Genomic DNA, 142,659 nt, shown 5'->3' on the forward strand with positions numbered 1-142,659 from the left:
TATTATTTCGCATTTCATTTTAGTAAGTCTCGCCCAGAGCTGATCACTCTCGAGAATACTAACCAATGGGGTATGGCTAACTAGAAAACGGTACGTGGACCGGGGACCCTATCGTGAAACGGACACCGATCATGAGAGACGCTGAGGGAATATTTTGGGCCCATGTGTGCCGATCGTAGGAAAGGGTAATGGATTGGGTTTGGCCAAGGCCTACGATGTACAATAGGGACGCAGGTGATTCTGCAAGACCGAAAGTACACGTGGCCAACCAGTCTTGAACTTGAACCGAACGATCGTGACCTCTGGAACTAGTGATAATTTCTCATTCTCTCAATGATCGAGACCATGACGATACTGATAGCCTTAGGTCGATACGCGTAACCTCTAAACAGCCGCCTGTTAGTGAGAGACCCTGAAATTGAAAGTTTAGCGAGTTTTGTTCACGGAATTGGGCCGGATTTCGGTGTCGATTTTCGAAGGCTTAAGAGACCATTTTTGGGAATTTGACGTCATATTACGCTGGCCACACACGTTTGGAGTTAGTACGAGTAAAAATTGGAATTTCGGTCCGGGGGTGAAAAAATTACGATTTTGCCCCCGGGACGCCAGCATAGCTTTTCGAGGCCAAATGAGGTTATTTTTCGAGGCCGATGCCATTTTTGGGTGGCCACGCATACCAGGAGTCGTTATGGCCAAAAATTGGAATTTCGACAAAAATTTGGAAAATATTATTATTTTATTCCCGAAAATTTGCAGTCGATTTTCGAGGGCTTAAAAAGTGAATTTCGCGATTCCGACACCATATTATGTTGGCCACGCACATATGGAACACATATGTGCGAAAATTGGAATTTCGACCCGGGACCGGAAAAATGACGGTTTTGCCCCTGGGCTAATTTTTTTGGTCCGAATTTTTGGGATAATTTTGGGATAATTACCATAGGTTATCAGCTGCATTATTGGCCTTATTGACCCTTTTGCCCCTCACTTTTTGGATAAGATTAAATTAGAACCGTTAGATTAGGGGCGTTTTGGTCAAAACCGCCGGATTTGCGACAAGTGTCGCCCCTAGACTGCCATGTTTGACCAAGATAATACCCTCTCTCTCTCCTCTCACCCTCACTCTCGGCCAAGACCACCAGAACAGCTCTCTCTCTCTCTATTTCTCTCATTTTCTCTCCCGGCCAAGCTTCGCCGGAGCACACCGCCGGCCACCGGAGAGCCGCCGCCGGCCGCCGTGCCCCGCTGTCGACCACCACAGCCCCCAGCCTCGGCCTTGTCCCTGTCCGACCCATTTCTCTCTCTCTTTCCCTCTCTTTTTCTCTCTTTTTCTCTCCCGGGTTAGCACCGCCGTCGCGTCGGAGCCTCGCCGGAGCTTCGCCGGAGCTCCGATCGCTGTTCCGTCGCCACCCAGCCGTCCAGCCACGCTGTACGACGCTGACCGTACCCGTCCGTATAGTGTCCGTACGAACGAACTATAGCGCCGTACGGTCGTTGTCCATACGGCCATCGCGCCGGCCACCGGCACCTCTCCGCCACCGTTCCCAGCCTGTCCCTGTACGGTGTTCGTACATGGGGGCACTGTTCACCGCGTCCCGTACGATCACTGTTCACCCGTCCGTACGCCGTCCGCCGGGAATTCCGCCGCCTGTTTCACTGTTCACCATTGATCGGCCGCCGTTCCCCGTCGTCGTGACCTTGGATTAGGTGAGTAAAATTCCTAAACCCGGATTAGGATTGATAGTGCGGTTTTCTGGACCGGCTTAGGTATTATCGGTGTATTTTGGACAGGCTTGGGTAGTATCAGTGTGTAATTCGGACTGGATTGAGGATGGTTTGGTGGAAATAACATCCGAGGAAATTAGTGGGATTATTACGGACAATTGTTGGGCCAGGATTGAGGAAATAGCGGCTGTCCATATTTTTTAGGAATGTACCGAATTATAATGGACAGCTAGAATTATTAGCTGAATGGCCAGGATTATCCAGAATGATTGGCTGTTGATTGATCGGTGATCAATTGTGTTTAATTGTGAAATGCCATATTGCGTGCTTGTGTGGCTGAATCGTGCGGAGTGTGATTGGCCAATTGATGGCTTGAATTGTGTATTTGGAATTGGGCCGCACGGTATTAATAGGCCAAGTAAGCACGTGGCTTGTGAATTAGGCACTGTGGAATGACTCTGATTGAACTGTGTGCATGTGCCTATGTTATGTGGATGCTCATGTTGCATTTCATGGCATGCATTATGAATGGCGAGAATGAGGCTTGTGATGAAATTGTGTGAGACTGCGTGCCGGTCATGAGCATGTGATCACCTAAAATACCCTGATGCGTGTTACGCGGGGTTCAGATAATAATGGGTTGTGTGGTCACCTAAGGGCCTTCGGGTCGTGACCTTCGGGTCGATACCGTCCTCATGCACTTTGAAGCAGGATGATGCCCGGTACATCCGGAAGACGACCATCCTCATGCACTTTGAAGCAGGCTCTGGTTCGTAAGGAGATCAGTGTTGCGCCCCATGCACTTTGAAGCAGGCTAGAGACACTGGGCCAGATCGGTTGCTACGCCTCATGCACTTTGAAGCAGGCTAGACGCACTGGGCCGTGAATGTTGTTGACTCGAGTCATCGTAATAAATAATAAATTGGGCGATTGCCAGTGTGGGCCAATGGGCCGGGAAATGCACGTGACCTGTCGACGACATTTGCATGCAGGAACATGCATGGACTAGCATGAAAGTGTGTGAGACTCGGTGCATGAGCATATGATTGGCGTACGTGTGATAATGTATGCCACGTACGTGCCGTGATTATTATTTATTGAACTGCCTAACCTGCAGGGTCAGAGAATTATTTGATTGTTGTTGAATTATGGTTTCAAATATTTATTTCCGATCAGGAGATTGCATGCTAGCCTAGCCTAGGTTTAGGGGTTGAACTCACTGAGATTCGTCTCACGGTTGTGTAAACCGAAACTTTTCAGACCCCTGACCGTAAGGATGGAGAGACCACCGCCTCTTTTTGGGATCCCTCTGTAGATCCGGCAGTATACTACTACCTACCCCTCGGGAAATGGGGAGGCTTTTGTGAGATATCGATCTGAAGTAGTTGTGAATATAGGCGAATACTTTTACCAGAAACAAGAGTATGTGGCATGGTGCCACCGGGATGCCAACGGAAATGAGGGAGAGCCCCTTAGGACCTTTGATATCCCGATCGATGATACTGGGTTGATGCAGCCAATTATAGCTGCTGGTGAGGTGATAGACCCTGAGGCCACGCCCGAGTGGATGAGGCAGGAAGAAGAGATGGATGAGGAGCCTGAAGTACTAGCGGAGGACCCCGAGCCTATGGATGAGGAGGAGGATGACGAACCCGAGGCCATGAGCATGACATAAAGGAGGACGGAGAGGTTGCAGAGCTGGGATCAGACGAAGAGGGGTTCGAGATGTACTTGGACCCGAAATTGGAGCTGGACTCCGAGGACGAGCGAGCTCAGGCCATGGATTCGGAGGAGTCGGGGACTAGCGAGGATGCCTCCGAGGAGCTGTCAGATGATTCTACTGAGTCGTCTGATCCTGACTGGGAGCCATAGAGTCGCCCCGTGTCCTTAGCTAGTAATGAGAGCCGATACTGTTTGGACTGTAGCCCTCTTCCCAAGTTTGAGCCTAACCTCCCTAGCCGCTTACCACTTTTTGACCAAGTAGCTACTGATCATATGTGCCATTTTGGTTTGTACTTGTAAATATTGTACAAAGGGTTTTTAATAGTAATATAAATGTGTAATTATTTTCTTCGATGGTTTTTTTTTATGTATGGCTATCCTTGGCTCATATTGTAGTTGTCTGGGTTTGTTTATTTTATGCTTCCGCTTGTGTTTGATCTCTTTATGGGTGTGGGTCGGCGACGCTTCCTGGGACGTCGCAGTCAAACGACCGAAGGTGGGATGCTCGCGTTTCGTGGGGTACTGGGCGTGACATCCCCTCTTGTTTTGGTATCAGAGCAAGGTCAGCTCGATCCAATTAGGTCAAAGTCTAGAGTGATAAGGAGCGATGAGACATGGGTAGCCAGTAGGGTGACCTCGTATGCTACATGCATCTCCCGACAGTTGTGTATTGATTGTGTGTTTACCAGTGTGACCCTTGCAGTGCAGGTGCGGCAGGACTTGAGGTGAGTATGCAAATCCCTTGGGTGATGTGTTGGATAAATGTTAGGCCGCATGCTGAATGTTGATTGTTGTTTGATACCTGCCTAGGACTTAGACTGGGATAGATTGGTTTAAGTCTTTAATTCCTTAATAGAATTATAGCAGGTAGTGGGGTAGCTGAGTGGTGAGAATGAATAGAAGAAAGGGTAAGAAACCCCAGGGTCAGCCTAGTTCAGGAGGCCAGGAGGCCCGAGATCGTCGGCTAGAGGACATTATTCAAACCCCAAGTAGGAGAAGGGGGAAGGAGCCCCAAGCCTAGACTAGCGAAGGAGCCCGTGAGGCTAGAGACCCAAGGTTTGATGATGTGATAAATATCCTACGGGAGATAAGGCATGTTATGGGATTGCAAGCTCGGGAAAGGGGCCGCTGTTATTGCCCAGGCTGCTGAGGTTGCAGTGATTACTGCTATGAATGGGAATGATGCCAGTTAGGCCAAGTGCAAGTAGTGGCCAATAGACAAGTGCACCGATTGATGGAATAATTTTTCGAGTTGAACTCTCTTAAGTTCAATGGTAAGGGTGACCCCGAGGCTACACCGAGATTGATAGCAGAATTTGAGAAAGCCTTTGAAACATCGGAGTGCACCAAGATTAAGTAAATTTGGCGGCGTATCAGTTACAGAATCATGCCAGTTATAGATGGCCTTCCACCAGGGATAGGATATCCCAAATGAGTATAGCCCAAATTTGGGCCATGATTGTTAAGAGTTCCTATGGGAAAATATTTCCCGGAGAGTGCCAAAAAAAGGGGAACTGATGGAGTTTATGTGACTTCGCCGAGGGCAGATGACTGTGGAATGATATGAAATGGAGTCTGCTTGGCTGGTTGAGAATCTACAGGACAAGGTTCGGAAAATCAGGAATGATGGGGAAGTGTATGAATGAGCTCAAGTAATAGAGCGAGATCAGTTGGAAAGTGCAACTACTTCTGGATAGTGGTTTGCTCAAATTAAGGATAATCGCCGCTTCGGGAAGAGGCAGATGGCGGGGAAACAGGTGATTCGTCCCACTGGTTAGGAAGGATATCAGAAAGCCGAACCATCAAACGAGCCGTTCTGAGGCTTGCATCGAAAGTGGGAGTCGGAACAACTAGTTAAATTGGATGGGATTGAGTCTGTTGTGCTTGAGTCACGTTTGGTGTGACGATTCCTCGAATGATAAGGTGATGGTGTCGTTGAGGTGTCTTAACTGTGAGACAGTAATTGATAGTAGAGAAAGGAGTGTCGACTTGGCAGTATTGGTCATGTACGATTTTGTCGTGGAAATTGATACGGAGTTATTTGTAAGGCAGAAAGTTGTAATGAATTCTGACAATAGGGTAATCGAGTTTTGTCTGAATGGATGTCTTAGGTTTGGAGTTCAGGAAAGTCGAGGAGGAATATCGATTTCTTGGATGCCCTTGCTTGAGGTGATTAGATGTCAGATGAAGGTTGTGAAGGACGCTTAGTGGGCGTGGTTAACCCGATCGTGACGGAACTAAAGTCGGAAAAATTAACGAGGTGTGTAACCTTTCGAGGTCTTTCCTTAGAAATTTTGGGATTGCCACTAGAACGAGAAGTGGAATCGTGACATATTTGCCTAGGAGTTGAACTAATTTCGAGGGCGTTGTATTGAGTGTCCTTGCTGGAAATCAAAAGAATTGAAAGTTCAGATGTAAGAATTCATGGACAAAAATTTTATTCACCCTAGTATATTTCTATGGGGAGCTCCTGTATTTGGTATGAGGAAAAAGGACAGGACTCTGAGATGGTACGTAAATTACCGGCAATTGAACCAGGTGACAAAAAGGAATAAGTACCCATTACCGAGGATCGATAGCCTGTTCGATCAATTGCAAGGAACTTTAGTGTCCTTTGAGGTTGAATTATGGACGGATGTCACCGGCAAAGAATTCATAACGAGAATGTTCCTAAGATTGTGTTACGGACTGGAAATTTTCCGTTAAGGATATGAAAAAGAGGATGTAATTCGACTGCTTAACAGACGAGGTATGGGCATTATGCATTCATAGTAACGCCCATTGGTCTAAGGGATGCCTCGCTGCTTTTATGTACCTAATGAACTGAGTGTTCCAAGAATTATGGGATTAGTTCGTAACGGTTTTCGTTGACGATGTATTGGGAGACTCGAGGAGCCTGGAAGCAAGAAGCAAGTCTGACTGAGGAATTGCGAACCTTGAGAGAACACGCACTCCACGCCAAGTATGGCAAGTTCGAATTTTGGCTTAATAGAATAACGTTCCTTGGACATATAATGTAAGGGAAATGGAATTGCAGTGAACCCAACTAAGATCGAGGTGATGACTAAGTGGCCAAGACTGATGCCAATAACGGAGGTTAACGGTGTCTTAGATTTGGCTGACGATTATCGACGTTTTGTGGACGATTCTCGTCGATAGCCGTGCTACGGGCACGACTGATTGGGAAGGAAATCCGTTTGAATGGAATGATTACTGTGAATGGAGTTCCCAAGAGCTGAAGCGTAGGCTGATAATTGCCCCGGTATTGAATATTCAACCCGGAACAGGAGGATCTGAGGTCTATAGTGACGCTTCATTAAGAAGACTTGAGTGTGTGTTGATGCAACACGGTAGAGTTGTAGCATATGCGTCGCGCCATTTGAGGTCGTACGAGATGATTTATCTGATGCACAACGGAGAATTGATTGCGATGACTGGTGTCGCCATGGAAAGGCTAGACGAGTAATTGATGTGTTAAGTCGTGAGCCAGTGATGGCGTGTATGATGGTTAGAGAGTGAGCCTTGTCGGACAGGCTCAGAGACTTGGAAGTTAAATTTAAGGTGAACCGAATGTTGAATCTGTTGACCGCCTTGAGGATTAGTTTGGAAATCTAGGCCCAGAACAAGGAATGGCAATCTATGGATCACGAGATTCAAAAAAGTCGTTGAGATAGATACCGATAAGCGGAAGTCAGATTTCCCTATATTCGGGGATAGAAATCTTGAGGTTCTAGGAATGATTATGTGTACCTGATGAGGCGAAACTCGAAGAGGAAAAATTTGAATGGAAATTTCCGCAGTAAGTATAGTGTCCACCCGAGTAGCACTAAGGTGTGTCAGGACTTGCGGCAATATTACCGGTGGAATAGAATGAGGGTAAATGTGGCCAAGTGTGTGGGCAGGTGTTTGACGTGCCTATAAGTGAGGACACAGCACGGTAAGCCTAGAGGGCTATTATGACCGTTTCTGAATGGAAATGTGACATGATCCCAAGGATGTTGTAACGGGATTAACGTGAAGCCAGAGAAGACCCGATTCCATCGGAATAATAGTTGATAGACTGACTAAGTCAGTGCACTTCTTGACAATACAAACGGACTTTGAGTCGGATAGATAAGTAGAGTCATCAGAAAAGTTATGCCGATCGAAGACGTCGACCTTTAGAGTTTCAGATTGGAGATCACGTGTATCTTAAGGTGTCGCCTATGAAGGGATTATCTAGATTCCGCAAGAAGGGAAAACTGAGTCCTAGGTATGTCGGGCCATTTGAGATTTTGGAAAAGATTGGAGATATGGCTTACCGACTTGCCTTGCTGCCCAATTTGTCCCAAGTACACAGTGTTTTCCACGTGTCGATGTTAAGAAAGTATGAACCAGACCAGACTCATGTCTTAAGGTATGAGGAGATAGAAGTGGACGATAAAGTATCATACATGGAAAGACCAGTCAGGATTGAAGATAGAAAAGAGCGTGTATTGAGAAACAAAACGATTCCGATGGTCAAAGTTGTCTGAGAGCACCACGGAATAGAAGGTGCCACATGGGAAAGTGAAGAAGCCATGAGACGTCAACACCCCCAGTTATTTGAGTAGATAAGGATAGATCACAAATTTCGAGGACGAAATTTTTGTAAGGGGGGAAGAATTGTAACAGCCCGAATTTCAATGTAATTCTGGGATCAATAAAACTGATATTATTTCGCATTTCATTTTAGTAAGTCTCGCCCAGAGCTGATCACTCTCCGGAATACTAACCAATGGGGTATGGCTAACTAGAAAACGGTACGTGGACCGGGGACCCTATCGTGAAACGGACACCGATCATGAGAGACGCTGAGGGAATATTTTGGGCCCACGTGTGCCGATCGTAGGAAAGGGTAATGGATTGGGTTTGGCCAAGGCCTACGATGTACAATAGGGACGCAGGTGATTCTGCAAGACCGAAAGTACACGTGGCCAACCAGTCTTGAACTTGAACCGAACGATCGTGACCTCTGGAACTAGTGATAATTTCTCATTCTCTCAATGATCGAGACCATTACGATACTGATAGCCTTAGGTCGATACGCGTAACCTCTAAACAGCCGCCCGTTAGTGAGAGACCCTGAAATTGAAAGTTTAGCGAGTTTTGTTTACGGAATTGGGCCCGGATTTCGGTGTCGATTTTCGAAGGCTTAAGAGACTATTTTTGGGAATTTGACGTCATATTACGCTGGCCATACACGTTTGGAGTTAGTACGAGTAAAAATTGGAATTTCGGTCCGGGGGTGAAAAAATTACGATTTTGCCCCTTGAGACGCCAACGTTGCTTTTCGAGGCCAAATGAGGTTATTTTTTTAGGCCGACGCCATTTTTGGGTGGCCACGCATACCATGAGTTGTTATGGCCAAAAATTGGAATTTCGACAAAAATTTGGAAAATAATATTATTTTATTCCCGAAAATTTGCAGTCGATTTTCGAGGGCTTAAAAAGTGAATTTTGCGATTCCGACGCCATATTATGTTGGCCACGCACATATGGAACACATATGTGCGAAAATTGGAATTTTGACCCGGGACCGGAAAAATGACGGTTTTGCCCCTGGGCTAATTTTTTTGGTCCGAATTTTTGGGATAATTACCAGAGGTTATCAGCTGCATTATTGGCCTTATTGACCCTTTTGCCCCTCACTTTTTGGATAAGATTAAATTAGAACCGTTAGATTAGGGGCGTTTTGGTCAAAATCGCCGGATTTGCGACAAGTGTCGCCCCTAGGCTGCCATGTTTGACCAAGATAATACCCTCTCTCTCTCCTCTCACCCTCACTCTCGGCCAAGACCACCAGAACAGCTCTCTCTCTCTCTATTTCTCTCATTTTCTCTCCCGGCCAAGCTTCGCCAGAGCACACCGCCGGCCACCGGAGAGCCGCCGCCGGCCGCCGTGCCTCGTTGTCGACCACCACAGCCCCCAGCCTCGGCCTTGTCCCTGTCCGACCCATTTCTCTCTCTTTCCCTCTCTTTTTCTCTCTTTTTCTCTCCCGGGTTAGCACCGCCGCCGCGTCGGAGCCTCGCCGTAGCTTCGCCGGAGCTCCGATCGCTGTTCCGTCGCCGCCCAGCCGTCCAGCCACGCTGTACGACGCCGACCGTACCCGTCAGTACAGTGTCCGTACGGACGGACTGTAGCGTCGTACGGTCGCCGTCCATACGGCCGTCGCGCCGGCCACCGGCACCTCGCCGCCACCGTTCCCAGCCTGTCCCCGTACGGTGTTCGTACATGGGGGGGCACTGTTCACCGCGTCCGTACGATCACTGTTCACCCGTCCGTACGCCGTCCGCCGGGAATTCCGCCGCCTGTTTCACTGTTCACCATTGATCGGCCGCCGTTCCCCGTCGTCGTGACCTTGGATTAGGTGAGTAAAATTCCTAAACCCGGATTAGGATTGATAGTGCGGTTTTCTGGACCGGCTTAGGTATTATCGGTGTATTTTGGACAGGCTTGGGTAGTATCAGTGTGTAATTCGGACTGGATTGAGGATGGTTTGGTGGAAATAACATCCGAGGAAATTAGTGGGATTATTACGGACAATTGTTGGGCCAGGATTGAGGAAATAGCGGCTGTCCATATTTTTTAGGAATGTACCGAATTATAATGGACAGCTAGAATTATTAGCTGAATGGCCAGGATTATCCAGAATGATTGGCTGTTGATTGATCGGTGATCAATTGTGTTTAATTGTGAAATGCCATATTGCGTGCTTGTGTGGCTGAATCGTGCGGAGTGTGATTGGCCAATTGATGGCTTGAATTGTGTATTTGGAATTGGGCCGCACGGTATTAATAGGCCAAGTAAGCACGTGGCTTGTGAATTAGGCACTGTGGAATGACTCTGATTGAACTGTGTGCATGTGCCTATGTTATGTGGATGCTCATGTTGCATTTCATGGCACGCATTATGAATGCCGAGAATGAGGCTTGTGATGAAATTGTGTGAGACTGCGTGCCTGTCATGAGCATGTGATCACCTAAAATACCCTGATGCGTGTTACGCGGGGTTCAGATAATAATAGGTTGTGTGATCACCTAAGGGCCTTCGGGTCGTGACCTTCGAGTCGATACCGTCCTCATGCACTTTGAAGCAGGACGATGCCCGGTACGTCCGGAAGACGACCATCCTCATGCACTTTGAAGCAGGCTCTGGTTCGTAAGGAGATCAGTGTTGCGCCTCATGCACTTTGAAGCAGGCTAAAGACACTGGGCCAGATCGGTTGCTGCGCCTCATGCACTTTGAAGCAGGCTAGACGCACTGGGCCGTGAATGTTGTTGACTCGAGTCGTCGTAATAAATAATAAATTGGGCGATTGCCAGTGTGGGCCAGTGGGCCGGGAAATGCACGTGACCTGTCGACGACATTTGCATGCAAGAACATGCATGGACTGGCATGCGAGTGTGTGAGACTCGGTGCATGAGCATGTGATTGGCGTACGTGTGATAATATATGCCACGTACGTGCCGTGATTATTATTTATTGAACTGCCTAACCTGCAGGGTCAGAGAATTATTTGATTGTTGTTGCATTATGATTTCAAATATTTATTTCCGGTCAGGAGATTGCATGCTAGCCTAGCCTATGTTTGGGGGTTGAACTCACTGAGATTCGTCTCACGGTTGTGTAAACCGAAACTTTTCAGACCCCCGACCGTAAGGATGGAGAGACCACCGCCTCTTTTTGGGATCCCTCTGCAGATCCGGCAGTATACTACTACCTACTCCTCAGGAAATGGGGAGGCTTTTGTGAGATATCGATATGAAGTAGTTGTGAATATAGGCAAGTACTTTTACCAGAAACAAAAGTACGTGGCATGGTGCCACCGGGATGCCAACGGAAATGAGGGAGAGCCCCTTAGGACCTTTGATATCCCGATCGATGATACTGGGTTGATGCAGCCAATTATAGCTGCTGGTGAGGTGATAGACCTTGAGGCCACGCCCGAGTGGATGAGGCAGGAGGAAGAGATGGATGAGGAACCTGAAGTACTAGCGGAGAACCCCGAGCCTATGGATGAGGAGGAGGATGACGAACCCGAGGCCATGGAGCAGGACATAGAGGAGGACGGAGAGGTTGCAGAACTGGGATCAGACGAGGAGGGGTTCGAGATGTACCTGGACCCGGAATTGGAGCTGGACTCCGAGGACGAGCGAGCTCAGGCCATGGATTCGGAGGAGTCGCGGACTAGCGAGGATGCCTCCGAGGAGCTGTCAGATGATTCTACTGAGTCGTCTGATCCTGACTGGGAGCCATAGAGTCGCCCCGTGTCCTTAGCTAGTAATGAGGGCCGATACTTTTTGAACTGTAGCCCTCTTCCCAAGTTTGAGCCTAACCTCCCTAGCCGCTTACCACTTTTTGACCAAGTGGCTACTGATCATATGTGCCTTTTTGGTTTATACTTGTAAATATTGTACAAAGGGTTTTTAATAGTAATATAAATGTGTAATTATTTTCTTCGATGGTTTTTTTTTTTATGTATGGCTATCCTTGGCTCATATTGTAGTTGTCTGGGTTTGTTTATTTTATGCTTCCGCTTGTGTTTGATCTCTGTATGGGTGTCGGTCGGCGACGCTTCCTAGGACGTCGCAGTCAAATGACCGAAGGTGGGATGCTCGCGTTTCGTGGGTACGGGGCGTGACAAGGATTAATTCTAACTAAAACAACTAGGGGGCACACTTGTCTAACAATTCTAACCATTATTGGCTGAAACAACTATTATAAAAACCCCAAAATATCTCTCAAAATTCGGAATCCAAGCTTAGGGCACAAGGGCAAAACGGTAATTTTTCGGTCCCTGGTCGAATTTCTAATTTTCGGCTCCACTGATCCCAAATATGAGTGACCACATAAAAACGACGTCGTCCTTGCAAAAATAGTCGCGTACGCCCACGAAACTCGACACCGAAGTCCGGACTCAATTCCACGATCGTTTTCACTCAATTTGCGATTTTAGCGTCTCTCACTAACGGGCGGCTGTTTAGGGGTTACGCTTATCGACCTAGGGCTACTCGAGTCATGACAGTCCCGATTTCCCAGAGAACACGAGGATTTACCACTAGTCCTAGGGGTCGCGATCGTCCGGAATAAGTTCGGGATCGTTCGCCGCGCGTACTCTCGGTCGTGCGGAATCACCCGTTATCCGATCGTACGTCGTCGGCGAACCAAATCCGTCACTCTCCTTAGACCGGCCCACATTGGCACAAAATATTCTCTCGTCGTATCTCGGGATCGGACTCAAATCACGGTCGAGTTCTTGGGTCCATGGACCGTTTTCCTAGTTAGCCTTTCCCTATGGGTCAGTATCTCGAGAATGATCTGTTCCGGGCGAGACTTACTAAAATGAAATGAGAAATACATCAATTTCATTGGTCACGAAAGTGGGTCGAATTTCAGGACGTTGCACGCTGGCTCCCACCTCTGACCGGTTGCCAAAACCGGCAACCGGGTAGAGGTTGAAGTTGAAGAGCGAAAAAAAAAAAAGGGAAAGAAAAGAAAAGAATAAATAAAATAAATAAATAAATAAAAATTTCGAAAAAAATAATAAATTAAAAAATTATCATATCAGCGTTTACCAAACAATTGGTGCTTGTTGGTCAAAATTGGTTAAATGGACAGAATTTGCACAAATATAAAAAATTTAAAATTGAATTGACGTAAAAAAAAATTTTATAACTGAATTGATATAATTATAATAAATTTAAGATTTTTTAGTAATTTTTGCATCCGGAGATGGCGTCGATCCAGCCTGCGAATAGTGTAGAGCCCAAGGCGTCGTGTTTCTCACCCTTTGGCTTTTCAATCTTTCACATTTATGATTGAAAAAAGCTTGTGTGCAGAATGTCAGGAACATTAACATCTTCAACGGCGACCGAGAAATGGTGGTGGCATTTAAGAGACGCAGAAGGTGGTGGCATTGTAGTGTCCCATTCGATCGTCCGTATTGTCCCGACTCTCACTCATTAATTTGATTGTCCTTGCGTTGAAATCTTCCATCAAAAGTCCAAACCATTACACAGAAGAAGATGATTAGATGGAAACGAATTTCACACCAACAATACGAAATGTGAAATGCGGTTATTGAAAATAAAAAGTCAATTCTAGCACTTTGTAAAAAATTGTGATGATTTCTACGAACAATGTCAAAATAGAATATCATTTCGTCTCGTCGTATCACCGCATCTTGGCCATGCAGTGTAATTTATCCATCACTCCTAATTCTTAACTGGATAATCTTTTAATCTCATAAAAGAATTGCTCATAATCTTAATATAAGACTGTCACAATTTCGAGACACTCTTGAATTTGCTCTGCCATATAATCGAATCATGATGACTCTTTGGATGTAACCCACAACAAGTGCCGCCAGTCTAGTTGCGTGCATTTCTTCACTAAACCCCTGAAGGGCTTGTTTGTTTAGAATGAAACTTAAAATATATTTATTTTATTCACAAATATTAGTTAAATTTCAAAAAATTGTGAGAAAAATATGTGTAAATTTACATGTTAATATTTGTATAAAGCAAAAGTTTTAAGTGTTTAGAATTGAGATAAAAAGTCAAAATGCGTGTGTCGCAAGATTTACATTAAGCAAAAAATGAAAGCACAAGTTTGTGATGGTCCTCACCCGCCATTGGTGAGGGTCGCCGGCAATCATCGAAGCCCCGGTAACCCTAACAGTCCATTGGGGAAAAAAACATTAAAAAGAAAGATAAGAAAAAAAGAAAAGAAATAAGAAAAAAATTGAAAATTCAAAAAAATCAGAAAATTTATAAAGAATTTAAAATTTGTTTACATTGGACAGCGGGCATCCACATCATTGATTTTCAATCAAAATATTTCGAAAGGCTATATTGACAAATCGTTAAAAGGTTCAGAACTAAATTGGCTAAATTGAAAAGTTTATACTATATTGGCTACCGATTTTGGACAATTTTCCCTAATATTGCCACAACTACTCCCACACAAAAGTACTAGAGACCTATCCAATTGGCAATAGGTGGATGTAATCCCAGGCATCACAACTTGTGCATAACCTAAGAATATGTACGTTCTTACCCTTCTATTGAGCTTACCATCACTCTCTAAAATATAACGTGGATGACCAAGTACTATAAGAACATAATAATTAGCAATGTTAGCTGACCATACATTTTCAAGATTGAAGCAGCCGATCATTTTCAATGGCGATTTATTGACCAGTTAATTTGTCCTACTAAGCGCTTCAGTCTCGAATCTCCTTGCAAACGTGTCCCCAATTGCATATGTCAAAATTCCAATTCTCAAATAGATGAATCCAATGTCTTAGGGGCAAAATCCGTTACCATCTTCCCATCAAGCGATTACAAGCCAGTATGTTCAATCCTTCTCATTAATAACAGAGCACATCGAACGACCTTCAAACTTCCATCTTCTGAAATGTCCTCGCTCTATCGTCTTGCATTATGGTTCCAACATCGTCGAGACTCACATCATCGCATTTACGTTCTGTTTTTTTTTTTGGTAAGGTAAGATAATTACGTTCTTTTATAGCTGCTCTTTACAACTATCAATTGGCACTAGCATTTTTGACTGATAATATCATACTCGATTAATATAAATCCGTTGACGTATACCTTGACTTCAATGTCAATATCCAGGAACATCAAAATCTCAAAAAAATTATTAAGAAAAGGCCCTATCACAGACGTTGGAGATGACATCACCATCTCCACGGAATGTTCGGGACATTCTAAGAGAGAAAATTACCAAAATAGTCCTAAACCTGTTGCAATTGTATCAATTTAGTCATAAACATTTTTTTTGCCGATTGAGTCATAAACTTTTTGCAATTGTACCAATTCAGTCCATTTGGCCAATTTTGGCCGGCCGGTGCTTACATGGACGATGGCCGTCCTACGTGGTGCGATCGACACTGACATGGACAATTGTTAATAAGATTTTAATAGTTTTGAATTTTTTTTGTTCTTCCTCTTTTCTTTCTTTTCTTTCCCTTTCTTATTTTTTTCCTCCTTTCATCTTCAACCTACGAAAGAGAGGCGGGGGCCGATGAGGTCAGCCTGCCAGCTGCTGGCAAGGGTGAGCCTCGCCATCGCTCGCAAAATCGAGCCTCTCCCAAGCATGGCAAGGATGAGCCTCGCTAGGGGTGGGCGAGGCTCATCCTCACTAGAGGCCGGTGGGGTTGACCTCGCTGACTCCCACCTCTGACCGGTTGCCAAAATCGGCAACCGGGTAGAGGTTGAAGTTGAAGAGCGAAAAAAAAGGGAAAGAAAAGAAAAGAAAGGAAAAAAGAAAAGAAAAGAATAAATAAAATAAATAAATAAAAATTTCGAAAAAAATAATAAATTAAAAAATTGTCATGTCAGCTTTACCAAACAGTTGGTGCTTGTTAGCCAAAATTGGTTAAATGGACTGAATTGGTACAAATATAAAAAATTTAAAATTGAATTGACGTAAAAAAAATTATAATTGAATTGGTATAATTATAATAAATTTAAGATTTTTTAGTAATTTTTGCATCCGGAGATGGCGTCGATCCAGCCTGCGAATAGTGTAGAGCCCAAGGCGTCGTGTTTCTCACCCTTTGGCTTTTCAATCTTTCACATTTATGATTGAAAAAAGCTTGTGTGCAAAATGTCAGGAACATTAACATCTTCAACGGCGATCGAGAAATGGTGGTGGCATTTAAGGCTGCGAATGATAACCATTCTGTTTCAGAAATCAATTTCTGGCCATAAATTGATTTTTCTATTTCTGTTTCTGGAGGAGTTTCTAAGCTAAAAAACATGTTTGATAACGACACAAAATTTTTATTTCAGAAACAGAAATTTGTTTGATAATGGCACAAAATTTCTCCTTCTCATGTGGCCGGCGGCGGGCGGCAGACAATCGCTTCATTTCTTTTAGAAATAGAATAAAAAAATTAGAAAATCTGGAAAATTCCTAAAAATCTAAAAAAAATTCAAAAAATCCATAAAATTTTCCAGAAAATAAAAAAAAGTCAGATTTCGGGAATATAGGAAATTTATTCATTTTTTCAAAAAAAAATTAAAAATTTCAAAACTTCATAGAATGGCTTAGAATACCTGTGGCCACCCACTTTGAGTGAAATTTAAATTTTTTGAGGTGCCCAAAAAAAATAAAAAATTTCAAAACTTCACAGAATGGCTTAGAATACCTATGACCACCCACTTTGAGTGAAATTTAAATTTATTTATTTATTTTTATTTTTTTGGCACCTAAAAAATTTAAATTTCACTTAAAATGGGTGGCCACATGTATTCTAAGTCATTCTCTGAAGTTTTGAATTTTTTGGTTTTTTTTTTTGCACCTCAAAAAATTTAAATTTTACGCAAAGTGGGTGGCCACAGGTATTCTAAGCCATTCTGTGAAGTTTTGAAATTTTTAATTTTTAAATTTTTTTGGGCACCTCAAAATTTAAATTTCACTCAAAGTGGGTGGCCACAGATATTCTAAGTCATTCTGTGAAGTTTTGAAATTTTTTATTTTTGGATTTTTTTTGGGCACCTCAAAAAATTTAAATTTCACACAAAGTGGGTGACCACATATATTCTAAGCTATTCTGTAAAGTTTTGAAATTTTTTATTTTTTTTATTTTTTTTGGCACCTTAAAAAATTAAAATTTCACTCAAAGTGATTGGCCACAAGTATTATAAGCCATTCTATGAAGTTTTGAAATTTTTTTATTTTTTTTGGAGAAAATGAACAAATTTCTTATTTTCCCGAAATCTGACTTTTTTTTTTATTTTCTAGAAATTTTTATGAATTTTTCTGGAATTTTTCTATTTTTAAGGATTTTTTGGATTTTTTTTTTGGGCGGCAGCCGGCGGCGGGAGGCGGCTGGTTGCTGATGGTGGCGGGAGGTGGCCGGTGGTGGGCAGCCGGCGGTGGTGGGAGGCAGCCGGTGGCAATAGTGAGCGACGACGGGGGTGGCCGGCTAGTAGCGAGGACGAGTGATAAGAAAAATTTATATTTCTCATTTCTGTTCCAGAAATAGAGAAGCTAAAAATTTTAGCTTCTGATTTCTCTTTCAAATCTATTTCTGGAACAAAAATTTGTTCCAGAAATAGAAATTAAAATTGTGTTACCAAACGGATTTCTGTTCCAAACCTATTTCTGGAACAGAAATAGAGAAACAGAATGGTTACCATGCGCAGCCTAAGAGACGCAGAAGGTGGTGGCATTGTAGTGTCCCATTCGATCGTCCGTATTGTCCCGACTCTCACTCATTAATTTGATTGTCCTTGTGTTGAAATCTTCCATCAAAAGTCCAAACCATTACACAGAAGAAGATGATTAGATGGAAACGAATTTCACACCAACGATACGAAATATGAAATGCGGTTATTGAAAATTAAAAGTCAATTCTAGTACCTTGTAAAAAATTGTGATGATTTCTACGAACAATGCCAAAATAGAATATCATTTCGTCTCGTCATATCACCGCATCTTGGCCATGCAGTGCAATTTACCCATCACTCCTAATTCTTAACTGGATAATCTTTTAATCTCATAAAAGAATTGCTCATAATCTTAATATAAGCTGTCACAATTTCGAGACACTCTTGAATTTGCTCTGGCATATAATCGAAACATGATGACTCTTTGGATGTAACCCACAACAAGTGCCGCCAGTCTAGTTGCGTGCATTTCTTCACTAAACCCCTGAAGGGCTTGTTTGTTTAGAATGAAACTTAAAATATATTTATTTTATGCACAAATATTAGTTAAATTTCAAAAAATTGTGAGAAAAACATGTTTAAATTTACTTGTTAATATTTGTATAAAGCAAAAGTTTTAAGTGTTTAGAATTGAGATAAAAAGTCAAAATGCGTGTGTCGCAAGATTTACATTAAGCAAAAAATGAAATCACAAGTTTATCCGGACACTGCTAAATCAAAAAAAACGAACCCAACCCATGTTGTAAAATCTTGGGCCAACTAAAAGTAGGAATACATCTTCAAGAAAGAAGATGTTTTCGTAATTTTTCGCCTCCTCCAGAATAGGGCAACAAAGTCCACTTCGTTCGGTGTGGTGCGGCAAAACACTCGAATGGGGAGAGAGAGAGAGAGAATCGGGGTCTGAAGGTTAGATTCGTGGACCATCGGATGAGGTGTCAACATTTCAAGGAAGTCAGTTTAGGACGTAAATTTACTTCTTAGATTTAGAAAATTCCAATCCTAATATAAAATCCTTGGCCAACTAAAAATAGGTATGCAATTCAATACAGATTATGTTACCGTGATTTGCGAATTTGCATCCTCCAAGACTAGGCAACAAATTCCAATGTGGACTTTGTTGTGACCTTCCTAGAGGTAAACCGCCAAAAAAAAGCTAATGAATTACTAAGCTAACACTTCGTGTACACTCTCTCAAGCCCATACCAATCGCAACTTTGGAGTTTTGATTTAATGATCTAAACATGCTAATCAATATAATTTGGAGTAGACACTAATTTATTATGGGTCGATTAGGAACTTAAGCAAATTGTAGGAGAACATTTTACTTCTACGAACAAGATATTTCATGGATATAGGAATTTGGTTAAATTAGATAAATCTAACACTATTTGGGTACATTTTCTCTTTATTTTATAAATATTTTGCAAGCAGTGTTGATCAATTTTAATCCTAAACTACTAACATGCAATGAGTGATCATGCAGGTACGTAAACAAGAATTTACAACTCAATAAATCAAAGCAATAAATAAATGTTAGAAAAGGGGAAAAACTTCACTGCATTAAGCAAAGCATAACTTCATTATAACCAATGCCCCAAGTGTTCTGCAAGACGTTCATTAAAAACTAACCAATGTGTGCATGATTTTTAAATGTGATTATGCAATTCTAACTAATTCTTTTTTGGTGTTTCTTGTTTAACATGAATACGATTTAATGAATTCTATCTTAAAAATGCATTAATGAACTATACGAAATTCTAAATGACATGCAAGTTATAACAATGATTTAAATGCAATCTATATGCAATTCTAATGACATGCGTTAGGATTTACTATGAATTAACCCTATTGTTCAACTATGTGAGATCACTATTTTTGCGGGTTTTTTTTTATAAAAATTAAAAGATATTGAATGCATGAGATGCAATCATGACATAACCGTAAAGCATATATGACTACTAAATGACCTGTGTTTATGACATAAAAATTGTGAAACTAGTTCTATATGAGATATGCATATCATATTTTTGTGATTTTCTTTGAAACTTAAATTAGAAAACTACCTAATGTACATACTAATCTAATTTAAACTAGAAAATAATTTATATTAAATCCTAATCCAAATTAGGTAATTTCCTAGTTACTACATGGTTCCTAAAATATGCAATTCTAAATAGGTGGATTCAATCTAGCCTAAATGCAATGCAATTTTTCATAATAAGAATGTTTCCTAAACTATTGATATATATTATATAAGCCCACATTATTAAATATTCATCACAACCAAAATAGAGAATAATTTAATTGAAAATTCAATCTATAGTCTCAAAGATCGAGCCATCAATTATCAATCATATATGCAATGAATTATATGAGGAAACTGTTAGGGCTAATAATACAATTTAGAGGGGGGTGAATAGGTTGCATGGGAACTATGACAAAAATTCTGAAGGAAGATAACAAGTTAAACTTCACCTGCATAAAAAACATATTAACGTAATCATGTGTGGTGCTGATGAACAAATAATAATAATATTGAACAAGAAATGCTAATAATGAAGAGATAGAAGTATTGCAAGCAGGTATATAGTGATTTGGATTTATCCCAAAGCCTACGTTCACTCCTAATACTAACAACAATAACAAGACTGGATCCAATAGTAATTTTCAAAGCAAGTTACAATCAGCAAGTGTTGCTCCAATCAACCAATAGATCACATTATCAGGACACAATCATTGCTCTTACATTTATACAATTAACTTTACCACGATTACAACTCAGTAGCACTTCACAGAGACATTATCAACAACATACCGCCACTATCAATAGAAACAAAGCAAAGAAGAATAATCAAAGTAATAGACTAGATTTTTTTGTTTTTCCACTCAACCCCACTACTTCTCTTGGATTGAATATATAGCCATCCAACCTTAGATGAGTGTTTCCAACTCAACTCCATCAAGTAGCCACTGTTTCTACCATTATCAGTAGCAAAACGTCTCTCTATCGCTCACCAACATCAAAACATCACTCTGGTCGTGGTAGTTTTCCCAAACCAGTCAGTCTCCTCTTTTTACAGTCTTTCTTCTGCTCAGAATTGCCACAACTGCTTTTGATCAACTCCAGTGCTTCAAACACGAGTTCCAAGCCTTGTCAACCACTATATTCGTTGTGATTAACATTTCAATCAAATGAGCAAGTGACCAGCACCTTCCAAGACTTAATGTCAGCACGGTCCGTTGCCCATAATTAGGACTGCTCATTATCATCAATCTTTTGGTGTTGATCATGGTCAAATCATATGGAATGACGTGCAATCAATCATCCAATAATCCTTCTAAGTATGTCAGTTTCCAAAGACTGCTAATTGATGAAGATTCACCATGGTACCTCCAAGTCTTCATGAAATCCACATTATATTAGACTTGTTCTCCTCTTGTCAATATCTTCATCAGTCTTCACTAAACTTACATAGGTTATTGATACCATCACAGTCTTCTACCTTATCTGATGGAGAGAGCTATTCCTGCCAACAATTTGTTGTTCCAATAACGATAAGCTGCTTATGATAATGATCAAATTTTCTATCTTCTAATCCTTTTAAGCTTGTTGGTTGTTATGACTCTACCAAGCTATTCACCTTCATGGTCCTATCAAGCTTTATCGAATATCCTCGTTTCAGAACAAGCTCCTATGGATGATTGGATTTGTGTTTACAGTTTTTATCGAATCGTCTATCATGCTCTTCTTTTGTAATTGAAGATTCAAGCTGGTTGACTTTATCATACGCTAAGATTTCCTGAGTATATTCAGGTTCCATGTGTAGAAGCTGTAAAGCACAATTAGAAGTAACATGATTGATTGATTTAAATGAACTTCTTACCTGTTTACCTAGTGTGTAAGCAATACATTATTCAAATTTCTCGAATTTTATCTCTAGCAATCCTTGAACAAGCTTCTTGGATGAGAGCTTTGAGATCTGCTTCACACTAGTATATCCTAAATTTCTGTGCCATAAGTCTGAATCATCTTTAATGGAGATAAAACATTGAATATCATTCGACTTTACATATCAGAGATAGATGTTGCCATGTCTTCGTCCAGTAAAGGATTGAGAATTGTCTCTACTTATGCCTGAGCACTTGTTTTCTTGGAAATTTATCTTGAATCCAATGTCACACAATTGACTTATGCTGATTAGGTTGTAGTAGAGTTCTTTAACCAAAGAGATATCATTGATGGTGAGGCTTGCTATCTTGATAGTTCCTTTGCCTATGATTTTCCTTTTGTTGTTGCTACCAAAAGATACACTGTCACCATTAAGCATAGTAAGATGAACAAATTTGCTTGGATCTCTAGTCACATGCCTTGAACAACCGTTGTGCAAATACCATTTGCTCTTTTTTTCCTTGGTACCTACAAAGAACAAGTTGATTTATGCTTTCTTTGGTACCCAAATTTGTTTGGGTCCTTTCGAATTAGAAGGCTCTGCCATTCTCAAGATCATTCTTTGAGTTGATTTCCAAACCTTTGGGCAATCATTCTTAAAATGATTTGGGTCCTGCAGTTTGAACCCTTGAAGTTGTGGCCAACAGGTTTTATGAATTGTTTTTTAGAGTGATTTCTGTAAGCAAATTTTGAAGGTTTTTTTTTTCATTCTTTCCTTGACTTTTGGAAAAGCATTTTGAAGATTACTTTCTTTTCAAAACCAAGTCCAAATTTATTGTAATATGGAACTTGTATGGAAAGTATATGCTTTAAAGTTTTTGAACAAAAAAAAATGGTTGATATTTGAAATTTCCTTTTTAAGCAAATCATTTTCTTTTTTAAACAAATCTACACTTTCTTTGATTGAGAAAATTCCTTTTGTAGAAATTCAATCTTTTCATTTTGAGAAAGATCCCGTTACCTCAACCTTGAATTTTTCTTCTTTAACTCAAAAATCAATTGAAGAGCAGATTTATATTCGAGACAATTCATCAATATAATCTAATACTTCATATGGAATCTCGAGATGATTTACCTCGGTTTTCTGAATTGGCCATTTAACATATATGTGCATATTCTTCCTCATCGTTTTCCTCACATTTTGTGTCACTCTAGGTCTCTATCTTTAGAGCTTTTTTTGCCTTTTCGAACTTGCCTTTCATCTTCTTTATAAGTAGGCAATTTGGTTTCGTTTCCTGCATTCAAAACAGGTTACATCCTTACCTTCTACTTTGTGTTGAAGGATCTTTTTTATTCAGATTCCTTGAATTGCTTCTTTCCTTTGAAGTTTCGTCCCTTCTTGGCCATTCTTCTTAATTTCTCTAGCTCCTCATCATCTTCGTCTTTACCTTCTTCAAAATCTATATCACTTGAGTCATTGATGTTATATTTTAAAGCAATTGACTTTTTACCTTTAGAATCGTCTTTATCATTAAGACATTCAACTTTACAGGACATGAGAGTCCCAATGAGTTCGTCAACACTTAGGGGCATAATCCTTTAAGTTTCTCTAATGGATGTTTTGATATTGTTTTATTATATTGAGAGTCCTTGCAAAAGCTTGCTTACTTTTCCTCAGTTGAGATTGGTTTGCCTTGATATGCAAATCCATTAATGATATCTGTGAATCTATTGAACATTTTTGTTACTGATTCATCTAGCATCATTTTGAAAGATTCATATTTGCTAAGGAGGACGTTTGTCTTTGTTTCCTTGACTCTATCAGTTCCTTCAAAGGTTAGATGGAGCCTATCCCAAATCTCTTTTACTGTTTCACATGAAGATACACGATTATATTTAGCAAGAGATATGACGCAGTAAAGAGAGTAAAGGGCTTTAGCATCTAATGCTTTTCTTTTGGCCAACTCCGTAGGAGTAATTGAAGGTGCTAGAGTTCTTTTCTCATTTGATTGTCCTATGATGGAGGCTATAGGTGTTGCAGTTGCTGTTCATCATAGTCTTTTCCATCAAAGTAGGGAAGTCTGCTATTGCTCTATCTCTCAATAATATCTAGTCCAAGATTGCTAGCCATAACAAATCATTAATTCATAAGTAATACGCTTCAAATATTATGAGCAGCAGTCTTTGATACCAATTGATGTTGGCTAATAATATCACCTAGAGTGGGTGAATAGGTGATTTCAAAAATCTTGGCAAAATAGTGCGGAATTAAAAACGCCAAGATCTGAAAATAGAGTAACCAGGCAAAACAAAATTTGACTACAAGTAAGTTGTGGTAATATTCAAGCAGTACTGTGCAATGTTTCTATCAAGCAAAAATTAAGTATGAGCAAAGAGATTAAAGACAATGCACATAGAGTTTATAGTGGACATAGGTCCACTCTCCTATGCTAAGAGCCTACATACTGAATTCCACTAGTTAATCAATGAGAAGTTAGAGTCGTATGTGCTTGTTTATATACAAGCACTTCTCCACAAACCAAGTGCTGCTTATACCTAAGCTATCTCAACCTGCGCTTACACTTAAAACGCTATCAACACCTCTCTAAAGATTACAATTGTGAGCTCACATAAGACAATTGAAAATATGTGAAGCTTTCTTGAGATTTGGAATTGTGAACTCTTGATTTCTCGTGTCCTCTTCGGCGTCTTTGGTCTTCTTTAATACTCCTTAGCTTCCAAGCTTCCCATTGGACATTCTTTTGAGAATCAATCTTCAATCTACTCATTGGACGATTGTAGAGAAGATTAGGTTGCCATTGTGGTCGGTCAATTAGAATCTCCGTATATTTGTTAGCCCATACAATCAAATCTTGTTTGCCAAACATAGAGTAGCTCACCTATGGACATTACTTAGTCTTCTTGGTGATTGCCAATCCACAAAGATGTCACCTGTATTTGTAGTCTTTCGCGTAGATATATTTTGAGATTGATAATCAATGATATCTTTCCATAATAGGAATCCATGCTAGATCACTAGCTGTCATGGGATTAGATAAAAATCTCGAAAATCATGACAAGAATTTCATTACAGGTAGGATAGGTATTATCCTAATATTCAACTATTGAAGTACTCTGGTGATATTCAGTGCTTTGTTGTTGTCCAGCGTTTGCCTTGCTGATATCTAGCCTTCACCCTATTGACATCTAGCTTTCGCCTTGCCGATATCCACGCAGTTTGTTGTTTTTGACTTCTTAGATATGATCAACTGTATTAACTAGTACACTTTGATAACGATAGTTATGTAGATAAAAACTTTGATACTTCCAAGTCAATATGAACTCCCATTCCTCTAGACTTGTTAGTGAAAGTTTGTTAATCATAAAGAAGACCTTAAGCATGAATATTACCTAAAACATAAACACCTTTTGCATTTATCGAGATCACTATAGACCGTGGATAGTTTTGTCAACTTCAAAATATATTATAAGGTTTTCCCAACAGTTTGGACTTTAATTGGGTTGAAAGAGAGTGGCATAGAAAATTTTTGAACTTGAAGATGTGAAGGAGATGGAGTTACATGCTCAAGAGGAAGGGAAAAGGTATTTAATTTCTTATCTTTCACATTTACTCTATATTGAAGAGTAATTTGAAGTCATATTTATTAGCTTAGGTTAAAAATAATGTCAATTAACTAGAGTAAATAATAGATATAAAGTTACTCGCATTAAAAATAATATGTCATGCATGAGGTCATAAGGGCTAGGTTCAATGAATTCAATTAAGAATACGTGGGCAATAATAAGGTGAGAATTATGACATTTGTTCAAGCTAAAATGGTGACAAATGGCACAGTTTGGTTGAAAAGATTGAGATATTATGTTATTTTGAGTAGATTCTTTATATTGCGGTAAATAAATAATGAAATTGGTATTCGTTTGAAACGCCGGTATATCATAAAATTATTTTGAAATCACTAAAATTATTAACAAAAGGTATAGATCAATAGGGACACCCCAACTCAATGAAATTTTATTGTTTGAAAATTATTCAATACATATCGTGGAGTGTATCGGTCCCTATTGATGCTTACTAAACTAATTTTATTTTCTTATTAACTCTTATTAACTCAATATCTTAAATATTATCAACTACAAAGAAAATTTGGATGTCACCAGTGTGGCCTGCAGGAAGTGTCACCGGTGTTGGGCAGTGGCGCCGGAGTGCAAGTGTGGGGGCGACGCACAGCAGCTGTGTGGGAGACAGAGACAGCGATGTGAGGTACCACGGCGTGGCAATGGAAACATTGGAGTTGCGCAAGAACAAGGACAGAAGAAGGGGAAACCTTTTCTCTCGGTAAAAGTGCACCAGAAGTGCCACAACTTGTGTACGGCGATCACTTTGGTGCCATAACTTTTTTTCGGATCACTTTGGTGTCAAGTTGAAGGAAAATAGATCACTTTAGTGACTCCGGCCAAAATTCCGGCCAAAAAGCTGACATGGCATTTATATTTAAAAAAAATGGTCTGACTTGTACACGTGGAAATTATGTGGTTTTTTTTCGAATTTTTTAATTTTTAGAAAAAAAAAGGTTGCAAAAGCGGTAAGGGAGCCCTCGCCGCTGTTGCCGCCAACCCACCGCCGCCGAGAAGGATCGGTGGTGGTGGGCGCAGTGGTCAGCGAGGGTCGCTGGCCCCTGGCCGGGGCCCAGTGACCCTCGTCTCGCCCAGCGAGGGCCGAATCCGATGAGGCGAGACCTCGCCGTCGCGACCCAGGCGACGGCGAGGTCTGGCCTCGCCTTCGCTGGGCGAGGCGAGACCTCGCCGTTGCCTGGGTCACGACGGCGAGGCGCAGCGCGGCCTCGCATTCGCTGGGCGAGGCGAGTCCTCACCGTCGCCTGGGTCGCGACGGCGAGGCGTGGCCTCGCCTTCGCTGGGCGAGGCGAAACCTCGCCGTCGCCTGGGTCGCGATGAGGGAGCCCTCGCCGCTGCTGCCACCAACCCACCACCGCTAGGAATGGTCGGCGGTGGTGGGCGCGGTGGTGGGCGCAGTGGTCGGCGAGGGTCGCTGGCCCCTGGTCGAGGCCCGGCGACCCTTGCTGGTCTCGGCGAGGGTCGCCGGGCATCGACCGCCTTCGCGACCCAGGCGACGGCGAGGTCTCGCCTTGTCTAGCGGAGGCGAGGCCGACCTCGCCGTCGCCTGGGTCGCGATGGCGAGGTACGACCTCGCCTTCGCTGGGCGAGGCAAGACCTCGCCGTCGCCTGGGTCATGACGGCAAGGTCTCGCCTCGCCGGATCCGGCCTTCGCTGGGCTCGGCGAGACCTCGCTGTCGCCTGGGTCACGATGGCGAGGTCTCGCCTCGCCGGATCCAGCCCTCGCCGACCACTGCGCCCACCACCGCCGGCCCTTCTCGGCGGTGGTGAGCCCTCGCCGCTGCTGCAGGCTTCTTTTTTATTTATTTATTAATTTATTTGATATAATTTAATTTTTTTTAAAAAGTACACATTAGCAGGCTAAACGGGGTCGTTTTTTGTTTTTAATGCTGACTGGACCTCTCCGGCGAGCCGTGTCAGCGCCACATCGGATTTTCGGCGAGCCACGTCAGCATTGGCACTAAAATGATCATTTTTCAAAAAAGTTGGCACCAAAGTGATCTGAAAAAATGTTATGGCACCAAAGTGATCGCCGTACACAAGTTATGGCACTTCTAGTGTACTTTTGCCCTTTTCTCTCTTACGAATGTTATGCCCCTTTGTTACAAACTTGTCTAGTGCCTCCTTTTATTTTTGAATGTTTTTCTGCCCTTTTGTATACTGCGTGTGTTACAAGCTTGTGTATCGTCGACGTGCCTATTTTCTTGTGAAAAAAAATCCCCGCTTATGCCTATTATCAAACTTTCCTTGTTATTTTCTTTTTCTTTGCATGCACTTTCACATGTATTTCCATCTTTAGCCAAATCCACTTTTGTCTTTGTCGACATCTAAATTTTGGCTATTCCACTTAGTCATTTATTGCATAAGAAAATTAGGGATCGATCCGACCCTTAAACAAAAAATATTATTAGCATAGTTCATATTCGCAAATTTAAGTCATGCACGTAAGTCACATGGTCATAACACGATGTTACCATGAACCATCACGCACACAATCGAGAGCCATGACCGGCCACATCCATTGGAGGAGTTTAAACTCCACACTCAACTCTTTGTTGATGAAGTGTGATGTCTGGTGCTTACTCGATTCAATGGTTATCTATTCAATTCTATTCTTATCCCCCTTTGAATCGTTTCAAACCCATGTTTTATCTAAAAGGAAGGAGGCTGGTCGTTTGATGGATATTTTGTCCTATCCACACCATTTCAGCGTGATTTAATTAGTTTAGTCCACGAAAGAGATAATGACCAAAGCCGATCGAGTTTTTGATTTAATTGAATTCTTATCGGATAACCATTGATCTTAATACAAACTTACCCAATGGAGGTTATAAATACCCCTCTTGGCCAAGCAAGAGGGTGGCAGAAAATTTTTGAAAAAACAGCGAAGGTCTCTTCTTCGGCAGTAGAAAAGTTCCAGCTTACAGTTTCACGAAATCGACGAGTGCACATTCGTTGACCGTTGGGTCGTGCTCAAAATTTGTGTAGAGTACCGTAAGACATTGTTCTTAAGTTTGTCTGGTGGGATTGATGAGAAAATATCCGAAAGTATGTCTTAGACATAGAAAACCGAACTGGTCAGACTGCTGGATTAAAACAAGAGAGCACAACGCACGGTCTCACGAAAATGGTGAGTAAGTGTTTGTTCCAGGACGGAATGCGTTGATTTGAAGGAGATCTCTACGACACCTAGTTCTTCAACCTTATCAAAGGACTCGAGCATCAAACATTTAGAGAACTAGGGATTCGACCGAGAGCTACCAACTTTCACCGACCCCAATCCTTGAATCATGATTCACACCAACTCTGGTGGTCAGCTCTTCTGACGTGCCCAACTGCCATTATGATCTCCTCACCGTCATCGCCTTTACTGCCGCTCCCTCACTGCGATATCGTCGCCTATCCTTTGTCAGTCGTCGTCGTCGTCAAACTCTCCTCGTCGGTCATTGTTGGATCAAAGTCTAATTTACGTTCTTTCTTAAACTAAATCCAATTCGAATATTTGATTACCTAATTGGATTATTTGACTTGGTGAATCTTACGCATTTCCCAAATAGGAAATTTCCTTCTTTCGAGTTGTGTATATTTGTGACAATTGGGATTTTGATCTTTGAGACTAACACTTATATCCCCGATTATCTTTATTTTCTATTTTGGATGTGGCAAATATTTGATAATGTGAGCTTAAAGATATGTCATTAATTTAGGTAACTTTTTTGAAAATACAAAAAACAAAATTGCACTACACTCAGGATAGATTGCATTCAATTATTTCTTAATTTAGAATTGCATATTTAGGAACCATGTTGTAATTTAGAAATTACTTAATTTAGATTAAGATTTAATATAAATTATTTCCTAGTTTAAATTTGGTCATTGGATACTTTTAAGCAGTTTCCTATTTTAGCTTTAAAAGAAAATTAAAAAAATATAACATTCATATTTCATATAGAATTAGTTTGATAAATTCAATGTCACATATTATGTGTCATTTAATAATCACATGCTTTAGGGTCATGTCATCATATCTATGTCATAATATCCATGTCATCATATCCATATCATTTAGTGATTACGTGTTTAGGCTATTATAAATTAGATTGCATATCATGTTAGACTAGTTCATGATTTTTTTGCCCTTCATTAGAATTAGGTCACATATAGATTGCATTTAAATTCATGTTATTAGTTTAAATTAGAATTCACATAAGACATAACTTAGATTAAAATTGCATCTTATGCATTGTATACAGTTTAATCTTTTATAATAAAAAACCCAAAAATAATTAATTGTCATTGCATTTAGAAATCATGTTTAGGTCGTGCATATATTCTTTAAATTAACAATCTTGCAGAATACTTGGAACAGTATCATAATGAAGGCATGCTTTACTTAATGCATTAAGGTTTTTGCCTATTTCTAACAATTTATTTATTTTGATTATTGAGTGTTAAATTTTGCTTGCGCAGCGGCGTGATCATCTCTCACATATTAATGGTTTAGGATTAAAATTGGCAAAGATTGCTTGCAAAGTATTTTTGAAATAAGGAGAAAAAATATCGAAAGAGTGTTAGATTTGTCTAGCGTAACCAAATCCCATATCCATGATATTTCTGGTTTGCAAAAGTAAAATGTTATCTCAACAGTTTACTTGGGTTTTTAATCGACCTATAATAGATTAGTGGATACTCATAATTGAACTGAATTGCATGTGCAATTGATACAATTATAATCTCAAAGTCTGATTGATATGGTCTTAGGAGAGTCCATGCTAAATATAAGCTTAGTAATCCATTAGTTTTCCCTGGATGGTTCACCTCGTGGAAGGTCACAACAATCTTCCACCCAAAACTTCTTCGTATTCTTTCCTTTCATTCCTTTATAACTTTTCCTTTTTTATCCTGTCAATATTTCGTGAATATGACCAGAGAACCATGCCCCCATGGTGACCGAATTTTGCGCAATATATAGCTCCGAATTTTGTTCGATATATAGCTCTTGATAAGCGCTAGAATGTATTCCTTGGTGACTGAATATCCTTTCCTATTTTATATTTTGCTGAGATTCTTTATCTTAGGTCACTTACTTTCAGAACGACACACGCATTCCACATGTGGTTTTTGGTCACCAGGGTCTTCAACGGGCTTGGCCAAGTTTTGATACTCTCGCAAGCTTAGTTCAGATAATTCGATTAAACTTAGAGCCTCCATGGTCCAGTCCAATTATAATATAATTTATGTGGGCTTAATTAAAATCCTGCCGATATGTTAATGCAAATTAATAATATTTTTGTTTTGGGGTTTGGGTCAATCCTTAATTTTTTATGCAATGAATCGCTAAATGGGATGGCGAAAGTTTAGGTGTTAACAAACTTTCATCGTATGGGTCGAATCGCCACACACATCAATGCGTTCGCGAGCCTAAACTATAGGCACACCTTTAACAAATAAGTTATTTGAGATCACAAAAAGATTGGGCGCCGTTGGGAACATTGAACATTCGACTCGTCGATATTTCTTCATTGAAATAAACTCTAGCACATCAATACATATTAGAGGTCATCCAATCAAACCACCGACCCCTCCACAAAATTTTCATGAGAAATGAGCGAACGCACAACAAGAGCAAGCACCAAAGATCAAAACAACAACAAAAAAAATGGAAACGAGTTGATTTATATGGTTCAATCACGGCCTACAACATAGATCCTGTTAGGAGATCAAAACGAGAATTACTTAAAATGTCTCTCTTAACCAAAGCTTATGTCCATTATGTCGCTCATGTGGTGTAACTGATTAATCACACCATCCATGTGACCAAACATCCCAAATCAACTTTTGCAAATGAGTTTCAAAAGATCTCTTATGATAGGCCTACTCTTAGCATATTGTTGCCACGCTATGTTTCCGATACATAAAATACTTTCTTCACTCTTACACCCCTATGAGGTTATATAGCATTCTACACCCTCTTTGAGTTTCGTGACTACTAACCGACTCTCTGAGTTACAAGATAACATTATACAGCAAAAATCTAGACTTCTCAATAGATAATTAAACTTTCCTTCACCCTTATCCCTTAATTTAATTAATTAATCGATTAGGACCAACATGAGGGAAAATGACACCACAAATGCCATAACTGTCTATGAAGTTAACTTGAGTGCCATAACTTTTTTTTCGATCACTTAAGTGCTATAACTTATATACGGCGTTCACTTGAATGTCATAACTTTTTTTCTGATCACTTGAGTGTTATAACTTTTAACAAATGTTCACCACAAATGCTATGCCATGACAGATTTCAGGCACTTGGTTGAACGTTTTAAAAAAATTTTGCCACTTAAGTAATCGTTTAAAAGTTGTGGCATTCAAGTGAATATTTTTTTTATAAATTATGGCATTTAAGTGATCGAGAAAAAAGTTATGGCATTCAAGTGAGCACCGTACGAAAATTATGACACTTATGATGTCCTTATCCCATCAACTTGAGCTTAAAATCAAGATAAGCTCTAATAATCAAAAAGTGATAAGCCATATAAACCAAAGTAGACAAAAAAAATGATAAGCCATATTATGAATGAGTATGTAAAGTTGATCTCATTAAGATGGTTCTATCGAAAGTATAGGATTGAGAAACAAGATGACATATATAAGAGGAGAGAGAGAGAGAGAGAGATGACTCGTACTAAAGAGGGAGAGAGAGAGAGATGACTCATATCAATCAAATCAATCGTTCCTCCTTACCGGCTCATAAGTTGTCGTGTTGTGGCCTTGGAGTGTGGGACCTGTGGAGAGTTATGACTCTATCCTTCTCACCGGCTCATAAGTTGTCGTGTTATTCCCTTTTCTATTTTTGGTCAGTTCGTGTTATGGCCTTGGAGTGTTATAAATAGGCCTCCAGGGACCTGCAGTTTGCTCCCCACAAGCCTTCCATCTTCACTCCGCTCCCTCTCTTGAAACCCTAAACTTTCCCTGCTTCACTCATTCCTTTCTCCTTTTCCCTGCATCCGAAAATGGCCGGAAACAACAGCTTCATGACCAGCTTACTTGCCCTCCTCGACAGCGACAAGTTCATGAAAGATGTAACGAGCTCTGGGATAGATCAAGTTGATGTCAAGTATTACTTGAGCCTCGTCGAGAAAATCCTCGACCCAAAGGTAAATTTGTGGACAAGCAAATCAAACAATATGCCATAGTCCCTTTTTCATTTACTTTTTAGTAGTAAAGTTTTCTCTTTGTAAAGGCCAAAAGCCTTAACATAACTAGTTCATGGGACATGCATGGTGTTCCATAAGCTTTTAGGTAATTGTACCTCTATATTCATGACCCTAATTTATAAAATGAAAAGGGAAATATATATTTATGGCCATGGATAAATAGCTGCGTCACTACTACATATTACTCGCAAAAACATGAAATGCATGGCAAATACTGCAATCTTTCCCATTTACTTATTTCCATGGTTAATTGGTTGGTTCTCAACTTGTGGAAAAATGTCTTTGCTCCTCAAATTAATTCCATGTTTCACTTTTCTCCAGCTAAAGTGTATCAAGATACACAATTTTTCCATGCTCTTATGTACATAATATTTCATGTTGAGGACTCACAAGTCAACTCTTTTTTCCAGGGTAACCATGGTCAGAGCAAAAGCTTGAACCGACCTTCTGTAGGAATGCCTGCTCCTTTGTCATCCACCATCAACAAATTGTGCTGTCAGGTAATCTCATAGTAAGAGACGCACTCCTCCCTCAGAAGTGCAAGTATGCACATGCGGGAGCCCGGCGTTTTAGTTCTTTTTTAACATTACATAGAGATTATAATTTTTTTTTCTCAGATAACAACTGATTTAAAGTAAAAGCGACTTTTTAGGCCGCATTAAAATCTTTCATTCTATCAGAGAAAATACAAACTATTGCTGTGTTTGTTAAGTTCTTCGTCACGTCCTCGATGATATTATTTCCCACGTTGAATGTCGAAATCTATGTCCGCAACCAACAGATCACTTGCGAGGCCCTGCACACCAACGATGCATGCCGAGCAATGGAATTGCTTTTCGACAAGTTGTCATCCTTTTCATGGGATGCCAAGGCTGTGCTGACACTGTCAGCTTTGTCGGTTTACTACGCCGAGAATCGGCATCATGCTGAAACTGAAAAAGACTACAAGTTAGTCTTGGCGGCCGAGTTGAGAGGGTCGCGTGCTGATAAGTCGGCTTTTGCGGTGCTGGAGGATCTGATCAGGGTGATTTTAGAGTTCACCAAGTGCACTGTTGAGTTTGCAAACTACTCTGAAAGTTTCAGAGAATCGACATCGATTGACATAAGAGCTAGATTTTATCAAATCATTGTCGGTGTTGTTGGCTGCTCAGTTCCGTTCTGTGGCATGATTAGCACGAGCAATGAGTATGTTATACCTTGCCTTTGCTTTTAGCTGCCTTTGTTAACAGACTTGGAATTAATTCCAAGCTCTCTCTCTCTCTCTCTCTCTCTCTCTCTCTCTAGCTGTTTCACTTCAATGCTCCACCTATTTCTTGATGACTTCAGGTTCCTAGAGCTAAATTTATCGCCCTTCTCGAACCGAGTCATGAAGATATATAAATCCTTCAAGAAACAAGTGGAAAATTTCAAGCAAGAGAACGGTGAGATCATTGTTGTTCTCACATTGAAAGTTGTCCACCTTATCCAGATTCCTTTTTGTGTACGCATATAATTTTTGTCCAATCCATATATCGAACATAAGTACTTAAATTGCAAGTGATTCACATTATGCAGCGGAGCAACTTCGATATAAGCAGATCAAGGGACTTTACAGATCTACTTATGATATTTTAGGGCGTATGGCCGTTCTGTTCTGCACTGAGAAGGATTCGCCAACAGTTTATCAATGTTCCGAGAAGACCACGGTTAGCTTCTCAGTCCCAAAAATCTTCATTTACTTTGATTACCGCTCATTATTGTATATGAATGTCACGATAAGGGAATGCATATCAACTTACAAGTAATTAACTACGTTTGAAATTTTTAGATGGTTCGTATCTAGGCATTCAAAATGCAAAAATAAGAGCATGGTTTGATCACTGCGTGTCATAGGTAAAGTTGGAGGTGTTCCAGAAAAGGAACGTGATGCTGCTCATTTCAGGCTTGGACTCGTCGGATGATGATTTCAATCCCCTTACCAGCATCTACAATGAGAGCACCTTCAAATCTAATTACGAAATTATGTGGGTTCCCATTGCGGATGTAGAAGATGCTGTGATAAAGAAGCAGTTCGAAAACAAGAGATCTCAGATGCCATGGTACTCATGCAACTCCATCGTCAGCAAGGCATCAGCAAAGTTCATCAAGAAGTGTTGGCAATTTAAGCAGCAGACAAAGGTTGTCGTGTTGAACCAAGAGGGTAAGGTGGTGAACATGGACGCAATGACGATGATACGCCTTTGGGGATCAGAAGCCCTGCCGTTCACGCAGGAGAGGGGCTGCAAGCTCTGGGACGGGCACAGGAACAACTGGCTCAAGCTCGTGGTGAACAACACGGTCTTCCAATCTGTCGAACAAAGCGTGAGTTACAAATGCAGTATGGTTTGGATTATGTGGGCCATATTTTTATTATCCATCCCTAGTTGGATGGACCTTCTTCCTACCAGACTTTTGATCAGTGCCTTACAAATCTAGACATATCACTCAAATTTATATCTTGTTCAGTTTACATTGAAGTTATAACAATCAAAGTCTAGTTGGAGATCTTCCTCCAAATAGGGACGAAGGAAGACACAGCCTCTGTTCTAATTTCGTTCGACAAGATTATTAAGTAGTGAAGTATTTAACACGCTCGGCCAAGCACAAACTCGCACACTATAGTCAAAAGAATTTCACACATGAATCATACGCAAGATAGATTATTGCAGACTTCGTGTAAAAATTACCCAATCTAAAATTTTAAATACATCTAATGCCACACGTATCGAATTCACACAAGAATCATATGCAAGACAGATTAAGAATTTCCTGAATTTATCGATTTGTAATCTTGTTCTTTCGACATGTCCTGTGTCTTGACTGTTGGCCAGTTTGACAGCAAGGAGCTCATATTCTTGTACGGCTCGGCTGAAGACTCCGAGAAGGTCACAGAGATTGAAAACTACCTGAGCGAGATCAAAAGCTGCCTCTCCTTCAGCTTCAAGTTCTTCAACGTCAACACCGAGAGAAAGCTATTCCATTCCCGCCTTGAGAACTGCATATCCTTCAAGAAGCAGGTGAGTACGGAGATGTCCGATCCACTGACGCTGGAGCAGCTCAAGGTCTACACGAGCTATAAGAAGAAAAGCGGGTTGGCCATCATCATGGAGGGGTCGAGCGTGATCATCAACACTAGTCTCACGAGTCTCCTGACAGTGCTGTCGCAGCACAAGGAGTGGATCAAGGAGGGGACTAACAAACAGGATTTTTAAACCCAGTGCCAAGCGTACTACGAGAAGGTTGTCAAGCCAAAATGCCTCAAATTCAAGATCCCCAACATGGTGGGCAACATGCCGGAGCGCCTCAGGTGCCCCAACGCCAATTGCACTCTGAACATGGAGACCGTCACCACCTTCAAGTGCTGCCACGGTAAGCACTGACCAGCCAATGAGGCCACCGAGCCCAACGCCTTCGTTTGGCGCTCCAGAATAAACACGGACTGCTCAGCTCAGTCGCGTTTTCACGTCGTTTCTTTCCTTTCCAGTTTGATATCGCTTGCCATTGTGTGTGGTTGGAGTATGTAACAAGATTGTGCGTGAGCTGTGCACAACTCGATGTACCGCGCATTCGGACACTGTGTGCAATGAATAAAAGTTTTTTTATCATCTGTAACAGGGTTCTACGTGTATGTAACATGCAGAACTTGATGTACTCTGCATGCAGACACTGTGTTACGAATAAAAGTTTGAGTTAATACTACGGAAAACTTCAAACTAATAAATCTATGACAAATTTATCCGAAATTAATTTTTTAATCACAAAAAACCTCAAACTGGTACATATGTGATAAATTTACCCTAAACTAATTTTTTGACCACCAAAAATCCCTAACTGGTAAATTTGTGACAAATTTATCATCCGTTATTTTTCATTAAATTTTATTAATACCATGAAAAATCACAAATTGGTACATGTGACAAACGAAGGGTAAAACCCCAAATTGGTGCACCCATTAATAGTCACGTGTCATCAAACTCAACAATTTAACCAAAAAAAATATAATGGAAACTAACTGAGGGTAAATTTGTCACAAGTATACTAATTTGGGGTTTTTTATGATAAAATTAGTTTTAGATAAATTTGTCACAAGTATATCAATTTATGATTTTTTACGATATTAACGCTAAAAGTTTTCATGATCTTATGAAGGTTCATTAGTTACTTTCTTGGGGCGTACAAAACAAGACTTTTCATGTTTTTTCCCAAAGGCAACCGCAACACCCAATTCAGAGAGCTCTAGCGACTCCAGTCCCAAATTGGCCGCACCTGGTGCATTAGGCCCCGCAAACCTGATCGGCTGGATCATGGGGCTAATTCCCAAAAAAACACAAATTTTTGGTCGAGTGATAATTGTAGTCTTAACTTTTTTTTGTTTCATAAAAAATCATCAACTTTTACCCTTATCCCAAATCTAACCCCTCATTGACTCTCTGTCTAAAGTCATTCTTGTTTGAGAAAAAAGGTTATAGTCATGAGCTTGGCGGATCTCGTCCATGGTGTCTCTCAACGAGCAGTGGTCTTCAACTTCAAATTACGACAAAATAGTGGAGTCTGGATGGAGAGATTTAATCTGAAGACCTTTTGACTTGCCATTGAAGTGAAGAAAACAGTGAACTATTTCGCCGTCATTCTTCAAGCTGTGGCTCGAAAAAGAAGATAATAAATAGTGCTTTAAATCCCGTCAGCAAATCATGTGAATTTATTTCTGAGGTATAATAGACAAGTTAGATAATCAATGGTTTTAAGTCAAGGGGAGCCAAATTTGAGATTTAAGTGAAAGTTTGCGATTTTTTACGAGACAAAAAAAATTTGATGCTAAAATTGTCACTCGACCTAAAATTGATGTCTTTTTTTTTGTTTTGGAATTAGGCCATAAATCATGTGGTGGCACCCTAAAACCCACGTGACCCGACGAATCGCCTACACTCGACCTATATGTTCCGTTGGTGCAGCCAATAATTTACCATGTGAGAGAGGACTATTAGAGTGTGAGAGATCTGTGCTCTCTCTAGTCTCTAGTATCTACAGGAAGAGTGTCGAACCCTACTAAATAGAAGTACTTTATTGAGTTTACGTGTATTGATTATATTGATTCACCGCTTATCCTCTCGTTAGACTTTAGTGTGTGATAATGTGTCATTTTATTACCACATCCTATTGAGAACTTACTACTCGAGTCCCAAAGGAAATTCTCAGCTCTCTCGTCCGTTTGACGAAAAATAATAAATTTGAAAATTATTATTCAAAAAATAATTACTTATATCATTTAAAAAAATTAATCAATTAAAAATATATTCATCATCAATAATAATTTGTTTCTAACTATGTTCATGAACGATGAAAAAAATTTCTATTAAATTATTTTTGTAAACGATAGAAATGATTATTTTTCAAAAAAAAATTTTCAAATTATTTATTTTTCGAAAAACAAATGCATCAATTTCAGCCTTCACAATGTACGGTATTTCAATAAACATACTTGGAGTCGGTCCCAATCTGGCAAAGCTGGGACAGACTCACTTAGCAAACAAAACATTCTGACAGCGAGGTAGGTTCCAACCCCGTCCAATAAGTCACGGAGCTTCCAAAAGATTGTGAGACTCCAATAACAATATGAAAAAAAATTCTTTATTCGGATGAATGCAGAAAATTCTTTGAGCAACTAAGCAAACGTCAAAATTCTACATACAAGTCGGATTTTGACTTCGTCCCGTCTTCAAATCTTCATTTGGTGAAAACTCATATGGCTCCTGAGATGGCACGAGCGCTTCAAAACCCTAGCCTCTTCTTCTCCTCCACTTTCATCCTCAGATTTTCCTCAGTCGGAATCTTGCCGCCGGCTCGGGACGTCATACACAACCAGGCCATTAACTCATCCTATGAACAGTAATAGGCAAAGGAAAGGGATTAGAAAAAAGAGGAAAAAGAAGAGTGTCCTGTCAAACAATAATCCTCTTTCTCCTGTCAAGCATCTCATTTGCAATCCTATGGGCTAAAAAATGGTAGACGAGATCATCACAGACTTCAATCCCTACCAGCCTCATAACTTCTTAGAGAAAGCGTAGTCAGCTAGTAGAAAAAGCTTAGCATGCGAAACCATCATTTAGCTGTCGGACATAGTTGATGATTTAGCTATTAAACGACCCACAAGCCCACCGACAAAACCAATAGCGAAATACTAAGCATGGAGCCTTGATATAATTAGATTGATCAGTCAATAAGTATGACAATTCATCCATGCCTTTCATAGGCTTCTATACTCTGTTGATATGAGCCACTTCCATAAAATGAAAATTCTGAAGGTTCACAGACTCGTCTCCTTAAATATGATGTTCTTTATGTTGACCGACCTTTTCCTCGAAGAAGTTGAGACTTTATGAAATTCACCAATATCACGCACAAACATTTCTCATTCTATAAAGCTCAAGATTCATCACGTGCAATCATTTCTCGTTCTATACCCCCTGTTGCCATGATTAAAAAAAATCACCTTCATGGTTGACCTTCAACAAATTAAATTAATCTTGGGAAATGTCAGTCTCGCTCGTTTATAAATTATCAAAATAACCATTCTATAACAAGATACATTTGTGTTATAGAAACCCACGTAGCACAACTATTCAACACGCTAAGTGCAATTGGAAAATCAATTGTCGGTTAATACTATGCCTGCCATAGAATGGATGAAACAAGACGGGAAACGACAGAAGCGTAGCTAAATTCCAGAGTGGATTCAACATTGTCATGATGGATGCCTTCAAAACTCATAAAATTCCTGAGGAAGTTCCTCTGACAATTTATGAAAAATGAAAAGAAAAAGAGGAAAAAAAGGAAGCACCCAGGGAAATTCGTGAAGGATGAATGAGTTAAGTTATTACCTCAAGAAAATCATGGTTGGAGATGTATTGACTTTCAACGAGACATTTGACTCCACCAATGTTCACAGCAATAGGATTTCTTCCGGATGACTTATCTCTTTGCATTCCTGCACATTAAGTTCCACATACCACAAACCTCCAGTAAGGATCCCAGATTTGGGTATTGATGCATTGGATGCATGCTGTCTCCTACTATAGTCCCATCTGCTGTCTCCAAGCACGAAAAAACATGTGGCGCCACTCCGCCACACCTTGATCTCACCCATAGTAGATCAAAACATTAAAATCTCTCTCTCTCTCTCTCTCTCTCTCTCTCTCTCTCTCTCTCTCTCTCTCTTCCACCTTCTGTACAGATATAGAGCCCCCCATGCTTCTCCACTGCCTGAGCCACTGCAGCCCCCAACCCCACCATTGACATCCGCCGCCCTGCTGTTGCTGCGCTCCTTAAGACAAGTTCTCTCAATTGGTCTTTGTCCCTGCAGCCCATGTCCCTCTATATGCCCCCATCCCTCTTTCTTAATCTCTCTCTATTTGAGCTCGATGCCGCCGTCGAGCTCGCTGCCGATGGCAGCACTCGACACGGCATCGAGTTAAGCCTCGTCCACCGATGTGGAGCCATGGACACCGAGCTAAGCATTGGCAATGGACAGAGCCTAAGCCTCGAGCTAAGCCTTGGCCATGGACACCGGCATCGAGCTAAGTTGCCTCTGTTTTTTTCTGTTTGAGCTAGGTGTGAGCTACGCCTCAGCCCTGGAAGCCGAGCCTCCAGATCTGGAGGCACACCTCTAGATCTTGCGGCAGCGGCAACTTGACCATGGCTGCGAGGTTTGACAGCGAGGTCGAGCGACGTTTGTAAGCGCGAAAATCAAAAAATGAAAGACAGATGAGGGCAAGAACAAATGAGGGGGTGACTGGGGAAAAAGACGGAGCAGTGACAGCAGCTGGATGGCGGCGATGTGTCCCGAGATGTGGCAGTAGCCGGTTCTGAGTGTGGCATTGGCAACTTCAGCAGTGGTGACAGCAGGCAGCAGTGTGGCGGTTGGGCATGGAAGCAGTTGAGGGGGTAAAGGAGGAGAAAGAGGGAAGAGAGAAAACTAGGATTTTGTAGGTTTTAGATTGGATGTGGCGAGGTCTAGAATTGAGTGGACACATATCACAATCTCAAAATGGAGACAGCAGATGGATTCACAACAGGCGACAGCATCCGGATGCGGAACATGTGCATTCAGAACATAACTTAGACAGCATATATGAAATAGAACAGATGAAAAGAGAGATTTTGAGTTGTACCAGTTATGCAAGCTACATAATAACCAGTTCCTCCAAGTCCTTCTTCCCACTTTCCGAGACGCAAGCGCAGGAAGAATCCATCAAGGTGCACCGGGGATGTCCGGGCACTCATCCACCTAAAATTTAAAGGACAGAGAAAGAGATTCATCTAAGACCAACAAAGTCTCGATGAATATCCGACTGTTGTGAATAACAGTCCACACAGAATGCCACAAAAAGTTCCCTTTAAAAGCACTGGAAAAACTCCCACAAATAACCGTTGATCCATTCTCTAATTAAGAAAATTTGTCCAATTCTTTCATTTTCCTTGTGTTGCCTCTCTCTCTCTCTCCCCCCAACCCCACAAAAGCTCACGGTCTTCATCTTGAAGCTGTGACTATGGTCATCTTCATCGTTCCACTTCAGAGAATTAAAATAGACATCCCAAATAGAAGGAATGATGTCAGACACTAAGCACATACATGTTTCTCTCTACTATAACCGCAACATTATATGCTGCAAACTACAAGGAATGATAATAGCAATTAGGTTGATTGCAATTCTGTTCAAGTTTCACCAATATTTGACAATAAAAACAAAACATGAGCTGGCAAACCATCCATGCAGTCGGTTGTTTCGTTGGCAAATTTCACACCAAAGAGATCGTTTTTTTGTTGTGCCCCCTTATGTTTACATAAATTTTGACATGGCATACGGAATACTTGATCTATCTATCATGTAGTTTTCACAAAACCATAGTTTTGATTTAACTCTTAACTCTGACGGACATTCTGGGTGTCTTGGAAAATGTGATTTACCTGCAAAAGAGGTTTCACCAAAACCAAGAAACCGTAGCCAACAGAAATCAACATGCCTGATGATTGAAGACAAACTAATATTTTGCCAACAGTATCATTCAAAGAGATTATGAAGTAAAAAGTTTTACTTACTTGAGGATGCTGGTCCGAGACAGTTGAAGCATCTTTATTGAGTCAAAGATTGCTTTAGGCACATCTGATATATGCCATTCACCGAAATTTCCTGTTGTTGTGATCACATTATCTTTCAGCTGATTTTGAAAAGGGCTCAAAGCACTGCATTTCCTAATCCAGCTTGGGATGGGAATATCTTTGCCAGAGGTTGATAGTTCCTTCAATTTCAAGTTTCCATTAGAACTATCTATAAGGTTACTCTTTTGGTACATTTGTTTATTCTGAAGCTGTGCTATATCAGAACAGCGGTTATTAACAACATATATACAATCCTCCGGCGGCATCAATTTTGAAACAACATTTGGACATGTAACAGCCCAATGATTGAGCTGATAACATCTAATGCATAGAGGAGGCATTTCCTCCACTACTTGATATGATTTGGCAGTCCTTAGGAGGTCTTCCAGCTCAGCTTCTGCTATCTCTGAGCAATTTCGGAGACCATGACCTTTTATTCCACAAAAGAGACAAGTTGCACTACACCCAGCACCCACATCTAGTGGATTTGTTGGGATAATGTGCTTAAGGGCATCCAATCTTCGAGCAAACAATGAAGCCATTTCCTCGGAACTTTTGAGTCTCTGAGAAGATGAAATACAGTTCACTTTGTGTATCATATGGTGATCATGACTATTCTGGAGCTTTCTGAAACCAAAGGAAGCTTCACTACCAGCAGCACAATCTTGTGGTTCTTTTCCAACACCATTAGATGGTTCTTCACTGTTACAATCCTTGACCTCTAGATTTGTTGGAGCTGGGTGACAACCAAAAGATTGCTTAGACTGAGCTGTAATTCTTATGAGATTCCCCGAATCCTCGATTGTTCCACCCATACTCTGGACACAGAGATCCTGCTTTTGTATAGAGCAAGAGGTCCTTGATGAAAAACGAGTTATCCACAAGCTTCCTAGAGGATCATTTCTGCTGCCAAGATTACTAATCTTCTCTTCTGAAGAAGAAGAATGATCCTTACCAGCTTTTATTGAGTTTATTTCCCCCAAAGAAGAGTTGGATGAATTTTTTGAGTTCTTATAACTTCCGTTATCCAAGTTGTCGAGATTCTTATTCTTTGTGGAGTGATTTTCACAATTCTCCTGAGAGACAGCAAATCTTGCATCTAAAATCCGAGTAATATTTGGACCACCTGCTCCAATTTCAGGAGTAGACTCATCCATCATCCTGCATTGCAGCAGCAGCTTCTTGCTTGGGTTGTCATTCTCTGCTAGACATGCTAATGGATGCACATCTTTAGCACATATCTTGTTATCTGGCTCAATTTTTGTAGATCCTTCTCCCGCTTGACTAGGAAGCAGAAGTGTTCTCGATTCTTGAGCAGTTTTATTCGGACAGTAGATTGATTGAAAAATGGACTTAAAACCCATATTCCCACAATTACCATCCAGGTTTTGGCCGCCAGCTACAAATGAATCGTCCGGGTGCTCATTTCCAGAACTAGGACCAGTGAGAGCAAGTGAGAGAGAGCCTGCCACATCTTGATTTGTTTTTGACAGGCCCTTCACCATGTTTGATATCCAATTCATGAAGGAGCTGTCTTGTCCAGCAAAAGAGCTTGATGCACTTTGGTTTTGACCATACCTAGCTCGTTTATTTCCATCAATCAGATGCGCTTCAACGCTCCCTCTCTTTCTTCCAACTGAAAATAAGCCTGCACTGTTACAGCTTTCAACACTCTCATGGCTGTTGTCATCCTCTTTTAGTAATCGTCCACTAGCATCTCCATCAGATAATGCCTTTTCTTTACCTTTCCTACGACTTCCACAGATTCTTCTGTTACTAGAAACAGGTTTGTCTTTGTGTTGGATATCAGCATCATGCATAGAGATGCTTTTGACTTCAGAGGAAGATTCCGAGGCTACAGCATCAGCTGCTGCATGGCCGATGTTCTCACTATTAAGAGTTCTTATGTCACTCTCAGCTGTTGATTCTAGTTTCTCCAATAATGGAAGACTTGGGTTACTGGTTTTCTTGCTTTCCTCTCTTAAAAGTGAAGCTAGTTTGTCATCCTCTCCGCCTGGAGAGAAAGCTGGAGTAGCAGAAGCTCTCTGTTCATTCAGTGGGAGAACTTCTGACACCATTGTAACTCCCATTGCCAATTGCTCATAGTTCATAGCAACATCTTGTCCTCCAAAGGCAGGATCTCCAGGAGAAACTTCATTATCTGGAGAATTTCCATTTTTACCACTAACCTGACCTGCCAAGGTAGATTCAGTAGGCATGAGATGTGAAATATGAAAAACCAAATGCAAGCTTCTGTTGGAAGAAAGATTTTCACTGATCCAAAAGGTAAAGTACTTATCCCACAGTTACTTGTGTTAGAGAATAATGTCATTATTGCTTCATAAAGCGAAAGAAACACACAAAAGAGAAAAATTTTGGTAATTCACTAATTCAAAATCACATAACTCACTTAAATTACATAGAAAATCAGCATGTGAGGTCGTTAGTTGACTATGGCATCACATACCGGGGACATTTGAAAAGACATTTTCCTTGCTCATTGTTATTTCAGCCCTTTGCCCAACGAAGCCACAACAATCCTCTGGCTCGCCATATCTTGAGCCTCTGGTTTCAAGATTTCTGTGTGAGACAGGCGCATCAGCCTTGGCATTCACATCAACCATTGGATCAACATTTTCTGAAAGCAAAGATTGTTTCAACTAAATGCCTGATATGAAGCATCAACTTGAGCGAACTTAAATTTTAATTGGTCAGTCTAACTGTAAATAAGATTACCCTTCTATAAGTTGACACATTACCTGATGCATATTTCGACCCTGCACCCCATATAGGGGAGGGTTTCCTTTCTGTGAAGCTGCAGTCGGCACATTTTAAACTTAACCCTCCGTGTGGAGACCAAACCAGCTCGGATAAGGGATTTGCAGCCACAAATGTCATGCACCCACTTGATCCTGCATTTGCACCTGCACTTGGATCATCATTTGATGTTCTCTGATTGCACTGACTTGAATAGTCCAAAGCAAGTCCTAACTCGGTCACAGGTTCTATCTTTTGCTCGTCCAAATTCATCTTTTGCTCGATAATCCTCTAAATTGATGCTAAAACCATACAACTGAGATCCTTCTCTTTCTTCATGCTACATGTTTCTATTTCATATCCCAAGGCATGACGACTGTGTTGTTTAATCAGTAGCCACTTTAGATATATGAAGTTACCTGGGAAAGTATACAAAGGCAGGAGCAATGTTATATTACTTGCACAGCAAGTAGTTCAGACATGAATCCGTGTAAAATAAAGGAAATACTCAATTTATAATGACATATCACATCAATACGGCGCATCTAAATCTTTCAGAGCACCTGGTATTACAAAGGGATTCAAATATTTGACACTGCTAAAGCAGGCAAAGTTTAGGTTTTTTTTAATTTTTTATATAACAAAATCAATCCTCCCATTTGAATAGTGCAATACCAGCTGGTTTCCTTAGTTCCAACACGTGTTGGAAATGGAAGCTTCAGTTTCGTGTTCTTATGCAGTGTAGCTGTTTCACATGATAACATCACAAGATTTTGAACATGGTCATTAAGATTCTCAATTTTATTCAGCTGACAATAAGAGCTATACAGTTCAATCTCAAGGCCCAGAAACGGAGCATTAAATTCCTCGCAACTCTCCGAGTTTTGGCCTACTATATTATAAACTCTTAACTAGTTCTTAGTGCCAAGATGCCTTAATAAAGACACCAGGTACTGGCATGAAGGACCTCAAGACTGCATATCGTGTTTGACCACGGAGCAAAAGACCTCTAAGACTGCATATTTTTTTCTTTCTGCCCCAGAACTAAAAGCCAGCTAATAGTATTCCTCAGCATGGCCACCAGACAACTTAGTTCGGAGTGTGGCAACCTGTAGCACACGGTTTCATTAAATCAGTTCCGGCGCAAATACACCGCTTAACGCCTCGGTCATCTTGAGGGTGGTCGACCCTGCCGTGCCCGCTCTCGCACATAATAATCCACCGCAACTCTTCCACCAGACACAGGGACTCTTCTCAAGCTTGTTTCTTTCGTTTCAAGAGTTAACTATACCAAGTAACTTACAAAATCCTTACACGGTCCTCCCACCAACAACGCCGAGCAGTATTCAACAGCCTCTACATATTGTCTTCGTCGCAAGGGGAACCGTAGGTCCAACCGTATTGGGCTACCGAATCACTCCTAAAGCCCGCAATCAATCACCAATGCCCAAATTTAACAAAACATATGCGTCGCCCCGACTTCAAGCCATATCTCATACTACATATTCCGCTGAGCTCCGTAACACCACCCCCCCCCCCCCCCAATCGAACTCCAACATCGCCGGCACACCTAGACCCGTACACCCTACCCTAACCGGACACATCGAACCGGAACAGCAATCAAATCACGGCACGACTCAACGCAGCGCCATTGGAACTCTCGAAACTCACGCGGCGCGCGCGCGCGAAAAAGCCACAGAAAAAAAGGAAACACGGAACAACTCGATCCCCCCCCCCCCCCCGCCGCTCTTCCCCGGCCCCCCCACCACGCGAGACGGAGGAACGGGAAAGCAAAGACGGCCGCGCCGCCGTACAATGCGAGGTTCCGGCGGGCGATCCCCGCCGCGATCGCCGCGGGGGGGTAAATCCTTACCTCCTCGGAACCGCCGCCGCCCACTCCCTCGAGGCTCCTCCGCCGCAGCTCCCGGTCGGCCGGTCACGGAGAGAAAACCGCAGTGAAGAGAGAGAAAGTAGAGAGAGAGAGAGAGAGAGAGAGAGAGAGCAGTGAGAGGGAGTGGGATGGAACAAGACGCCTCGGTGGTTATTGCCATGCGTCCGGCGTGCACAGTTACAAAGGAGCTCTCCCCTCTCTCTCTCTCTCTCTCTCTCTCTTCTTTCTCTCTCTAGCAATTCCAGAGATTCTGGACTGTGAGGCACAGGGGGTGCCACGTGGAGGTGGCTGACGCCACTAACCCGGGCCCCCCCCCCCCCCCCCCCCCGCTTTTTTTTTACTCCGTAATTTTTTTAATCGGTTTTTCCGCTCGTTTTTTTGTGTGTGTATGTTTTTATTATTAGTATACGAATAAAAAAATTGAGGAGGGTGATTAAGTGGATAATTAATGACGATTAAGACAGGGGTCTGATTAGCGGTACGTGCCGCCACCACCGCCTTTGCTTTTCGCGTCGTGACCTTCGTTAATTTAATCTGCGTGTGGCTCGGCAACGTGCGTGTACCATCTTTCTAAACATGATTAATTATTGCATGCATCCCCGTTAGACACTGTCCAAAAGAAAAGCACTTTTGCTTTCGACTTTCCAAGCCCCCGACGAAGGATTTGCTTGTTTCGCAGAAAAATATTTTTCAAGGAAAATATATTCCTCATTTTTTTACGTTTGGCTAGTTTAGAAAAATGAGCTAATGGAAAAGGTTTTCCTATCAAAGTTTTAAATTAAAGAAAAATGATTTCCCATTTGAAAGAATCGAAAAACGTTTTCCAAAATATGACTAGATATCGGTATTTGGATCCGAAACTCTACGCTTGGACACAGAAACTTCAACGTTAATTCCTGAGTCCTGGCATTTAAGATCGGGTCTCCAGCGGTCGGGCCAGGATCCATCGAAACCAGGACCTCGACGCCCACGCCCGGGGCCATCAATGTAACATCCTGAATTTTGACCCGTTACCGGGACCAATGAAGTGTATGTTAATGCTCGTTTGATTTTAGTAAGTCGCGCTCTAAACACAATTTTGGACTTCGGTATCGACGGGCAATTTTGGGCGAAAATCTATATAAAGTTAGGTGCGGAATTGTATGATTTGGTAGTAGAAATTTTATGGCGGGTCTTGGGATTTAATTCGGGCATAAATTATTAAAAATTAGAAAATAACAGTGACTGTGATCTATTGTTCATGGGCTCTTGATGGGCCGATCGGGACGCAAGTTGGGTTTTTAGAACTGGTATTTTATGGCGAGAAAGTTCCGTGAAGGATCGGAATTAATCCGACGCCGTTTGGTGGGAGAAAAATGAGAATTTACGGTTTTACCCCTCAAAATTTCCGGACTGATTTTCGAGGGCTTAAAGAATGATTTTTTTAAGGATCCGACACCATATTATGCTGGCCATGCATATATAGGACCGGTATGGACAAAAATTGGAATTTCGACCCGGGATTGGAAAATTACGAAAATGCCCCTAGGCCATTTTTAATTAATTCCGAAAATTGGACAAATTTGGGGGATTAACCAAGGTTAAATGGGGCTAAACCAGGTCTAGTCAGCCTTGGGTTAGAGATAATTGACCATCCAACCCCTAAATTATTGGATAAGAGCCATTTCTAGCCTTAGGATCAAGGGCAAAAGTGTCAAATGGCCTAGGATCTTGACACTTGGATTCCACTAAATCAATTTTGACCCATATTTGACCTCTCTCTCTTCTTCCCATTGTGATCAGCCGAGACCCCCCCCCCCCCATTTCCCCCTCTTCCTCGCCGTTCTTCCCTTTGGCGTCATCACCGCCGGGAGGCCACCCACGCCGGACCGCCGTGCCGAAGCCGTCACTGCAGAACCAGCCACCGCCTCAGCCACCGTTGACCTCTCTCTCCCTTGGACAGCCACCCACAGCAGCCGTTCCAGCCCCAAGCTGAGAGGGCCAGTAGCAAACCGCCACCGCCGGTGCCGCCGTGACCGCCGGCTTGCCCCGGAGCGCCGCCGTCGATTCTCACCGCGTGTCGATAATCGACCGCCCGTTCCCGTCGTCTCGAATCAACATTAGGCGAGTATAAACTCCTAAACCCTTAATTAGTTTAATTGTGCATTTTAGAGGGTAATTTAGGGGTTCATTAATCTTAATTAGGGTCTAATTACGTCTAATGTTGTGTGGGATGATAAGGAGACCTAATTAATGCTTAATGAAGTGGATTAGAGTTGGTTTAGGGCCTAATTGGGGTCCCGCCTGCAGTCTGTTCACCAAGATCCGAAATTGCCTAAATTTGCCTAAGTGTTGTACTAGTTGGATTCATTGATTAAGGCTTGGATTTAGGCATTTTTAGGGGTTAATTAGGCTTAGTTAAGGCTTAATTAGGTGTATTTGGTTGTTGGGTGATTAACGATTGTGATTAGGGCTCAATGATGTGGTTTAAGTGTGACTTGCATGAAAACCATTCTAGTTCTGTCCAGAACTGGTTTTTTGTTCCCAGAATCAGTTTTGGACCAGAAACCCGTTTGGTAACGCAATTTCATTTTTCTATTTGGGACAAGTTTGCTTCCAAAGCGGTTAAACCAGAAATGAGAACCAAAAAAAGTTGGTTTTTCATTTCGGAACAAAAGTGAGAACCATTTCTGAGGAATTCATTTTCTTCAACACACATATTCATATGGAAGTCACGATCTTTGAGGTGAGGAAAAAAAAGCAAAAAATCAAAAATTTCAAAACTTAACAGAATGGTTTAGAATCTGTGGCTACCCACTTTCAGTGAAATTTAAATTTTTTTAGGTATCGAAAAACATAATAAATAATAAATAAAAATAAAAAATTTCAAAATTTCACAAAATGGCTTAGAAAACCTATGGCCACCCACTTTGAGCAAAATTTAATCTTTTTAGTTGCCAAAAAAAAAATAATAATAATAAATTCTAAAATTTGAAAACTTCACAGAATATCTTAGAATACCTGTGGCCACCCAATTTGAGCGAAATTTTATTTTTTTAGGTGCCGAAAAAAATAAAAAAAAAAAGCAAAAAATCAAAAATTTCAAAACTTCACAGAATGACTTAAAATACTTGTGGCCATCCACTTTGAGTGAAATTTAAATTTTTAGGTGCCGAAAAAAATAAAAAAATAAAAATTTCAAAACTTCACGAATAGCTTAAAATACCATGTGCCACCACTTTGAGTGAAATTTAAATTTTTTATATGCCAAAAAAATAAAAATAAGCAAAAAAGTAAAAATTTCAAAACTTTACAGAATGGCTTAAAATACCTGTGGCCACCCACTTTGAGCGAAATTTTATTTTTTTAGGTGCCGAAAAAAATAAAAAAAAAATAAAAAAATAAAAAATTTCAAAACTTCACAAAATGGCTTAGAATACCTGTGGCCATCCACTTTAAGTGAAATTTAAATTTTTTTAGATGCCGAAAAAAATAAAAAAATAAAAAATAAAAAAACTTTACATAATTGCTTAGAATACATGTGGCCACCCACTTTGAGTGAAATTTAATTTTTTTTAGGTGTCGAAAAAAAAATAAAAATAAGCAAAAAAGAAAAATTTTCAAAACTTCACAGAGTGGCTTAGAATACATATGGCCATCCACTTTGAGTGAAATTTAATTTTCTTTGGGAACCAAAAAAAATAAATAAAAAATAAAAAATACCATTTGGGCATCTAAAAAAATTAAATTTTACTCAAAGTGGGTGGCTAGAGGTATTGTAAGTCATTTTGTGAAGTTTTGAAATTTTTGATTTTTTATGTTTTTTTTCACCTAAAAAAATTAAAATTTCACTCAAAGTGGATGGCTACATGTATCCTTGGATTTCTTGACTAGTAATTCATATATATTATGTGGTGAATTGATTTGAAATCGGGCCTACGGGTCGTTTTATCAACTGTGGCCTTCGGGTCGGGCCTACGGGTCGTTTTATCAACTGTGGCCTTCGGGTCGGGCCTACGAGTCGTTTTATCAACTGTTGGCCTTCGGGTCGGGCCTTCGGGTCGAAATAATTGTTGGCCTTTGGGTCGTGGCCTTCGGGTCGGTTTAAACATTGTTGGCCTTCGGGTCGTGGCCTTCGGGTCGGAATATCTGTTGGCCTTTGGGTCGTGGCCTTCGGGTCGGTTTAAACATTGTTGGCCTTCGGGTCGTGGCCTTCGGGTCGGAATATCTGTTGGCCTTCGGGTCGGAATAATTGTTTGATTCATGAAATTGGCAAGTGTGTGCCGAGATCATTATTCGTATGTGTGTTCAATAGTTTGCACGTGAACATTGATAACAAATGCCTAACCTGCAGGGCTGTGGTATAAATGATTTGGGCCACGAGCCTAGGTCAATTATTATGATGTTTATGCGGTACTATTTTGCGTGTTTCATTTACCTATCTGGAGCTGCACACTAGCCTAGTTTAGGATTAGGAGTTATTTACTTGCTGAGATTCGTCTCACGGTTGTTGGAAACCGACTTTTCAGATCCCCGGCAGTGAGGATGGTAGAGGCGCCAATCCGTTTTGGGATTCTCCAGTTCATCGAGAAGACTATGTCCATGCATGTCGCACCTTTTTGACCAAGCCCCGCCTTAGTCTAGTATTCCCGGGCCACCATCCTTTTGTTCATTGGCCGTTGCTTAGTTTGTCTTCTAGTTGCTTTTCTTGTAATGGATATTGTATAAATTTCTGCAGTAATGTAAAATGTTTTCATTTCTGCTAATTCCAGTGTTGTGCTATCCTTGGTTGTCTTGTATATTGTACGGGTATATATATATATATATATATATATATATATATATATACGTTGCTTCCGCATGTGCATTGGTCTCTGTGCATTGGATGCTGGGTCGGTGACGCAACCTAGGAGTGTTGCACCACAACTTCGACCTGTACGCGGGATGTTGACGCTTCGTGGGGTACGGGGCGTGACAATCAAGGCCGGGCCTAAACCCCCGGTGCCCGTACCCGATGCTCCGGCACCCAAACTTGGGTCCATAAAGGCCTTGCTGGATCCCTGACACTCGAGCTCTAATCCCAATTTGACCTGTATCAGTTGGTTCAGAACTCGTATTAGGTTTTAATCGTTCCTTAATTTTCTTAAAACCAAGTATTTTCAACGTTCTAATAATACTTTGCAATTGATGGCACTTTGTAGTTTGTAGCACGACCCACTAATTTTATTGGACCCATAAGAAATGGAGTCGTGATTATGATTGTATTTATGATCTGTTGTGGAAAAAAAAAATTCGCAATGAGGTTAAGTGCTATTAATTTATAAAACGTGAAAAGCATGTGGATATTAATTACAAAATCAATTTTTTTTTTGGCTTTCTAACCACAGAATTAAAGTCTCGTTTCCATGTCTTAAAGTCCATTTACCTTAAGCAACATCTAGTTGATAAAAACACATAAATTTAGCAAGATCATAATAATCACAGAGCAGAGCTGCATTATCCATTAACATAGGCTAAATTCGAGTTATTAATCTGACCATTAAGTATGCGCTGCCATTAAGCATCGCATGTGGTGGATAATTAGGGCTAAGTAAAGCTGACACGATGCCACATCAGTCATAGATTCGCATAAAATGTGTATTTGGAACGAGATAAGAATTGAAAATTTATTTCTAAGTCATAAAACATAATGGTAAAAGGTCGGGTCAGTGAAGGGCCGTGGTGGTTCGACAACCATGCTGCCGGTTATCACAGGCCATAGCTAGGGTTGCACCGCCCTCGCCTCTATCCACAAGGGTCCGTGCGACCCTCAACCCGACCAACCAAGGCAAGGATCATGCGGCCCTTGCCGTGCCCCAGGGAAGCGCCATGGTGGTTCGATTTGCAACCATACCAAAAAAAAAAAAATCTAGTGGTGTGCCCGATTTGTTGTTGATATGGTCAAACTGATTTTTGCATTATCTAACAAGGATCTCATTCTTCCACACCACTTTTCTAATTAGATTTTGTTGAAGGTAAAGCAGAATGCAAAAACGACATCATTTCCAAAGTCTCTCTCATAAATTTTCTTTAGACAAGTCAACCTGATAGAGTCAATGAGTAAAATATACTTGAGTTGGCAATTCTCCTAAATTTTTTTCATGGTAATTCGCCTTGTTTTTAGAGAAAGGAGAGTCCAGAAAGTATTTTACAAAGGCAAAAAAAATTGTTTCTAAAGTACTAAGGCTCTATTTATTTCGCAAAAAATGAATGATATGAAAAATATTTTTCTAAAAATAATGGCTTGTATCGCTTGAAATAAGTAGTTGATCAAAAAATATCTTCATTATCAACCTCAATCTATGTCCAAATATTTTCGTGGATAATGAATTTTTTTTTCGTTTATTCACTTTTTGTAAAAGAAACAAAAGATCATTTTTAGGGAAATATTTTCCAAATCATTCATTTTCCGTTAAACAAACGAAGCCCAACATAGATAACAAGATAAAAGCAAGAGTATTCCATCATGTGTCCATAGCTAACCTAATCTCATGCCATGTGATTAGGGACTTTAATACCTCTCTAATGAGCAATTAGGTCCACGACAATGGAACGAGAATAAATGTCTTGCACGTATTGTATACAAGTATGGTGCGTGCTAGGCATGAAAGTCAACGAGAAATTAGGGCTCCATTTGTTCACGGAAAATGAATGATTAGTAAAATATTTTCCTAAAAATGATCACTTGAAATAATTAACCAATGAAATTTTTTTCATTGTCAATAACAATTTATGTCTAAACTATTTTGTGGACGATGAAAATATTTTTCTTTCATTCATGTTTGTAAGGGATATAAGCGATCATTTTTGGGAAAATGTTATCCAAATCATTCAATTTCCATGAAACAAACGGAGTATAGGTGATAAATAGTGTTTCATTTTAACCGGCTTCAATAACTTGTTAAAGTTTTTCAACCGAAAACTTAAATGATAAAAAAAAAAAAGCGACACGCGGAGTGCCGTGACTAGGGACGTAACTATTATGCGATTAGGTGAACTTTCTATGACTATCATTGATCTGATGCGTTGATCAAATTTTGTTAGGAGTGCTAAGATGAGAAGAAGGGTCAAATTAGGAGATGCTCCTGATTAACTTTTTATAATAATAGATATAGTAAACTCGAAAGAACCCTCAATATTTAACTTTCGTCTGAAATTTCCACAAAATAACCCATGATAAATAATGATAGGGTTTTACTAAACAATAGACAAAACTAACAATTTGAAATGTGAACATAATTGTCATTTAAATAAATCTCTTCTATATTTTAAGTGACATTTTTTATCCTACAATCCAATATGCGTAAGTTAAATCACATTTTTCTTTCCTCCGTCGCAATATATTTTTTTTCCATATTTTGCACACACATAAATATGTGCACATGTCACAACTAAACAATGGAACAATAGTAATCTAAAATGTGAACATAATCACCATTTAAGTAACCTTCCACTAATTCTCTTCTATGTGGACTTTAAATTTTAATTACATTCTTATCCTACAATTGAATCTATTTCCTAAAATAAATTAAATCACTTTTTTTTCTTATCCTGCATTTTTTCCTTATCTCTGTTGTAATTTTTCCCATATTTTGCACAGGCATAATATGTGGACATGTCATATTATAGTCTATTACTAAGAAAGGACAAAATACTAATTAAAAATGTAAAGATAATTATCAATTAAGTAACCTTCCAATAAATCTCTTCTATGTAATTTTTTAAAATTAAATTCCTTTCTTACCCTACAATTTAGTAAATTTCCTAAAATATCTTAAATCACTTTTCTTTCCTTATTCTACATTTTTTTTCCTTTTCTTTTGTTGCAATTTTGTCCATATTTTGCACGCACATACATATGTGCACATGTCATATTATAGTGGATTACTAAATAACGGACAAAATAGTAATCTAAAATGTGAACATAATTACCTTTTAAGTGACCTTCCACTATTTCTCTTCTATGTGGATTTCTAATTTCAATCACTTTCTTATCATACAATTAAATCTATTTCCTAAAATAACTTAAATCACATTTATTTCTTGTCCTACAATTTTTTCCTTTCCTCTACTGCAATTTTTTCCATATTTTGCACGCACATATCACATTATAGTGTATTACTAAACAACGGACATAATAGTAATCTAAAATGTGAACATAATTACCTTTCAAGTAACCTTCCACCACCAAAAAAAAAAGTAACCTTCCACTAAATATTTTCTATGTAAAAATTAATTTACTTTGTTATGCTACAATTAAATCTATTTCCTCAAATAACTTAAATCGCATTTTTTTCTTCTCCTGCATATTTTTCCTTTTCTCTGTTGCAATTTTTTTTTTCATATTTTACACATGCATAAGTACATGCACATGTCATATTACAGTGTATTACTAAACAACAGACAAATTCGTAATCTAAAATGGGAACGTAATTACCTTTTAAGTAACCTTCCACTAAATCTCTTCTCTGTAGATTTCAAATTTAAATTACTTTCTTATCCTACAATTAAATCTATTTCCTAAAATAAGTTAAATCACATTTTTTTTTCTTATCCTTCATTTTTTTTTCTTTCCTTTGTTGCAATTTTTCCCATATTTTGTACACGCATAAGTATGTGCACATGTCATATTATAGTGTATTACTAAACAACAGACAAAATAGTAAAATGTGAACATAATTACCTTTTAAGTAACCTTCCAATAAATCTCTTCTATGTGGATTTTAAATATAAACTACTTTCTTATCCTACAATTAGATTTATTTCCTAAAATAAATATAATCACATTTCTTTCTTATCCTGCATTTTTTTTCCTTTCCTCTGTTGCGATTTTTCCTATATTTTGCACATGCATGTCATCTTATAGTGTATTACTAAACAACGTACAAAATAGTAATATAAAATGTGAATTTAATTTAAGCAGCCTCCAATAAATCTCTTTTATGTGGAATTAAATTTTAAATAACTTTCGTATCCTACATTTAAATCTATTTTCTACGAAAGTGGGTTGACTCAGCTTGTAAGGTTAAGGAAAAAAACAAAGCTGCTAAGATTCGAATTCTCCGCACACCGTGCCCAAGTTTGAATCCTGCTGCCAGCATTCCCTTTTAAAAGGCGGTCTGTGGTATGCTTTGACCTTGACATGGGGTAACCTTCTCTCCTCCTAAGCTTTTTGAAATTAAAAAAAAATATTTCCTAACATGAATTACGTAGTAATTTTTCCTGTCCTACATTTTTTTTCTTTCTTTCCTGTGTTGCCATTATTTCCATATTATGCACACGCATAAGTATGTGCACATGTCATATTATAGTGTATTATTAAACAACGGAAAAAGTAGTAATTTGAAAGGCGAACATAGTTACCTTTTAAGTCACCTTCCAATAAATCTCTTCCGTGTGGATTTAAAATTGAAATAGCTTTCTTATCCTACAATTAATTCTATTTCCTAAAATAACTCAAATCACATTTTCTTTTTCTTTCCTCTAGTGCAATCATTTCACTGCAAAACATGTATATAAATATAAATTATAATTGGTGAAAGAATATGTTGCTTCATGAAAAAACTGATGATAAAGCATGCCAGCCCTAGAGATGCCAGAGCGAGTGGAAAAAATTATGGTAGGTAAATTGGTTAGTGTCAGATAATTTGCTTTAAAAAATGAGGTCGAGAGACTATTTAGGCTGCGCATGGCAATCATTCTGTGCCCCGAAACAAATTCTGTTCAGAAATTATTTTTTTTTATTGCGTGCCCGGAAACAATTTCTAAGCATTTTAAGGCGTTTAGTAACTGCACAAAATTTCTATTCTTAGAATAGAAAAAGAACAGAAATACATTTGGTAACTACACAAATTTTCATTTTATTAATAAATATTTTAATAATATTTTGAATTTTTTAATATTTTATTCTTTTATTCTTTTTTTTTTCTTTCCTTCCTTGGCCATGGCCGGTCGCCGGTGTCGGCGGCCGGCCACAGGCCAGGGCCGGCGAGGGCATCGCGACCCTCGCCGCCTCCCTCGCCGTCGCCAACGCAAGCGACAGCGAGGTCAAGCCTCACCCAGCCAAGGCGAGGCTGGCCTCGCCATCGCCACCCAGGCAACGGACCTGGGTGGCGATGGACCTGGGTGGCGACAGCGAGGTTGACCTCGCCTTGGCTAGACGAGGCCTCGCCGTCGCGATCACGAGCCGCCCTCGCCCAGGCGGCGAGGGCTGTGACGCCCTTGCCGGCCCTGGCCGCCCGCCGATGGCCGGCGGGTGGCGGGCGACAGGCCGAAGAACAACAACAAGCCAAAAAAAAAGAAAAAAATCAAGAAGAATCAGAAAAGGAAAAATTGTTCAAGAATCAAGAAGTTACTTTTTTTTTGCTTCTTGATTCTGTTCCAAAACTGATTCTGTGAACAAATTTTTGCAAAATTGTGCCCGGGCACAAAAAATTTAACAAACGGATTTCTGCTCCTAAACTGATATTGGGAACAAAAGAACAGAAATAGTTACTATTTTGCACGTTACCAAACACGCCCTTAATGTACTGAATAAGTAATGCTACATGTGTATATATATATAAGTTAGTTTATAAGGTAAATTTTTTACTAAATAAGTTGAGAATTCCAATTCAACACACATTGTAATCAATCAAATTATTAGAACATCAATTTTTTTATCATATTTTGTATACCTAACATTAGTCTATGCATTAATATACACGAACTCCGTGTATGAAAAACGTGGGAAACACATGCTTTTTTTGTTTCACAAAAAATGAATAATTTGAAAAATATTTTTTTAATAATGATTTCATGTATTGCTTGAAATAATTAGTTAATGAAAAATATTTTTATTATCGACAATAATTTATGTCTAAATATTACCATAGACGATGAAAATATATTTCGTTTATTCATTTTTGCAAGCGATACAAACAATCGTTTTATAGAAAAATATTTTTTAAATAATTTATTTTTTACGAAATAAACAAAGCAACAATAAAGAAAAGATGATCAGTGCATGGACTTTATTTCTGTTGATAGACCAATTACTTTCAAATAATAAAACAAATTCACAACGAAACAATGCGAAAAAAAACTCTTGTGACAGTAGATAGATGAATACAACTTGATCATTTCGTTCTCATGACAGCTCACAAAAAAAAACTATTATTAATTATTTAGAATTTGGACAAATGGGCATGAGATGATGTGATGGTAGTGGTGAGACATTTGGCTGATGAAAATGAGACTTTAGAAAAGCCCTAAGATAATACTTTGACAAAAATTTAGGGGGCTCCCCAAGTTTCAAGGACATTAAATGTGATGTTGTTGGGTTATGATGGTGTCTATGGTCCAATCTCAATCAATCCAAGAATGATTCCCAAACAATCCAACACCACTTGTTGTCCATCACAGTTGTAATTGTCCTTTCCACACTCATCTTATCCATTTTGGCAGCACATGAAGCTCGAACCATATGAATTTTCATCTTCTTCTTCTTTTGCCCAGCTAGAACAAGAAAATGTTCCTTTCACCATAAAGGCCTTGATAAGACTAGTGATTGATTGGTATTTGTATGCTTGTGTGCTTCTTTGTGATTCAGTTGAGGGATTGATTTTTTATTGCACTTGAGTAAGGAAAGATAGCACATCGTGAAATGAAGAGAGTTACTGCACACAAAATAGGGGTAGAAGCTAATGCTTTTATATTGTACTGAAAAACCAACAACAATAATTGAAGAGAATGTGAAATCAACCTAAAAAGACGAGATTAGTGGGATTTCGAAGTAACCCACTAGACCTAACTTTAACGGCAAGTTCAGCCAGCGAGTTAAAAGCAAAATAAAAAACGTTGAGAAATCTGTTGTGACCCACCTTTAGATATATAGATAAATAATTCCCATCACCTAGTGAAACGTTCAGTGGATCGGTACAGACCTGACTTGTGTAGGACAGACTTGTCGATCATTGTTCCGAGTAAAACATTTGATCTCTCGAGCCAATCATGCACGTGTGCCAATGAAACTTCTTCTCTATTGTCCTTTCTCTTTGGCATTAATATCTGACATGATGAACATCCAACTCATGAAATTGGGTGAGAAATTTAATGCAAGGTGGATACTGGTCTACGAATGTCGTATTATTGAGTAGGACCGGGCTTAGTTGACTAACCGACCGTGACAAAATGGTGCTGTGGTTCCCCCCAGATGGGTCTACATCTTCACCTTAGAGCAACTTCACGACTGTTTCTTTTCTCTCTTTTTGGACCCGTCATATATTAAAATTTCTACAAGTGACACAAATGTCGTTTGGACATTAGTACTATACTATCTTCAACTTATATAAGTTCTCTAATTACCCAAAAAAAGACCATCGATGAGGTAAGTTCTGGTACAGGGCTGACAATCTAGCCCAGCAATAACCATACTAATCAGAATACTAGCAGTGTTATTAATTTTATCGGGTCTTGGGCCGAACCTTACTTTCGCAACTATATCCTCAATAGTCTGGACAATTTCCTCTACAACGTGTATAGTCCGCTACTAAAGAATTGTGAGAAAGTTTGGACAAGAAATACAAAACAGAAGATGCTGAGTTGAAGAAATTCATTATCGGCAAATTTCTGGACTTCAAGATAATAAATTCTAAAACCGTCTTAAGTCAAGTTAAAAAACTTCAAGTGATCATACATGACATTCATGCTGAAGGTACGATGATCAGTGAATCATTTCAAGTGGCTGCTTTTATTGAAAAATTCCCACCGTCTTAGAAATGTTATTTGGGTTTTCTCAATTTATGTGACTCAATCATCCTCTAGATCCGCATTGACGCAATAGATACATTCACTGACATCGCTACATTCCATCCCATGAATAATTCGACTCGTTGTTGCAGAGATTGAGGCAACTGATCGAATCTAGATCACTAAAAGATAATCGGCACGGACCACTTCGACAAAGCAAAACAATCGCAGTTCAAGAAACGGTCGATTGAAAGGACATCGACGGCGCTAATTTCTAGAGGGTGATGAAACCTGGCCACCGTGACACAAAATGTCTAGGCATTCTTATTAACTTAAAACAGTTTCGAAGTAATAGCATACAGACCTGTCAACAGGCGCAACAGGGGAGATCCAGGTGCAGCCGTGAATGTGCAATGGGATTCTCCAGAGTCGAGCATCAGTTTGTGAAATGTATATACGATGAACGAATCGACGGGATAGAAAAATACGGTCTATGACGTTAGCTAAATCGATAACGATTGATGCGTCGTTGGGGATGACAGGATATAAAGGGATCTATAAGAACAAATAAGTTAAAGCATATATTTCTTTACCATCTCCTCTCATCTTCGCGCGATCCTATTCCCCGCTCCAAGTAACAATGCTTTCCCTATGGCACCGGAATGCAGTCCAAATACAAGAGCCACGGTTCCTCCTACCACAACCCACTTCCAATCAAGCCCATTCTCTTCGTGTCTCTTGATTTCCAAGCTTTGGTCTCTGTCCTCTTCAACAGAAACTGGTTCCATGGAATCAGAATTTCCATCGAAAGATATCTTCGTCGTGATTCTCGCCATCAATGCACTCCTCGACAAGGCAGCTTCCATTTTCCGGGCGTTTTGGTATCCTCTCATGCCGGAGTGTAGTTTCTTCACTGTCCCCCACATTCCATGCCGGACTCCCAACTTGGCCACATCTTTGGGAAGCCCCATATCCTCATAATGCACGAGAGTAACCTCGCACGCAGACAACTGTCCATCACCGTTACGAGATTCCACTGACAAATTATGAAAGCAAAAAAAAAAATTAGTAGACACTACTTTTTTTTCCTTAATCGACAAAATTTAGTGGGGTAGAGGTACATGGTTCTCCAGTGGTGCATACCAGCCTTGATAACCCAACTAGAAAAGTAGAGCTCAACACGCCTTGGCTTGTCGCGTTTCGGCAGGCCTGGGTATGGCACTCCCTGTAAGATTATCAAACATCAGTCAGTGCCATAGCCAAATTGGGAAAAGATAAGACATGCTATCCCACTCTTTTCTCCAAGCATTAGTTGATTGATTCATTGTTCATCTACAGCTGGAATATACAAAAAATATGACCCACAGTCTTCATCATTCACTCACAAAAATCCAAGACATAATGCCAGTTCCAAAGCTATATAGCAAAAGTACCTAGACAAGCAGCACATAAACCAGACTTTGCCGGATAATATATTCGACAAGAGTTTTGACAACTACTCCAACAAGACCAAAATCCAGTGAAAGTATCATTTCAGTATGGGCCAAAACTGAAAGTCAGAAAACCTTTCAAAACAGAGATAGCTTGGGTAAATTCAGCAGACCATGGGACACGACAGAGAAATGAATGTCATCACATGTTGTGCAGAATGTTCCATGAAAATGTTTAACAACCAGTCCTTGACAGTTAAATTCTACAACATGAATGTATCTGATCCTAAATACCTTTGTCACACAATAATACGTCTTGCCAGCCTCCCATATCCGTCGGCCAATGATATACTCACGATCACTACAGAAGAAAGGAAACTGAAATAGAAAAGTGCAATTTTGTCATTATATTGTATTGTATCTGGTAGGAGAAAGAACAAAAACAACAGCCCAAATGTGCGTGTATGTGCACTTGTCTTCCATTTACAAGCTTGAAAAACCTTTTTTATCCAGTGAAGAATCATTGTCCCTGTATGAGGGCATTCCTCCAGGGTTTTGCAGTACGCAAGCATAGGATCCCATTTTGGCCGGAACTCATCATCCCAAAAGAAATCTCTGACCACTTCCGCAGTTGCATCCTCAAATACAGTTCTGCTGCGAAAAATAATGGGGCCTGTCTGATAGACAAAACACAAAATCAGATAACGAAACAAGGGTTACTGATAAACAAAATGCCGAATCATATACAGGAAACAAGGGTTCTATCAATGTTGAGAGCATTGAAAAGAAACGCATCTGTTGCATGACCATATATCTAAAATGCATCTGCATTTCCAGCTATACAGCACCATCGCTCTTGATAGCCATGCAACATAAGTGCCAATCACAGTTTATACATGGAAAAGGCATCAGCTGGCAGCAGATTATATTATAATCCTAGTAGCTAGCACGATTCTAAATGCATACACATGACCAGTGGCTGATTCCCACCACATACTATACATTCTTAAGTGATCAGAAAAACATCATGTGTGAATACCAGATAGCAAGCAGCAAAATGCATAATATGTTAGGATTTGCTCAGAAAAAGCAAATCTTGCCTTTTTATTTTCATATTAAAGAAAAGAACATTACGAAAAAGCTTTATAAGTATCTACATGGTAGAAATCGCATTGCCCTAAACAAATAAAGAATGAGACACTGCTAATTGAAGCAAAAAGTACTTTGGGTTCATGCCGCCAAGCTTGGTATGCCATGTTAGGCGTGGAGCGCTCCATCATACTTTGCCACTCCATATCTCCTTCCTTTCCTTCCAGAAGATGTAACAGATGCTCCAAGTCATTTTCCGTCACGATATCTGACTGTCCTCCAGCAAGCCTAGTTTCAAGACTGTAGAACAATAAAGTCGTTGGCCAACTCAATCAAGATACTGATCAAATACCACCAGGAATAAATGGAGTAACCTATTTCTACGAGGAAAGCAATAAATTGAGGAGTATGTCATTAACCATGGTTAACCATGGACCCAAGGAGGATGAGGAGACTGATTCATACCACAAAGACATGAATTTCTGACTGATGAGCTAAGAAAATATATTTTGCCGTTCCTTCATTGGCATGTTTATGGCCAATACACACTTATTTCACATCTAGATGACTCTGTGACGTTCATCGATGACCATTGGTTATAACTCAACGTACTCACTAAGAATTAACATCATCACTCAAAGCTCGTCAAGTGAACACCTTCATCATATTGAATTACATATTCCTATCAAGCTATGAAACAGAGAAATACTATTGAAAGCTTCAACTTCATGAATCTCTAAGTAAATACATGCCATTTCCCTATCCAAACTGTTGGTGGTCAACGTCTACAAATCATCAACCCTTTGTATCCAAAACTTTGAAAAGTTTCCCAAAGATCACAATTGGGACACCTTAAACTCTTTTAAGTAAAGATCCGTTGACTACTTCCTAAAAGAAAAGAGCAACAACTACATCAAAGTCGTAACATAAATATAAGAAGAAAAAGTGGAAGAATGGAGCCTGCTCTAAAGATCACAATTGGGACACCTTAAACTTTTTTGAGTTAAGATCCATTGACTACTTCCTAACAGCAAAGAGCAACAACAACATCAAAGTCGTAACATAAATATAAGAAGAAAAAGTGGAAGACTGGAGCTTAATCAATGCAATACCAGGATTGCCTCTCCAGAGCAATGTTTAAGTTCATGAGGGAAAATGATCCATAAGCTTGGCCAATTGCTAGATTTTAGCTCAAGCCAACCAAAAGAAGCAAAATGCATCTTAACACACATATTATCTCCAAGTGATCAACTGCGAGAATAGAGATTGATCAGCCAATGTACCTCCCTAGGCATTCTATCATATTTCCATGGAAGCTCCATATTCTCCTCGATAACTTAAACAGATTACTAGTTATAGCCTCTACTTACAAATGGAACAGTATGGAACTTGCAGCATTTCAAAGACACAACAGATCTATCATTCAAAAGTAATAAGATTCTATACTTGCCACAAATAAATATTGTCCCTAGCACACTACGGAAAACCAAGAATTCTCATGCTGCAATATGGTCCATAACATTTCACATCTGCAGGATCTCCACATACAACAGTCTCCTCACTTGTGTGTTTGAGCTTTGGGGGAAAAAACAGAGTGAGGGGGGCAGTGATGTCTGTCTAACTCTGCATCAAAAGAGGAGATGTCTAAAAACAAAACCACAAGATGTCCAATTCCAAATAAACAAAATTCCGCAGTATGTAGGATTCCACAGGCATGATTGCTTGTTAATAAAGAGGGAAGTGGTTTATGAGATTTTCCATTCTAGATTCCATAAAATCTTCTTCATGTTCTTACAAACAATCAACCTGTAGACCTACTTCATTTGCATTTCACCCAAATAACACTATACCCAGAGAAAGAATCACAGGCCTATAAACCAAATGGTCAGAAAGAGACAACTGGATAACATGAGTACCAGTCAGTGCTTCAAAGCACTACTCATTAAATACATGGATCTAACTTTGAGAAGTACCACAAAGTCCCATTTCATGCACCTTCATCTCATTTTATTGTGCTTTCGCTTCGAATTATCTTCATATCTTATTCATCTAATATGATATATTATAAATGGAAGGTGCATTTACTCTTTATTTAGTTCTCTTTTCTTTTCTTTTCTTTCTTTCTTTCGTTTTTTTTTTTTTTTGCCAAAGGGAGGCGGATTTATTCATTCTTGGTAACTTACAAATTCACATAAAGGTAAGGTCATGAATTGATATAGATTTTGTTTCTCAACCTATCAATAAGAGCAATAAATCAAATAATACGCAGCTACATAGATTATCGCACTTCACTAATTTTGGATGGATGGATGAATAGATGTTTGATGATTTTAAGGATTGTTCGTGATGATTTTTCACATTATCAGATATCCCAAAGAAGAACAGATTATGCTGCATTACACTTGCCAAGTTATTGGTACAATAATAAATATTGAGTCTATCATCATATACCAGCCATGCCGCAATTAAGAAAGCAGAAACAACATACCAGCAAAGGAAATTAGGAGAAAATACTTGAAACCTTAGGGTAGGTAAAATTCTAACCTAGACACTACTACATTCACAACCCTACAACTAAGACGCAGAAAATTCACGTTGGTTGAATCCAATTCAGAATTCCCCTCGATTATTCAAAACAAAAACAATGAGATAATTCAGTAAAAGTTGGGCCACTTGCTGTCAGGATGTTACTTCAAGCCAACATTATTTCCACCACTCCCATTAGCATCGACTACAGCATTTTCATGCGACATCACACCTCATTTCCACCAATATTGCCTACCAAATTTCCCAGGGGGACCATTGCCCTATATCCACCATTGCCCCCTTCAAAAGGCCCATTATCACTTGCCTTGTTGTTTCCATTGTTGATAGCACCAAAATTGCCTTGACACATGCCCATCTCCAATTCGACATTGCCACCGCCAGCATTTGCAATAGTGGGCGCCACCAGAGGAGGAACAACAATACCATATCCGTTGCTAACAATAAGATCTCCATAAGTCGATGACATTTCATGTCCATTGGCGATGACTACAGCATTCCTTTGATTCACCCCTATCCCACAACCTCCATTACCACCCCCATGATCATTATTAGTAAGAGGAAGCACCACGCCATGACCATTAGTCATGGCTCCAGGATTCTCTTTGTGTTGCCTCATGCCATAACCAGTGTTGCTATTGACTCCGTATATACCTCCTCGAAGAAACACCTCACCATTTCCACCACTACTACCTCCAGCATTCTGCTGGTTAAACAACCTCACTCCATATCCAGTTGCGCCATCGCCGCCACTGCCTCCAGCATCTCCATTAGGGCATATCATTCCAGATCCACCGTTCATGTCTCCTACATACCCTTGATATGGTGTTGCAGCATTATTGCCCGCACTACCTCCAACATGCCCATAAGTCACCAAAGTACCTCTCCCTGGAACGACTCGACTAAGCCCCTGAGACAACACAATATTATTCACACTACTGCCTCCAGCATCTCCATTAACAGGGCCTATACCATTGGCCCAAATGCCACTTCCAACGCCAACATTCTCTTCTGGAAAATTGAAGGAAATGGCTTGATTAGATGTACCGGCGCTACCTGTCCAACATGCCAAAGGGTACCATTTGTCCTTTTTGCTACCACTGCCGCTACCAGCATTTCCAGTCTTCATCATATCTAAGAACCATTGATCCAATGAAGAAGATGCATCACCCATATTGCCATTATTGTCATTGCCGCCGCCTCCTTCTTTAGCCTCTAGGATCATTTCCTCCTCAACCACCGGGCCTTCGATTACCGATGGAGCACCTCCAGATTGCGGTGCACCGTCAGTTCGTCCGAGAAGTTCAATCCTTCTTTCAATTTCTTTATTCTTTTCACTTACATAGTAGAATAAACTACACATCTCATCATTAGCAAATTCACTAGTGGTTTTACCGGACAGATAAAGTTGTTGCATGAGGTAGGTGTTCTCTAACTCCTTGTTTTTCGCCACAAGCTTTTTCTTCTGCCCGATTAACTTGTTGATCTGCTCCTTGAGGTAGCCTTCATGGTTAACCATCTTTCGGCTTCTCTCCACTTGGGAGAAGCTTTGGTACCGCACAAGGAGTTGCTCCACCTCTGGTCTAGATGGCCAAAAGACAGGCTCATTGCTGTCTGGAGAATAGACAACGGCACACGCGTTCACATCGCAGAGAGTGCTCAACTCACTCACTTTTTTCATCAGCCCTTGCCTCCTCTTCTTGAGGCTAGCTTTCCTAGAAGTATCGTTTTGTATGAAAGCAAGCTTAACCTTTCTTCTTGCCATGGTCAATGGTTTGTTCAATTCTCTCTTTTCTCGTGCTTTGAAACCCAAGGTGTACAAGTGCGTTTATAGGGGGGGTGCGAGCAAGTTCAAATGAGATTCTCCAATTTCAAGCAACTTAATTAATTTCTCTTCTCATGGTAATTCAAATTCTTTCGATCTTTGAATGTGAGATCTACATATTTTGCAATTTAACGGAAAGAATTTCATTGCTACAAAATGCCAGGATTTAAGGCCATATCTAGAGTATTGCAAAGTGTTTTCCATTTAGAGAGGTCGGCGGCAAAAGGAATAGTAAGGTATTAATGTTTGGAAGAGCTTTACATAGCACTTATCTGGGGAGGGAGGACAACAATCTATGATTTATCTACATCACAAGGACTATAGATAGTTATACTTCAAGCACTGATTGATGGTCGATCGATCACTTATCAATTGATGAATGATTAGACACTAGATTTCTGAAGAGACGTGATCACTGTTAAATATTTATGCCTTATGTAAGCTGCTTTATATTGACTAGATTATTTTCTTTTACGGCAAAGGCAACGCTTCAAAGTTAGCCTCCTCAAACCCTAGTTTGACCGGAGATAAGAATTACAGCTAATATCTCCAATTGAATTGACCATTATGTTAAATAAGATAAGGCACAATCAATAGCTCATTCATGACAGCATAAATTGATGGAATATCAATAAGCTCTAAAGAATTGCTATCCGATGATATGCATACGCAATCCAACTAAAAGTAGGAATCCCGCCCACTATATTATTGTCATTGAAAATATTTCAAAACGCTTCTAGAAGTCTCTGCCATGAGCATTGATTGGCCTTAATGCCCAAACCAATGTTCAACCTTAGGTAAACCCCAGTCAAAAGCAATATGGAAAATCTTCTATGAAGATTTATGCCCAAATTCTAGTCTTTATCTAATGAAGATAGCTTCTCCCCACTGCCAAATAAACTCATTCAATTAGTTAAAACCGTCTTAAAACAAATTGATTCAAGAAAAAGAGGTTAAAGTTACGTGGACAGAAGAAGTCACATGAAAACATAGAGGCAAATCTCGTCCTCTTGTTTTGTGAAAAGAAAATTATTTTTGTTTGACTTTTACGCATCAAACAAAAAAAAAATATTCAGTTTTCATGGTGTGTACTTTAATTCCTCATGTCTTAAGATATTTTGTGGCCTTACATATATTATTTTCTGGTCATATAAATGTTCTTAATTGATTATGCGTTATAAGAATTCAATTTGTTTCATTAATCTTGGACAATGCAGCACTTCAAGTGTGTGAAATAGCAACAAAAAAGACCATGTATAACTTGATTTCCTGAATAACGCAAGGGGAGAAAATAGAAAATATAGGTATAATCACTACAAATGATAATTCATGCTTCATAATTTGTCAACTACTGAATGATAGATATCAATTTTTTCATCATGAGCAACTCACAATGACACACAATGAAGATTTCACAGATCTAGATGTACAAGCTAACAGAACAGGATAGCAACTTTTCGGCTTCACACAATTAAATGACCAGAAAATTGGATAATCCATTATTTCCTTCAACACAAAAGAGACAATGTCTTCAGGCAGAAAATGTTAAGGAATAGATATAATAGATAGAAGTTGTTGAACATAAATTTTGGAAGGAAAAAAACAAGGGCATTCAAAGGAACTGAATACTGTTGGGATTCTTTCAGAAAGAAGTGGCGATACACTCTTCAAATTTGGTATAGTCAGAAAGCAAACTATCGTACTGTGAGCTTGTCAGAAATGATAGAGACAGTTTTTTGTTCTTAATTTGGTATATGGGTGGCTCCCCCTCTTAAGTCTTTTTGCATAGGAGCAAAATTGATACATTACTAGTTCATAATCTTCTAGTGATCAGGAAAGAAAGCGAAACCTCACAAAGGGCAGTTTGACTCATATCAAATAACTCCAAACGGTTAATTAACATAAAACATAAACCTCATTTTGTTGAAGAAGAATTAGTCACGTAAAACTATTAAGAGTGGCAAGACTTCAATTTACCAAAAGCAACAGGATGGAAGGAATGAGACACGAAACGGAAGCCGATATCCATCAACCCTAATCATGCGTTCGATCAAGTTGACTTTACATACTCATTATCCCTCCGCACATGCACGGACTTATTTTGCCGATGTAATTATCCAAAATAATCAACCAAGAACAAGAGATAAACAACCATATCCTCAGGTACCGTGTTACCCATATACAAAACAATCAAACATCCGAACTCTAGTCTCTACAAACACATAACTCAGCTCCAAAAACTTTCCTTTAAAGACTATCGAGACGCAATTTTGGCGATATTTCCTCATTACTGACATAAAGGGTTCGCTTTCGACCAAGCACCACTCCGATCCAGTTTTCCGGGAACAACATATCCACCTCGACTCCCCTAAAACTAACAGGGACGCCAACAAAAACCAAGTCACAGCTCGACTAGAATGGCTATGGCCTTCTCGTTGCCACAACTAGTCAATGCACTCAAATGCAGGCATGAAATCCAACTCTTCTACACAATCATACATTAACCAGCGAGGGAAAAGCAAACAAAGGATCGATCTCGACAACCATTCAAAATTCAACACGAGCGAGAAAACGGAAATCATCGGAGCAGGTCGAAGTTGGGGGACTCACTTGACAGGGTCGCCGCTCCTCTCCGCGGCGCCGGTCCCCTCCGGCGAGGCCCCCTCCCCGCCGGCGAACTTCCCCTTGTTCCTGAGGCCGGACCAGATGGCGCGGAGGGCGGAGAACGCCGAGAGGGCCGTGCACGCGAGCCAGAGCCGCCGGGCGCCGAAGCCGGGCGGGGCGGCGGTCCAGAGGAACCGGAACTTGCTGCGGAGGCCGAGGTAGACGAGGCCGGTCCAGCGGGGGCGCCAGGACCAGCCGATGAGGAGCCCGATCATGACGGCGAGCCAAATCGGGACCGCGCACAGCAGGATGTCGACGAATGTCTCCGCCACCGACGGCTTCCTCAGGAAATCGGCGAGATCGAAGAACGCGGCGTCCTCCATGATCCCCCCCCCCCCCTCCCCCCTCGCGCGGCCGACGACGATGCCTCCTCCGGCCGACGGCGATGCTTCCGGCGATCGGCGACAGCGTCCGTCTCCGACGTATAAGGATCAGAGAGAGAGAGAGAGAGAAGGAGAGCGATCACGGAGGAGAGGAGAGAGAGAGGGATTGGGGCGGGGTGGTCGGGATGACGTGGAAGCGATCGGGACCGTTGGATCCGGGTCGCCGGCACGTTTAAGAAATGCGATCGGGCGGTACGGGGGCATGTGTGACTGGATAAGTGACAGGTAGAGAGAGAGAGAGAGAGATTCTTCTTCGATTGGAGGAGATATCCTCGTCAGGTGAGAAGCGGGGAGAAAAAGATCAGATGCGTGACGTCATGCGGTAGTTCGGTAGGTAGAAGGCGGGGTCGGTCAGGTCTCGCCCCGGTGATCGGTTTCGGAATCAGCTGCTTTCGAGATTACTAGCCCGTGACTTAGGTACCGCATGATAACCATTCTGGTTCTGTCCAGAACTGATTTTTTGTTCAAAGAATCAGTTTTGGACCAGAAATCTGTTTGTTAACGCAATTTCATTTTTCTATTTCTGGGACAAGTTTTTGTTCCAGAACCGATTCTGAACTAGAAATCAGAACCAAAAAAGAGTTTGTTTTCTATTTCTAGACCAAAAATGAGAATCATTTCTGAGAGAACTCTTTCTTCAAAACGCATGTTCATCTGGAAGTCACGATCTTTGAGGTGGGAAAAAAAAGCAAAAAATCAAAAATTTCAAAACTTCACATAATGGTTTAAAATCTGTGACTACCCACTTTGAGCGAAACTTAAATTTTTTTAGGTGCCGAAAAAAATAAAAAAATAAAAAATAAAAAATTTCACAAAATGGCTTAGAATACCTATGGCCGCCTACTTTGAGTGAAATTTAATTTTTTTTAGATGCCAAAAATAATAAAAAATAAAAAAAAAATCTAAAATTTAAAAACTTCACAGAATGTCTTAGAATACATGTGGCCACCCAATTTGAGCGAAATTTAATTTTTTTTAGATGCCGAAAAAAATTAAAAAAAAGCAAAAAATAAAAAATTTCAAAAATTCACAGAATGGTTTAGAATACCTGTGGCCATCCACTTTGAGCAAAATTTAAATTTTTTTATGTGTCGAAAAAAATAAAAAAATAAAAAATTTCAAAACTTTACATAATGGCTTAGAATACCTGTGGCCACCCACTTTGAGCGAAATTTAATTTTTTTTAGATGCCAAAAAAATAAAAATAAGCAAAAAAGCAAAAATTTCAAAACTTCACAGAATGGCTTAAAATACCTGTGGCAACCCACTTAGAGCGAAATTTTTATTTTTTTAGGTGCCTAAAAAAATAAAAAAAAAGCAAAATTTTAAATTTTAAAACTTCACATAATGGCTTAGAATACATGTGGCCATCCACTTTGAGCAAAATTTAAATTTTTTTAGGTGCCGAAAAAAATAAAAATTTCAAAACTTCACAGAATTGCTTAGAATACCTATGGCCACCCACTTTGAGCGAAATTTAATTTTTTTAGGTGCCGAAAAAAATAAAAATAAGCAAAAAAGCAAAAATTTCAAAACTTCACAGAATGACTTAGAATACCTGTGGCCACCAACTTTGAATGAAATTTTATTATTTTAGGTGCCAAAAAAAGAAAAAATCAAAAATTTCAAAACTTCACAGAATGGCTTTGAATACATGTGGTCATCCACTTTGAGTGAAATTTAATTTTTTTTAGCTGCCGAAAAAAAATTGAAAATAAAAAATACCATTTGGGCACCTAAAAAAATTAAATTACACTCAAAGTGGGTGGTTAGAGGCATTATAAGTCATTCTGTGAAATTTTAAAATTTTTGATTTTTTTATGTTTTTATTTTTTTTCGGCAACTAAAAAAATTTAAATTTCACTCAAAGTGGATGGCCACAGATATTCTAAGTCATTCTATGAAGTTTTGAAACTTTTGATTTTTTGCTTTTTTTTCACTTCAAAAAATTAAAATTTCACTCAAAGTGGGTGGCCACAGGTATTCTAAGCTATTCTGTGAAGTTTTGAAATTTTTGAGTTTTTGAATTTTTTTAGGCACCTTAAAAAATTTAAATTTCACTCAAAGTGGGTGGCCACATGTATTCTAAACTATTCTGTGAATTTTTGAAATTTTTGAATTTTTTGATTTTTTGATTTTTTTTGGGCACTTAAAAAAATTTAAGTTTCACTAAAAGTGGGCGGCCACGGGTATTTTAAGTCATTCTATGAAGTTTTGAAATTTTTGATTTTTTGATTTTTTTTGAAAAAATTCAACAAATTTCCTATTTTCTAGAAAAATATGAATTTTTTTTATCAAACGGGTTTCTTTTATCAGAAACTCATCTTGGAACCAGAAATAGAAAAATCTATTTCTGTTTCAGGAACTCAATCCGGAACAGAATGATTATCATTCGCTACCTTACTTTCCATGCCCCGGTTTTGGAAATTGGGACCGCACTGGTTATAATTATGATTCCGGGCCAGTTCCCAAATCAAATAATTAATGTTGTGTGTCGAATTTTGAGGTTATGGTTAGTTTTGGTCTTGCTAGTCAGAGTGGTCTTGTGCACCTGCTTAGAATGGAGATCATGGGGTTTCCTTTCTCTTTGGTTGTATCTCGTCATTTTTGTTTAAATAAGATATATAAAATCGATTTTTAATTCGGTTTGATCGGTTCCCGAGTTGAGTCGGCAGTTCTATCGTAAGAACAGAAAAGTCGAACCAGTTAAAGGCCGGTTCGAGGATTTTGGACGCGACAACCAGATGGGTTCTTCCCAAAATTGGCCCGCAAACGATAGAGTAGTACCGGTTCACTCCAATTCTCGGGTTGAACTAGTCCGGTTGCTTGTTTCGCAAAGAAAAAGAAAACGACAATGGATGGAAACCATCTCTCCTGCTTTTTACAATGTTTGGGCACGAGTAAGAAAACCTAGGTAGCCTTACCCCAAATCGTAGCATATTGGTCCTGGGTTAGTGAAGTAGAAATGTGGATGCGGTTATTGCGGTTTTAGTTTTTTAGATCGAATGAAAAATGACTGATCTCAACATTCACGAAATAAAAAGGCCTGCCGTTCATCGCACGAGTATAATTCATGATCTTCGCTCAAAGTGACTATCGCATATCACCTAATGCTCGGACTATATGTTATGGTATTTTAAGTCCTTTATATATATATTTCGTGAGTCGACTTTTTCTAAGAAACAATGATATTTCAAGTATCTGAACTTTAGATCGCGTTTCAACTGTGCACCTAAATTTTTTTTCTCTATTCAATTATGTACGTCAAAATTTTAAATTCCGTCAATGTAGTTCTTGCTGACGCGGCTTGTTTTCTTTGTAAAAATTGTCCAAAAATGCTGCAAAAATGCTGCAAAAATGTCCAGAAGCAGAACATGACATATATGTTTTTTCACTTTGAAAGGCACTGTTTTTCTCAGTGGCATTGTAAAATGGAGTGGAGGAGCAAGCAGAGCCCAGTAAGTCAGCGATCAATCCTCTTGCCGCATGCCCCGGCTGGTGATACCAACAGAAATCAGCAAGTCAGCGATCAATCCTCTTGCCGCATGCCCCGGCTATGATCCACCGCTCTTCGGATCGCAGTTCGTTCGATCCTAAAGGAAGGAGAGAATCCAGTTGATGGAGCAACTCCCGAGAACGCGAGGCATGTTTTCCGCAGCAGCACAATTAAGTGTGAGCAATGCAAGTACACTCTTTTTGACTCAAGTGTCGGAGGGTCCTCTGTCGAGAACCGGGGTACTTGTTCACCTTGCGGTGCGCATCTGGTTAGCCGAATTTGTGCATCCAGACTCGATAGATTCCTCGCGAATCATTGCATCAAGCAAGTACTGTCTTGACAAAGGTGTTCAGTAATATGGCATAACTTCACATCATCGAAGATGTCGAGCCAGATCACGTAGTCCAAATAACAAAAAACGCTTACTCCTGAAGAGATCATGCAGCAAGCAAGCAGAAGGCGGAGAAACTTGGCGAAGAAAACAGATGATACGCGAAATTTGCTCTTATCAGAAAATGGGAACTCCCTTTCTATGTAAAATAACACAGATACATTTCATAAGTTACACAGGCCAATGCAAGAAATCCTCCAGGCCCAGCAATTAGAAGATGAGACACTCGGGGAAACGAAGGAAAATGAAACCCTTTCCTTCTTATAACTTAGATAACTTATCCACGGCTCAATCAACTCTCCTAAATTTCTCATTTATGAGAGTTCACACTGAACTTTATTCACACACGGACCGACACCAGTATACTCACTCCTTTCTTTTGTTTTCTCCCCATTGCTCAGATTCATGGAAATGTCCCCGAGCACGAATTTGCCTTACTCTCACCCTTCTGGAAAAAAATTGACATCACCGCAGCTCTTCCTGCGACCGAGTCTTGGAGATTTTGCACGTGTCGTCGGTATCTGCGATCACGAAGGTTCAAAAGATAGTATTTGAGCTTGTTATGGACATTTGCAAAGATCACTACACTAAGGAAAAATGAAACTTCATCCACGGCAAGATCTCTTTGTCAATGATCTATGATAAGCTCTGATTTCTACGGTATATTACCTTTTTCAGTTCAACCTTAGGCGGAGGACCCTCATAGTAGAAGCTCGGCATTGGGTTAGCCTTAAACGTCAAGTTCTTTCTGAGTTGCTTGATAGTTGCTTCTCTCTCCTCCTTTGAAGTTTCAAGAGCGACAAAGAGACAGCGGCAATTACATTCATTACATATTGCATTCATTAATCACTAAATATGTGCGGATCTAAGGAGCACAGAAACAAAGCTGGGAAAAAAAAAGTTTGCACATGACATCCTCGAATGCAACTAACCGTGTTCCTCGCATCAGCCTGGACCTTTTGTGCCTCCAGCGCTCGGTGTTTCTCCTCCAACTTTGAAAGAAACTAAGGAAAATGAAGGGAGAGGGCAAAATTTGGATTAACAAAGCAACTAATATGGGCATTATCTATGCATCACCCAGATGTATCAGTTCAAAAGGTGGAAGGGGTATATAAAGTTTCCTGGAAGCTTTACCTCTCGCCTTTTCTCCGCACGTTCGGTGCTTCTAAATACTGGAGCTGATGCAGGAGTCATTCGTGATTTTGCGCCTTGTCTGGATGCGATAGTGCTTCATATAATGGAGAAAACACAGTATACAAGTGGAGAAGAAAGAATAAGAAGGCAGCTTGAAAAGGGGTAGAAATTTAGGCCGTGGCAATAAGAGCATACCACGAAGAGACAGATAAAGAGTCTTCCTCATCTGGACCCTTCTTGTTATATCGGAACAAGGACTTTCTCGATACCAAATCCATCAACTGCTGCAGCCAAAAAGAATTAACTTGCACATCATCCTAGAACATGAAGTGTATGTTTGACAGGGTACAAGAGTCAATTGCCTGATAGATTTCACTATAATTGTTCCAATGGTCGATACGATTCCTAAATAAGCAGTGATATATGCAGAGCAAAGGGGCAGTTCTCTGGAATTAGTCTTTAATATAAGAATGAAGAACCAAAGTCTTAGGTCCAGATCTCATGACTGTGCTCAAATCTTTTTGTTACATTTCCGTGTGCAACTTACTGCAAACATTACGTATATAATCTAAGTGTTAAGTGAATGTATATGATATTGCTTGATGTTCCAAGTTTGAACTCAGACTCACTTGTCTTGGGGTCACCTGATTTGGCTGCATGGCATGAGAACGCTGCACTGGTTTACCATTGGATACCTTCATAGTATCATCAGCGGGACGAGCTCCAAATGAAGCGCGCTTTTCGGTTGCGAGGGAAAAAGGGTGTGGAACGGTGTACTTAGTTCGGTTATTATGCTGCGCTGTCCTCTTTGATGAATCCTTAACAGATGATTTCGACTTTTTACCCTCCTTTGCTCTCTCAGCATCTGATCTGGCCTCATTTTTTGAGCTCAACACTGTTTGATCCTTTTCAAATTTTCCGGCGCGTTTTGCCTTGGAGGATGTCACGACCGAGCTTTCGTTTGTACATTCCTTCACTTCATACTCCCTTGTTTCTGAGCTCTCCTCTGAACTTTGAAGTTCGGGATCTCCAGCAACATTGTCCTTTGAGTCTGCAAGATCGCACTGATTGGGAAGAGATTCAGGACTGGGATCATGGCAATCGCCGTTCGAATGTGCTACGACACAATCCGGCTCCTTATCCATGCATATCTCCGTGATCACCACCACCATTTCACTGAAGCATTGCACAGACTACGATGTAGGATCATATGGCAAAATAAATCAGGTAAAGAATCGAGCGCAGTGCCAAAACTTGAAAAGAACATATATCATTTGCTTCATTTCAACCTGCCCTTTATTTTATTTTTCATCTTCTTTTAGTTTCAGATGTAGATCATATGGTCCATCACTCATACAGAGTGTAATTAAGCCGACATCCACTACTTATCTGCACTCATTAATCTTAATAAAACATGTTATCGAAGTCAATCATCTCTTATAGCTCATGAACGAAAAGAGAATCCCCCAGAGTGTAATTAAGCCGATATCCGCTACTTATCTGCACTCATTAATCATAACAAAACATGTTATTGAAGTCCATCACCCCTTATAGCTCATGAACGAAAAGAGAATACCGATTTCTCAAGGAAAAAAAGGGGAAAATATCTCAAGTCTTTCATTATCACGAGGTACAGTACCATATCATTCCTTAGAATGAGCACTAAATGTGCAATAAGACATGAATTGAGCAACGAGATTGTAGTGGGTCGATTAAGATCTCTCTCTATCCCTTTCTGATTAGCAAACAAAAGAATCTTGAAGCACACGGTACACAAACCAATCGACCCCAAGAACTCAATGAAACATCGAAGCAAATGAAGGAGGGCCACCCACAGAAGAAGCACCAACAATGGTTACCTACTTAATAACTCCCAGGAGAACCTATAAACGAAAGTGTTGCACACTAACAACACACGAAATGCGATTCGACCCTCATTCATGGCACAAAAGTAGAAGGCGTGACGACCAGATTCAGGAAATGAAGCTTGGAACAAGAACAAGAAACACCAACAGCAGTAACACGGGTAGAATGTTGTAAAGAAACTCACAGCTTAACTCTTGCTTTCTAAGACTGAAGGACTTGTCTGGCTGAGTGTCTCTGCGTTGTGAAACTTGAGTGTTTTCTCTTTACTTCCTTAAATCCTGCAGTTTCTTGGTTAACGGCGTTAAGATGTAATATTATTTTTTTGTCAGAATTTTATTTGACCATTTTCGTGTGCCGTTCATTTCTTGGAAGATTTGTTACTTTAAAAGAGTTAGCAGTAAATTGCGTATAAAATATTATCGATTTTTATCCGATCGCTTCTAAATTACCGGCGGTTTCAATAAATTCTCGACTTTTATTTGCGTAACTTATCATCTGGTTAAAGTTACAAATTCGTATATGAAATTGCTGATCTTAATATGAGGATGTTCTAAACTTTTCCCGAATATGAAGTTATCAGCAGTTACTCACTTTTATTTAAACCACCTATCAACTTTTATTTCATAGATTCCGAATTACTAACTTTTAGTGAAAATACTTAACAAACTCATGTATCAAATTACCAGCTACATTTGAGTTATTTACCCACTTTTATTCAAGTTACTTAGCAACTCAACCGATTTAATTGATTCCGCAATACCCACCTTTCTAATAACGAACCGTCTTTACTCACCACCTCGTACATCAAACCTAAAAGCTTTTTGACAGGTTAAATTACCAAATTATATTATATTATCAATTTTTATCCGATCACATTCGAGTTACCAACTCTTAAAACGAAATTACCAACTTGATTTTAGTTTCTTACTATTATTTTAAACGAAAATTTACCAACGAAAAAGGGGACTTTCTAACTTATATTTGAGCCACTTACCAACATCGATTTGATCGGTACCGAAATAACCGAGTTTTCTAATAAGAGATATTCCTAGAGTTGTGTGCTCTTTCCACTGCCTGAGAGAAATTAAGCCTAAAATATCAGATTCTAGGCATGACGGAGTCAAGGGCACTAAGCTTGAGCTTCACCATATCCAATGAAGAAGTAACGTCTCATTCCATCCCATCTAAGCATTACCATTTTTGCAATTGCATTTATCTATTTTCCTTTTCATGTGATTTAGCAAAGACAGCAAAAGCTTTAGGCACGACGTCAAGATGCTTGCAAAAGTGGGGTCTCAGATGTTGGTGTGGTTAAGACATTCATGTCTTTGATTAGTTCCAAAATTTGGGTTGAAAGAGAAAGCCTTCCTTCAAATCATTGCTTTAGGCCCCATGTTTGATTGTGCTGTCATAACCCTTTTGATAAAGCCCTCGCATCCTCTTTAAATTATTTGGAACAGAGAGCCCGTTCAGCGTACTTGCGACTGAACGATAATCTTATCGTGTTGTAGAGTGATATAATGTATTGTAGTTTGCATTTTTGGTAATGTACGTCGTAAAACTTCGCTAGCTTAAGTACTTCTCTTTGTTTCTTTTTGGCAATTCGATTCGAGTAGTACATGTATTGTATAGTTATAAGAGAGAAGCTGATGGAGGGAGTAGTGACGCTACCTACAAAAAGAAACAAGGTTTTGTGATATGCTCGTGAAGTAGATGCTGAGAGGGAGTGTCAAAGAAGACAATACCAACCTCTCTAATAGAGCAACGCATCACCCCTCAAATGGATAACTTGAATTACCAGCAAGACTTTTTCATATGGCGAATGTCACCTAATATATCTGTCTAGATCCGGGTCTATGAATCCGATATGGCCACCGCTGTTGGATTTTTATGGGATCCACACTGAACTCGCATGGTAACCGCCGTGATGTATCCAAACCATGATGGGCCAAATCCAGGTGAGGAATTCTTAGACCATTTTCTCATTTGGAGAAGTCTCAAACTATGAACAACATCGGATAATATTAGGTTGCTGTCGGTAGGCATGGAGTTGTGCAACTATCGCCAGAGATGACAGGATCTCTTTGGCCTTCAAGTGGAGTTTACGTGTTTGTAACCTCTGTACACCTTTTCTTAGAGCAGCAAGAGAGATCTTACCAATCAAGCTCCGTAAAACAGAAACACTGTTTTTTACTTGAAAAATAGCAGAACATGGAGTACCTGTATCTGTTTGGTTTTGTAGTACATTCTCATCATTTCTAATCGGCATGGTTCAATACTTCAATGGGATCGTGTTCTCCCAAGTTTTGAGAAAAAGAAAGAATGTTTGTCACAACCCCGCAAATTATAATAGCTCAAGAGGGCTGCGAAGTTCATGTTTGAGCGCCCTGATGAGAGATTGAATACAATGCCATGGGAGGAGAATACGAAAAACACTTCCATATATGAAGAACAAGTCGTGGTAATTAACAATTTACATCGAAGAAAGTGGTTTCATTTGAGTGACAGCTTCGCGAGGGTCAAGGCTAGTACCTTGATCCCATTGGTTATGTCCTGAATGGAAGAATGCTCTTCAGGTCTGTGACTGTATCCTGCCAAACCAAAGCAGACAATATTATTATTACCAACCGCATTGTTCCTTTACTTAGTTGATAACCAAGCAAATGGACATTCTAATGTTCAACATGTGCCTGATTTATGTCCTCCAGAACAATACACGCGGACTGACACCTAGGTGTTCCAAAATACCATGTGATGCTCCAACAAATGCTGTACTTCCCAAAAATAGCACTTGATATAATTCATACTGCATATGATTAAAGAAGCAAGCTCATGAAGCCTTTTAGTGGTAGAATTGCACAATCCAATCGAGAGTAACATGCCTTCTCGACAGTATGAACCAAACTTAACTGACGCACGCTGAGAAAACCTAATGCTTCGAAAAAGGGTGAATATAGAGTATCGTATTGACATGCCTCCATGACAATATGACAGTGATTGTGGAAAGAAAACATGGGGAGCTCAAACCTTTGTAGCAGGGAATAAATATCATGCCCATTGGAGAAACCCTGCAGAGCAATGACTAAGAAAATTAGTGACTGTGCCATCACGTTGGAGAAATATGGCATAAACATCGTCTCCTGACATTTGGCTGCAATTTTAGCATTACTTGAGATGACGCTACTGATTCTCGGAATGGGGAGGGAAATAAAGGACTGAATTGTAAAGCTAAAGCAAGGACCAGAGGTACGATTTCCTTTGCTATGTTGTCTTTTGCAATAAGCAGCTGGACGGTAATGTTTAAATTCTCTCTCTTGCTCTCTCTCTCTCGACAAAGAGAGATCTTCTCATTTTGCATGCATTACCTGGCCATAAACAGCGAATCGTGATAAGCTCTACTGATCATTAACTTGTGAGACAGCTTCAGATCCTTTGATGCAGATTCCATTGCCCTAATGACCGATTCATCAGAAAGAGCTGGTGGATCCTGATTGACAATCTTAAACTCGGCAAGCTTGACACCACGGTCTTTGGCAATCCTAATAGCGGATTGATGTATCTTCTCCATTACAACATTTCTTCTTTCTTCATCAATATCACGAGTATCTGCCAAATCATCAGGAACAAAATTACATGTTTGCATACCAATCAATAGGGCGATAACATCACTCAGTTCTATGAGAATGCCCATGTGCGGAACATATCATTTGCTTGAAATATTCATTGCTAACAGTGAAACACATTAAATAAATTCTATTATCGGAGACAATAATAGATGTTGGTATGACCAATCAGACACTCACTAAAAGTTATCCGCAAACAAAAAGATTTACCTATTTCCAGGTGCGATTTGCTGGGGATGCTGTTGATTGCTCCGGGATGAAGTTGCAGGATACCTCGATGAAAAGACTAGACTGAATATGTATTTGACTTACAAATCTTTTGTAGTTAGATGTGAAAAAACAAAGAAGTTACATACCCACTGTCCCAACAGTATCTATGGATCCAGATTCTAAAACATGCTTCTCAACAGCTAATGCCAGCTCCGCCGCTGCCAGTCCAGCATCATTTCTGCCAAGGAAATTAATCCACTCATTGTGGACTGAAAAGCAAGATGCTAAAAAGTGCCAATTTGACCTTACAATAGAAAAACTTTAAGGCAAGGAAATGGAATTCAAGTATACTAGCATGAAGCATTTTATCTGCTTAAGAAGAAGAAAACGAAAGTTGTCTTTCTCCACATAAATAGATATAAGAAAAGTACTGAAACTGCCTAAGCAAGAAGCAGATGACTTACAGCATGAAAATGAAAATTCAAAATAAAACAAGCAAAAAATGGAGTAAAAGTTTTTCCGTCAAAGAATTCTATCTCGATGATCATGTTCAAAAATCATAAACCACCCTAATGATAGAAAACCTAAAATTGGTTTAACTTTAGCTGTTAAAGAACTTCTTGATGAAGTGCACTGACCTGTACGGCATCAACACAGCACCTGCATGTCCCCCACCTCCTTCAAAGTCTACTTTTATGCTTGCAGGAGCAGCAATAGCAGTTACTATGCCAATAGATATACCTGTGGAAAAAAGAATGCAGAATAAACAGATGATGTGCGATGATTAAGAGATTGGCCTGAAGGTACAAACAAGACCCAACCTTCCTCTTCAAGAATAGGGCCCTGCTCTATGTGCAACTCCACGAAACCAGCATAAGCTCCTTTCTTTAGAAATATGCTCATTAAATCCACTGGATCTTGCGCATAACCAGCATATTTGGCGGCGTCTAGAAAGGATATATTGTGAATGTCGACTGTTGTTTCCAGTGCCTTCAAGAGTGCCTTGCTCCCCGCCATTAAGCGGCTGCAAATTTAAGGTTCCTTGTTAAAAAGCTTAGCCACTAAGAGGGATAATTTAATTACTACCTGCAAGCCATGTGTATTTGTAGAATCATGCGAGTGTAAGTCTGAAGATACACTCAAACAACTTGTTTTAAAGCACGACTGACATGAATAATAAGTGTATGAGCACAAGTAATTTACTCCATGTAGTCCCAACCTTCCCAAACAACTAATTCCAAAGCGTGTAGGTTCTTCTGAAGTGAACACTATAATCTCCAGTGATCTTTTCGGCTTGAAGCCTGACCTGAAACCATTAGCTAGTTTGAGAAGAACAATATAATAGATTCAAGCAAATGTTAACAAGATGAAACACAGACAAGTGAAGACATCCAAAGATACACAGAATCCAATGTATAGCATACTTAGTCAAGGTTCAAACTTGAGAATGCTTTTGTTTTAATCATTCAGTCCCTGGTGCAAGATGCTACTCCTAACAAATATTGTTCTTGGGGATCAATTTATTTTACAATTCACAAGCAGCAAGCAAAGTCCAGCATTTGTTTTTATAATAAGCACAGAATCCTCGAGCCTAAGGTGCTCAATTGTTGCTCCTATACCAAAAAGCACGTGTTAGAGAACTGAATTTAAAAAATGAGCCAGTCGCGAACCTTCTTAGTACATTAATGGCCTCTATGGCTCCCAGAACACCAACAACTCCATCGTACTTTCCGGAGTAAGGAATAGCATCCATGTGAGAACCTGTAGCGACAGCAGGAAGCTCTGGTTCAAGGCCTTCCCTGCAACATTGAGGGTAAAATGTTCATATACATGGCAATTTGCATAGTTCAAGCTAAAATATGGGCAATGAAAGTTATGAGTACAGAAACATAAGAGAAGACCCCAATTTTGATAAGCAGATCCAAAGTAACCAATCAGAAGGCTTAAGTTTTGCAACATATATGACAAGATTGGCTTGCAAATGTCTCAAATCTAAATCTCGGTACCATCAATTTAAGGCAACACAAAGATATTCACTGAAAGTTTAAACAGATAAAACCTCACCATCGACCGAATATGTTACCCACAGCATCCTCTCTAACAGACAGGCCAGCAAGTCCCATCAAGTTCTTAACGTACCTGAGATTAATAGTTCAATAAGTGAAACAAAGAGGTCACAAGAACACACAAGTTGCAAAAGAAATTATATGTAAATTCAGCATTACAAATCCTTCATAAGCACTTCAAATGGTGAACTATAATGTTCTCAAATCACAAAAAACATTCATATTTCAGAGTCAAGTCTTCCTATCCTTTCAGTACTAGCATATTAAGGATCAAAGAGCACATTTGCATGGACCGATCATGATCAACATGGGCTTCAGTTTACAGCTTACACCAAGTAAGGTCCTAGTTAGGATTTGGTGGTGAGAAAGTCAGAAGAAGGATGATGATCATATAGTTGGATGGCCAACACTAGCCATAAGGACTACATGCTTTTCACTCAATAGTTATGTCACTGTAGCTATGACTGGAAAAAGTTTATCAATAAAGCTACATTCCATCCAGTCTAACTTTGTTGCATTCTCTTAGCAAATCAAACGAGAAAGCTAAGTCACTGAAAATCAATGAAAAAGAAAGACAAGAAAGTTCGCCTTCAACTTTAAAGCATCATAAAAGAATCGTCAATTCAATCGTCAATACTCCAGGTAATCGGTAACAATGATTCAACGCTCCCTTCCTACATGTCTGGCTGTGTCCTCTGCATGTGTCTACAATGAGAATATCTATGCATGCTCACAAGAGTGAGACAGAAATTAATGCGCGTTCCAACTAAAATTCCAAAAATATGAAACAATTCTTTAGAAATTATGTATTAAATTTTGCATCAGCTACCTCTACTCATGATAGAGAGCAAACATGAGATTCTACATTTTGAACGAAGGAAAGAAACGTCAATCTATCCCATGGTTGAGCATGACCAAATACAAACTCACCTCATCACCCACAAAGTTGCAAGTCTCTAGCAATCACAACCTTGTGAGATTGACATAGGACCTAAAACAGTACACAATCCTCTTCTGTATTTAACCATAAGGCTAAAATCAGAATAGTCAACACACGGCACCAGTTGACTGTGTTTATCCAGCCTTGTATGCATATATCCAGCTCTACCTAACACCTTAAGCTTTTAGTTCAAATTTATAATATAAAATCAAGGCTCAGTTTCAATCTCTTCGTGCTCCGTTTGATGGATCATTTAGCATGCTGGTTCTTATCTGATTTTACTCTCCAATCAACTCTCAACATGTCGTTTCCGTCCAATTTACACGAAAAAAAAAACAAAAGGGGTACTTTTCTTTTAATCCACATCACTTGTTTATAGCTTTATCCTGGCTCCATAGACATATCTTGTTAGTTCAATATACACATACCATCCTCCTACTAATAATTCTAAAGATTGCTCGAGTCAGAGAAATCCGAAACAACATACGAACATAATGAAGAGCAACCAAATTGAACATTTTGTGACAGTATCGATACCTGCGGGCCATCACATCCTTGTCAGTGTAAAGGACCCTCGTCACTGATGGAGCGGGCGCATCGGATAAACTCGCAAGCTCGTCAATCTGATCATTAAAAAAAAAAAAGAGCTTAACTTTTTTATAAACGCTGACCACCAGCTGAAACAAACAAAGAACGACACATGAGAGAGAGAGAGAGAGAGAGAGAGAGAGAGAGAGAGAGAGAGAGAGAGAGAGAAGGCATGAGAACTACCTGCTTTTGAAGATTTTCGCCCTCGACGGGCAAGGAAGAGAGAGGATCGGCGACCCAAGAAGGCGATTCCCGAAATGGGTATCCCGAGAACTCCTCCATCGTTCGGATTGTCGGGTCTTCCGCCTCAGCGTGAGCCAAGACCGCAGACACCGAGGAGAGGGACAGCAGCAGAAACCCAAGTGAGAGCGAAGGAGATGACCTCAGCAGACCCATCTTTTGCCTCTGTTTCTTGATTCTGGCTTCTGGGTTCGCCTCCAATCCGGGAGATGAAATGGGATGATATGATGCTGCCGCGGACACCGAGCGCAGGAGCTTCAGCCTGCGATGGAATGCGTGCGTCCCAGTGGTCACCACGAGAGGGAACGAGAGTGAGAGTGCAATCTGACGAGGGGGGACGTGAGCTTTTTGTAGTTTAGTGCTTAAAGCGTCGCATGTGGGGGTGATCACTGATCAGTGTTCTGATTCCTGCTTAGTGGTGGGTGTCTTGGGTGTTGGCCAATAAAATATTTACCAGTGAAAAAGAATCTGTTGCATTGAGCAAAATAATGTATGGAAGAACAGAATGTTTGGGTTCCCGAGTCATCATCAACTCATTAGTAAATGTTATTTTCCGAATAAGAATCCAAAGTGGCGCTAATTTTTTTTTAAAATAGCGATTCAAAGTGGATATTGTTTTAAATAAAGATCCGACATAGCTAGATCAATCTCGAATGAAGACATCGGCTGCGGCCTGAATGTTGGGTAGTAAAATGGTGGGTGTTATGCTTCCTTAATACATTTAAGGGAAAATTTCGAATAAGAATCCAAAGTGGCTCTAATTTTTTTTAAAAATAAAGATCCGAAGTGGATATTATTTTAAATAAAAATCCGAAATGACTTGACCAATCTCAAATGAGGACATGAACTTGCCGACCGGCCAGAATGTTGGGTTCCCGAGTCTTCAACTCATTAGTAAAATGTTGTGAGAATTGCTTCCTTAATACATTTAAGGGAAACTTTTGAATAAGAATCCAAAGTGGCACTATTTTTTTTTTAAATAAGGACCCGAAGTGGATATTGTTTTATATAAAAACTCGAAATGGCTTAGATAAATCTCAAATAAGGACATTAGCTTGCCCGCCGGTCAAATGTTCTCCGGCAAGCGAGCAAGTGACGTTTCTGGCTACCGGAATAGGGATGTTTTTGTCAAATAAGATAATATTTCACGACTTTGACTGTTTTTATCAAACAATGCTGGTGCTTTTTATTGAGATAAAAAAAGTTCAAGCTCAAGGTAAAATTAATGTTTTGTTTTTTTTGGAATTAGCCATTTCTTTTTTATAATTATAATGAAGTGATATTTGAGCTAATTTTCGTGCCCTCCGACAAGCCAAAACCAAACAACCCTACCACCGGTTAGGCAACCTGAATGGAAGATTGCAAATTGCAATACCTCGCAGCCCAAGTGTATAAAAATTTAGGAATCGAATTTGAGTTGGAATTGGACACTACTCCGATGTATAAGTGCACCACGCAATATCATGACGTGTAGCCGTAATTAAAATTATAAAAGTTGTAACACACCGTGAACTAGTTCAAGACTCGTATAAAAAGAGATTATACGATATCGTAGAAATTCTTGATTTGTACGAGAAAATAAGAAAAAACAAAAAAAATTATTTCTTTTGTTCCTATTCATATGTTTGGTCAACAAAGGAAATACAACGTAGTGAGAAGACCTCACTAGAGGTGGGAAGAATACACATGGACCCTTTCAAGTTCCTTACAAGCATCGCACAAACAATTTAGTATATGAAGAAACCCCGAATCAAGCTCATCCCTCTTCTCTCTCTCCTTCCCAGCTTCTCACAGAAGTCGCACACCGAGCAAGCAAAGCGAAAATGGAAACCCCAAGGCACAGCTGCCTAAAGCTTGTACTCCCAAAGCCCAGCGAACCCAAGAAGACCGAACCCATCTTCGTCAAGGCCACATGGTTCGACACCCGCTTCGACCTCTCCATCACTGACGGCCTCGATGCTTGGGATTGCCAAGGTACCATCTTTTATCAAGACCCAGTTCTTGTTTCGCATGAATCACGTATCTTTACTGGAAAATTTTGCTTTTTTTGATGATTTTGGTATCTGGGTTTCGATTTTTTTTAATCCTCGCGGTTCTGTTTTTGACACGGACCCAATTTTCTGCATAGAAAAGTACTTTTTTTTTTGTGGGAAATTCGCTTTTTGTGATGAATTTGGTATCTGGGTTTTGATTCATTTTGGCTTTTTTCGTTCTTTCGGTAGCATCTGAAGAGGAAGTGATAGAGAGAGCGGCTCAGTGGGACCAGCCGGTGTCCGAGTACATTGAATTGGCCGAGCGTTATTTGGGGTTTCAACAGCCTGGTTCGGTTTATAAGTTCACTGATGCTGGTGATGGGAATAGAAGAGTTGGTTCTTTCACTTTTTCCCGTCACTTACTGTCTTTTTAAAGTTTTGATTGGTTTAGTTTTGTCATCTTTAGTTTATTGGAATCTGGTGGGAAAATGCGGGTCATTAGGAAGGGAGTGCTATGTGAACCCTGCTTTTGTTAGTGGCATATATGGTAATCGGGGACTTGAGGCATTCTCTATTGGAACTGTGGTTGATGTATTAATTTGGATTGTTGGATGGAGAATTTTGAGATGATTACATGGAGCTGAGCAGGAAGCATGAAGTTTAACTGGAAACTGTTTATGTGAAATGTGCGATTATTCTATCAATGAAATAAGCTGGAGAATTGTGGTTTGATAGTTTTTTAGCAGGGTATAAGGATTGGATATGGCTGCCATCCAGGCTTAATGCTGCTTCCATCTTATGCAGTAATAATATATAGAATAAATGTAAATTTGCTTTGCTGGTATTGCTCAAAGATGCTCAATCTGTCTTTTGGTTGCTGTTCTACTATTCTGCTCCTGTTGATTGATTGGCAAACTTAAATTGATTGTTGCATATGATAAGATAAGGGATTCTGCAGTTGTCGTGGACGTTTGAGAAAGAAGGGACCAAACTAGAGTGGCGATGGAAATGTCGACCTTCACCGGATCGTAAGAAGACTACTTCAGGAATCTTGGACTTTCTTCTGGATGCCAATATAAGACTAAGTGTAAGATTGCACATTCTTGATACATTCTCCTAGGTTTACTTTGGTTATGTATTTCTCGGTTGATTGGTAGACAGCTTTAGTGACTTTGTTAGAGCTGTTGTATCCATGTACTTTGAGCGCATTTCTAAGGGTCAGCTTACATGTATATTGAGCGTCAAACAATTATGTGGTCCAATAGTGCTTGAAGTGTTGGTTGATTCGCATAAAGTACATGGCTGGATACAATTGCAAGTCATGGGTATCAATTAAAGCAATGTGAAGTGAACCCTTACATTTCTTGTGACCCTGCACACTCCAAGAATTTGTCTCATAAAGATATATCTTGAAGTCGGCCCCTTCAATCATTTATCAGGCTGAAATCTTTTGTTGTCCTTGTCATGACACTGCAGAGCCCCCAGGTGTTTAACTGCTTTACATGCATGCTTGTGCAGGAAGAAGTTGTGAGCAAAACTAAATCGTTTGAGAGGATGAAACTGGAAGCCGAGAAATGTCTAGCTCAAAGCGAGAGATTCAACAATGAGAAGACGGAATTTGAGTCGGCAATCTATGCAAAGGTACACTTTCGTACTTATAACATATTACTGATCCAGTGTCATACCAGAACCAGTCCTATTGGAGTGGGTTGTGCAAAGCTTAAATGTTGAGCATACCCATTGTCATCTCTTTCTTCTAGTAGTTTTTTGGCTCCGTTTGGTTCAGCATTTGGAATGCTCATTTGGGTTCTAAAGTCCCTTGGCCAAATGCAAATGGTGTTTGGCAACTTTTTTTACTCATTTTGGGGAGATGCAATTGCATTTGGAATGCACTCCAAGAGACTTTTGGCCAATGCAAGGGTGGAGGTGCCTTGAGAAGTTCCATTTTTGGAATGCAACTTGCACCGTTCATTGCGACTGTTCATCTTCCTCAGAGGCAGGTCCGGCGGCCGGCGACCGCCGCCTGGGGGTCGCGCGACCCCGGCGACCGCCGCCTGGGGGTCGCGCGACCCCGGCGACGCCCGAGGTCCGGCGACCCCAGGCGGCGGTTGGCTGGCGACCAGATCTGGCCGGCGGCGGTAGCCGGTGGTTAAGCTCCGCCGGAGCTTTTTTTTTATATTTTAAATATTAGCAAAAGTCCTTTGGCCCGAGTTGATTTTAAAAAACACTTACTAAACACTACTTGCATTTTGGAAAACCCTTTTAGCCCAAAGGTATTTGCATTTCCCCAAAGTCGAACCAAACGGGCTCTTTATCTCCAGATGTTTCTCGGGATTCTTTGGACCATAATAAAAAGGATGTATGCAGCAGATTTAGAAAACTTTGTTCTTTAGCATTTCTTTTGATATGTTTCGTGACTTGGTATGCTTTTACTTTGTTCCTTGTTTGATGGTCGTCACAATACCGTGCATGCTACCAGTACTATTCACACAATAATCCTTTTATCAAAAGCAGCAGCTGTCATTTTTGGTTTTCCTGGACGAGGAAGATGCAATAACACTAAAACTGATAAAGCAGGGTAGGAATGCCTGCTAAAGTAAATGAAGAAATTTAACCATTGGAATGTGGGACTGACTTAGCATTTTTTTACTTGTAGTTTCTTGGTGTCTTGAACACGAAGAAAGCAAAACTTAGAGACCTTCGCGATCAGCTGGCCAAGCAGGATGCGGCTGGGAAATTTGCACAAGAAGATGAAGAGTCCGCAGAAAAGACAGAGACTTTTGATGAGGAAATGAGTGACGATGCGAAAAGCAAGGAAGAAACTGTGGATGCAGGAACATCAAAGGCTGTGCCGAGGAGCAATGCCGGAGGGAGGAAAAGGATTACACGGAAGTAGCATCATGCTAACCAAGTCAACCGACTCTTTGTAGCGTGACTTTGTCAGACAAAGTATAGTTTCTGCTGACATGCGAAGGTAGTACAAAAACCTCGAATCATTACCAGAAAAGAGAAGATAGGCCAATGGAAGTAATTATACAGGTTGTTGAATGTACATACTTTTACAGAGCATTAGGAAGCAAACTCTAGTGATCTTTTCATTAAAATGTGGAGCTTTCGTCGTTCTTTCAATTTTGTTGGTCTTTGACGCTGAGATTGTATGAATTGAAAGGTTTTAATGATCTTTGGACAGCCCAAAAATTTAATTTGGCCTGTCCCAAGCCCAACTCCTCAGACATTCTTCGGTTTTTCTTTACAAAAAATTACAGCTTCCTTTTTATCTAAATTCGACTTAACCAGACCATGGTGAATTACTTTTCTTGTATTAGTTTTCAGATGAGATACATATATTTATAATGCGACACTTTGTTCTGCGAAGAATATTATGGGAAATCCACAAAGTGAGAGCATATTATATATGTGGGAATATATGTCCATTTGACAACCTTACCCCCGCTCTCTCTTCCCTCCGCCGCCCAGCCGCCACTCGACCTCCGCGATGTCAGAGACTTTCACCGACGATATCTTCATGCGATTCAAATGTGTCCACAAAGGCTGGCGGTCGTTGATAAGCGAGCCGGGCTTTGCCAGGATGCATCTGCAAATGATTCCTAACCAGAGGATCATCAAGAACAGCCCCTTCGAGACCAAGGCTGGCGGTCGTTGATAAGCGAGCCGGGCTTTGCCAGGATGCATCTGCAAATGATTCCTAACCAGAGGATCATCAAGAACAGCCCCTTCGAGACCGTAGACCACGAAGCGCTCGACGGCAGCGGCGGCGATGGCGATGATCGCGCGGTGGTGGAGTCTCATGAGCAAAGGATGAACTTGGATTTTTGGACGCACTCCTACATCGTGGGGACTTGCGATGGCTTGGTGTGTTAAAGTTACACAGCTTCGATTGACGGCTCCCGTAGATCTCTCATATATAACCCGACGACCAAGGAGTCTAGGTAATTGCCCGATTATTTTGCTCAAGATAAGTTATACAGTGGATTTGGATATGACCCTCGAGCTGATGACTACAAAATAGTGCAGATTGGCCGTTCTAGTGAAGAATGGCAGATGGCGATATTTTTGCTCAAGTCCGGTTCTTGGAGAAACATACGAGCCCAACAAGAAAGCCTCCCCTCCGACTACCGCCGAGGAGTTTTTAGGAGCGGGGCCTTACATTGGTGCGTCATTGATTGGAGCAGAAACAATGGGACTCTGATTATGTCATTTGATTTGTCGGAAGAGAAATTCTGCCGGATCCTTCTGGTCCCCCGAGTGGTTGGGAACATGGCTTTCACGGGAAAGGGGGTTTTCGCGGGACTCGGGATTCACGGGGCCAGTCTGTTCATATACAAGGGCGCCTTTAATCGTGGATAACGAATGAGTACGGTGAGAGAGGAGGATCGTGGACAAAATTGATCAGTGTCTTGGCCTCCATAAACCAGATCAAAAACGGGAAGTTCCCCATCGCTTATACGAGGAGCAAAAAAATCGTCTTTCAGAATGGTCTGTGCCAGATGGTTCTGTTCAATCCGGAGGATAATACTTGCAAGAAGTATCCCATCCAACCTAACTTTATCGAATCTGCTGCTATCTATTTGGAAACTCTTGTTTCTCCCTATCATGGCAGTCAGCCCCTCTCCAGATGCAGGTTACATCTCCCAGTGATGATCTCTGTTTTGAGAATGACACTCCATGATGCGACTAGGTTTGACTGAGTAACTTTCAAGCTCTCAATTTGTAAAGATTCGGCACTGAACTGGATGCTACAATTAGTCTTTGTCGTTGTAGATGATGCTCAAAGACGAGTAAAAAATTTGGTATATGAATAAGAAATCTGTTGCCTTGATTGCGCGTGTCCGGAAACAAATCATCATAGACTGTGGATGCCACTACAGCAGCAAATTAGAATAGAATAGTCTATTGACCTGGAGGATATTGAGATCTTAATAATGCTGAATTCAGGACTTCAAATCCCCCACGAAACTCGGATGCTAAAGAGTCAACCACTCAATGCACGTCAAAGATAATTTTATTCTTTTGTCCTCCTTTTTACTTGGATCAGTATGATCAATTATACCGTAGACAGGAACACTGTTCGAGGCAAAAGGAAAGTACATTATTTCTTCCGTGAAGATATCCTTATCCAACAGTCTCCACAAAGGTAAAATTCAAGTTGCATGATGACCGAAAGTGCTTACCAGTTGGTCGAGACAATCTCGGTTTGCCCATATAAGGTTGTGAATACAAATGTTTGGTTTGTCCCCCGCGAGTAAACCAAGGACCCATTACAAAAAGGAGCCTTCGAATCAAGAAAGAAGACTAAGATATCTCAATCAAGACAGAAAGCAATATGATTCTAAATAGAAAGACAATAAAATCAAGAATGTTATGGATCACCTGATATTTCCTTTTCGCTGTAGGTTTTAAGGGGCGTTCTAGCATGCGACCAAACACTGCTCCTTGCATGTTGCCAACAATCTAGGCACATATGACACCGGCATCATCACTTGCCTTTACTCGCTAGAAGATGGAGTAAAACAAAAGGATTGTGTGCCGCCTCTCATATTGAAATCTCTTAAACTTCTCTTCCTAAACATCAACCGAAGAGATTTCGCTAGGGCAAGTACAGCTGAACATTGGAAGTGACGTACCAGCAAAACAGGGGCCAGAAAGGTCAGCACTCTTGCGGATAAGTGTACGCAGTGAGATACCATGTCTCTCCCTCATTTAAAACGATAACTATAAAAATTAAAATTCGCAAAACATGGACGTTTGTGTCAAAAGTTTATATGAGACCTTTAGCTTGGTAAAGAGATGTGGAAGAACCACTTGGCACTATGTGTCAGGGTTCTCTACAGCAAGATGACAAAGAGACTGACCTGTATAGCAAGACCCATAGGCAACCTTACACAAGATTTGGAGGGGTTGAGTGCAAAAATTCATATAGATCAGGAGAGATAAAAACAGAATCGTCCAGGAGATTTTGAAGAGGCTTGTCTGAGCTATGCTCGTCAGTTGCCTCTTCAAACTAGTCAAAGCCACTGGTATTTCCTTCATCTTCTTCATTCATACTTAGCGATTTCCCGTTCTCACAGACTGAAGCACATTTTTTGGAATTTTCATGGCTATCAGCTGTTGCTTAGCTTTTGTCTAGAGTAAATTCTACAAAAACTTCTATAGATACATCTTGCCATTGCACTCGGCAGGAAGCGATTGATGTAATTCAACATCCTGCTCGCATTTCTTTGATCTGAGTCCATCAAATCTGCCAGTTGGAATGACATAAGAAATGTACGAAGAGAGAGACTTTCCTTCTATAGAACTCGGCCTGGCCTATACAATATTAGAAAAAGCAAAAGAGGAGGACGTATATATGTGACCTCTGTGACGCCTCATGTGATTTGCAGCTCGGTTATGAAGTACAGAGACCTAAACGGCTGTATTATAGAGGATAGCCCGAGGACCACGGCTACACCTCTGGCCTCTGCTCCCCCGGCGTCGCGTGGTCTCTGCCCTGCGCGTCGACGTTCCGTTCTGTCCCTGCCAGAGCGTCGCTCCGCTGCTGTTGTACGCCCGTCTCCTCTGGTCCCCCCCTGGCCGAGAATGATAGAAAGGGGGGGAAGAAAAACAGTTGCGGGCAGGGCCAAAGGGAAAAGAGACTGGGACGGCCCGCGCGAGGAAGGAAGAAAGGAAAAAAAAAAAGGACCGGGCCGGGCTGATCCGGCCCACTCGAACCGGGTCGGATCGGACCGGAATTTTTTGTTGTTGATTTTTTAACAAGGAAAATATGGCTAATATACCCCATTAATGCCAATGCACCTAATGTATATATGCCATGCAATTTAATGAAAATTATTCATGTTTAGGCGTTAAAAATTACCCCCCTTTATTTTATGTAATTAACCTAAAACGGATGAGCAAAAATTAAGTATCAACAGCTTGATAAAAAAAGAATCAAGAAATTGAAAGAGAAAGATGACGGTATTTCGGTAAGTAAAATTAAAAAAAGGAGTCTCTTAGCCAAAATGGGAGTGAAAATTGCGCTGCCCATTTTATATTACAATTTCCCTCTTATCTTTAATATCCCTGAATTAACTCACTTGAGATATTGTTCATTTTAGCCTATCACATACCGAGTTTCACGATTTTGTAGCTTTGACGTACAAGCAGGCACTTTCCCAATAGGTCACCCATCAGGATAGTGATTTAGTCTGAGCACGCTTAACTTTGGAGTTTCGAAACAAAATTTTTCACCCTCTCTTATTCTGCTTTGCTTTTCTTAGTATATCGCCACTCCATTTCTTCTAGCGCAGCGCTTATAAAGAGAGAGGATGTGGGCATCCATCTGCCCTTGATTTCATCCGAAAAGTGTTCTTGTTTGTGCTTAACTTTGTCTGGACCTAGTTATCCATTTTTCAATTGGATTGTCGGTAAAGAGGAGGATGTAAGGACCTCAACATAAAACTGGTGGAAGACGAGCAATTATTTTGAGATATGCAAGAGAAACAAGACCAGCAACACAAACTAATTTCTTTTTCTTTTGTAATCATTAGTAGATATGAATGGGTATGTATAGATCTGTTCAGGGAGCATCTTAACGTTGTGTAGATCTGCCGAAGTGCGAAGATTTCTTGTGTCGGGATGTTTCTTTTTTTTTTTCTGTCAAACAATGTGGATCAGTTTTAGCTTATCTAATGCTATTTAGTCTTCTTTTGAGTTTGTGGCTGCTGTGGTGTGCTGAATTGGGAAGAGTTGCTTATGCTGCCATCAGGAGTCAAGTCTGTCTGTTGTGGATGCAAGTTCATGACTGGCTGATATTTTCCTGAAGCTGAAAGAGGTGATCGTGCTGCCATTTGAAGTTTGCGAAGTTTACTCAGGCGGTCCTTCGTTTACCTTATATAATATAGACTTCGATTAAGCAGCAAGCATCTCGCCAACAATAGCATATGAAACACCCTTGATCACAGCAAGCATGATTACGAGCTCATCACCCTTCGCCAATCCCATCTTAGCTCCCTCTAGGGCTAGGTTGGAGATCGCCCTAGAGTTCATCGCCACTGGGGGCTTGAGCGGCCTATCCACAACCGGGTGGGCTCCACCCATGCGTTTCTTATTTTAACGTGCCGGTTGCCCGCACACCTCAATCCCCCTGGTGGATTAGAATCTTTTTTCTTACCTGGACCCCAGCAATACCCAACTTCATTTTTACATCTCGTGGTCCAGATGTGGCCTTTTAAGGACTTGTCAAGGCCTTTTAAGGACTTGTCAAGGTCCGTTTGCCTTATAAAATATAGACTTCGTTGAAGTAGCAAGCATCTGGCCAACAATAGCATGTGAAACACCCTTGATCACAGCAAGCACGATAACAAGTCCAGCAGCCTTCGCCAATCCCATGTGTCTTTGACAACGAGGCCAAGTCACAGAAAACACTCGAACGACAGAACAATGGTGTGCGCAAAGAAAATTTAAGTTTGAACGAATTCTTACCTGGGCAGACAGAAGTGATTCTTTTGTTATGACCTAAAAAGGAGAAAGGGTTAAGGGTGCGCATGAATACCATTCTGTGCCCGGCGCTACTTCTGAATAGAAATGATTTTTTTTTATTCTGTGCCCGGAAACAATTTCTGGGTATTTGAAGGCGTTTGATAAACTGTCCAAAATTTCTATTCCTAGAGTAGAAAAGAATAGAAATGCATTTGGTAACTACACAAAATTTCTGTTCCTAAATAATATTTTGAATTGTTTAAATTTTTTTTTTCTTTCTACTTTCTTCTTTGGCCAGGGCCGGTCGCCGGCGACCGGCGACCGGGCCACGGCCCGGGGCCGGCGAGGGCGTCACGGACCTCGCCGGCCGCCGGCGGAGGCGAGGGTCGCCCTCGCGGGGGAGGGTCGCCCTCGCCGGCGAGGACGAGGGCTGGACCCTCGCCGCCTGGGCGAGGCGGCCTCACCCAGAGACGGCGAGGCTCGGCCTCGCCCAGATCCGGCGAGGCCGAGCCTCGCCGTCGCGACCCACGGCGGCCGACCTCGCCGTGGGTCGCGACGGCGAGGCTCGGCCTCACCAGATCTAGGCTAGGCCGAGCCTCGCCGTCGCAACCCACGGCGAGGCGGACCTCGCCGTCGCGACGGACGGCGAGGCTCGGCCTCGCTCGATCCGGGCGAGGCCGCCTCGCCCGGGCGGCGAGGGTCCAGCCTCGCCCTCGCCGGCGAGGGCGACCTCGCTCCGCCGGCGGCCGGCGAGGGCCGTGACGCCCTCGCCGGCCCCGGGGCGTGGCCGTCGCCGGCCGGCGCCGGCGATCGACGGCCGGCTCACAGGGAAGAACAAAAATAAGAAAAGAAAAAAAAAAAAAGAAGAAAAAAACTGATTCTCAAAATTGTGCCGAGAAACAAGAAGCAACTTTTTTTACTTCTTGTTTCTCTTCCAAAACTGTTTCTCGGCACAAATTTTTGCAAAAATGTGCCGAGGAACAAAAAGTTTACCAAACGCATTTCTGTTTCCAAACTATTTCTGGGAATAAAAGAACAGAAATTTTTACTATTTGGCACGTTACCAAACAGGCCCTAAGCAGCCACTGTTGGATCTTGGCATTAGTAGGGCAAGTGTACTTTAGCCATATTCACCGGTAAACACAGTCCAGTTCACAAACTGAACCCTATCAACTATTGTATTAACCACAAAAGAATTTTGGGGCGCAGAGCAGTAAACCAAGATTCTCATCTTCATGTGCATCTAAGATAATGACATTTCTATCAACTGTGGCCAGGAAAATTTTTTAGTTGCCCTTCAAACAACAAAGCCTCGACGATGGAACTCGTTCCGACAATAGCATGAGATCACCCGAATACTTAAGGGTAACGAAGGAACGCAAGAACGACGGACACGATTGAGGATCATGTGGACCGGGACTCCGGTAGCTAACCTCGGTCAGATCATCGAGCTGAGAACAACAGATATGACCTAAACGGACAATCGGCAAGATGAAGATCAAAGTCACGAAAAACCCTAGTCAGAATTCATTTTGGACTTTTGGGTTTTTTAAATTTTACTCATTTTTTACTTGTTGCAAATTTTGGAACAAAGTTGCACTTGCAAAATCGTCGGAAAAAGCTAGCTAGCGAATTTGAGACCTTACTCTTATTTGAAACAATATCTATTTTATGCCATCTTTTAAGAAAACGGTAGTACTTCAGACACTTACATGAAATTATTCCTTTTTTTATTTAATCTAAATATTATTATTCATGCATTGTCTTTTTTTTTTTAATTCGAACCTCCTGCCATTTTCACGATAAGTAATCAAGTCTCATCGTTTTTCGTAATTTAATTGGTGTTACCTAGCAAGATGAAATACAGACAACTATTTAATATTCCGTCTCATCGTTGGCATTGGGCAGATAGTGATAGACTTCACTGTTAATTAAGCATTTACTCTGCCTTTCTTTTTCCTTTTTTATTATTTTTTTGGGTAAGCATTCTACTTGGGTTTATAAGGAGAGGCAGTCTTGGTTTACTTCCTTGTGTGATCCACATGTTGGACCGTCTATTTTCAACCTTCAAATACGAAAGGCAAAGTCAATAAACCAAGCAGAAAATTCATCTCCACCTTCTTTTTCCACAAGTCATGCCCACGCTTCACCATTTGAACAAGCAAACCCCATGAAAATCCTTTAAAACAACTGAAAAAAGTCACCTTCACGTTCCATGCAACGACCTTTTAAACCCATGTCTTGGATTCTTCGCTCCACTTATTCCCAACATCAAGAACAGCTCCCACTCCAAACTCCAATTGAAGACATCAGGTCTCTCTTCATAGCTCATACTCGCTCATTGAACAGAACAAGGTTCCACACAATGAACAGCTCCTCCAAATTAGTGATCTTTCCCTTCCTGCTCGCGGCGATCCTGTTATCCACGTGCGCCACCGCCGCCGCAAGACCCCTGCACAGGGAGCGACAGCCAGGAGAGCACTTCGCCACGATCGAGTCGCTCCAGAGGGGCCAGGTGCCGCCGTCCGGCAGTTCGTCCTGCACCAACATCCCGGGAGGGGGCGGTGGCGAAAACTGCCCGTTGAACGAGAGGAACTTCGCCGGCCGGGTGGCTCGTCATGCCCCACCCACGTTGCATCCTAGAGTCGTCTAATCGATGGATTGTGCAACGAAACCAAGAGGACCCAAGTTCTTGAACTTGGTTGGAGAAGTTGATGATGAGCAGGAGGAAGGTTTGGCCACCTCTAGTAATACATGTGTATAGGCAAGAAATCTACATTATGCCGGTCCAAAAACACATCTTGGGTTGGTGTTTATTCATTATGAATATTTTGGTGTTCTTATCAGAATTTAGGTTTTTGTTAGATTGATGGACGCCGTATGCTTTGATTGCTGACGTTTTTATTGTACATGATTTGAAGATTTTTTTGAATTATATTAACGCTTAAAAATACCACTTCTCTACATCCGAACACACGTATCAAAATCATCTATTTGACGTAGCTCGCCCAAACTAATCTTTCGGACCATGAAATACTACTTCTCTATATCCAAACACATATATCGAATCATTTGCATAACGTCGCTTGCCCTAACTAATCTTGCGGACCGTCGGTCGATCATGCACCGGCTTGAATTCGTTACGTCTATGTTTAATTAGCGAAACCGTCCATGAACTAATTAAGAGTGTTTCTCTTTTCTTTTTCTTCTTTGGTTTTTTTTTTTTCTGTTTGCATGTTTGATATAAAGCCAATTAAAGCAGCGTCGGCATGCCAACACCCAACAGCGGTATGCGACCGCCAGTGAAATTATTTATTGATTTTATCAGATTGAAATTGACTCAAAAAACCAATTTTTATTGGTTTGAAATTGACTAATGTGGTCAAAGAAAGGTTGCGTTCCAAAATGTACTTGGGTGAGTGCAATCTCTGATTTTTTTGGGGAATTGACATCGCTATCTATGAACAAGGTCAAATGGTTCTCAACTTCTACCCGTAATTATAAAAATACATTATCAAGATTAGTACTGCGTCAATGTCCACCAAAGTGAACTTGTATGTGAATGAGCATGGTGCAGACTTTTCTATCATCAGCTGAATTCGTTTCATTTTACTTTTATTTTTTTAACCTTTCTTTTGTTATTCTTTTAATTGTCCGATTCTTTCATAATACCTTTGGTCGCCACCTGGCGATCGGACTCGAATCCGTGACCACGTTTCTTGAGAAGCCAACAATTCTCAAACATAAGTTTGATCGAAATGCCAATCAATTTGATTGGTATGCTACTGGGAAAAGTACCAAAAAAGTCATAAATCTATTGCATTGGTATTAATTCAGTCCTAAACCTTTCAATTAGATCAATTTAATCATAACATTTTTCACATTTATACCAATTTAGTCCATCTGGCCAATTTAGATAGGAAATCGCTGACGTGGATGCCGACTGTCCTATGTGGCACGGCCGGCGCTGACGTGGAATTTTTAAATAATCTTTTTGAATTTTTAATGTTTTTTTCCTTTTTTTTTTTTCCTTTCTTCTCCTTCCTTGGGCCTATGGCCGGTGGCCATAGCCGCTGACCAGTCACAGGCGAGGGCCGGCGAGGGCATTGCCGGCCACATGGGAGGGTCGCCCTCGCTAGCAATGGCAAGGGCTGGACCCTCGCGGCCTGGACGAGGGCGGCCCTCGTCGGATTTGGCAAGAGCTGGACCCTCGCGGCCTAGGCGAACATCCAAATCCACTTTTCACTGCTACTAAAATAAAATAATAATAATAATAATAATCTTAACCATTGAATAAGGAATTGAGTATGCTTGTGTGGGTAAAACTCCGAACTTAATTTCCAACTATCCGTGCTAAACAAGCGACGTTGTCGACGGAAATATAATTCAGCTCAAAATAATGAATGGATGAGATCTATTAATTTATTGAAAAAATATTCCAAATGTCAGATGTACAGTAAAGAATACTGTTTACACACTATACAACACAACAACAATTCAACGAATTTAAAACGTGGCTTGTTTGAACATCTATGTACATATCAATAAATAACGAAATTTCAAGAAATTAACCAATGAACGTGTACAGGTGTAAACTGCTAGCTAGATAGTACCAACAAACAATCAAGAAAAGAAATGTGACGAAAGAAGTCAGCTTTGTTTCTTGATGAACCGCCGCCGGGAAGCGAAGTTCTTCTAGCCATCTGGACAGGGTGGGCCGCCGCCGCTGCCGGGGATGTTGGTGCAGGTCGAGGCGCCAGAGGGCGGCACATCGCCCCTCTGGAGAGACTGGAAAACGAGCTCCTTTCCTGTCAAGGGTATGCTCTTCTCATGCAAGATTCTGGTTGCTTGCAAGAGTTGGACATGGAAGGCAAATAGAATCAGAATTGATGCAAAGATAATGACAATGTTGAGAAGCCTCATGATACACAAGTTTAGCTTGGGACAATGATTCTCGATGCATGATCTTGTGTCACTAAAACTAATTTATACCGATGATTATTCGATGGGGTAGAATTTGATTTGACTTTTATTCTTTGGTTTTAGTTGAAAGATTTTGAACGTTGACCGCTACATTAAGATAATGCTCACATCCAAACCAAGAATTTGAGATTGATTAAAGGGGTGGAACTTTGGAAGTTCGACACAAAGAATTTGATTTTTTGGGGCTTTGTCCTATGCGAAAGTTACTTGCGTGGACGCTTTTGCTTTTGTCCTAGTTTCTTGTACGAGGAAGTTTCATTATTTGTCCAAGATCGATATCTATTTGGCCAAAGTTGGCAATGGACCTAAATTATTTGAACCTTTGTCGTTTCTGCCGGTCGCAGTTGCGTCATCCTTTGAGGCAGGAGGAAGATAAGAATCTCCGTTCTCCTTTACCTATGGTTACGTGAATTTGATTTTCTTTCTATGTCCGGCTTAATTAGATTCAACAAATGGCGAGAATTCACGGCCCGGATTTCATGCGGGCTCCATTGATAACTTGTATCGCTTATAAAAATAAATGAACGAAAAACATTTTCGTCGTCTACAAAAATGCGTAGTAATAAAAACATTTTGCATTGGCTAATTATTTCAGGAGATACAAACGATCATTTTTAAGAAAATATTTTTCAAATTATTCATTTTTCGCGAAATAAATAAAGCCTTACGAATTATAGTAGAAATTCTGTGGAACGAATTACTTCTAAATGGGATTTCAGAGCCATCAACAAAGTGGCAATTGAGCATATCTAAATATCAATACCGACAAAGGCATCACTAAAAGTCGGATCGTTGACCCAATTTTGGAAGAAGTGCAAGAAAATTTTGAGGATAATTTCAACCGAATATAGGGACGAAGGGTCTCATATGATTCATTTCACAAGATCTTCAAAGGGTTTTCCTAGAATTAAAAGTATTCCTTTTCGCTACAATTTATGCAGCTCTGTGAACTTCCACTGTACAAGACAGGAACACAAATCAGTAGGAATTAGAGCAAAAAAGGGTGTTCTAGGACTGAATAATAGCCGGCACCGAGGGAGAACCACCTTCCCGGAGGTCAAAAGGACAAGCGAGGGAGCCAAATTCGCATGCCTGAATATCAACGAGCACCTAGAATTCTCTCAACAGAAATTCATTGTCACCTAGCATCGGAACCAAAGGAAAGAACAGCGGGCCTATCGAGACAAGCAATTACTAGAAAATCACATACCATGAGGCTCGCTAAAACTAGGCTTTAAGAAAACCCCATAATACACGAGAAACCGTCGATCCGCAAGAAGGAAGGAAGCAAACAAGTGAACTCCCTCCTCCGAATGTTATTCTTTTTTTTTTGCTAATGAAAGGACTACAACCTCAATCCAGATCTAACACCCATTTTCTCCTTCCAAGTACATATATGTAACGGAGAGCAGCCCAATAATTTTCAGGCGACTCCGTTTCATTCATTGCCATTTCAATGACCATTAGGAGGCCGAAATGCCTTATAACCATTGACCCCACATGCCAAATTTGAATAATCCGAAGCATAAAATGGGTAACCATCATGCTCTGGATTCTTCATTCCCAGCATGGATAAGTCGGATCCAGCCACATGCCACTGGTTCGGCATCAACCCATCAATCTGCCCATTTGCATGAGGTAGTGAACTAACCTGCGGAATATATCCAGTCGCCGAGTCAAAACTTCCTGGAAAGGAGCCAAACGCTGGTTGAATCCCATTTTCACGATAACTCCGCACTCGTTCAAAGCTGCATGAGCTGGCAGTTGACTCCACATCCCCTGACATCCCCAGATCATGGGGGAAAGAAAACTGGCGATTTAACGAGAGGGACCTACTTCCGAGAGACTGGAAACCCAGCCCTGATCTAGTGACCTTCCCAACAGCTTGCTCATCGTCCAGTAAGTCATTTATAATATCGAGGTGCGGAAAATCATCAGCTGGCAAACCTTGTGTTTGACGCCCAGACGTGCAGGCCTGAAAGTCAGGGAAGTGATCTCGTGATCTGCTGTGCGAAGACCTGTAATACTCCACGTTCCGAACATCACTCTGCAGAGGAGGATCACTCCGTGCACATCGGCCATCCAGATTCTCCAACCACTGCGGTCCATTTGACAACACGTCCCGATTCATTGTGCCAAAAGGGAAGCCTAATTTGGGTGCACCATAGTCCATGTCAGTGCTAGGGTTCAAGAACACTGGTGAAGATGCTAAGGTGGGCGACGGCATATATGCTGACACTTTCCCTACAGAGCTTGGCGAACATTGGTTTGTAAAAACGGTTGAAGTCGAAGCAGAGGAATTGCCGATTATAGCATTTCGATATGACAAAGGAACATAGCTGGGGGATGATACTGAGGAAGACTCAGGAGCCAACCGACCGACTGCACTCACAGAACGTGCTAGAAGTGGAGCTGTTTGGACAAGAGAAGCAGCAGGAGCATTTGGCCTAGTACCAGGTCCTAGTGGAGCACTAGAAGGCCTTGACATTACAGGAACTTGCGGAATGGGTTTTTCAGTCGTTTTAGGAATTACATCCCTTTGAGTCTCAGACTTGGACAAAGTTGCTGTTTGGGACGAGATTGTTGGAAGTACTATCTTATCATTCTCTTGCTTGCCATTCAAAGATGTCTTCCTCATTGATGTTCGATCCCCAGAAGGAATAATTTTCTGCGCCGGTTCCGACCGGGCATTGGAGATAGTATTTCTAGGAGGGCTGCTGGAAGAGGATTCTGCAGCAATTGACTTCTCTCTAGATGGCTTTTCTTCATCAACTTGCTTGATGCTTGATCCCCTCTGCAGGGAAACAGCTTCTCCCTGTTATAATAAAAAATCAAATGCCATCAGCTTAGACTCCATGGAAAATAAAACTGAAAAATTGTGAAGTAATCCATGATGATGATGAAGAAGAAGATTTTCTAACATAGTATTGACTATAAGTATAATGCCCTGACAAACCTAACATTGAAAATTATCCCATCCCAGCTCCTGCTGTATCTGTAAAATGGTTATCCAGCATTGCGTATGACGTAGGATGGCTCTTTGCCTCTGAACAGGACTTCACAAAACATACCTAATCTACCTAATCTAATTTCCTTTCAATAAAATCTCTTCGAAAGTCTCTCATCTCCTACAGAAATGCAAGAAATTGAAGAATGTTTGGGAGAACCAATACGAGCAGAAACGTATGTTGCTGACGTCATTTGCTAATCATACACATTTACAAATTTGGCCATGCCTTGATTTGTTTTAAGATCTGAGACACCATACAAGTCAGAACTCAGAGGTATAATTCAAGCACAGGATATGATACAATTTTGATGTGTCTCCTTCGAAAGGAAAGAAATGTGAAACAACATCAAATCCGGATCCGAAAAATAGTATAGAAGAAAATTAGTTAGTCTGCTAAGATGCATCTTTTATTTTCTCATCAAAGCTCCATTGAGATTTCAAGGCCCTAATACTCAATTCGTGCCTAGTCAGAAGAAATAATATCTGACTTAATCCATATCATTAGTTTTATAAATGAAAAAATCCTGCAAATAAAAGATAATTTACCATTCTTCACATATGGTATTTAAGAGTACATTCTTCAACATTAGCTCTTGAGGGTACTATATCCAGTACATAGTAACAACTGAAAATATGTTGCCCTGTTGGTTAGAATTATCACGCAAATATGAGGTGGCAGCTCAAGTCCCCTATTGATTAGAAACAAAGAGGGCACACCTCAATTATTCAATAAGCAGTAACTTCGAGGGAAAAATAGGAAGGATAATTTTCCTTGGAATTACAAAGCAGAGACTTTTAGGAGGCTATCTGACAACAAAATCCGAATATCTGCCTTCACCATATTAATCTCATTAAAGTTCCAAGTTTAACAAGGAAAAACGATGGTCCTAAAGCCTCTCTCCCTTTGATATGCACAAGTGTCGAGTGGACAATACCATCATGTGGCATAATCAACCAACAGTGAAGACAGAAGAATGTGACATCAACAACCATGTCAACAAGAAGTTAGGTTTGAATGACAGCATATTCTACCCAAAACGGAACCCCATAAAGTTGGATTATTACCAAAAAGGCACTATGTTAATAACAAGGACGGAGGACACAAAATATTCTGCTTAGTCATGAAAGTATCCTTAGTTCTCAATATGCTTTTCTTAACAACTAGCAGACAATATGAGCTCACCAACTTTGAACAAGTAATAAATGAATTCTTGCAATTCTGATTAAGTGAATCCCACCTTTTTAACCACATCATGCTCAGACTGTCTTAATTGATGATGGAAGGAGAGAGCATCAGCCTCAACCTCGGTGTCAGCTACCTTGGTATTCGGGATATTACAAGACTCTCCCACGTCAACTGCGAGTTCAGCAGACTCATTCTCTGTTTTGTTGGTCCAGTAACTCCAATCACGTGTTTCAACCTTACCTTTCTGACTCTTTCCCCTGTAGAAACACATGCTGACGTGCATCAATGCCATGAGTCTCGACTTTAAAATAAAAATAGTGTCGTTTAAATTTTACCTGCTAGGTGATCTCTGGTGTTTATGGTTCGATGAAAATGAGTTCCCCTTGTATGGTCCACTAACTCCAACTGAGGGGACTGAATCAGTAGAACAAGTTGAAGAGCTATCATCCATCATAGATGGGCTTCTTTTCTCCACTATTCCATTCTGTACCGAAGATAGTCCACTAACCCCACTGCTACTGGCTTCTGTAGGAGGATGAACTTCAGAAGCGTCAGTGTCCCAATTGACAGGACTTGCATCTCTCTCATCTGAATCAGGTTGGATTACTTCACCGACACCGTCCACCACATCTGATGTGTCTGAAACATCTTCCAGTACATCAGGCTTTTCAAGCACAGGGCTTACATCCTCTGGGATAAAGTCTTCTTTTTCATCAACAGCATTTTCTTCTTCGTGCTTGTCATCGGCTGTGGCACCATGTCTTTCATCTCTCTCCTTATCTTTTGCTTTGCGATTAAGGCGCTTCTGCTTGGCCTACAGTCCAGAAAGTTGAGCCTTTCAGAAAGCAAGAGAAACTATAGAGAACAAAAGAGAACATGTATCCACACGTCGATATAGGATGACAAATAAGCATCCCCCAAGTCCAGCATGACCAGTCTTAAACGATTAAGAGACTAGAGTAACTTAAAAGGCCGTCTGAACAAGAAAGTATTTTATGTAACGGATATACCACGTGGCAGTAATGATATAGTGTCACAGAACAATCACCATCGGCCACGTACCATGTCTGTATGCATCTCATGACAGTGATAAGAGAGTGTAACCGACTAATCACCATTGCTCGCGTACCATGTGAGCAGACATCTCACTTTGATTAGTCCGTTACACCACGTGTTACTGACACGTGGTGTGTCCATCACATAAATACCTCCTCCGTCTAAACAAAAACTCCATTCTAAAACCCAAAACAAAAGTTCCTCTCTATGAATTATGCTATTGCAGGTCAAAAGTCGTGATAAGTATATCCATAATTACTAACTACCAACCAAAATTGCTAATGCAAAAACAATAAAGGAATGACAAATAGAGGACACACCTCCAATTGCCCCCCCCCCCCCCCCAAAAAAAAAAAAACCGAGCTTTATCAATTTTGGATCACAGTACACATAGATAGATGGCTAGGCTTGCATTAATTCGCCTCATGACCTTTAAAATCCATTAGCACATAAACCAGCCAATATTGGTACAAAGTACTAATAGCTAAGAACATCAAACCTGCTTTTTCTTTGACTTCTTTTCCTTAAGATTAGCTCCACGTCTTGCCTTCTGCTCGCTTCCAGCCAGCCATGCTTCTTCTTCTTCACGAATGAGCTCTTCTTGCCGCTTCAGAGCAACAGCCTCTTGGTAGGCAACTTCAATTTTGTTACTACACGAGACAGTGATGCAACGCAGAGCAAATGATACATACATTTGATGTCAAACATCCTTAAGACATCATAAGAATTTACACAAAAGTATACATAATCCATTTTAGAAGATAAAAGCACATTTATAAGATTATAATGACCACCACACCAAAGAGCACTATAAAACATTGATCTAAGTCCAGCTTACACAGCTGCAGATTTGACTTTCTACTAACAAATCCAATCACAAAGAAGCATTCCACAACTTTTGATAATAAAACTTCTTATAGGTCAATCACTATTTGCTCCCGACAATGATGTCAGCAGTCCAGTAAGCTCAGAGACAATTGGAAAGAAAAGGTTTCCCATATTTGCAAAGAGAAGCTAACCTTATCGTCGAGAGAAAAGAGTCGGGAGAGGTATGTAGCAAGCAAAGAAAATAATAACTTCAGATAGGGAGAAAATGATGGTGCTTAACCATGGTAAAGAATCTGAACTGGCCGTCATCACCATGTATTTCTAAGTGAAGTTAAATATCTTTTAATAGATTCTTTGCCACACTGGATAAAGCCTCCACAGACATCGTCCATTATTCCTAGTCAATGTCTAGGGGCGGGCTCTTCCCATTCAAGAGATCGGGTGATTCCAGGAAGGTTTGCCAGGTGCAGTCAAATGATCAGAATATGTTTGAGATATATATGCTTCAACTTGACACTTTCTCGACATTCAAAATCCACTGCAGCATCTAATGGATACATAACATGAATTGAAGAGGAAATTTGGCAAAAGTCAATTCACTATGGCAAAGCAATCAAACTATCCACAGACATGTAAGAGTGAAGTAGACAAAGCAAAGTGATTGGAAGTAACATAACATCATTGGTATGTTAGCAAAATAAAACTCCTATCAAGTAAATGCACAAACAACCCCTGAAAGATGAAAACTAGGTCAGTTCACAGAAATCTATCTGTTTCGTGGCAAACAAGCCAGAAAGACAACTATAAGAAGAAAGAGCCTGAAAAATTCCTCCACAAGGAAATACCTGAATATATGTGCAAGTACAAAAATCTCCACCGTTCTTCGACCCAATTCTGTCAACCGCCTTTCATCACGCTCAATGGAATCCTTATTGAAGTCCTCACCAGAATTGCCATCCTAAAGTTTTATTGAACAGTCACAGAGCCATGACTTAGGTGAAGACCCAAACAATTATGTAATTAATGAAAAACAACGAAACAAGCAAGCAGTAGAACAGGAAGGAAAAACACGAAGTGATAAACAAAGACCAGTACAATATGCAGGTAAGTAAAACAAATCAAAAGAAATCCGATTTCTTTGTGCACACACCATGGGCCAGTACAGAGTTGATCATACACATGCTGATCTACCCATAGTGTAAACTTTTTTTTATAGAAAAAACTTATATAAAAGGCAAACTTATTATGCGCAAGTGTAAGGTTTCACACCACTCAATTTCATCTGACAACTTGACCAGTCTTCTGATTAAAACTTCCAACGGTCACCAAAATAACCAATGACAATCCTAGGTTGGACTCCCCATACTAGTAAAAGCAGCCCCACATTGAAAGAAGAGAGAAAGAAAACACCTCACCCAGCATGTCTTATTCAAGTAAATGTCGCCTTCCTAACTGTCATGTCATAATAAGGACATGATGCATCTAGAAAAGCAAGGCAAGACATCAGGAAGCATAAACCAACAAGATCCAACCAAGAGGCAGGAGTTAGAGAATGAGTCATTCTGTATAACAGCTATTCACCATTAGACCAACATCTAAGGAAAAAAAAAAGCACTTTTGGCATAAAAATGCAGTTATGGTCCAATCCATAGAAAACTAAATGCCACCATTTCATTCAAACTCTGACACTCTGCAGGTTTACGCCATTCTTTGTGGTTCCCCATACCATATCAGCATAACAAACTAGAATAGACTTGACAGCGCACCTTTGTTCGATTTTGAGGACCCTTCTCGTCTTTTGGAGGCAGAGGTTCCAAGGCAGCCCTTTCAAGCAGTAATAATACGTCATCGACCAAAACAAACATATCTTTCTCCACCGAAACAATGGGAGCTGGCATTTCATCAGGATCCGATACTTTTGGCCTCCCTTTCTTACATTTGCTTTGCCCTTCAAGAGCCTTAAAACCACTATACAAGGAATCCATAACCAAAGTCGAGGTAACTTCTTTTTCTATGAAAAAGTGTTTCACCACAACTTTGAGAATCACATCCATTTTCTCTTTTGACATACGGCGTCTAGCATTTTGGTCGATTCCCAACCAGAAAGAACAGAAGCTGCAAAATCATATATCTTCCAATTTAATAGGCAACTAACCTCACAAATCAGATTTCAATATACAAACTACCATTAAATGAAAACAAAAAACGAAGAAATTTGAATAATCAACAATGGCCCCAGTGAGTCCTCAACTAAACACTTCAAAATTCAGAAGATAGTGATGAGAACATTATATTAGTTGAAAAATAGTACTAATAGCAGTATACCTTGACCATCTAGCCTTGTCCTCGATCAGCTTCCCAAGCTTGCCCCTTCTCTCTTCGACAAAACGTCGGCAGATTTGCTCTACATTAGTCAAGTATACACGAACAAGTTCTCTCCTGTATTGAGAATCCAGGCAACGAAACGGTCGATCTGCTTTCTCCCTGATAATGATCAAGCAAGGTTGATCAGGTGATAAAAATGAGTGTCTACTAGTCAAATTGAAGCCATAGTTCTATAGGCAAAAGTAGGTTACGGAAGTTTCGAAGAAAAATAGTAACAATCACTTCAATATTAAGATAACAGCATCTTGATCTCGGTGACCCACCAGACCATTGGATAGCAACAAAAGGCAAAAGGCTCTCATATGGAATTGGAAGGTTTCTCAACTCATTACTCCAAAATAATTTATACAAGCACGACTTTTCATGACATATACAATATTACCAAAGTACTATTTTTTCTACCTTTCAAAGACAGGATTGACTGGGTATAGATGCATGAGTAAGTCTAAATTGCAAACAATAAATTTTAACTGAGAAGGATGAAATTATCATGCGAAACTTCACAATGTGGATAAACTAACCAATTATCATGATCAATCCACACACACACACACACACACACACTAAAAGATATTAAAAGAGAAAGAAAAGAAAATCTTCAACTGCCAGAAAAACCAAACATGTTAATCTAGACATCAATCCTCTGTCCGCTTAAAAAACTGGCCTAAAAGTGATATGCATCAAGGAATTTTTTAATTTAGAAAAATATATATTTAAAAGGAAAGACTTTTAAGTTAATTGATCACAATGGTTATTAAACAGACGAAATTGCGAATCGCCCACCTTTAAAAAGATAAAACTGCACATAGATTATACAGGAGAATCAACAGATACTAGTGAAAACAAGGCAAAATCAAATCACGCTATATACTTCACTGCACAAGTTGCATTATAAAAAACGATGCAAGTACAGTCAATTTTTAAGGGACGTTCAGATGACCTGAATGTAAGAGACCTTAAACGCCAAGGGGGGTGGGGGGAGGGGGAGAGGAGAGAGAGAGAGAGAGAGAGACAAGAAGAAGAAGCTATGAACACTAGATCAACAACACCATGACATCAAATCAACCGTTTAAATCCTTCATGTGACATAGGGAATGTCAACACACATCCACTGATTATGAATTTCACACTCAAGTACAGACAACCAGATACTGGCACTTTAACTAGGAAAGATAAACTTAACTCCAGTCCCTTGACTACTAGCAAAAGTTTATAATTAGACAACTTGAAATTGATTATAAAATATTTTGGGCTTCAAATAGATTCAGAATCATCCTCAACTACATCTGTACAAGAAGAATTCGCTTTATGAACAAGTGGCTTAATTTTGCAAAACAATGTGACAGCCATGCCACTTGGCACAATTTAAAGGGCATAAACATGATGAAAATACCGATGAGTCACACACAATAAGAAAAGAGACATTTTGTTCTCAAAAGAGACTAAATTGAACCTATGCAGAAAAATCTCTTAAATGAAGAATACGAGAAATGAAACCATTACATAAAAGAGGAAAATGAAAATAAAGACCTAATGACTTGGACTTGAGCTTTTATGATAAGGGTGTCAGCATCAATAAACCCATCAAATACTTTCGACAATTCCATAAACTTTTTCCATCCCCAATCATGCTCCTTCTTCCAAAATCGATGTAATGTATCTGCAAAACTTGAAGTAAGCCAGTTATTACCCTTGGTAGGGTCAAAACTTCGGTAAATGCCACTAGATTAATGTAAATCAACCCACCTGAATATTTTGATTTCTTTGGATCTTTATTCACCACAGCTATTGTAAATTGTGCAAAATGACTCCATCCTGCTCAAAGTAAAACAATATTCTTATGTAAAAAGATATGTTGACTGTATCATAATGAGATATACAAAAACTATCATCAAATGCATTTTAAACTTGAAAAAGGATTGAACCTGGAAGAAGTTTGTCGTGATTGGCAACACAGAGAAACAAAGAGAGATGGTTGCAGACATCACAACCTTGGGGATATATTAAAATATACCTGCATTGCAAAGGCAAATTATCAAGCAACGCAACCAGATCATGTGGTAAACAACCAAATGCATACAGACTGAAAGCAATTCTCCATTCTCCGACAAAATCTCAAACTTGTTTTGAATGTTTTAGTTCAAGTACACCGAGAACAAGATACTTCAAGCAACATGGAAAAGTTTAATTATCCTTACAAAAGAGACTTAGATCGAATCAAATAATACAACTTCATCATCAAAGGAAACTAGTTCAAATGACTGCATGGAAACAGCATATCTTTCACATTACATTCAGAACAAACTATTAGTTCACAGAAAAACATAAGGGCGTTCTGGATAGACTTTTATTTTTTGCTTTTTGCCTAATCTAAATCTTACATCAGACACATTTTGACTTTTTCTTAGCCCAAATCACTTGAAACTTTCACAATATACAAATGCTGACACATACATTCACAAAAAATTTTATGCTTTCTTAAAATTTGTACAATATGTTAGATTTAAGGGGGAAAGCAAAAGGTTGCTTTTTGCTTTTTTGAAAAACATAAACAAACAGGCCCTAAAATGTGGATGTTCAGCCATACTAAGATAAAGCATTGGATGCAGAGACAAGCATACTAACATAGGAATTCTCATCAACTATCACTAACTCAACCTTACTGTCAAAACCCTGCATAGGAGATGAGAAAGAGGAAATAAACAGTCCGTATTATACAACAGTATATTTACCTTAAAAATGCTTGTCTACGAGATATGGAAGAAAAGTTAACTGCGGTATATTCCTAGTCACAATAATATTCATCATGATGAAGTAGGCAAAGTAAGGATGTCAGGAACCATTCCTATCTTGCAACATAAGGTAGATGGCATGACCAACATTTAGTTAATGTCAACGCTAGCAATTAGTTTCCCAAAAGATCATTGACTGATATAAGAGAAAGAAACAATCTGATTTCTTCTCATTCCCTGAGAGAATACTAGGTTATAGCGTCATGCAATTGCAGATGGTAACTTATCTGTGTGGAATTCCCCCACCACAGCCCCCCGAAAAGGAAAAAAAAAAAAACCTTCTCTTTTTCTCTTGATTCATGAAGTAGGTATCCCTATCCAACCTGGAAGATTTATTCCCCACTTTTCAGTAAATTGGAAGCCAAACAGTTCCCCATCGAAGCAAGAAGACTGAATTTCACAATGTTGACCAAAACCAACATGGCACTCGAAAGAAAAAATATCATGCCATCTAGTAGAAGTGACTAGATTTTTTTATTACAACAGCTACAACCAAATTCTTCCAACTAATTGCGTAGGCATCACAGATCTTCTTCCTCCATTGTGTCCCATTAAGTATCGAGACTTCAGTAGAACCTAAGTCTTTAGTGACTCAATCTTTCCAATAGAATACATAAAATGCATCTTGTACAGAATTAGTTCAAGAAGATGAACACAATCACAGCCAACTTCCATCTACTATAAAGAGTCGTACCATTTATAGCCGCCAGCGTCAAATACATGACTACGAAGTTCCCTTTTATTGATCTGTGAAAACTTGTCTATCTTCCATGTATGTTTTCCATACAACTCGGAAGGTTTTGGCCCTACAAGGAAAAAGAGAGAGAGAGTTCTTCAACAAAAGCAACCACAATATGTATAAGTACCTGAAACAAAGAGCAAGATGAGACAATATCCCCTAAGAAAAATGCCCCATCATCACAATGACATGTTTCATCAATAGAAAATTGTTGAGAGACAGAGTAGAGAGAGGCAATCCTCAAACCAAGTGGAAGAGGGAAGGAGCTACAGCATTTATCTAGTATAAATCATCCAAAACCGCTGACCAGCTAACCAAAACTTTTCAAATTTCGGACTTATTGAGAAAAGAACCTTTCAGATTTATTTCAATAAAACTCGCACTTTTATGGAAGTCAAAAGTTCTAATTTCACAGCCAAACAGGAAGAATGCGGTTGAAAGCATCAAGAATAATCATCTATATTGGCATCAAATCCTATTTCAAGGAACTCCAGCTGTGATGATGACTTCATAGAAAAATTGGGTAATTATGACTTCATAGAAAAAAAGGATTATCCTATGCGCCGATCCACACAAAGATTCAACAGAACAAATAAATCCAGTCATTGCAAAACTTGAACTGAATCAAAGAAGTCTCTTCAAAGGTTGCAAGCCCCTTTACCACCCAGCATTCACTATTAAGCAGTCTTCTCATCAAGAATTGATTCAGTACATTTGTAAATGACGGCTTTTGACGATCTCGAAATCACAGGAAGCCAGGTAAAGACAAAATTGAGTAAACAGAATTAAAGCTGAAGAAGTAAGCACACCACCATCTTCATCGTCGTCATCGTCGTCAGTATCCCAGTATGGAGGCGAAGTCGATGGGGTTCCCTTTTCCACCTGCTCTGAAGATCGCCATTCCGCCAATGCTTCCCCAGATTGAGAGCTCTGAGCACTCAAAATCCCCTCCTCAGACCTTCCCACTCCAGAATCCTCCGTCGAAACACCAGCCATTTCTCGCAATCAAACTCCCCTTCCAAGCCGGCTCAACTCTTATAGCTACAAAACGAATTTCAGTCATTAATCGAAAAGAACATTCAAAGTAAAGCTTTGAACCAATACTTTTTGCGTTGCAGAAATCAGTTTCACTATCCACACACACATTCTTCCAGATAAAAAAAAAATAACTCCCACAATAAGAAATCCAGTGTCTAATTAATCAGACGCCGCGAATGTCAACCCAACCATTTTAAGGATTGCCAATAGATAAAGCCCGCAATCGAGAAAAATTTGGAATCCCAAAACAACAGTCACTTGATCCAACATACGCTACCAAACCCAGATGATATCCAAAAGGCAACCGCAGAAACAACCTCCCTTCACGACCTAAATCCCCTCGTTTCCCCGAAAACCCAGGCGAACCACCCAGCAAAATCCAAACACCAGAGACCCCCCCCCCCCCCTAAAAAACCTAACGGGAAACACCATTCCCGGTAATTCGACAGGCGCCCACGAAAACCCTAAACAAGAATCAGGCAAAAGAGAAAAACCGCCGACCAAGGATTGAAATCGCCCCCCGATTGACCCAAATTTGCATGAATACCCAAACCCCCCCGCGCGACGCGCCCCCGGCGAGCGCGGAGATCGGCGGCCGGGAACGCCCCGCGGGGCCCAATCCGAATCGGAATCGCGGGGGGCGATCGGGCGGAACTCCATCGAAACGGGGAGCGAATCGGGAGAGAAAAAAAACGAAAACGCGAAAACACGGAACCGATTCTCGCGAGCCGGGGGCACGCCGCGGCGGCGAAGGCGGCGCGGCTGGGATTGAACGGCCCGGGGCGCGCACTCACCTCGGGGGCAGAGGAGGATGGGGGAGACCGGCGGGCGACGGCGGCGGAGGGGCGGCGGCTTTTTGGGGGGGGGGGCGGGGAGGCGACGAAAATTTGGGGGGGGGAGGGGGGGCGCACGAGAGGTTTAAGTGAGAGAAGGAGAGAGAGAGAGAGAGAGAGAGAGAGAGAGAGACGGAAGGCGGAACCAGAAAGGCAAAATTTTTATTCTCGGGCCCTTTTTTCTTCTTTTTTAATTCCGTTATCTTTTTTTCTTTTCTCTTTAACTGATTGATTAATTTTTTTTTGGGTCGATATTTAATTAATTCGGTCCGGGCGGCTTTTATTACTCGTGAAATACAAGTAATGAGGTTGTATAGGGCTTCTGATTTTCGAGACGGTATAAATAGAGAAATGCATATAAATAAAAAAGAAAAGAACGAAGGTCGAAATAAATCGAGCACTGCAGATCACACACGGTATTATTGCGAAGCGCGTCATGTTTTACTATCTTTTACCGTGGGTTTTTTTTTGCGAAAATTGCCAAAAAGCAAAGATTTTAAGGTGGGGAAATTATGAAAATTAGACAAAATTGAGGAGGTGGTTTTTATTTTATTTTATTTTATTTATAGGGTCGGTGACCTTTCATTTTATTTTTTATTTTTTTTTTTGGGGGTCATAAGGAAGGAGTGACCTTTGCAGGGTGACCTTAATTTTGGAAGCTGTGCTTGACCTTTAAAGGCTTTCGGGGTGCATCAAAAGATGTTGGGGGTGATTGGCCAATGGCCATGCACTTCGTGGGGCCCCACCAGATCCTCCTTTGCCCAATTAGGGTTCGTGTCGATTTTTGGGATTGTGCTCTTCTTTTGCTCTTGCCTACATGCGAGAGAAAGTGGAACCCCGTTATCTTCTTCTAATCTATCCTCGACTAGATGATTTATAATTTTATGAACTGTATTTGATCTCCAGTGTACCGCGATCTCAATGTTGGAATCCGTTCTATCTTGCAAATAACCTTAGGAAAGTTATGGATGTTAGAGAACGGTGAAAGAGCAACAGCGTGTGTTGTGGGAGCGCGATACCTTCGCCCGTTGCCAACTAAGATATATTAGCAGCTTCACACCGCATCGAATTCTCTGATTAGAAATTTCTTTAACACAACTTACCTGTGTATCTTACTGTTACACAGGATTATTCCTACTATGCCCATCACCCAAAATCAGGTTGGTCACCAGATTTATTCCTTGAGACATTCATCAAGCACCAGAACAAATTGGAGAACCCACCAATCTACCATCGGTTCTAATACCATTTGTTAGGAGCGCATAGCATATGCCCAATACTTTCACCTGGGAAGATTGCTAAAAGAGAGCCTAAGTCTAAGCTCGTCAATATATCCAATTGAACCCACATTCATTCAAAAAGTTTAAACCAATTAGGATATGTTAAATGCTCCACACCACGTCATTTTTCGATATTGGACTTTTTTTACACAATTTACACGTGCATCTCAACAGCGTGAGTGCTTTGTCAAGCATTCTAACTTACATAATCTTTTTGTCAATTATTCAATATATATGGTTATCATTTTTATTTATCTTTTGAAAGACATGAACGTGGCTGAAATTCTAGGTTTGAGATTGATTAGATTTACTATATCATATAAAGAAACATATCAATCTTTTACTTTCATAAATTAATGGAGTCTTGTGTAGTGAGATTGACATTTTCAAAACTTTTGCGTCGAATTTACTTATTATTATGCCAGTGTTAAATTTGCTCAATGTGAGAATAACAAAGAAATCGGGATGATATAGAATTTATTGACAATGAATATTATAAAACTTAGAAGTTCAGTAACTAATATGTACATTTATTATCAAGACATAGGCTAATAAATACTTTAATTTTTCATATCAATGTATATCAACCAGAGATTTCTTAGCAACTTTGAAGATATTTTCCATAAAGGGCATTAATGATTTTGCCTACTTTCTATCAATCCAAGAACTTATTAAAATTACCGCAATAAAAAGGTAAGAACCCATGCCTTTGAATAAACATTCGTGCACAACTCGTCAAGTACATTGGAGAGAGAAGAAGGAACAAATTATGGAGTCCTAATATAGAAGCAAGCATGCCAAAGTCCACAATGAATTATTGATTAGATGGTCAATTATTTAGTTTGAATTAGGTAGATTGTGCATCTGAATCATGGAAATTCTTCATATAAACTTAACCTACAATGACAATCGTCGTCGCCATAACATGGATACAACGTGATAAGATTCATGTGGACGAATGATTTGCACACACCAGGGAATTAGGTGGGCCGAAACTGACGAGTGCAATCTACTGCGTCAGTGTTTTGTGCTTTCAAAGGAAAGTGCTTTGGTCCAGAAAGCACCTATGCATAGAACATGACCTTCGTCGTTAGAAGTGCATGGTCTTTTTATCACCAAAAGACTCTCTCTGGGTGGCTCGAGTACATCATCATCCGTTGAAATATCGCAATATCTCCATGCACGTTGCACAAAGGGAAGGTGACAGAGGCAGCCCTTTGGTCTTCTAATGGAGAACAGGAACCGGTGAGTGAGAGGGAAAAGGAGCACCTGAGAAGCTTGGCTCATCAGGAAATGGTGAAGATGATAACTCCAGAGCTCCTAGTGGGAGGCGTTAAGCAAGGTATTGTGTATGGAATGGATCGGAGAATAGATCGATAGTACTGACCAGGGATGGGTATCGGTCAGGAGCAAACGAGTGGCTCACGAGCAAGGACATTAACATAGGCAGTGGCTGAGTTGTGCACAAGACAGCTGGGTCGCTTAACCCAAAGGACAGGCAAAGGGTATGCTTAAGTGGAGTAGGGATGTGCATTGGCGCTTCATGTTCAGACCGGCACACAAGTGATCCAATGCACAAGTTGTGGCGAACGTTACTGCAAGGTGATCGCTTCATGCGGGAAAGGGCATGACTGGCCTTAGCGATGGTCCATACTGTGGATCGATTGGCTCAAGAACGAGAAACAGTTATGGGAGGACTCCGTTCACGAGTGAAACTTGTATAGATAGGGATCGATTGCATGAGTGCCCGATGTAAGAGCAGAAATACCTGGAACCGGTGGTGTCATGGATATGATTGGCCTGAAGGATCGGTGCAAAGAGCGCGCTCCACGGGCTACGCAAGCATTGCCTGGCTGGAACATGCACTACTTTTGCCTGCAGATTAGAGTAGAGATGTAAGCTTAGAGTGTAATGCACATGCAGGTTACCAAACGACGAGCCGCGGTGCACGGCGATCAGGACAGTGCACGAGCGAGTCAGTGACGCAACCGGTCCAGCCTACAACGGGGAGTGCCAGACTGGGTGGGTCAAGGCTGCATCATGGGAGCCAAACTGCTGAAGAACGTTGCTAGGGTTTGTTGGGATTGGTCTCTAGCAGTTGGCAGCGATTGTAGATTTGGATAAAACGGGACTTTCGTTTGAATTATTGCAATTGTTTGACTGACTTACTATTTCTAAGTATAAAGTTTGGAAATGTTCTAACATTGATATCGGCATATGATCAAACATGTGATGTGCATTCTTTTTTGGCTCGACTAGTTCTTATGCATGCAAACTATCCACGTCCGCATGCATAATTAAGGCTCGCCCGTTCGGTGGCGGGTGCGGTTCGCAAAGTCACTCTCAGGGGGTTAGATATTTTAACTCGACGTGAGAAAAATTATAATTATTTTTTTTTGGTAACCCAGGGAACCCCCGCACGGCCGACAGCCGGGGAGTAAACTCTGGGGGCGACACGTGCTAGCCACCACACACGTGCCACCGGTTAAGTCACCCTGCGGCGCCCGGGATTCGAACACTTAACCTTTTGCGAGAGGAAGAGTGCGCGCTCCAGCAGCGCCACCCAGGCGGGTGGTGAAAAAAAAAAATTTATAATTTTCGTCCCTATACTTTCATACTTTTTTCTTAATCAGATCATTAGGCTCTTAGTTTGTCTAATCAAGTCTTTATACTTTCACAATTTTCTCTTTGAATCTCTCTAGTATCAACGATGAATAAATACAATTAGGATCGCTGTCAAACGACGTCGCGGTATGATGTGAATGGAATTTACTGAATGGAGCGGGAAAGCGAAAAGAGTCGTGGGCTCTCCCTCCTCCTCCCATTCGCGACAAAAACATCGAATCGAAGAGGGTGGCTTCAACTTCAGCTCCGAGGAAGAGCCACGGACAATGACCACTTCGAAATCGAGCCATCTAAAATAAGACCACCGCTCTTTCCTTTGTCATTATAGTTTTTATTATTTTTGTCTTCCCCCTTCATTCATTATCCGCGCTAGATGTCACATTGTCGGCAAAATTTTCACCATGCTACACTTTGACGTCGTCCAATGGCGAGGTCGGTCAAACTTGGTCAGGTCTAGTGCCAAATAAGATCGATTAGAAAAATTGTGCGAACAGAAGAACTTGATTGGGCGAATCAAAAGTAAGAGAACTCCATTAAAAAAAGCGTGAAAATATACGAACGAGAAGAATCTAATTTTCCATTGAACACGTCACGATACCTCCACATTGATGATATATTGATTGACTTGCTAGAGAGTCGAGTACAATTGAAATGGAGAAATTGCCCCCATCAAATTTAGAAATTTCAAGAAGAGTCGGGGTATCTTTTTTTTTTGGTAACCGAGGATCTGCCACCATTCCCCGGGGACGAGCCAGCACGGGTAATCGGGGCGCCTATACCTCGGGGGAGACTAGCCCAGCAACCCACCTCCGGGACCCCCAACTTAAATTACGGAACCGAGCGGGGATTCGAACCCAGAACCTCTGAAGAGGGAAGGAAAGCGCCCACCAACTCAGCCATGCGCAGGTGGGTTAGAGTTGCAGTATCTTTGACTTCAATAATACAAAGAATCTCGATATCATAATATGATCGGTCAAGACTCTGCTTAAGTCATTGACAATTGATTTAAGAACTAAATTTTTCAAGAAAGATAAAGAAATCATTTATAAAGGCTGATTTGAAGTGTGTTCACTCTGATGGTTGATTTTGCTATTACAAAACAATTGGAGGACCCTTTTGAAAAGATGCCCGCACGCCTTGTACCCCAAATTCTTCATATGTCTTTGTTTTCCCAGGAATAGAGAATACTCTTCAGAAGTTAAACATTTCGGTGATCCCGAAATCCAAACCAAAATAGAGATCAAGCCTTTTAAGGACGTGCTTAGGTCCAAATTGGTGAGTACTCTGGGAGGAAAAAAATATGTTGGCTTTGAGATATGGTTGAAATACTGAATGATTGGAAAAGAATTTGCCCAAGATCATTATTATTCAACATTTGGAAAGGTCCAATTTCCTCAAGCCAAGAGAATTGAGAACCTTAGCATCAAGAATCGAGGAAATCTACTACGAAATTCGTTTAAAATTATAGTCTATAACCAACTTCCTTTCACTAACTACGAATTATCTTTTCATTATAAAATAATGAACAACTTTTTAAGTTCGTCCTCGCGCGCGCGTGCCTTACGAGAAGGTATTTGTGTGCTAATTACACCGCGGGACAATGACATACTTCTATGGTGAACCAAACGAAAAAGAAAGTAGATCACAAATGACGTCAAGTAGGATAAGATTCATAACACTACTAACAATGGTAGTTGGTTAGTACACTACGTCTTACTACCACATAATACACATAATGTAACCGTCACATAAATATTTTTTCGTGTCTGACGCTATTTTAATTTATCATACAGTAAAGGTGACAATTGGGCGGGCCAAGGTCAAGCCAAGCTCAAAGATCGGGCTTAATATATTGTCCAAACGCACCCATAACACGAACTTTACATAAAAAAAAGAAAAAAATCGAGTCGGGCGAGGTCGGGCTTAGAGAAAATTGCGCGGATTAAGTTTTCTCATGTAACGCCATTACCTAGACCCACTCATTTGTCTTCTTTTTGTGGCGTCTTTACATTGATCGCCGCAATTGTACAACATTAAATCGTCAATCTATCGTTGGATTGGCCGTGGATTTGATCGAATGGTCAATAGAGGTGACTTAACCTCTAAGGCGAGGTATAGATAGGGATTCCCATCAATTTTCATACGTCGCATTTCCATCTCACAAACGTAAACTATCGCGCCATGGGATACAACTCACGGGTTTTCCGAAGAAAGGAAGGTTTTGCTTTCGGAATAAGAAATCGAAGAAAGTCGAAAGCAAAAAGAACTCACAATTCCAAAAGGGTTCATGCTATGGTAGGGCAAGGTCCGGCTTGGTGGGGGCGCTACCACGATTCGTATCTTAAGCCGCTATAAGAGTCGTCACCAATTATTTATAGGTAGATAGGGAAGTGGGACATTTAACAATTGGACACCTCGTGTGTATTCTGATTTCCAAATCAGTACAGCGAGGACAAATCCAATCCAACCATGCAAATGATGATTTCTAAATCAAAAAGGGGACACGCAATCGGTCCAACAAATAGATAGACAACACATCTCGTGTATTAAATTCGAGAATCCAAACAGCAAATCCCATCCAAGCTGCGCATGATCAAATGGGCAGGGATCCCGTGCCAAACTTTTATGCCACGTATGCTAATAATTTATGTTAGGGGTGAGTAATACGGACCGATCGAACTGGGAAATGGCCGGACCGGATCGAATTGGCCTATTGGATCCGGTCCTTGGGAGTGCCGATCCAATTTCCAGTCCCTAAAAGTGGAACTGCGGTCCAGGCGGTCCAGTTCCCGGTTCCAAGGGAGAACCGGACCGGGCCGATTATATATATTTTTAAATTTTCTTAATATTTTCAAAAAATTAAGTAAAGTAAAGTGAAACCCTAAGTGAACTTCAATTCTTCTCCTCCGAAACTTTCCAAAGTTACATCGTCTTTAGTAGCAACACAAACAAATTTAACTCGTCTGGGAGCTATTCTCCACTAGAACAATTACTACAAAATTACAAAACTTTCGAACTGATTTCAAAGAGGGAAAAGGTACATACGTAGCCGCTATAAGTAGGAAGAAACTTGATGTGAACACGAATTGCAACAACTATTGTAAGTTATGTACAATAAGCGACCAGTTCTATTGGATTCGGTTTGGTCCCTAGTTTCAGAAACCGGGAACTCGACCTCTTGGTCCGGTTCCTGAGTGGAATCGGACCGGACCGGAAATAGATCACTATTAATTAATATGGAATACCATCATTCAATTTTAGTATCAGCGTCCAATACATGCAATTCATAATAGCTTATGACAATGTCATATTAACATGCATTCTTGTAATCATATAACATACGAACTTAATTTACATTTGATCACATTCAAATTCTACAATGAGGGCGAGTAATTTGAAGTCGGCATGTAATTTCAAGGCACCATGTAATTCCGGTATCATATATCATGCATTTTTACGTACTCATTCATACTTATGGCCTAATTTTACCATCGACGTCCACAAAACATTTACCATGTCATTCATAATCATTCTATTGCATTAATTATTTAAAATCAAACCCAATCATATTCAGCCAGCGTGCAAAGCATTGACATGCAACGCATGCAAATTCATAAATCTTAAATCCTTTGGGCCCGATCACTTGAGTAGGCAAATCTAGGACGACTTATTTAACGAGGTATTCTATAGAGACATAATAACGATTTATTTTCTGTCGAAATTAAATTTCTAAACCGACATGGTAATGACTATACTATTCAAATTTAAAGGTTAATTATAATATTATAAGACTAATCTTAATCCCCCTGAGAATTAAAAGAAAACAAGTTAGTAAATGTTCAAGATAAACTTTTCAAGAATGAGTGAATAAGGAATCCCACTTACCTTGAAGGAAAATGAGGCAAATGAAGCCCTACTTATAGTGGATTTTTGTGCTTAAGGGAAACCCAAGCCCTTCAGATGGGCACAAAATCCCTTCGAAGGGTAAGCTTGGGCACTTTGGAAGGGCACAAATTTCCTTTAAAGGGGTAGGCACGGCCTTTCGAAGGGCCAAAAATGCTCGTCAAAGGATCGCGCCTCGGCCGAACTAGGCAAGGCCCGGCTCGGCCTATGTAGGTCCATGTCCGGCCTATGCAACACATGCCGGTGCTGGTGTCAGGCTGCCGCTATGCTAGCGTGGCCCTAGCGCATGGGAGTCCCACCCTAACAACTGTAATGTGGTAGTCGCGGATCGATCGAGCCTGACGGGTTGCTAATTCTCTTTTTTTTTTATAAAGAAAAGTTGAATTTTGACCTAACTTTGAATGACTGTTTCTCTTTCATATTGTGTCCAATTGAACCAATTTTCACATGCATGGAAAAATCATGACCCGAGTTCTCCGAAAATACGACTCATCTGCTAAAAAAAGTGTCAAGATCGCAAATTTTCGCGAAATGGGTTGAACGGATAGCCAAGATGAAACGTTACGATACCTTCCTTGAGAAAACTCTTATTGGTAATGATTCTGAGGCCTTGGTGATGACTAGATCTCATCACCTTATCTATGATGATTATAATTTCCTCGACACCTATGAGATCGGACGGCTACAGTTAAAAGCTACGATTTCTGATGATCTGGTCAAGTACTGCTGGAAATCCCTCACAGAGCATAACGTAATGGTACCTTTCGATTGCAATTCAAAATTTGATTAAACTCTAGTGAGAAATTATGTCTTTACATGGTTTTACTCAAGACACCCTCCAAAATGGACCATCGTGTTCCGATTAACCCAGCACCTCAAAAGCGGGGGATAAAAAGCAACTTCCGACTGACCATGTGATGGTCATGTCATGATCCTTTTACCGTTAAAAGGGCATTTTTTTGTCCCAAAAAAAAATAATTTCCCCCAATTAACTTGCACGATATCCATGTGAATGCCAAACTAAACCCTAAGTGCTGGATTACTTGACCAAGAAACCCTAAATCGAATTTGACAGGAGAGAAGATGGAAAACTGTGAATCCAATTGAAACAAGTCACCTAGTCAAACTACTGAAGTTTGAAGCGAGTTCTTGAGTTATATTTCAACGGAATCAATCCTTCACATCTGCAGCTCTCGTCCTCCATTCTATTTAGATCTTGCCCTAATTTTCTTGTTTTTTTTCTCGAAACTGTACCTCTCTCTCTTTTCTTTCCTACTTTTTCTCTCAGTCATCCCCCACTTTTGCATGACTTAAGGGGGAAATAAACTTTTTGGGACAAAAGTTGCTTTTTGTTATTGGTGATGAGATGGGGGGGTCAATTAAAACGTGTGTTTTCACTTTGAAAGGTATTTTGACAAAGTCACAATCTAGGATCTTAAGAAGAAGAGACATCTAATGTAAAAGGGCCCCTTATAATTTTCTCTTAGATTCTGTGACGAGGAAGGCCGGGCTTTTCAGGGCACAATAGGTCAAAGAGGTGGCCGAGATGATAGACCAAGCCTTGAATCTTCTAGGAGCTTAGGCCTCTATTAATGACTAGGATGGATATCGGGATATATGAGGAATATAGCGAGAGCGGGATAAATGTGGATAGAGTTTCTCATATCTCTGATATAAAAGCTATTTTCCGAAAAACCTACCCTCTCCTTCTCCCTCTCATTCTCCTCCGTAACTTTTAGATTCATGTCAAAGCTTCACGAAAATAGCGAGAGAGTCTAAGCATTATACTTTTCAAATTCGCGAAGGTCAATTATCACACTTTGTCTTACAATATATTAATTTGATCTCTCCGATCTTACATAGCATTATTTAGCATATATGCATCCATGTTGTATTCATACTTTATAGGAAAAAAAGATCCTGTGAGTACTTTCAATTTGAAAGTCAATCTCTATAGCATGTTGCGCTTATGATTACGTATTTACTGAAGAGTTTTGAGAAACGCAAGTGCTACAAAATTAGTCGGGATGGAAATTGAGATTGCTTGTTGATAATTTATAGGGATAAGTGCATTGGAAGTCTTAAAACTTATTACGAAAGTGCGATTGAGTCCTAAAACTTTCAAAAAGTGCAATCAAATCATAAAACTTGTCACGAAAATGTTTTCGAGTTCTAAAACTTTTCAAAATGTGCAATCAAGTTTTAAAACTAATTATGAAATGCAATCGAGTCCTAAAACTTTCAAAAAGTGCAATCAACGAAATCACTTGATTAAATCAATTTGACAAGTTTTAGGATTCGATTGCAGTTTTTAAAAATTTTAGGATTTAATTGAACTTTCATGATAAGTTTTATGACCTGATTTCACTTTTAGTAAGTTTTAGAACTCAGTATATTTTCGTAACAGGTTTTACAATTTTCAGTGCACTCATCCTTAACTTATAATAGGACCGGCTACATTTTTGAGGTTTATGTAGGCTCCTGAGTTCCTAGATCCAGAAAAGTCAACTGGGGTTGGCATTTGTTACTTGGGGACTGATTGTATTGTGGGGATAATATGTAGAGCCTTTGCAATCAAAACTTGAGTAGTGTCTTGTGACGAGAGTCATGTTGTTAACGGCGGGGTTTTATGAATTATTTTGTTATTATCTCACCTGTCCATTTTGTACTTAGACTGATGTTTCTGTTTTTCTCCCCATAAGATATGGATCGTGATGGTAGTGAAGAAAGTTTTACTAATGTTAGAGGAGATGAACGCACATATGTTACTTATATGTATATGTATATGATGTATACGATTGTGGTGTACATTATTGCTAAAAGGCACTACCATAAACATATATTGAGAGAGGGCATATTTGTTAGAAGTGAAGCTCGTTTAGATCATATTGACCATCTCATTAAATCAATGACTTGAATTGGGGGGTACAACTTAGAATGGACAAATGTACATTTGCTCTGTTATGTGAGTTAGGACGCTTAATCGGTTGGTTAAAAGAAAATTACTTGTCACTATACAAGAATAAGTGGCAATGTTACTAGTGAGAAAATGACACAAACGGTCCATGAATTTTGGTTCAATATGCAATGTGGTCCCTAAACTTTTAATTTGTTCAATATATTTAACTTAATGTGCAATGTGGTCTTTGAACTTTTAATTTGTTCAATAAGATCCTTGAAATTTTGGTACATGTTCAATGTCCTTATTGAACATCTTCATGTAGTTCAGGGACTACATAGAACATGTACCAAAAGTGCATTGACCACATATTTGATGGGAATGATATTAGAGATAAGCTTGACTAAGTGAATTGATGATGATGAAGAAGGAAAAGTAAGAACCGACATATTTGATGGGAATGATTTTTGGATTCTGGAAGATGCAGATTAAGGATTATCTGTGCCAAAGGAAGAGGAAATATTCAGTGGTTGCAAAGCGCCACGTCAATTACTGACGTGGCGTGCAGTTTTTACACGCGTCCAATAATAGATTGACATGTGTTCGCTGAGGTGGAATAAAAATTAAAATATCAATTTCTCTCCTCTTCCTCCTCCATCCTTCATCTTCCTTCATCCCAGCTTGACTACGTACGGCGAAAAGTCAATCAGTGCCAGCAACAATGAAGGGAGCTTGCCATCAAAACTCATGGCCATGGATGATGAAAGACTCGTTATGGCGTCGCTTGCGGTCGAGCCGAGCCTTCCCTCCGGCTCCATCTTTTTCTATTTTTCTCCAACCTCTAGATCTGGAATCGCGTCCCTCGTCCATGGCCGTCGTCACCACACCAGCGTCGCTCTCCAAATCTCTAGAATTGGCCATCCATGGCTGAACGCGTTCCGGCATGTGGCTTGTCCATGATCGTCATCATTGTTGGTGTCAAGCAACAGTGGAAGGGGCAACTGCGCCAGTGACCCCCTGGTGGCAACAACGAAGGGAGGTCTACTACTCCGACAAAGCAAAGAAGCTTCCGTTGTCGACATCGTTCGTCCACGGACGAGATTTGGAGCTCGTGGTCAAAACTCGCGGCTATGGACACCCTGCGATCGCCAAATCTGTGGATGATGCGCCTCGCGAGCCATGGACAAGCAAGTTGCAGCCATGGATGACGGAGGACCCCTTTCGGCATTGCTCGCGGTCGGCCTGAGCCTCGACTCCGACTCCATCTTTTTTCTGTTTTTCTCTAACCTCCAGATTTGGCATCGTGTCCCTTGTCCATGGCAGTCGTCACCTGCGCTAGCGTCGCTCTCCAAATCTCCGGATCTGGTCATCCATGGCCGAACGCGTTCAGGCATCATGCCGCTTGTCCATGGCCATCATTGGCGTCGAGCAACAGAAGGGGTGACTCGATCTAGAAGTTCGGCCAGATTTGGAGCCATGGCCGTAAGCAAGGACAACTCGTTCGGCACCGGCACCGACGACCATGGACAAGACTCTGAACGCCATGCACAATGGCTAGACTGGAAAGAATAGTGGAAAGAATAGAAATGTTAAAAAGTAATTATTATATTCCAACTCAGCAACACGTGTCAATTTATTATTGGACAAGTGTAAAAAATGCACGCCACTTCAGCAATTGACGTGGCGCTTTTCAATTACTGAATATTTTCTTACAAAGGAAACTACATTTACCCTAGTCTACGGAGAAACTAGAGTCGATGGAGTGACCTGAATGGAAATTGTCGGATAGATAAGCATTGGGGGTTATTCGACTGACATTGCCTCGCATCAAGGCGTTTAACATTGTGAAAGAGAATATCATTGCGAGTTTGATGAAAGCCCTGTTGGACATATATGAGAAGTCCTTTGCGATCAACAAGGTTTATTTAATGCGACATTTGTTTAACTTAAAAATAGGTGAAGGTGCGTCAATTGCTAATCATATCAACGAATTCAATATAATTATTGGTCAATTAAGTTCAATTGGCATTAACTTTGAACATGAGGTATGTGCTTTAATTTTATTATCCACATTGCCTGATTATTGGAATATTATTGTTACTGCTATTAGTAATTCATTTAGGTCAACAAGCTTAACATTTGATAGGGTTCATGATTTGATTCTAAGTGAGGACATTCATAAGAGAGAATCCGATGAACCTATATATATGGTTTACATATAATTGTTTTATGGGCCAACCTCTTACCATTGTAATGGTAAGGATTGTCCTTATACTTCCCGATTGACAACCGGTGAGAAAGTCTTAAGGAAATCTATTATGCTATTTGAGTATATCCCTTGGCAACCAATCTTGCTTTTAATTTGTATAATTAGCCTTCAACTAGGACTTATAAACTCATCTACATCCCGCAATATTAAAATTTGGAGGACGTGGAACAAGAGTTCAAGTTTTATTCCGATGCAGTGCCTGGATTTCCTCTTTCATTGCTGCCGACCACCGAGGATGTTTTAGAACAGAGCATTATCGCATGTAAATTAGCACACTTTGGATTTGGCTTCACAATGCCTGCACGTGCTTGAGCAATCATTGGATGATTTTGAGTGCAGGAATGTGCTAATGAAGAATCATAAATAGCATCCCGTGTAGAATTAGTAGGGTCTTGCAACATTTGCAAGGAACCATCAATAGCCAAGTTGCATGGGGAATTGAGTGAAGTACCAGATGAATCACCAATTTTAATATGAATTTGGTGATTATGTGATTCATCCTATCATTGTTGTCCTCATGAGAATTTTCATAAGTTGTAAGATTTGATGAGCCAACACACTCTTGATTTGAGTTGGTAGAAAACTCACCTTGTTGTAAGACGATAAAAAATTTGAGTCTGACGTTATCGTCTCATGATCTGACCATCTTAAAAATTCAGAGATCTCAATTTTTATCACTTTGACCCCAAAACAATGAGCTGGGCACGAGATATGGAACTACTGTCTCATAAAAAACGACATGACATGATGTATAAACTCGACTAGTATCTCTTATGTTGATCATTGTAGCCAAGAAACACACATGGAAATGATTGAGCATCGGATTTATTCTTCATGTAGTCCCTAAGATAAGGAAAGCACCTGTAACATAAAATTTAGCAAATAGTTATAATCTAGTTTCTTGCCAAATAAGAGTTCATAAGGTGATTTCATGCATAACAGCCCTGGAGGAAGTCTATTTCAGAGAAAAAACACCATCTGAAAGCTTTTCATCCAATACTTTTTAGGAATTCCACTTTGATAAAGCATAGTCAAGCTAATTTTAGAGATGTGCATATATTTTCACTCGGTAGCTCCATTTTGTTTCGGAGTATTTGGACAAGATGCTTGATAAACAATGCCATTTTTTGTAAATGAATTAAGAAATTTGTTCGGCTGAACTCTCCACCTCCATTAGATTGAAGATTTTGATATGCCTACTAAATTGCCTTTCCAAATATTTCTCAAAATTCATAAAGCATGCATAAAAGTCAAAGTCAAATGTTTGTTAGTAATGGAAACAACCAAGTATAACGTGTACAATGATCCACAAAGCAAAAATAGTACTGAAACTTTGGAAATGAGATAATTCCCCACAAATCGCAATGTATCTTTCAAAAGGCTTAGCGATATTGGAAGGCAAAAAAAAGGTAGCTCAGATGCTCGATCCATTTGACAACTATCACGTATGCCACGTAGGTTTATTTAAAGCAATTACCAAGATATTGCCTTCATTTTGTAGATGATGAATTGTTGTCGATTATGGATGTTCCAACCTTTAATGCCAAATACTCTCATTAGTTGTCTTGAACTAGTTTGAAAATAGTGATTCTTTTGGCAGCTTCAAGGTATATAAACCACCTTCACAATCTCCGACTATTAGAACCTTTATCGTTTTCCTGTCCTTTCCAGAGGATAGTCAATTGTAAATTAGTTCATTGATAATAAATTCTTTTTAATATGAGGAACAAGTAGAACATTTTTTTAAGTCAATTCTCTCTTTCGGGCCATTTCTTGAGCATTCTTAATAAAGAACAAATGGTGTAGTAAAACGCGATCTTGAATGTTGAGTCGGAAGCCATTGATGTACCTGGCAGTTTGTTGCGCCTCAAACTCGGCTAAGTTGTTGTGGGCGGAGAGTTAGAGAAACTATCCTGTGTAGACTTGGACTAATTGGCTTAGCTGCTTATAATTCTTGAATTGCCGAATCAATAATTGTTCACAGTCGGTTGGGACCTTCAACATTTGCTTTATCCGATTTCATATTTGGATAGGAGCTTTCCTTTATCGGCATTGGGTCAGTTGTGTTTGCTCCCATTAGATTGAGACATTGCCTTTCATCTTGTATGCCACCAGTTTTACTTTGCGGTCTTCTTTCATCTCCATGACATCGAAGAATTTATCAACTTCCTAAAGCCAGTCCAAAAAGTCTTCAATCTAGGAGGTCAACCTTAAGTTGATATTGCTTGAGGTCTAGTCGGTATAGCCGTTTTGATTAGGGGTGTAAAAAAAACCCGAGCCGACCCGGCCCGACCCGAAATTTTAGGATATTTTGGGGTTAGGTCTTATTTTCTCTGGGTATGGGTTTTAGATGTGGGTATTTATTAGGGTTGGGCCGGGCCAGGCCGGGCTGGGCTTTTTGGACCTGGCACCAAATATAACCCTTCCCCCCGCTCTCTCCCGTTCGCTCTTCTTCTCTCTCTGGTGGCCATGAACTTCTCTCTCCCTCTTTTCGCTCTCTTTGCTCCTCCTCGCCCTCGAGTTCGAGTTTGTGGCAATGGCGGCCGTGAAGTTTGCGAACATGGCCGTGGTGGCCTTCGTCCTCGCCCTCATGACGCTCGCCGTGACAGCCCAGGTCGAGGCCCCGGCGCCGCAGCCTTCTTCTCTTCGCCTCCTTCCTTGGGACTCTCCATCCAGTTTAGCCTCGACCGCGGCAGGAGATCGGAGGACGACCTAATCTTCCTCGCCTCCCACACCGCTGTCGGGATAGCGAAGTCGTCGATCTCGGACAGCCCCAGGTTTCGGCATATCCAATCGATCTCGCCCTCGCCCCCCTCGACCCGGAATCTCGTCTGCTCGAACAAGTCCAACGACCGTGTGTGGAGCGAGGCCGAGGCGGAGGATGAGGAGTCGTTGGGCGAGTGCGACGATGAGGACGCGTCGTAGTCGTAGTGCTTCATCGCGTTCCGGCGCTCAAGCCGCCTCTTCGTCCACCCCCAATTCGTCCCGGACTCCATCAGCTTCACTCTAGAGAAGAATCGAGGCATGTGGCAACCGCATAAGGCTTAGGGTTTTGGAACCCTAAACCCGACCCGACCCGACCCTATTCTTGGAATATATGCTAAACAGGGTCTTGGGTCGAGTCGGGTCGGGTCGGGTCGGGTCGAGCGTGACCCTGTATATTTCGGGTCGATTCGGGTATCATGAAAGCCCGACTCGACCCGACCCATTGACATCCCTAGTTTTGATGGCCTTCACGAACAGGTCCATCCAGGCACTCTTCTTCTTCTTCTTCCTCAACATAGGCTTGTCGCTGTTGTCGAGGATTCGCCCCACATTTTATAGCTACTTCCGGAACTTGAGTGGCCTAAGCATGTGCAGCCGGAAGATTATCAAGTATGGGGTTGGCGAACAAATGCTAAATGGCGATAAGTAAATTTTAAAACCTCGTTCACACCCTTAGCTACGGGGAGATTGATGATGATGTAGAAGAAGATAGACTTGAAAAATGATTTCAAAGGATAATGCTTATTCCGAATAATGAAGTACCCTTTTCATTATCTTAGGCGCCTATCTATAGCTGGTCGCCCTTTAGGAAACAATCAAATAATTAAAAGTAAATAACAGACTTAAGGCAGAAAAATATTGATAAAGAGGAAAGTTTTTAAAATACGTCCCGAAAATCTACAAAACATATCAGAAATCTTTGAAGACTCGGAAATCAAGGATCTACATCTTCAAAGATCTTCTAATCCTCTTTGATTTGATACGTTTTAAGAGTCCTAACTCTTTTTGAATAAAAAGTTAATGACCGTTTAAAGTTGGCCAGTCATTTAGAGCGTGGCCCGCCCGCTCTTACGACGCTCGTAAGTTTCCTATAAGGATTTTCTAGCTATCTCAAATCACAATTTTTTTTTTGAGAAGAATGGCGATAAGGAGGAAGATTGTGTTTTAAACGTGAAATAAAGGAAAGAGAAGCTAAAAGATTGAGATTTGATTTGGACGCGTTTATCTCCGTATTATATTTGGTATCTAAAATTAAATCATTATCCTATTCAATCTTATCTGATTTGAAAAAAAAAATTTCAAACGATCAAATATTTTTGGGATAAATATACTAGAAGTCCTAAAACTTATCATGAAAATGCAATTGAGTCCTAAAACTTTCAAAAAGTGCAAACAAATCCTAAAGCTTGTCACGAAAGTGTACTTGAGTTCTAAAACTTTCAAAAAGTGAAAATAAATCCTAAAACTTGTCACGAAAGTAAAAACAAGTCCTAAAACTTATCACGAAAGTCCAAACAAGTTCTAAAATTTTCAAAAGGTATAATCAATAGAAGGACTTGATTGAATCAATTTGATAAGTTTTAGGATTTATTTGCACTTTCGTGATAAATTTTAGGATTTGTTTACATTTTTTAAAAGTTTTAGGACTCAAATACACTTTCGTGATAAATTTTAAAATTTATTTACACTTTTTAAAAGTTTTAGAACTTAATTATACTTTCGTAACAAATTTTAGGACTTTGAATGCGCTTATCCTTTGGAGTACTTATTACTCTAGAGCATTAGATCTCCACAACTACTTCTCGTCCTCAAAACAAATTGGGTCACGTCACCATCGGCCCGCAGCTCCCGCCCTGGAAAAAAATGGACGGCCGAGGGCGGGTCCCGTCTCCGACATGCACCGCTCGCGTTCCGGCCACCTGACTCGGTCTCCGGCGCGAGATCCCGCACGCATTTTCAGTCTCCGTCTGTCGCGTCTCCGGCGTTGCTGAAGAAGAAGCCGAAAGGAGGGGGAAGCGCGAGAGAGAAAGAAAAGCAAAAAAAGCTTCTATAAAAAAAAGGAAGAGGAAGAGACGAGCGGCTTGAGGCGAAACGAGAGAGAGGGGGGAGGGCTTCGCCCATCGCCGGCGAGGGCGGCGCCCGAGGAGGAGGAGGAGGTCGGGACGGCGGCCAACCGTGAAGCGGGAACGAGGCGGCTTACGAAGGGGGTGAAAACGGGGCAGACGGCGTCGATCGAAGAGGCTAGGGTTTGCAGGGGGAAAGAGAGGGGAGCCGGCGGCGGAGGAGGGAGTAGAGAGGTTGGGGGGGACGGCGGCGGCGGCGGCGGCGGCGGCGGCGCTGTCGGAGGAGCCTTGGAGCTCGCGGCGAGTGAGGTAGGTGAACTGGACCGCTTTTTTAGGGGGGTTTCGCCCTGGCGTTTTTGCTTGTGAGCTTTTCTCCGATTTCTCTTTGGCTGGTTGAGAAAAAGAAGGAGCTTTGCAGCACAATTCGAAGGGATTCCATGAATTCACATCCCTATTCACAGCTAAAATTTGTTTTGAGAAAAGTCATAGATGGATTTATTTTGCGAAAAATGAATAATTTTAAAAAATATTTTTTAAAAAATGATCGATTATATTGCTCACGTATACGAATGAATGAAAAATATTTTTATTTTTTATGAAAATATTTTATATTTCTAGTAATATAAGTAATTATTTTTTAATTTTTTTAAATAATTAATTTTTCGCGAAATAAATGAAGTTATGAATAAGTCATAGGGCTTGTTAGGCTTTCTCCAAACAGTTTTTGATTTAAATGATAGGTCTGATCCTGCCGACCTATTTTCTCATTGAGCAAAGGGAATGGAAGATTGATTTTTCGATCAAAAGTTGTGAGTTTTTCTATATTTGTATGAATCGATATTATTACATTTCAATTTCTTCCCGATCCCTCCTGAATTGGATTCCAAATCGGGTTAGAATCCCTCTTTTTTTCATCCTCTTTCGCCCCAAAGTGTCGTAGGCACTCTTGATTAACTTAGGGGTTGAGTTGCTTGTTTTGCTTGTGCCTTATTGAAGTTGTGCAGCTTTTTTTTTTTATCAGCTGGTATGGAGCGACTATTTGAAGTCGGCCAAGAGGCCGAGATGAGATCTTTCAGTCCTGGTTTCCGGGGTGCTTGGTTCCGTTGTAAGGTACATTCACTCAACTAATCTTGGTAATGGCAATACATTCTTTTCTAAGTTCTTTATACTCAGTTTCTCTCTCTTTCAAAAACAAACACATAGATGACAAAAGCAGCTTTAACCACTAAGCCATTGCTTCACACCGTGCTAAATCTCCCCTCCGAGGCTTCACTAACACCACTCGCACGTGCACCTCAATGATTCACCTCGCATGTGAGTATAGGCATCGTTTTACACAATCATATCTTAAACCATATTGCTGGTCTTGCTACTCCTATCAATGAATAAGGAAAGAGGAAGCTTCTAGAGCTTTGAAAATGATGAAGAATTTTGAAAAGCAGTGCACCTTGATGGTATACCAATTGAGGTGTTGTAGTTTATGGCAGAGATTGGTGTGCCTTGGCTTACAAATCATTTCAATGGAATCTTGAGATCGAATAACATGCTAGATGAGTGAGGGGGAAAAAATGCTGTGGTCCCTATCTACTAGATGAAAGGTGACATTTAGAATTGTGACAACTGTAGAGGGGTTAGGCTAGTGAGCAATATTATGAAGCTTCAGGAAAGTGTATACGAGCACAAGCTGAGGTATGAGACACATATTTCATACAAAAAATTTGGTTCTTGCCAAGAAGATCAACTATGGATGGAAGGATGGTGGCTATTTATATGTTTCAAAGATTGATGGAAAGATATAAGAGTAAAGGATTGGCTTACGGTATTATTAATTCGGAGAAAGTTTATGATAGAGTACAAAGTGAAATTCATTAGAGATTCTCAAAGAAAAAGGGGCATGTATATATATATATATATATATATATATATAGAGAGAGAGAGAGAGAGAGAGAGAGAGAGAGAGAGAGAGAGAGAGAGAGAGAGAGAGAGAGAGAGAGAGAGATCTCAAGGTTACACCAATGGTTAGCTTGCTTGGAGTCCTTATCTTTTTGCTTTGACGTGACGAGTTGGCAAGGCGTATCGAAGTACGTTTTTTTGTGGATGATATAGTGCTGGTGGATTAAACGCAAGGAGTTAACACAAACTCGACCAAAAAAAAAAGGAACTCAGTGCTCGAAGACAATATATGGAGTCTAACTTTAGTATAAGTAGAAGTTCAAAGGAAATCTAGGTGGGAAGGACCGACTAGAAAGTCACAAGGAGCGAATTTTCAATACACAACAACGACAACAACAGCAACCTAGCTTTGCTCCCACTAAGTGGGTTTGCTGTATGATCTTATTATGCCATTGCCCTTGATCTTTGCTCTAAGTCCTTATCTTTCGGCCTTGATTATAGATGAGCTGACAAGACATCCAAGATGCTGTTCCTGGGTATGCTTTTCACAGATGACATAGTGCTGGTAGATGAAACTCAAGTTAGGGTCAACCAAAAACTCGAATTTTGAGGGGAAACTTTGGACTCTGGAGGGTTTTTGACCGAGTCAGACTAGGAGGACATATATGATGTGTAATTTTAGTAAGGGCAGGAGTTTAGAAGACCCTTGGTAAGTATTGGCGATAAGAAAGTGCCATGGAGTGAATTTTGCCAAAAGGATGTGAAATCAATGGACGTCTCACCTGTGAAGTACAAGTTGGATGAATGAAGCGGACAATTGCATCTGGTGTTTTATGTAATAGTCAAATGCCATTTAAAAGGAAAATTCTTCAGGATGGCAAAGACGCCATCGATGCTTGATCACACGAGGTGCCGGGTGTTTAGACATCGACATGTGTGCAAAATGAGCATAGTGGAGATAAGAATATTTTGTTGGATGTGCGGGCACACTAAAAAAGACAAGATTGGAAATGAACATATCAAGGGAAAAAGTAGATGTTGCTCCAATTGAGGATGTGATAAGAGAAGCAGGTTGATTCATGTTGAATGAAGACCTTTAGGTGCTTTGGTGAGGAGGTGCGATTAGGGGATGGAGGTGCACGGTAGAAAGGGGCATGGGAAGGCTTAGAAGGACATGCAAGGAGATAATAAAGAAAGATATAAGTGGAGCTTCTTAAAGAGGATCTAACTCTAATACGGAATTGCGTGCAATGGCTTAATAGGATTTATGCTGCTATCGACCCCCTTAGTCTGATGAGGAATGTTGTTGTCGCTACCCAAAGCTTTTACTCTACGGATTTACAAGTCTGAAAAGTGCCTTGAAAATCATGTTTGGTTGAGAAAGAAATAAATATTGTGGGGCTTTTTATGCCATTAAACGTGCTTTTTTGGACATAATTTTTTTCATTGAGTCTCAGTATCCTTTTTGGAGAATTGGACGTTCGAACACCAAGACGTGCCGACACCTGACACTTATATCTGAGTTCAAGTCAGTATGGAGAAAGGATATTGACTTTAAACCTGTGATATCATGCACGCCTATTACGTAAATGAGGATACATCTACGTTTTCTTACTTCTTCTGTTGATTCTTCTTCGTGAGCAATTGCTTTGCATGTTTATCCTTCTAGCTATATGACTTGAAAGCGTCTTCATTGTTTCCATAGTCAACAAACAGATATTGAATCTTCTATGCGTAATTTAGTAAGAAATTAAAACTCAGGATTGAGCTTGACCTTAGTTTTGGCTTGATTGAAAATCGAGTCCGGCTGGAGTTGGTCTCAAGTAGCTTGAGAATTTTTCTAGCCCAGATTGAAAGTGAAAGTTTGAGCTCAATCAAGGTTTCAGCATTGAGGACTATTGCCAAGTTGAGTCAAGTTCTAATTTTTACTCAGAGCAATTACATCCAAGATCCACTGATCTTATGAACACGATGTTTGTATTTACTGTCATATTGGTTAGAGCAACTGAAACATTTGCTTTTTGAAGGTGGATATAGGGTATCTTTTGTACATTTGCAATTTGTACTGTGCCAATCTGAGTATTTCAATTCCCAAGGGGAACTAATTTGTGTTTAAATCACCAATTTTTTGCATTTCATTTGGTCAAACTGCATTCTAGTTATTATCTGATGTTTCATCGTTACCACATTGTTTTTGTCATACTTGTTATCTGATCCGACGTTAGAATTCTTATGCTGGTTTGGTGTGCTAATTACTGCTTATATTGGCTCGTATCTGTTTGTAGGTGATTGATAGATTAAGATAAATTCATTTGTATGGTTTGTAACAGATAAAGAGGATTACAAAGAGACAAGGGAGCCTAGAGTTGGCTTTGGAATACATTGATTTTCCAGATGAAAGTGAGTTCTGTGCTTTGTATGCTTGTTCCTTTTGTGGTCTTCACATGGTAGTTCCGTTTAATTGCGTGGTACCACTATCAGTCCATCTCAAAGCTTGAGGTTGTAGTTTGAATTATCTCAACGTTCTCATGCTTTTACCTTGGAGATATATTCAGTTCGCTACCAATTCATCTACAAGCTTTAAACTTTCAGATGGACTGATGGAAGTGTTACATCTACAAGTTGGAGGGGAAAAAGATATCCTATTAGTAACATACTTAGAAATAAGTAGTGGGGAGATACCTGGTACCAGTTTTCTGTCAGATACCTTTTAGAATTCAAATGTCTTCTGACAGTAGAAGGATATTCATGCATGTATGTATGAAATCTCTTTCATATCAATAATGGATATTTGTTGTGTCAAGCTTCATTGTCCCTATTGATACTTGCATGCTGATTGCTTTTGGATGCTTGTTGTTACTAGATGTGCCTGCTTTGGTAAGGTTTTCTGTATGTTCACAGATTTCAGTCAATTTTCAAATTTACAGAAATATCCAGGACTAAAGTATATCAAATGCCACCCCACTCTTCTGTTGATGCTAAGATGAAGAGGAAGAAACAATTGATGGTGCGCCCTCGCTTTCCTTCCGTCTATCATAGAAGTGAGATGCCCAATGTCAGATCTATCTCAGAGGTGGCAGTCACTGTTGATGACGACTGGAAGGTGGGAGATATGGTGGATTGGTGGACTGATGGCTGTTATTGGTCTGGAAGAGTAACAAAAGTGTTGGCGGACAAAAAGTTCCAGGTAACATTTTTGTCGTTATACCTGCAGTGCTCTAGATAGCTTACCTTTGCTCATAATGGGTGTTTGAAAGGTAATAGTCCTGCTAATTACTCAGTTTTGTAGAGGATATGTCTTCCACTTTAACTGTACTTCATCTTGTATTTGCTTATGTGTGGCATCTTTTATTGCATTGAAGTGATATGCTGGTAGGCTGCGTTTAGTTGGGCTTTTGGGGAAGTCTTTGGGGAATGCAAAAGACTTTAGGTTAAAGGGTTTTTTTGAAATGCAAATAGTATTCAGTAAAGTGTAATAAAAAATGCCTTGGGAATCGACTATGGTTTGAATGCTGTTTGGAAAAAACTAGACTTGTAAAGTATATTTTTTATATAAATAAAGAAAAAAAAGAAAATATACTCATGACCGTCGGTGATGGCTGGATGCTGGCGAGGGCCGTTGGGGTCGTGCGACCACAGCGAGGGCCACCTGAGCAAGATCTAGCTCGCAGGTGGTCAGATATGGCGTCGCCTGGCAACGCTGCACGAGGTGGAAAATGGTGAGGGCATTTCCAGAATTTCGAAAATTTAGCAATGGCAAAGTTGGAAGACAAAAATGTATTAGCATATCGGAAATGCTGTAGCAAATAAGTCCTACGGATTTGCCTTGGGCTAAGAGACTTTAGAGGACTTTGGAAATGCAATGCACTTCCCGAAAGCTCTCCAAAAAATATTTCCAAATGGCTTGACTTTTGCCCAAGGGCTTTTAGAGACCTAAAGGCCTTTGGGAAAGCCATTCTTAAACACAGCCAGTAGAGATAGTGCTAACTGCTAGCTTCTGTCTTCATATTCAAGAAAAGAAGGAATGGGCCAAAACTTTTTAGTTATTCTCTTCACAGGCTTCAGTGACATATTTTTGCATCTTTATCTCATGTTTAAGTATCCATTGTCTTTGACAGTGACAACTCTACATATTTGAATGTGATTAAAAATCCTCTCATAGTAACCTATAACTTAGGGTGGTTGTTCCCAGTGTCATGTAAGATTTGTGATTGAAATCCTTACTCTTAGCATTTCTAGTGCTTGAGATTTTTTTAGTTGGTTCTTGCTCGTGATGGTCCTAATTTCTAGGGTTGCGTTCACCCTGAACAGCTTATTAAACCATATGATGACTGTGCTGCTATATAAATAAATGGAAGAAGCAATTTAGATTCCTAATTAGGCTGAATGTGATGACGCACTGGACAAGGTGAACCATAACTTATTGCAATATTCCATTTCTATCAGAAGAAGAAGAAATTTTCAAGTCAAATGGGAATAAGAGGCCAGCAGAGCATCAATTTCCTTGCTTATAAGTGATTAAGATTTTTTCAGCTTTCAATCCAAAGAGTTTACTACTGTCAATGACTTCTTTTACTATGTTGGATTCTTTTATCATTAGATTGAGTTACATCCTCCTCCAGCTGGTGAAGGACAATCTTATGAAGCTTCGTCGAAGGAACTAAGGCCATCTTTGGATTGGTCTTTCGAAAATGGTTGGAAGGTACTTACTGCTATTCTAGATTCTTTGTATCAGTCAAATCTTGTTTACATACTAATGTATTGTTCAAGTGCTGATTTTGCTTCTTGAAAGTTGTCTACAGATTAGGATGTCAAACTTGGTTCTTGTCCTATTTATTTTGCTTTAAAGTCAACATAATACGTTCAATCTCTGCATATGGCATGAATGAGATCAAGAAAAGGTTTTTAGTTGCTAGTTTGCATTAATATGTGGTTGTTATTTTTGAATCACAGATGACTGCAGGAAACAAGCATAATAATAGGATAAAATTGAACTGAAGTAATGGTCAAGGCCTTTTGGGTGTAGGCCTTTTGGCAAGGTCTAAATTGCAATGGCTCTACTTTTTGTGAAATTTAAAGCAGGTTCTCTCGTCAATGTTACAGCCTCTTTCCTTTTGACTTGCCTTGTAGCGAAAGCCTTGGCCTATGTGCACGTAGATTTACTCCTTTTTGCCCCGATAGGCTAATAACTGAGACTGCAGCTAAAAAGGCTCTTCAATGTGCAAGTAATATGCACTCTCTGTCTGTCTGTCTGTCTCTCTAATAGAAACCGGGGGATCACTCTACAATTGGCTAATAAATCGTACTCTTTCAATGGGCATGCCATTCTTGTCTCTCATTTGTGGGGGCTGGGATGCAAGTGGACTGAAGGAGAAGCATCTGCCTCCACCTGTTCCCTTGCCTCACTTATGATATTGGTGGATATCAAATTACTTGTTAATTCTTTCGGTGTTTTCTTTGTCCTCAGATCTTTGTAAATACTCGTGTCATGCCCATTTTCCCTATGCTCTTTGTTGTTTGCCATCTAGTTTTTGCTGAGTATGGTCACTTCTTACCTTGTGGTTACAATTTCCCATAGGTCATTGAGTCTGAAGCTGCCTCACAGGACAAGCAAATTCATGTGAAATGGGTCTCATGACCTTTTCTCCTAATGGAAGATGTGGATACTATCTTTCGACCATCTCTGTTTCTCGTCTGTGGAATCTCTGAATCTAATCAAAACCTACTTCAACTGCCTTGTTGATCATTTTCTCAAGAGCTCCACAACCAAGTGGGTGAGAAGGAGGTGACAACAGGTTTATTTGTTTAATCCATTGGAAAAACCAGTGGACATCCCATCACCAGAATGCTAAAAGTTGGCGTTGATATAGACGTGCAAAATCACCAAGACCATCTCTAGGGCCCATTCCCTTGCTTTTGCTTAGCAAGCATTAAACATTAAGTAGACATGATCATGAAAACTTTTTAGGCGTTAGTACTTATATCATCCCACACTTTGTTTTCAGGCAGGAGTTGATCACTGAGTCAATAATTCGTCATCATGAAGTTAAGTCCTTTAGGGAGAATCCTTTTGAAAAGGGCACATGACATAGATTAGAACCTTTTTCAATCTTATGCTTAGGCCAAGTATTCATTAAACTCCTCCACCATGTTAATGCAGTTCCAAAACCATTTTGCTGAAAATCCTCAATAGCTCAACCTTTACAAAATTTCCTTAACTTCTGCATCTTGATTCTTCTGGAAAAGAATCATTCAACATGTTTTCATATGCAAGTGCTATTCTTACATTGGGTTTATTAGATGTCAAGGATTAACTCTAAGCCATATTGGTGTTCAAACTCTTTCTTTTGGCTAAACATGTTGAACTTTACAATGAACACTGTTGTTGTGTTCTAAAAATCTAATTGGAGAAAAAGTAGTCCTAATAAAAAGGTGATTAAGATTTGAAACGAGGTCATATTTGTTATTATAGATTAGGCAGGATGGTTTGTAAATTGAGCTGCTTGCTGTAACCCTTTTCATCAGTGGAGAGTGATTCACAAAGCACAGAAGAAAGTGCTTCGACCACACTCCTTTAGGGACCCCAATATTAATGGTATGTCAGTCCTGTTACTTGGCAAGTGCCTTGTGCACATCTAACTACACGGATCTATTTTTTGGGGAAAGTAATCAAGTTTTGTCCGGTTGTAGTGTCATATTGTTAATTCTGTGTGAATGGTTGTCTAGTCCGATTTAAGGCCCATTAGTTTACCTGCTTTTATGCGTTTGGGCTTTTATTACGCCTACCTGATTAGTACTTGCTTATAAAGCATACTCCATCGTTCTTTTCTCAGCCATCATGGATACTCTTTTGTTTGATGCATGCTCTTCTGTTTTATGCTAATTATCAAATGCGCTAAGCTTTTGCTCTGTGTTCCCAGTTTGTATATTCGCATTTCAATATTAGCTTCTGGCCGTTTGCTCAGTTCGATCACTGGTAACTGTATGATTTTCATTGGCCATTACAGGTGTGTTCATTACATTGTGCTCAGTTGATCAAGCCTCTCAATGAAGGTAAGGAGTGGTGCAGATGTACTTTAACATCTCCAAGAGATATCGGTTACTTGTCAGATTCTTTGGGAAGTTCTTTTATGTGGTTATATATAGTGTGATCTTGCATGCTTGTTTTGCAATTTTTGTTCACTTCTGTAAAACCATAAGAATTTCCATCTGTGTTAGGGTAGAGTTTGCCCGTGGTGATTAGCAGCATGGGTACATGTTGGTAGAAATTAGTGTAAAGATGAATCATGTTCTCGCCAGGGATCCATGTGACTATTTGTCTTGGATTTGTCAACAATTTGTATGTGTTTGTCTATTACGAGGTTTTGAATGCAACTTACGAGAAATTTGGCACAACTTACTCATTTTTTGCTGATTAGTAGAGTGGTTCTATACTTTTCTCCATAGGATGTTCTTAGAGCTAAATTTCTAAAATGAGTCTCTATAATGTTAAATGGAAAATTGGTTGGCTGAAGATTCTGTAAAGTGACTCGTGTAAAGTTCAGTTTCTTCTTTATTTTCCAGTAGCAGAATGACTTCTAACTTAAACTGGCTGCCATATGTTATCCTGTTTATTGATTTAAGGCTTTGTTTGGGAGTGCTAGGTGAGGAAATTGGGAGTGGAAAATACCCAAATATTTAACTTTTCCCTCCTCTCCTTTGTCGCAAAAATTTGAAATTTTTCTCAATTTTCTGCCCAAATTTTCATCTCCCATTTTCCCTTCCTTCCCAAACACAGCATAAATGATTTATTTGGAGACTCAGTGAAGTGTTCTTTATCTCCACAAATCTTTTTAAGGTGTTTGTCTTCCCCACTTGAGTCCTACAAAGGAAAATAAGAGATCTATGACTCTGGCTGCTAAGTGTTTGTGCTAGTGGTCTTCCTCAGCCGGTCCTTTTGTCACTCACGTGTCAAAGATGGAAGTCTTTCATTGATGGTCTTCCTAAGCTAGTCCCACCAGTAATTGTGTTCTATGTATACAACTCATAAAACAACTGCTTTCTCCTGTTATTAGTAAACTACACACACACACACACACACACACACACACACTTTCTCATGTCATACATTGACATCACTTTCAAAGGTCCTCCAAGAATTTCTGCTCTTCCTTCCTGAGTGGTTTGTGCGTCTTTCTTTCAGTACCTCTGTTGTGGGTTTTCACTGTGGTGATTAGAGTTAAACTTGTTGGCATGGGAGTCTGATAACTTAATTCTGTTTTCCTAATGTCCGTACTCTAGAGGTAGTTAGAGATAGCATTAAGGTTATGGTTTGTGGACATTTAATGCTTGATTACTTCATCAAGTTTCAGGTAGATCGTTACCCCCTGCTGATATGCCCAGGCTACAAGAAGTGCCTTTGAATATAAAGGCCCTTGAGAAATCACCTCCGGAGACACACACAAATTCCGAGAGATCACCAACAGAGAAATATGAGAATTCTGCAGTGGCCAGCAGTGGCCTTGGAAAGGCCAATAGCTGTGATGGTGTTTCTAGTTTCAGTGTAAGGGTTGCATCAGCAGAAATGGAAGTGAGTGTTAGTGAGGAAAACCATGAATCTGATCTTCACCGTCCAAAGAAGCTGAAAAGTGATGATCACACACTGTTAAATTCAATGTTCTCTGATACATTGGAAGATGCGATTATAGACCTCGAGGAACTTGCAAACCGGGTGAGATGGCTCAAAGAGATTTTAGAGTTCGGAGGGCATCCATCAAAGAATTCAAAACCTTCATGGAGGTTCTCAGAGCTTCGTGCATCGGCCACTCCAAAATAAGCACATCATTGAAGGTAATATATTACACTATCTAATTTGTTAGTTTTGATGTTTTCATTCATCATTGCAGGTGACATAATGCCTTATCCAACTTGAAACTTTGATGTCATTCATAGAGCTTTTGGACTTGTTGTGAATTGAGCAATCCTACCTTTCTCATACAATATTAGCACACGTGGACACAAATTAGTCCATAAATGAATTGCCACAACAATGATGTACAATTGGGGATGGGCATGGGCGGGAAGGGGTGGTGCAGGTTTTTGTTCTCGTATTGCCCTTTGGGGTGATGCTCTGCTTTGCAACTGCCCCCTTACCTCGTGTGGGGCAGGGCCCCTGTCCCCATGGGGCAAATGGGGCACCGCCCTGTACTGGGACGTGATGCTCCTTTGCAAAATGCGTAATTCTTTCCGTTATATTAGCTTAAAGTTATAAACTAATATTTTAGACACAGACATCCATTCCAGACTTATGATATCAGTTACATCGATCAATTTTGTGATCCCATCAAACAACTAAAATCCATTGAAAAACACGATTAAAAGACATTGAGAATTAAATAATATCAATGACAATAAGAACTGCAACAATCATGATGCTGGCGTGTCCAACAATGTAAAAGAAGATACCACAATCTTAGGTGTTCAACCATATTACATTTCTCTTGCATGCACATGATTAGCAATCAACCATGGAGTGGTCATGGGATCATGGTGTCCGGTGAACATTTTGGCTTAGTGACTTGATGTGTTAATTACATGAGTTCATAATCGCATGATGTCTGGGTGATTTTGTCTTCACTGATGCATCTTCTTTTTCTAGGATAACTTTGATACCTTCAAGATGGGGTCACTTTGCTGAACCTACTGGATCCCAAAATTTTTTGAGTAAGAATTTCTTCGCGTGGCTAAATATATAAATATATATATATATATACACACATCTTCGTGCATACTTATGCATCCATACATGTATAAGATCAAATTTTGATAGATTTCTTAGGAGTATTTTCATAACGAAATGCATATATAGCTTGGGTGAATTAAATTATAGGATAATCAACTGAAGGTAAATGTTTTATTCATTAGATAGGTGTTGTATCAGATATGATTAAAGTTAAACATTCACATCAGCTGATTCACTGGAGATGATGTTGTTACTTTGCATTTTATTGCACAAGGAAACTGCAGTTTTCCGTTTTTCCTTGGGAAAAACTTGATCCCAGAAGATTCTTGAGTTAAACTTGTTAGTCATCATTGCCTTGCATTTGTGATAATCCATTGAAGGGAGGAACTTAGCAGAGCAGGTTCAGTTGTTAATGTGATAGTACGGAGTGACCGTTAGGGCATCCTGC

General features: G+C 40.3%; 8 protein-coding genes, 1 long non-coding RNA gene and 2 pseudogenes across 21 annotated transcripts in view; 4 read left to right on the forward strand and 7 right to left on the reverse strand.

Annotated features, from left to right (window-relative positions):
• Positions 1 to 32,111: 32,111 nt before the first annotated feature.
• On the forward strand, positions 32,112 to 36,038 carry LOC130140550 (protein SIEVE ELEMENT OCCLUSION B-like; annotated as a pseudogene).
• Positions 36,039 to 37,984: 1,946 nt separating this feature from the next.
• LOC115677660 (uncharacterized) lies at positions 37,985 to 46,379 on the reverse strand. Of its 3 annotated transcripts, XM_056320791.1 has the most exons (7): positions 46,238 to 46,379; positions 44,367 to 44,783; positions 44,075 to 44,245; positions 41,548 to 43,801; positions 40,619 to 40,734; positions 39,329 to 39,435; positions 37,985 to 38,327 (listed from the first exon to the last, which is right to left on the reverse strand). In XM_056320791.1, the coding sequence occupies exons 2-7, from the start codon at positions 44,635 to 44,637 to the stop codon at positions 38,220 to 38,222; spliced, it is 3,027 nt and encodes a 1,008-aa protein (XP_056176766.1). In that variant the 5' UTR covers positions 44,638 to 44,783; positions 46,238 to 46,379; the 3' UTR covers positions 37,985 to 38,219. The 3 variants fall into 3 exon arrangements, with proteins under 3 accessions (XP_056176766.1, XP_056176774.1, XP_056176770.1); XM_056320799.1 differs by lacking the exon at positions 46,238 to 46,379 and having other exon boundaries at positions 44,075 to 44,187; positions 44,367 to 44,498; XM_056320795.1 differs by lacking the exons at positions 37,985 to 38,327; positions 39,329 to 39,435 and adding an exon at positions 39,453 to 40,539.
• An 11,567-nt stretch (positions 46,380 to 57,946) lies between these two features.
• On the reverse strand, positions 57,947 to 58,773 carry LOC130140706 (uncharacterized). Its single transcript, XR_008818684.1, has 2 exons — positions 58,436 to 58,773; positions 57,947 to 58,321 (listed from the first exon to the last, which is right to left on the reverse strand). It is a non-coding gene; the product is annotated as an uncharacterized LOC130140706 (long non-coding RNA).
• Positions 58,774 to 59,308: 535 nt separating this feature from the next.
• On the reverse strand, positions 59,309 to 69,013 carry LOC115677627 (uncharacterized). 2 transcript variants are annotated; one of them, XM_030600812.2, is made up of 6 exons: positions 68,501 to 69,013; positions 61,656 to 61,821; positions 60,933 to 61,109; positions 60,727 to 60,810; positions 60,146 to 60,227; positions 59,309 to 60,038 (listed from the first exon to the last, which is right to left on the reverse strand). In XM_030600812.2, the coding sequence occupies exons 1-6, from the start codon at positions 68,875 to 68,877 to the stop codon at positions 59,605 to 59,607; spliced, it is 1,320 nt and encodes a 439-aa protein (XP_030456672.1). In that variant the 5' UTR covers positions 68,878 to 69,013; the 3' UTR covers positions 59,309 to 59,604. The 2 variants fall into 2 exon arrangements, with proteins under 2 accessions (XP_030456672.1, XP_056176784.1); XM_056320809.1 differs by having other exon boundaries at positions 61,656 to 61,809; positions 68,501 to 69,011.
• On the reverse strand, positions 61,738 to 68,494 carry LOC115677626 (uncharacterized). The gene has a single exon (XM_030600810.2). It carries the CDS (start codon positions 65,828 to 65,830, stop codon positions 64,274 to 64,276), a length of 1,557 nt encoding a protein of 518 aa, XP_030456670.1. The 5' UTR covers positions 65,831 to 68,494; the 3' UTR covers positions 61,738 to 64,273.
• Positions 69,014 to 72,931: 3,918 nt separating the features above from the next.
• On the reverse strand, positions 72,932 to 76,140 carry LOC115677628 (protein WVD2-like 3). Of its 7 annotated transcripts, none has more exons than XM_030600813.2 (7): positions 76,009 to 76,140; positions 74,588 to 75,151; positions 74,154 to 74,242; positions 73,959 to 74,052; positions 73,757 to 73,828; positions 73,494 to 73,604; positions 72,932 to 73,345 (listed from the first exon to the last, which is right to left on the reverse strand). In XM_030600813.2, the coding sequence occupies exons 2-7, from the start codon at positions 75,128 to 75,130 to the stop codon at positions 73,265 to 73,267; spliced, it is 990 nt and encodes a 329-aa protein (XP_030456673.1). In that variant the 5' UTR covers positions 75,131 to 75,151; positions 76,009 to 76,140; the 3' UTR covers positions 72,932 to 73,264. The 7 variants fall into 7 exon arrangements, with proteins under 7 accessions (XP_030456673.1, XP_056176805.1, XP_056176797.1 ...); XM_056320830.1 differs by having other exon boundaries at positions 74,588 to 75,134; positions 76,009 to 76,077; XM_056320822.1 differs by lacking the exon at positions 76,009 to 76,140 and adding an exon at positions 75,818 to 75,996 and having other exon boundaries at positions 74,154 to 74,239; positions 74,588 to 75,134.
• Positions 76,141 to 78,100: 1,960 nt separating this feature from the next.
• On the reverse strand, positions 78,101 to 83,776 carry LOC115677703 (ureidoglycolate hydrolase). Its single transcript, XM_030600915.2, has 12 exons — positions 83,435 to 83,776; positions 83,201 to 83,286; positions 81,722 to 81,796; positions 81,328 to 81,456; positions 80,877 to 80,963; positions 80,479 to 80,681; positions 80,296 to 80,398; positions 79,804 to 79,895; positions 79,658 to 79,720; positions 79,190 to 79,430; positions 78,852 to 78,892; positions 78,101 to 78,415 (listed from the first exon to the last, which is right to left on the reverse strand). Exons 1-12 carry the CDS (start codon positions 83,645 to 83,647, stop codon positions 78,318 to 78,320), a joined length of 1,431 nt encoding a protein of 476 aa, XP_030456775.1. The 5' UTR covers positions 83,648 to 83,776; the 3' UTR covers positions 78,101 to 78,317.
• A 1,395-nt stretch (positions 83,777 to 85,171) lies between these two features.
• LOC115677662 (DNA repair protein XRCC4) lies at positions 85,172 to 88,662 on the forward strand. Its single transcript, XM_056310321.1, has 5 exons — positions 85,172 to 85,465; positions 85,714 to 85,856; positions 86,423 to 86,551; positions 86,983 to 87,105; positions 88,121 to 88,662. Exons 1-5 carry the CDS (start codon positions 85,315 to 85,317, stop codon positions 88,358 to 88,360), a joined length of 786 nt encoding a protein of 261 aa, XP_056166296.1. The 5' UTR covers positions 85,172 to 85,314; the 3' UTR covers positions 88,361 to 88,662.
• Positions 88,663 to 89,151: 489 nt separating this feature from the next.
• LOC130139175 (F-box/kelch-repeat protein At3g06240-like) lies at positions 89,152 to 90,439 on the forward strand (annotated as a pseudogene).
• Positions 90,440 to 100,116: 9,677 nt separating this feature from the next.
• LOC115677632 (TNF receptor-associated factor homolog 1b-like) lies at positions 100,117 to 112,846 on the reverse strand. 2 transcript variants are annotated; one of them, XM_030600819.2, is made up of 13 exons: positions 112,754 to 112,846; positions 111,734 to 111,962; positions 110,877 to 110,988; positions 109,316 to 109,404; positions 109,137 to 109,205; positions 108,921 to 109,050; positions 107,331 to 107,489; positions 106,772 to 107,120; positions 105,851 to 105,963; positions 104,677 to 104,827; positions 103,457 to 103,935; positions 103,174 to 103,378; positions 100,117 to 101,740 (listed from the first exon to the last, which is right to left on the reverse strand). In XM_030600819.2, exons 2-13 carry the CDS (start codon positions 111,915 to 111,917, stop codon positions 100,379 to 100,381), a joined length of 3,402 nt encoding a protein of 1,133 aa, XP_030456679.1. In that variant the 5' UTR covers positions 111,918 to 111,962; positions 112,754 to 112,846; the 3' UTR covers positions 100,117 to 100,378. The 2 variants fall into 2 exon arrangements, with proteins under 2 accessions (XP_030456679.1, XP_030456678.1); XM_030600818.2 differs by having other exon boundaries at positions 111,731 to 111,962.
• Positions 112,847 to 130,358: 17,512 nt separating this feature from the next.
• The window catches only part of LOC115677697 (uncharacterized), a 12,921-nt gene continuing 620 nt past the window's right edge, over positions 130,359 to 142,659 (forward strand). The window contains exons 1-8 of one of the 3 annotated variants that reach the window (XM_030600905.2): positions 130,359 to 130,906; positions 131,619 to 131,707; positions 134,821 to 134,890; positions 135,418 to 135,677; positions 137,091 to 137,192; positions 139,498 to 139,543; positions 140,836 to 141,319; positions 142,128 to 142,192. In XM_030600905.2, coding sequence (XP_030456765.1) covers positions 131,624 to 131,707; positions 134,821 to 134,890; positions 135,418 to 135,677; positions 137,091 to 137,192; positions 139,498 to 139,543; positions 140,836 to 141,305 — 1,032 coding nt within the window. In that variant the 5' untranslated portion in view covers positions 130,359 to 130,906; positions 131,619 to 131,623 and the 3' untranslated portion in view covers positions 141,306 to 141,319; positions 142,128 to 142,192. The remainder of the gene's footprint in view (positions 130,907 to 131,618; positions 131,708 to 134,820; positions 134,891 to 135,417; positions 135,678 to 137,090; positions 137,193 to 139,497; positions 139,544 to 140,835; positions 141,320 to 142,127; positions 142,193 to 142,659) is intronic. The other 2 variants (XM_030600907.2, XM_030600906.2) reach the window with 2 other exon arrangements.

Source organism: Syzygium oleosum, unplaced genomic scaffold (genome assembly GCF_021117445.2).
Source record: "Syzygium oleosum isolate NSW1041296 unplaced genomic scaffold, Sole_v2.1 Sole_v2.01, whole genome shotgun sequence".
In the NCBI taxonomy this organism is placed as follows: domain Eukaryota; kingdom Viridiplantae; phylum Streptophyta; class Magnoliopsida; order Myrtales; family Myrtaceae; genus Syzygium; species Syzygium oleosum.

Excerpts from the sequence above, each read along its gene's own strand:
- LOC115677660 (XM_056320791.1), bottom strand. The coding sequence starts at position 44,637 with ATGAATTTGGACGAGCAAAAGATAGAACCTGTGACCGAGTTAGGACTT. Across the intron at positions 43,802-44,074 it reads TGTCTTTTCAAATGTCCCCG|GTCAGGTTAGTGGTAAAAAT; the intron begins GTATGTGATGCC and ends CTACCTTGGCAG. Across the intron at positions 39,436-40,618 it reads TTATGTAGCTTGCATAACTG|GAATGCAAAGAGATAAGTCA; the intron begins GTACAACTCAAA and ends CTTAATGTGCAG.
- LOC115677626 (XM_030600810.2), bottom strand. The coding sequence starts at position 65,830 with ATGGCAAGAAGAAAGGTTAAGCTTGCTTTCATACAAAACGATACTTCT.
- LOC115677627 (XM_030600812.2), bottom strand. The coding sequence starts at position 68,877 with ATGGAGGACGCCGCGTTCTTCGATCTCGCCGATTTCCTGAGGAAGCCG. Across the intron at positions 60,811-60,932 it reads TTCTTCACTGGATAAAAAAG|TTTCCTTTCTTCTGTAGTGA; the intron begins GTTTTTCAAGCT and ends TTTCTATTTCAG. Across the intron at positions 60,039-60,145 it reads TAGTTGGGTTATCAAGGCTG|TGGAATCTCGTAACGGTGAT; the intron begins GTATGCACCACT and ends ATAATTTGTCAG.
- LOC115677628 (XM_056320817.1), bottom strand. The coding sequence starts at position 75,900 with ATGAATGAGGGTCGAATCGCATTTCGTGTGTTGTTAGTGTGCAACACT. Across the intron at positions 75,135-75,817 it reads TCCTGGGAGTTATTAAGTAG|TGAAATGGTGGTGGTGATCA; the intron begins GTAACCATTGTT and ends GCAATGCTTCAG. Across the intron at positions 74,053-74,153 it reads TCTTTATCTGTCTCTTCGTG|CACTATCGCATCCAGACAAG; the intron begins GTATGCTCTTAT and ends CATTATATGAAG.
- LOC115677703 (XM_030600915.2), bottom strand. The coding sequence starts at position 83,647 with ATGGGTCTGCTGAGGTCATCTCCTTCGCTCTCACTTGGGTTTCTGCTG. Across the intron at positions 79,721-79,803 it reads AGATACTGTTGGGACAGTGG|GTATCCTGCAACTTCATCCC; the intron begins GTATGTAACTTC and ends CTTTTCATCGAG. Across the intron at positions 78,893-79,189 it reads GATTCGCTGTTTATGGCCAG|GGTTTCTCCAATGGGCATGA; the intron begins GTAATGCATGCA and ends ATTGCTCTGCAG.
- LOC115677662 (XM_056310321.1), top strand. The coding sequence starts at position 85,315 with ATGGAAACCCCAAGGCACAGCTGCCTAAAGCTTGTACTCCCAAAGCCC. Across the intron at positions 85,466-85,713 it reads CGATGCTTGGGATTGCCAAG|CATCTGAAGAGGAAGTGATA; the intron begins GTACCATCTTTT and ends TTCTTTCGGTAG. Across the intron at positions 85,857-86,422 it reads CTGGTGATGGGAATAGAAGA|TTGTCGTGGACGTTTGAGAA; the intron begins GTTGGTTCTTTC and ends GGGATTCTGCAG.
- LOC115677632 (XM_030600818.2), bottom strand. The coding sequence starts at position 111,917 with ATGGCTGGTGTTTCGACGGAGGATTCTGGAGTGGGAAGGTCTGAGGAG. Across the intron at positions 109,405-110,876 it reads GACGCTGGCGGCTATAAATG|GTATATTTTAATATATCCCC; the intron begins GTACGACTCTTT and ends TTTGCAATGCAG. Across the intron at positions 107,121-107,330 it reads GACAAGGCTAGATGGTCAAG|CTTCTGTTCTTTCTGGTTGG; the intron begins GTATACTGCTAT and ends ATGATTTTGCAG.